The sequence below is a fragment of the Schistocerca serialis genome, chromosome 10 (genome assembly GCF_023864345.2).
Source record: "Schistocerca serialis cubense isolate TAMUIC-IGC-003099 chromosome 10, iqSchSeri2.2, whole genome shotgun sequence".
Taxonomy (NCBI): Eukaryota; Metazoa; Arthropoda; class Insecta; order Orthoptera; family Acrididae; genus Schistocerca; species Schistocerca serialis.
The window spans coordinates 176,800,719-176,944,897 of NC_064647.1; the positions used below are offsets into that span (position 1 = coordinate 176,800,719).

The window sequence follows — 144,179 nt, forward strand, 5'->3', positions numbered from 1 at the left end:
GGGATTAATACCAGGATGTCGTACATATGTTACTCATCATCCCTACTGTAAACCGAATCGTTCTGATATGTGTTTTCGAAATAGCCAAGATAGGCTGACATAGTCTGCAATACAAATGATTGAAGTGATTTCATAAATTCACTGTAGCTCCATTCATTGACATATGGTCACGACATACGTAGAAAAACTCATAAAGTTTTGTTCGGCTGAAGCCGCACTTCAGGTTTCTGCCCCCTGAGCGCTCGAGAGCGCAGTGAGACAAAATGGCGAAAGGAGCCGAGAAAGCGTATGTCGCGCTTGAAATGCACTCACATCAGTCAGTCATAACAGTGCAACGACACTTCAGGACGAAGTTCAACAAAGATCCACCAACTGCTAACTCCATTGGGCGATGGTATGCGCAGTTTAAAGCTTCTGGATGCCTCTGTAATGGGAAATCAACGGGTCGGCCTGCAGTGAGCGAAGAAACAGTTGAACGCGTGCGGGCAAGTTTCACGCGTAGCCCGCGGAAGTCGACGAATAACGCAAGCAGGGAGCTAAACGTACCACAGCCGACGGTTTGGATAATCTTACGGAAAAGGCTAAAGCAGAAGCCTTACCGTTTACAATTGCTACACGCCCTGACACCCGATGACAAAGTCAAATGCATTGAATTTTCGGCGCAGTTGCAACAGCTCATGGAAGAGAATGCGTTCAGTGCGAAACTTGTTTTCAGTGATGAAGCAACATTTTTTCTTAATGGTGAAGTGAACAGACACAATGTGCGAATCTGGGCGGTAGAGAATCATCACGTATTCGTGCATCAAATTCGCAATTCACCAAAAGTTAACGTGTTTTGTGCAATCTCACGGTTTAAAGTTTACGGCCCCTTTTTCTTCTGCGAAAAAAACGTTACAGGACACGTGTATCTGGACATGCTGGAAAATTGGCTCATGCCACAACTGGAGACCGACAGCGCCGACTTCACCTTTCAACAGGATGGTGCTCCACCACACTTCCATCATGATGTTCGGCATTTCTTAAACAGGAGATTGGAAAACCGATGGATCGGTCGTGGTGGAGATCATGATCAGCAATTCATGTCATGGCCTCCACGCTCTCCCGACTTAACCCCATGCGATTTCTTTCTGTGGGGTTATGTGAAAGATTCAGTGTTTAAACCTCCTCTACCAAGAAACGTGCCATAGCTGCGAGCTCGCATCAACGATGCTTTCGAACTCATTGATGGGGACATGCTGCGCCGAGTGTGGGAGGAACTTGATTATCGGCTTGATGTCTGCCGAAGCACTAAAGGGGCACGTATCGAACATTTTTGAATGCCTAAAAAAACTTTTTGAGTTTTTGTATGTGTGTGCAAAGCATTGTGAAAATATCTCAAATAATAAAGTTATTGTAGAGCTGTGAAATCGCTTCAATCATTTGTAATAACCCTGTAACAAGATACCTGACTACTGGCCGTCCCAAGTCTGCAGTCCTAGGTTTATCTCTGAACACAGCGCCATAGAAGCATTCTTATTGACTCCCACCAAATTAGTGGGCAGATGCTTCAAGAAGACAAATGGGGATCCCTGGAGGTAATGCGATGTTCATATTTGTGAAAACAAAAAACTAAAGCTAAGTGCAGAACGATTAAACTGTTCCTTCCATACATTGTCTATATGGATCACTAAGTTAAGATATGAGAAATTAGCGCTAAAATGCAGACGTAAAGAGAGTCTACATCTACATCTACATATATACTCCGCTAGCCACCAACCGATGTGTGGCGGAGCGCACAATTCGCGCCAAAGTCATGTTTCTCCCCTTCTGTTCCACTCACGGATCGCGCGATGGAAAAACGGGTGTCTGAACGCCTCAGTACGAGCTCTTATTTCCCTTATGTTTGAATGGTGATCATTGCACGATATGAAAGTTGGCGGCAAAAACATAAGCTCTGAATCCTCGGTAAAGATAGGATTTCGGAATTTATTGAGCAGCCCCTTTCGTTTAGTGCGCCGTCCATCTGCAAGTCTCGCGATGGCTAAATGTACCAGTCACGAATCTTACCGTTCTTCTTTTGACCTTCTCAAGCTCTTGAATCAGACCCAACTGGTAAGGGTTGCATACAGACGAACAATACTCCAAGACTGGACGAACTAATGTATTTGAAGCAATTTCATATCCTCCCTCGCTCTCTTTGCGAGTGGAGTAGGAAAGGAAATGACTAGTAGTGGTACAAGGTACCTCCCACCACACACCATACGATGGCTTGCCGTTTGATACATTGTTCTTTGCTGTAACACCTTGGAGCAGTGTACAACTACAGCAGCGTACGCAGCCATACATTTCCTTTTTCTGCCGTTACTTCGAGGTCTGTGTCAGGTGTTAAAACCACATTAACATGATTCGATCCACTGGCTCTCGAAGAAAAGTGACAATCACATGGTGTAAGCTATCTGCTTCCACAACACATACGATGGTTGAAATAAAAGAATGAGGCAGTGTTTCTTATTGACCAAAATGTGGGAAACATCGCAACATTTGCAAACTGGAAGATTTTGTAGCATAGTGGAATGTTTCTAAACAGCTGTCCGAAGGTGATGACCTCTAAACGTTATCTCATCTTCCACACTGACGGTACATTAGACGTCTCGGTGTTACATTTTGAAGAGACCAAGAACACTGATATAGCAGCAATGTATGCGATAACTGCTTTTGTGCTAGTCTTCAACAAGACTGTCTCCATCTCAAACAACTGGTGCCTGTCAATCATTACGTGATAATCAACAGTGGTCAGTTGCGGTGAACAACAGAACCATCCATAAGGGATGATGTACTGTAATATGTCAGACAAATGATCTTCATATCACTTTTTGCAATTTTAACAGTTTTTCCGCAATTTCACCACCAGCCATCGACACTGCAGGATGCCTCACAATTTCTGTATCATCGCTAAATAACATTTCCAGCACGTTGCGAGTACCGTATACCAGATGGAAATTCATGGTTAATTCTCGGACATATAGATCAAACTATATCAGACAGCGTCTCCCCGGTGACCCTACGCTGAGCTATCTCTATCCCAATCGTAAAACTTTTCCTTTCTATGACACGAGCCCAAAATAGCCCTGCGGACACGTCTAGTTCCCAATGATCACACCAGATCACGAGTCAGAAACAATACTATTACTCCATCTGCTCTTTATAAAAAATGATAGTTATTTGCAGATATATCACAGCATCTTCTTCCTGTCGGTTAAATTTCGCGCCTGTAGCACGTCATCTTCGTGGTGTAGCAATTTTAATGGCCAGTAGTGCAGTTACGCCGCAACGATGGTGCCCAAGATTTCGTCGCTCACCTGCAAACCTGTTAAATGCTGTCCGGCCGTCCGGAAAGGAAAACTATTGTTTCATTTCAGTTATAGATTCTTCGTAGCTTGCAACAGTGCTGTGAAATATGGAAATGAACAATATATACCAAACTGGTTGCGTAGGAAATTCACAGAAATAATCATGGATTCATATTTTTCCCAATGTAGTGGCCGTGTGTGCAGATTCGCCAGGAAGTAAACAAAAATGATTTTCCGAAAATCTTACAGTCGTATGCGCCATTCACAAAATGAGGTAAATCACTTTTCAATGAACAAGAAATGTTCTTTAACTTTTCTCACAAGCTGCTGTATGGACGTAATTATTACATTCGTTTGCATCTGCGGAGGCAACTGCCTTACCGCAGTGGATACACCGGTTCCCGTGAGATCACCCAAGTTAAGCGCTGTCGGGCGTGGTCGGCAGTTGGACGGGTGTCGCCATTTTTCGGGGTGCACTCAGCCCCGTGATGCCAATTGAGGAGCTACTCGACCGAATAGTAGCGGCTCCGGTCAAAGAAAACCATCATAACGACCGGGAGAGCGGTGTGCCGACTCCACGCCCCACCTATCCGCATCCCCCACCGAGGATGACACGACGGCCGGTAGGTTACTCGTGGCCTGAAGACGGAATGTTTGCATCTGCGAACCAGAATTTCAGATCTCAAATGCACACGCTTCCCGCTTCTCTATCTCTTAAAGTTTCTGCCAAAAACACGCATTAACACCGGTAACGATTGGTTGGCTTAATGATGATCCTAGTGGCGGAATTTAGCTGTCAGTAAAATATCAGCCAGAGAGTAGCTATGTGCCGAATGAAGATACTCTTAGCTGCTACCTTCCCATACCCTAAAACTACGTTACGTCTCTGCTGACACCTACCTTCTTTTCTTCTGTCACTTCCTTGAGCAGTTAGTGTCTCTTACATAAATAGTAAACGTGAATGTCCTAGAGGCACTCGCACTTCCAATCACTATAATAATTAATAACGCGCTAACCCATTATACTCTAAGAAATGGATTACTGCTCCTTGTTGTAGTTCTGGGAATTATTGATGATGTTGATTTCCGTTGTATCCGACGACAGCCAATACAAAAGAGTTCTATACATGTCATGGAGTGCAACGGAACAGTGGAGCATCTATTTGACTGCTTGCTTCTGTTGTTAGGTTACAGCACGTAACTTGGAGGATAGACGCCTTCAACGGACGCATCCGTCGGTAGTGCCTAATCTAGGTGATACGAGAAGAAGAGTCCTCATGCTGGATCTGGTGCGACTTCTACACGTGGTGCAGGTGGCGGCAGTGGCGGTGGTGGACAAATGAGAGGAAGTGGCCGCTCTTATGGGACCGTGGCCAGAGCTGGAGTTCGAGAACCAGTTGACGAACCACCTGGCCGAGTATGTGCAGCGGAAGCTGGATCACTGGGTGGAGGGAAAGCTGGAGTGCTGGATCCAGAAACAGCTGGAGACGAAGCCGCAGCCGCAGCAGGATCAGCAGGGTGTCATCCACCAGAATCGGTGGCGCGTCGAGGTGCGCGTCTCCCTGGCTCTCTGTTGGCCGCTCCGCCTGCTTTGATCGGGCGTTGAGAACCCGCAGCTGGCACGTCCCAGTCGGCCGCCCATGTGTAACACCGTCAGGTAGTGGTGTGTGTGGTGTGTATGCAGCAGTAACTGCTGCTGCTTTCACAGATAATTTGAGCACAGGAGGTTCAAGATTAACACATCCCTTGGTGGACACCTGTTCTGTAATTACAGTCGCGATATGGACAAGTTGTCTGCAACATAAATCTTGGGTGTTCGGCTTGCAGCACTTAAGAAGAGGAATTTCGTGGCTAGTACTCCTCCCCAGTACTCCTTCACAGAAGGAGTTGAGTTGTCTGCACATAAATTGACTAGTGTTGTGAAGCTATGTTCTGTGAACTGGCAGAAAATGGCGCTGTTTCCGCTACTCGAGAGACACTACCAGTCGCTATTTTTGGCGATGGAACGTTGTGAACAAGTGTGGTTTATAAATAAAAGCATACATATGCATAAATGTTGTGTGATAAATAATGCAAACAGTTACACTGAATAAAATGACACTTTCAGTGTTATATGGTATTTCAAGATGCGCTACTAATCAACTTGATACTTCATACTGAATGTTGGAAAGATTACTTTTCCTGTTGTTAAGTGTGTAACTGGCATGTGACATTATACTTACCTCCATTGAATCTAATTAAACTTTGAGTACAGGCAGAAAAATTAAACACAAAACACATTACTTCCCGTGCTCTCTGGTACTACATAATGCAAATTTTAGTAGGAAAATCGCAAACACAGACTACAAAGGTGATTCTCTTTTTTTGATAGCTCCTTTGAAACCCAACAGCAGGGGAGGTACAGTTCGTTAGCAGGATCTGACCACCAGTTGTTGAGTGGTAGTATACGTCTTGGCAGGACACAATACTATACGTAAACTGCCTATGGAAGGAAACAATACTGAACTATGATGATAATGATTATCATATTCATTACATATCGAAAGCAGAGTCCATAAGAAGCGTACTACAATATGCTTAGAATTTTGTGAGTACAGTTTAGATAGCCCTTTAAATCTTGCTGCAAACTGTATACAAATTCAGTTCTAGACTGTGGAACACAAGTACACACACTCACTCACCCACTTACCCAAATACGTACACACACACACATAAAATCACAGTGAACGTGGTTGTAAGCAGAAATTTATCCAAAAGCGGTAATAATCTAAAATTACCATGTTTTGTATAACTGAAGAGGCGGATTTGTGATGTATCATACACCAAGAGCAAGATCTGATAAGAAGTACCGGTACATTGTACAAAGCGACTGATAACCATCCAGGAGTAGTATAGCAAAGCCAAGTTGATCGTGGACATTGATATACTACTGGAATAGACAGTCTGACGTGGATGACCTACAAATGTTGAGTAACAAATTTATGTCAGATCACAAGAATAGGCGCGACCAAAAGTTGTCTGTAGACACCCACCTTACAGATATTTATTTAGATAAAGACTACTGCGTTACCGGCTTTGGGGGTGCATTAGACAGCGACATACGTCGTGTGTTTCACTCTGTGACAATACTGTGTCATCGTTTTAAACTCCAACAAACAATATTTACAATGTACTTCTCTGTACTGCCTACCAATCACGACCATGTTTTCGTGGTAACAATTACCTTACAGAACAGATGCTGCAAGTTTAAAAAAAAAATACATTCTGCAGTATCTCTACTGAAGTGGTAGGAATACCCGCTGAATTTGATGGTTTTATAGAAATTTGATATGGATTCGAGTTAGAGCGCTATCTACCTTCAGTCGTTAACAGCAAACACCTCGACACCCTAGCCAACAGGGGACTTCCAACGCATGTGCGACGACTCGTGTCAACCAAACCGACGGAAAACCTATTTCGCACCCTCCTTTAAGCGAAGGTGCATGCGAAGTACTCCATTTCCTTTACATGAGTCGTCGGTTTGATAGCTAATTTGATTCTGAGTCACTGACAGTGACTTGTGAGGTAGTGAAAAACCTGGGTACACATTGACAGTTGTCCTGTTTACGGAGTTAGTGAAGGCTGGTGTGTGCTATGCATTTGTATGATCCCACCTAACGTGCAGTTTACGTTGCTGGCATTCATTTTATACAGTAGAACTGATGTGAGTAATTTTATCATCCTAAATTTTGGCAAGGTAGGGGAGTGCAGCAGAAATCTTGGTGGGCGGATGGATGTCAGATGTTGGGCATACCTGTCCTGGTCTGCGCTGCACTCTGCACGACTAATATTTCGGCGACCACATGGCTTTAACATTATGGCTTTAACATTGTAGCGTGTTTAAGTGCAGAACTGCGTAGTCTAATGTTTTACGATCGTTTCTCTCTTCCCAACAGCTACGTGGTACTGACCCCAGACACTACAACAATACTACAGAACTGATAGCACAGTTGGTTTTCATAATATACTTCAAACTATGTCCGTATGGCGCTCCACCATGCATAAACCACACCTTTCTTGTTAACTGTCTTTTTTTCATCACAGCACTTGGATTGGTATCGCAAGATTGGTGCGGAACAGTCTCTGCTGAAGAGGAGTTATGGACTCGGGTCGCTCTGTTACCTCAGGAAACGTGGAATTTAGTGGGTGGAATACCCGCATACTCCTAGTGAGTTGTGAGTTTAATCGGCGACAGTGTTGCCGGGAGGGTTGGTCTAGACAATGTCGAGAGAGCTTTCAATCTACTGCTTTAACCTATGAATGCGACAATACTCTGTGGCTCCTATCCACGTAGGGGAAAAATAGCCAGTCAGAATCGTAAATTCAGGACTATGATCGTAATGCTAGATGTATACAGAAATCCTAACTGCATCGGTATAAGACGCTGTCTGATATAGTTTGGTCTATATGTCCGAGAATTAACCATGAACGAATGTACAGGACAGTCATCCATCTACAGTTTCAAACTGGTATACTGTACTCGCAAAGCGGTGGAAAGGTTATTTAGAGATGATACAGAAATTGTGATGCATCAACAGTGTTCAAATGTTCCAATGTGTGTGAAATCTTATGGGACTTAACTGCTAAGGTCAGCAGTCCCTAAGCTTACACACTACTTAACTTAAATTATCCTAGGGACAAACACAGACACCCATGCCCGAGGGAGGACTCGAACCTCCACCGGGACCATCCGCCATCCTACCGTGTCATTGGCTGGTGGTGAAATTACGGCAAAACCATAAAATTGCTAAAACTGATCGCAAGATCAACTTTCGGATTTATTACAGTACATCGTCCCTTATGGATGGTTGTGTTTTTCACTGCAACTGACCACTAGTTTGTTCAAATGGCTCTAAGCACTGTGGGACTTAACATCTGAGGTCATCAGTCCCCTAGACGTAAAACTACTTACACCTAACTAACCTAAGTACATCACACAAATCCAAGTCCGAGGCAGGATTCGAACTTGTGATCGTAGCAGCAATCCCGCTCCAGACTGAAGCGCCTGGAACCGCTCGGCCACAGCGACCGGCTGACCACAGTTACGCTGTTGATTATCACATAATGACTGACAGGCACCAGTTGTTTGAAATGGAGAGAGTCTTGGTGAAGACTACCGCCAAAGGAGTTATAGCATACATTGCGGCAATATCAATGTTCTTGGTCTCTTCAAAATGGAACTCCGAAACGTCTAATGTCCCGTCAGTGTGGAAAATGCGAATAATTGTAGAGGTCATCACCTTCGGACAGCTGTTTAGAAACACTCCACTATGTCACAAAGTTTCGAAATGTTGCGATGTTTCCCACATTATGGTCAATAAGAAACACCGCCTTATTCTTTTATTTCAACCATCATATGTGTTGTGGGAACAGATAGCTTACACCATGTGGTGTCCACCTTTCTGCGAGAGCCAGTGGATCGAATCATGTTAATGTGGTTTTAACACCTGACACATACCTCGAAGTCAGGGCAAAAAAAGGAAATGTATGGCTGCGTACACTGCTGTAGTTGTACACTGCTCCAAGGTGTTGCAGCAAAGAACAATGTATCAAACTGCAAGCCATCGCATGGTGTGTGGTGGAAGGTACCTTGTACGACTTGCAACAAGAGCGGGACAGGATATGACTCTCTTTACGTCTGCATTTTCGCGCTAGTTTCTGCTATCTCAACTTTGTGGTCTACACAGAAAATGTATGTAGGCAGCAATTTAATCCTTCTGCAATTAGCTTCAATTGTTGGTTTTCACTAGCATTCCTTGAAAAGAACGTCGTATCATCTACAGGGATTCCCATCTGTGTTCATTAAGCATCTGCCCACTAATTTGGTGGGAGTAAATAAGAATGCTTCTATGGCGCTGTGTTCTGAGGTAAACCTAGGACTGCAGACTTGGGACGGCCAGTAGTCAGGTATCTTGTTATTGCAGACTGTGTCAGCCTTTCTTCGTATTTCGAAAACATATCTCAGAACTTTTCGATTTGCAGGAGGGATTAGGGGCAGCATATTGTACAACATCCTTGTATTTATCTCAGCGACATTTAAGCACCCTGACCTCTTGAGAAGGATAGGACAACTTTTGCGAGTCTGTAATCATTGACAGCTGTCGTACACGACGCGGGGTGCGGTGTCAACCGGGAACGGTACAGCCCTCACGCGGCAGCTGTTCACGCGGATCCAGTGGCTGAGGCGTCGTTGGGATGGAAAAGAGAGAGACACATCCAACTGCCACCACAGACTGACAGGTCTCAGGTTGATTAGTTCGGGAGCAGTACACCAGATCGCTAAGTGACTTAATTCCACCAGCGTGACTAGGCAACCGAGAGGCATAACATAACTAGCGTTGGGTGTCATCAGCTAGTTGAAAACAGTTGCCAGCCACTTTGGTATCGGAGTAAGCGACTACCTAGCCTGTGGGAAGCCTCCAGAGACGTCATGAAGCGTCTGTAACCGCTACACGACGAGTGTAATATAACTGCAAGAGAAAATTACTCAACATGCACAGGGACTCTCATGATCAGTTTAATCAATTAGCCTACAAATTTGCTATCAATGACGTGCCACTGGCTGGCGGAAGGATTATGTGAGTACCACAGTTATGATTCGAGATTTGGAGCGCTACTCAGGCGGGATTCGTTGCGCCGAAATCTAACGAAATTTAAATCTCCGACCTGTACAGAAAGGGATGACTTTCGTAATAAAATAGCTATATTATCGAATTTATTAAGTGATACGTATTATAAAACTGATATTTACAAGCCCCCTGTGTTGTTTCCTTGAGAGTCTTTGTGTGTGAAATGGTATTTGTTTGCTTTAAGAGAGTTCGAAAGTGAGGAGGCATCCTATGGTAGAGATGGAGCATGCTCTTATCACTCTATCATGAGGTAAAAATGAGTTTGGTATTGCAGGAATGTGATGTGGGATGTGACAGATATTAAGCTGATAACACAAGATATCTTTTTACTTGATGAGTAAATGCACTACTGGCCATTAAAATTGCTACATCAAGAAGAAATGCATATGATAAACGGGTATTCCTTGGACAAATATATTAAACTAGAAGTGACATGTGATTACGTTTTCACGCAATTTGGGTGCATAGATCCTGAGAAATCAGTACCCAGAACAACCATCTCTGGCCTTAATAAAGGCCTTGATACGCCTGGGCATTGAGTCAAACAGAGCTTGGATGGCGTGTGCAGGTACAGCTGCCCATGAAGTTTCAACACGATATGACAGTTCATCCAGAATAGTGCTGGCGTATTGTGGCGAGCCAGTTGCTCGGCCACCATTGACCAGACGTTTTTAATTGGTGAGAGATCTAGAGAATGTGTTGGCCAGGGCAGCAATCGAACATTTTCTGTATCCAGAAAGGCCCGACCAGGACCTGCAACTTACGGTCGTGCATTATCCTGCTGAAATGTAGGGTTTCGCAGGGATCGAATGATGGGTAGAGCCACGAGTCGTAACATATCTGAAATGTAACGTCAACTGTTAAAAGTGCTGTCAATGCGAACAAGAGGTGACCGAGACGTGTAACCAATGTCATTCAATACCATGAAGTCGGGTGATACGCCAGTATGGCTATGACGAATACACGCTTCCACTGTGCGTTCACCGCTATGTCACCAAACACGGATGCGACCATCGTGATGCTGTAAACAGAACCTGGATTCATCTCAAAAAATGAGGTTTTGCCATTCGTGCACCCAGATTCGTCGTTGAGTACACCATCGCATGCGCCCCTGTCTGTGATGCAGCGTCAATGGTAACCACAGCCATGGTCTCCGAACTGATAGTCCTTGCTGCTGCAAAAGTCCTCGAACTGTTCGTGCAGATGGTTGTTGTCTTGCAAACGTCGCCATTTGTTGATTTAGGGATCGTGACGTGGCTGCACGATCCGTTACAGCCATGCGGATAAGATGCCTGTCATCTCGACTGCCAGTGATACGAGGCCGTTGGGATCCAGCACTGAGTTCCCTATTTAATGGCCAGTAGTGTACTTAGAGGAAGTATACCCTATGCCATAGTATTGTACAGGTATTCTACAACAAGTAACATTACATTTACGACGTGAAAAACCGTGAATGGTACACGCTCCGCCGGCCGAAGTGGCCGTGCGGTTAAAGGCGCTGCAGTCTGGAACCGCAAGACCGCTACGGTCGCAGGTTCGAATCCTGCCTCGGGCATGGATGTTTATGATGTCCTTAGGTTAGTTAGGTTTAACTAGTTCTAAGTTCTAGGGGACTAATGACCTCAGCAGTTGAGTCCCATAGTGCTCAGAGCCATTTGAACCATTTTACACGCTCTTCCGTCTGTGAAAAGCACTCGTATTAAAGGAAGGCATCTGCATATTGCGTAAGAAATTTGAGGTGTATTTGACACACAACACCCCGTTCGAGATGGGTAATGTGGATTATTTTAAACTGAGGAGCGTATGGTGGGGGTGGAAGTGCAGTTCGTCCAAGCACGAGGCATTGTGCCTCGGCCCGCGGTAGGAGTGGTCCCGAATGTGTCGGGCGACTGAATGTCGAATCTTACGGCTGTCTTTAGCGGGTAGTTCCCAGCTGACCGTCTCTTCAGGTACACAATACACTCGATATGTGACGCTGGACTGGACAGGAAGTTACTCGTCAGCTCTTTTTTTTTCGTCTTGAGACCACATGTTCAAGCTAAGATAATGAGAACGACATTCATAAAAAATATCATACAATATATATTTCCTGTGTTTCTGTAGGCTAGGGTGTGACTTGCCATTCGTAAATAGGTATATATGTGTTTCATTACCAAAGGATGTTGCTACACGAGTCCTGTATACAGGGGCACGGATTTATAGCCATACTAGTATTTTGAGTCAATTGGCCAAAACCTTTGAGAGAGTCATCCAGGCCTGCGTTTTCGAACCACTGGTGGCGGATGGTACGCTCAGGGCAGAAGAGTATGGCTTCAAATGTAAACTATCCGCAGAGCTTCAGCTCCTGCGTCTAGCTGGACATGTTATCCGATTTTTTTTTTAAATAATATGGGACTCAACTGCTAAGCTCATCAGCACCTAAGCTACTTAACCTAAATTATCCTAAAGAGGACTTGCATCTCCGCCGGGACCAACCGCACAGTCCATGGCTGCAGCGCCTTAGACCGCTCTGCTAATCCCACGCGGCTCCGAAATTTTAATGTGTCTGGTGATACAGTTTGTGGTTTTAGACAGACAGAAATTAGATATTTACAATAGAAGTCCTATCGTCTGATAACTGACTGGCTCAGGTTGGGCTGCCTCAAGGATCCGTTTTTCCCCACAATTATTTAATGTCTTTGAAACTGACATGCCAACTGTCACAGTTGGGACAATTTGCGGATGTTACGGCTATTTTCACCTGTGGAAGACACACTACTGGCCATTAAAATTGCTACACCACGAAGATGACGTGCTACAAAGTGGTGACCCCAAAGTCAAAAGAACACGTACGGCAAGAGGCAGAGGAGAAGGACAACGAAGGGACACTACAACATACGCCAGACGCCAGAAGCTCTACAGCACGATCAGTACACCGGCAGGGTACGCTGCACGGTCAGGTTCGGGAGTTATGGAACGACGTTCGACACCACGGAATGGATTCAGTGGAGCGGGACAGTGATATCACCAGGACAAAATCCGCGGCCGGAGCACACATACGAGAGGTGGATTCGCTGGGACAACGCATGGAAGTACGCCCGCCGCCGTTCCTGGCCAATAAATCGGAACTTTGGTTCTCCATGTTAGAACTGGCGTTCATACATAATCGGGTAACTGACGACCGGGAAAAGTTCATGATAGTCTGGATGCCAGGGCAGCGATATTGGTTGAAGAGATAATTAGACGGCCACCGGATACGCAGCAGTGTACAACACTGAAGGGCTTTTTAATAAGCCGGCTTACTAAACCGCTAGATCAAATAATCTGCCAAGTGTTGCGAGGTGAACGTAGAGGTGACAGAACTCCCTCCGAATATTGGAGGCACTTGCGTGGAATCGTGACGGAAAATGAATTTTCGAACACCACACTTCATTCCGTTTGGGCAACACAGCTTCCGTCTGCAGTAAGAGCAGCTGTGGCAGCGAATGACGGATACGATATACAAGCACTACTCCAACTCGCCGACAGGGTTCATGCGACGGTTGAACCAACAAGTTCTCTCTGTGTAGCAAAGGTGGAGGCGACGACGGAAGAATACGAAGCGGCGGCGATTAATAGGCAGCGGCGCGCTGTTACTGGTACACAACTTCAAAAACTCAAGGAGCAGCTAGAGGGGCTGCAGAGGCAGATGGAGGCGCTGGGAGCTACCGGTTCGGAGGTCCTGCCGACACATAAGGACAGCGGAGATGGCGGGAACCAGCAGTTGTGTTGGTATCATCAACGATTCGGGGAGCGAGCCTCAAAGTGCATTCTACCGTGCAGTCACGCTCGCCGCGTAAATAACATGGAGACTGTAAGTACGGATGTTTCTTTATAAACGGTATCTCGGCGACTTTATGTTCGGGATGTGACAGCTTCGTGTTATTATTTGATAGACACGGGATCTGATGTGAGCACGTGGCCAAAGGGGAAATGTATTTCCCTCAGTGACAGCACATCGTTTTGCCTCAAGGCTGCAATTAAACAGCCCATAGTGACGTATGGTAGTTGTGTCAAGGAAGTGAATTTAGGACCTAGTATTATTTGTCATTGGACTTTTGTCATTGCAGATGTGGCAGAGTGCATACTAGAAGCAGATTTTCTATATGCATTCGGTATTGCGGTGGACATTCGGTTATCGCAACTTAGAAGGGCAAAGAAGTGCTGCATGGTCATGTAGGAATAATCACAGAGAAGGTACGCGGTTCTGTTGGAGTGACGGAAATATGCCGGCTTAGAGAACCGTCAGAGCAGCCGAAAGCCATGGTGGCCAATCGTACAGTTCAACATATAAACACAATGCCCGGGCCTCCGGTCTCCCTCAGACCGAGAAGGTTGGCCCCAGACGGATTTGCAGACACAAAAGCGGAGTTCGAAGAGATGTTGGAAATGGGAAGTATTCGAAGAGTTACATGGTTTGGCTCATCCGGGACCCAGAGCGAGTGTAAAATTAATGACAGAGCGTTTTGTGTGGCCAGGAATTAAGAGAGACTGTCGGAAGTGGGCGCAGACGTGTCTGGATTGTCGGCGATGTAAAGTGGGACGCCATGTGAAGAAGCCAGTGGGTAAAGTTGACATGCCAATTGGTCGTTTCGAACATGTGCATCTGGATATTGTTGGAGTGTTGCCTATGGCCGAAGGCTATCGGTATCTATTGACAGCAATTGACAGATTTACGATGTGTGCAGAAGCAATCCCCATTTCAGACATATCAGCAGAGACAGTCAGTCGGGCGTCGTTGACAAAGTGGATAGCACTGTTCTGATGTCCGGTACATGTCACGACGGACCAAGGACGTCAGTTCGAATCCTGCTTGTTCCTGGAGCTGGCAAACATGTGCGGGGAAAGCAACGGCATGGTAGAGCGGTGACACCGAACACTTAAGGCCTCGTTAAAGTGCCATGGCGAGAATTGGTCAGCAGCATTGCCACTAGTGTTACTAGGCTTACGCACTGTTTTGAAACCCGACCTCGGAGCATCTACAGCGGAATTAGTATACGGGGAAACCTTATGCCTACCTGGAGAGTTTTTTCAGAAGAGTACAAGCGAGACGAACCTACCGTACTTGTTAACGAGAGTAAGGGCTCAACTGGCCGAGCTTAGGCCACAGCCAGTGACACGGCATGGCGTTAGGCCGCCGTTCGTACATCGAGAATTGAGCAAATGCTCGCATGTAATGTTGCGAACCGACGAAGTCAGAACTCCATCGCAGCAGCCATATACGGGACCTAGCAAAGTACTACACCGTACGGACCAGGCCATGACTATCGTAGTTCGCGATAAGAGTGTTACTGTGTCAATAGACCGGGTGAAGCCGGCTCACTTACTGCTAGAAGATGTGTAAGACAAGAAGAGGAGGCAAGACGAGGGGCCCTGCAGGGTGCAACGGATGGTAGGACAGCGAGCCAGATGAAGCCGCGAGAGGATACGACGATGGAGGAAGTACAGACGGAAATTCGCACAAGAGCCGGGCGAAGGGTCCGGTACAAGTTTCCACACATTCCTGGAGCTCCGATCTTCAGGGCGGGGGCTGTGTGGGAGGACGCAGACGTATAGTTACGTGTGCAAAGTACAGGTGCAGCGGCAAAGACTCTAGAGTGCACATAATCATTTACCCTTTGCTTTTTGTTTGTTTTGTCTTAGATGTTCCATGTTAATGTCTGCCATTGCTTGAGAATAAAATTAAACATTAAGAATAGGAACGAGTCAGTCATTAATATTATGGAGCTACGTAGTTGCTACGATGTAAATGTCCTAGAGGCAACCGCAGATCCAGTCACTATAATAATTAATAAGAGTTCTATACGTGCCACGGAGTGCAACGGAACAATGCAGCATCTACTTAAATGCTTGCTTCTGTTGCTAGGTTACAGCACGTAACTTGGAGGATAGACGCGTTCAACGGACGCATCGGTCGGTAGTGCCTAATCTAGGACATACGACAAGAAGAGTCCTCAAGCTGGATCTGGTGCGACTTCTGCACGTGGTGCAGGTGGCGGCAGTGGCGGTGGTGGACATATGGGAGGAAGTGGCCGATCTTATGGGACCGTGGCCAGAGCTGGATTTCGAGAACCAGCTGGCGAACCACCTGGCCAACTACCTGCAGAGGAAGCTGGACCACTGGGTGGAGGGACAGCTGGAGTGCTGGATCCAGAAACAGCTGGAGACGAAGCCGCAGCCACAGCAGGATCAGCAGGGTGTCACCCGCCAGAGTCGGTGGCGCGTCGAGGTGCGCGTCTCCCTGGCTCTCTGCTGGCCGCTACGCCTGTTGTGATCGGGTGTTGAGAACCCGCAGCTGGCGCGTCCCAGTCGGTCGCCCATGTGTAACACCGTCATGTAGCTGTCTGTGTGGTGTGTGTGCAGTAACTACTGCTGTTTTCACACACAATTCGAACACAGGAGGTCAGAGATTAATTCATTGATTGGTGTGACACCTGTGCTGTAGTTACAGTCGTGATGTGGATAGTTATCAGCAAAATAAATTTTGGGTGTTAGACTTACGGCACTTATGAAGAGGAATTTCCTGGCTAGTACTCCTCCGGCAGTACTCCTCCACAGAAGGAGTGGAGTTGTCTGCATAAAAATTGACTAGTGTTGTGAAGTTATGTTCTGTGAACTGACAGAAAATGGCGCTGTTTTCTCTATTCGGGAGACACTACCTGTCGCTATTTTTGGCGATGGAACGTTGAGAACAAGTGTGGTATATACATAAGAGCATCCATATGCATCCCTTGGTGGACACCTGTGCTGTAATTGCGCTCGCGATGTGGAAAAGTTGCCTGCAAAATAAATTTTGGGTGATCACCTTCAGCACTTAAGAAGAGGAATTTCGTGGCTAGTACTCCTCCGGCAGTGCTCCTCCACAGAAGGAGTTGAGTTGTCTGCATAAAAATTGACTAGTGTTGTGAAGCTATGTTCTGTGAACTGGCAGAAAATGGCACCGTTTTCGCTACTCGACAGAGACTACGTGTCGCTATTTTTGGCGAAGGAACGTTGAGTACATAAATGCATACACATGAATAAATGTTGTGCGATAAATAATGCAAAAAATTACACTGAATAAAATGACCTTTTCAGTGTTATGTGGTATTTTATTTTGCACTACAAATCATCTTGATTCTTAATACTGATTCTTGGAAAGATTACTTTCCCTGTGGTCAAGTGTGTAACTGACATGTGACATTATACGTATCACCATTGAATCTAATAAAGCTTTGAGTAGTGGCAGAAAAATTAAACCCTTCTGAGAGAGCATCTAGCATACGACACATTACTTCACGTGCTGTCTGATACTGAGACTACGTCGTTGGTAATGCACACCTCAGTAGTACGACGCACACTACAATGGTGATGCTGTTTCTTGATAGCTCCTCTGAAGCCCAACAGCAGGGGAGGTACAGTTCATTAGCAGCATCTGACCACCAGTTGTGGAGTGGTAGCATACGTCTTGGCAGGACACAATACTATACGTAAACTGCCTATGGAAGGAAACAATCCTCCATTATGATGATGATTGTCATATTCATCACGTAGCCTAAGCACAGTCCATAAGAGGGGTACTACAATATGTCAGTTTAGATAGCCGTTTAAATCGTACTGAAAACTGTGTATACATTCAGTTCTAGACTGTAGAACACAAGTACACACACTCCCTCACGCACTTACCCAAATACACACACACATAAAATCACAGTGAACGTGGATGTAAGCAGCAATTCATCCAAAAGCGGTAAGAATCTAAAATTACCGTGTTCTGTATAACTGAAGAGGCGGAGTTGTGATCTGTCATGCACCAAGAGCAACATTGGACAAGAAGTTCACTATACAATACGATTGATAACCATCCATGCGTAGTATAGCAAAGCCAAGGAAACATCTGTGTAATCATGGACAACGATATACGGTTGGAATAGACAGTTTGACGTGGATGACCTATAAATGTAGAGTAACAAACTGATGTATGTCAAATCACAAGAATAGGTGCGACCAAAAAGTTGTCTGTAGCCACCCATCTTACTGATGTCTAGAAACTGCCCCGACATGTGATTATGAAAAACTTTTACATTCTCCTTAGATAAAGACTATTGTGTTACCAGCTTTGGGGGTGCTTTATACAGCGACATAGATCGTGTATTTCACTCTGTGGCAATACTGCCCCAGCATTTTAAACTCCAACAAACAAAGTGCATTTTCAACCTCTCGCGGAGTAACGAATAATCCATTAAATTTCGGGCATGCAGCCGCGCAAATAAAATTTCTTCTACTGATATTTCGGCCGCGTATCGTCCGGCCATCTTCAGAGCGAGTCACAAGACAAGAGAAAATGGCCGGACGATACGCGGCCGAAATATCAGTAGAAGAAATTTTATTGGCGCGGCTGCATTACCGAAATTTAATGGATTATCCAACAAACAATATTTACAATCTTCTTCTCTGTCCTGTCTACCAATTACGACCATGTATTCCTTGTAACAACTACCTTACGGAACAGATGATGCAGAATTTAAAAAAAGGAAAATAATACATTCTGCAGTATCTCTACTGAGGTGGTAGGAACACCCGCTGAATTTGATGGTTTTGTAGAAATTTGATCTGGATGTGAGATATAGCGCTGTCTACCTGCAATCGTTCACAGCAAACACCTCCACACCACAGCCAACAGGGGACTTCCAACGCATGTGTGACGACTCGTGTCAACCAAACCGACGGAAAACGTATTTCGCACCGTCCTTTAAGCGAGGATGCATGCGAAGTACTCCATTTCCTCTACATGAGTCGTCGGTTTGATAGCTACTTTGATTCTGAATCAATGACAGTGGCTTGTGAGGTACTGAAAAACCTGTGTGTACATTGACAGTTGTTCTGTTTCCGGAGCTAGTGAAGCTTGGTGTGTGCTGCTAGGCATTTGTATGTTCCTCCGTAACGTGCAGTTTCCATTGCTGGCAGTCATTTTATACAGTAGAACCGATGTGCGTAATTTCACCATCCCAAAGTTTGGCTAGGTAGTGAATGCAGCAGAAGTCTTGGTGGACGGATGGATGTCAGATGTTGGGCATACCTGTCCTGGTCTGCGCTGCACTCTGCACGACTAATATTTCGGCGACCACGTGGCTTTAACTTTATGGCTTTAACATGATAGTGTGTTTAAGTGCAGAAGTGCGTAGCCTTATGTTCTACGATCGTTTCTCTCTTCCCATTACCTACGTGGTACTGGCCCCAGACACTACAACAATAGCACAGAATTGATAGCAGTTGGTTTTCATAATGTACTTCAAACTATGGTCGTCTGGCGGTTCACAATGAATAAACCACACGTTTCTTCTTAACTGTCTATTATTTCACCACAGCACTTGGATTGGTACCGTAAGTAAGACTGGTGCAGAACGGTCTCTGCTGAACAGCAGTTATGGACTAGGCTCGCTCTGTTACTTCAGAAAACGTGGAATTTAATGGGTAGAGTACCCGCATACTCCTAGTGAGTTGGAAGTTTAATCGGCGACAGTGTTGCAGGGAGGGTCGGTCTAGACTATGTGGTAAGATCTTTCAATCTACTGCTTTAACCTGTGAATGCGAGAATACTCTGTGGCACCCATTTACATAGGGGGAAAAATGAGCAGTCAGAATCGTAAATTCAGGACTATGACCGTAATTCTAGATATATGTAGATATCCTAACTGCATCGGTATAAGACCCTGTTTGGTATAATTTGCTCTATATGTCCGAGAATTGACCATGAATGAATGTACAGCACGGTCATCCATCTACATTTTCAGTCTGGTACACAGTACTCGCAAAGTGGTGGAAGGGTTATTTAGCGATGATACAGAAACTGTGTAGTATCTGGCCGTGTCATTGGCTGGTGGTGAAATTATGGGAAAACTGATAAAATTGATCGCAAGATCAACTGTCTGACGTATTAAAGTACATCGTCCCTTATGGATGGTTGTGTTTTTCATCGCAACTGACCATTGGTACGCTGTTTAATATGACATAATGATTAACAGACATCAGTTGTTTGAGACGGAGAGAGTCTTGGTGAAGACTAACACTAAAACAGTCATCGCATTCAATGCTGCAACATCGATGTTCTTGGTCTCTTCAAAATGGAACACCGAGACGTCTAATGTGGAAATGAGATTAATTATAGGGGTCATCACCTTTGGACAGCTGTTTGGAAACTCACCTTTCTCTGAGAGTCAGTGGATCAAAACGTGTTAATGTCTGTTTAACACATGACACAGACCTCCAAGTCACGGCAGAGAAAGGAAATGTATGTCTGAGTGCACAGCTGTAGTCATACACTGCTCCAAAGGTACCTTGTAACATACTAGTCATTTCCTTTCCTATTCCACTGGCAAATAGAGGGACAGACGCTATGACTCTCTTTATATCCCCATATTAGCGTTAATTTCTCATATCTCAACTTCATGGTACATACAGAGAATGTATGTATGCAGTAGTTTAATCCTCCTGCAATTAGCTTCAAATTGTGGTTCTCACTCGTATTCCTTGAAAATAACATCGCATCACCTCCTGAGATTCCCATTTGAGTTCTTCAAGCATCTACCCACTAATTTGGTGGGAGTCAATAAGAATGCTTCTATGGCGCTGTGTTTTGAGGGAAACCTAGGTCTGCAGACTTGTGGCGGCAAGAAGTCAGGTATTTTGTTACTGGAGACTGTGTCAGCCTTTCTTGGCTATTTCGAAATCACATATCGGCACGATTCGGTTTACAGGAGGGATGAGGAGTAGCATATTGTACAACATCCTGGTATTAATCCCAGTGACATTTAAGCACCCTGACCTCCTGAGAAGGATACGACAACTTTTGTGAGTCTGGAATCATTGACAGCTGTCCAACACGACAAGCGGTACAGTGTCAGCCGTGAACGGAACAGCCATGACGCGGACCCAGTGGCTGAGGCGTCGTTGGGATGGTAAAGAGAGATAGACGTCCAATTGACGCCATAGACTGACAGGTCTCAGGTTGATTAGTTCGGGAGCAGTACACCAGATCTCTAAGTGACTTAATTCCACCAGCATGACAAGGCAAGCGATAGACAAAGCGCAACTAGCGTTGGCTGTCTTCAGCTATTTGACAACGGTTGCCAGCCATTTTGGTATCGAAGGAAGCGACTACCTAGCCTATGGGAAGCCTCCAGAGACGTCGCGGAAGCGCCTGTCACGGTTACCAGCCGAGTGCAATCTGACAGCAAGAAAAAATTACTCATCATGCACAGGGGCTCTCATGATCAGTTTAATCAATTAGCCTGCAAATTTCTTATCAAAGACGTGCCGCTGGCTGGTGGAGGCGACTATGTGAGTACCACAGTTATGATTCGAGATTTGGAGCGCTAATCAGGCGGGTTTTCGTTGCGGCGAAATCTTCTAACGAAATGTAAATCTCCGACCTGTACAGAAAGGGATGACCTTCATAATAAAATAGCTATATTATCGAATTTATAAAGTGATGCGTATTATAAAACTGATATTTACAAGCCCTCTGTGTTGTTTCCTTGAGAGACTTTGTGTGTGATGAGGCATTTGTTTGGTTTAAGAGAGTTCGAAAGTGAGGAGGCATCCTATGGTAAAGGTAGAGCACGCTCTTATCACTCTATCATGAGGTAAAAATGAGTTTGGTATTACAGGAATTTGATGCGGGATGTGACAGATATTAAACTGATAAAACAAGATATCTTTTTACTTGATGAGAAAATACTCTACTGGCCATTCAAATTGATACAACAAGAAGAAATGCAGATTATAAATATATTATACTAGAACTGACATGTGATTACATTTTCATGCAATTTGGGTGCATAGATCCTGAGAAATCAGTACCAAGAACAATCATCTCAGGCCGTAATAACGATCTCGATACGCCTGGGCATTGAATCAAACATAGCTTGGATAGCGTGTACAGGTAGAGCTGCACATGCAGCTTCAACACGATACCACAGTTCATCAAGAGTAGTGACTGACGTATTGTGACGTGCCAGTTGCTCGGCCACTATTGACCACACGTTTTCAATTGGTGAGAGATCTGAAGAATGTGCTGCTGGCCAGGGCAGCAATCGAACATTTTCTGTATCCAGAAAGGCCCGTACAGGACCTGCAACATGCGGTCGTCCATTATCCTGCTGAAATATAGGGTTTCGCAGAGATCGAATGAAGAGTAGAGCCACAGGTAGTAACACATCTGAAATGTAACGCCCACTGTTCAAAATGCCGCGAATGCGAACAAGACGAGACCGAGACGTGTATTCAATGGCACGCCATACCAACACGCCGGGTGATACGCCAGTATGGCGATGACAAATACACGCTTCCAAAGTGCATTCACCACGATGTCGCCAAACACGAATGCGACCATCATGATGCTGTAAACAGAACCTGGATTCATCCGAAAAAACGACGTTTTGCCATTCGGGCACCCAGGTTCGTCGTTGAGTACACTATCGCGGGCGTTCCTGTCTGTGATGCAGCGTCAAGGGTAACCGCAGCCGTGGTCTCCGAGCTGATAGTCCATGCTGCTGCAAACGTCGTCGAACTTTTCGTGCAGATGGTTGTTGTCTTCTAAACTTCCACATGTGTTGTCGCAGGGATCGAGACGTGGCTGCACGATCCGTTACAGCGGTGTGGATATGATGCCTCTCATCTCGACTGATAGTGATACGAGGTCGTTGGGATTTAGCACGGCGTTCCGTATTACCCTCCCGAACCCACCGATTCCATATTCTGCTAACAGTGATTGGGTCTCGACCAGCGCGATAGGCTACAATCCGACCTTTATCAAAGTCGGAAACGTGATGGTACGCATTCCTCTTCCTTACACGAGGCATCACAACAACGTTTCAGCAGGTCAACTGCTGTTTGTGTATGAGAAATCGGTTGGAAACTTACCTCGTGTCAGCACGTTGTAGGTGTCGCCACTGGCGCCAACCCTGTGTGAATGCTCTGAAATGCTAATCATTTACATATCACCGCATCTTCTTCCTTTCGGTTAAATTTCGCGTCTGTAGCACGTCATCTTCTTGCTTTAGCACTTTTAATGGCCAGTAGTGTAGTTTCGTCTCTTCGCAGCAAAACGCATAAATCTGCTATGTGTAACTCACCCCTTGTGTGAGAATACTCTGAATGTGTAATCTAAATGAAAAGAAAACACGACAGTTTATAATTATAATTCGAACAGCTCCAGGAAGTAAATGGCGCTCACGCAGCTGCATAAGGTATTCTACGACGTCGCCAATTTTCCATTAAATTAGTGACAGGGCAGAATATGTAAGCGGAGCTGATGTGTTTCTTGAGCTGGCCACGACTGACGAAGCTCGTGCATCAAAGATGCGTCGCCGCAGCCAAAAGCCACTGTGACTGAGTGCCCAAAGCATAGACTGAGGTGTGAAAAGTCACGGCATAGCGACATGTACGTGTACAGATGGCGGTAGTATGTGCAAACGAGCTATAAAAGAGCGGTGCACTGGCGGAACTGTCATTTGTGAGTCAGGTGATTCATGTTGTAAGATTTCCGACGCGATAATGGCGGCACGACGGGAATCAGCAAACTCTGAACGCCGGTTGGTACTTGGGGCTAGACGCATGGGACATTCGATTTTGAAAATCGTTAGGTAATTCAATTCTGGAGTGAAAGCGTGCTTTTCTTGAGTGTGGTATGGTGTGCTGACGTGTGGCTCCGTTAACGTGCACTGAGGGAGAGGATGCCGCCACGTGCGAAGCAGCTATGGCTTTGCATTGAGGAAGTGATTGCAAACAACAACCATGTGCACAACGACAAGAATATACAGCCCCATTATGCTCCGACTCTGTAACAGGCGGTGATGAGGGTGGCGCACGAAATGTGTCACCATTTTGTTTTTGAATATAAACTTTATTTTCAATACAATCTGAAAGGAACATATGCTACAATGAAGAGCCGTCCATGGAGATTTGTTCTAACTCAGCACATGCTCAATATGTCCACCATTTCGTTTCCTAACTTCCTTCAAACGAACACTGAAGTTAGTGATTACCCTACGGCACATGTCTTCCGTAATTTCACTGCAAGCTTGAAGAATAAGTCTTCTGAGCTCCATTAAGTCACGTGGACGTTTCGGGTAAATTTTTCCTTTAAGTACCCCCAAAGAAAAAAGTCACATGGATTGAGGTCTGGATTATTGGGAGGCCAATTTTGTCCGCCATTGAAGCGACCTGGAAACCTGAGTGAAATGATCCGCATGTCGAAATGCTCGTGTAAAAACTCCAACACAGTGTTTGCAGTATGTGGCCTTGCTCCAACTTGCATGAACCACTACGTGTTGAAGGGCAAGGCAGTAGCAAGAAGCTGTGGAATGAAGCTATTGCGAAGCATGCTCAAATAATGCTCGCTGTTCACAGTTTCTTCAAAGAAAAAGGGTCCAATAAGTCCGTGACTGGAAACTGGTGCCCACGCTGTAATCCTAAGAGCATAATGTTGTCGTTCATGAAGCACTTGTGAGTTTTAAGTGTCCCAAAAGCGTACATTTTGTTTGTTAACCGCACCGTCTAAGTGAAAATGCGCCTCGTCTGAAAACTAAACGTTGTTGAGAGTTTCTTCCCTATCCTCCTTCCACTGAGCAAACATTAGTCTTTGCTCCTTGTTTTCTTCAGTGAGCTTCTGTGCACAGGTCATCTTGTACGGGTACATATGGATGTCACTTTTAAGAATGCGTTGAACGGAGAGTATGGATATTCCCAGTTGCACTGCTGCCTTTCTATACGATTTCCCGGGACTTCTCTGTACAGCAACTCGTACTGTTTCAATATTCTCCGGCGAACAAACAGGCTTTAGGCCGAGGTCGCTTCGCTTCCAATACTGTTCCTTCCTGTACAAATTTATGGTACAACCTGTGGATGGTCTTCCTGCAAGGGACCCATCTTGTGTTAAACTGTTGTCGAAAACGCCTCTGAGTCACAACAAGGCTTTTCGTTTCATCAAAAAGTAACACAATTGCCTATCGTTGCTGTGTCGTCTTTCTTCCATTGTCAGCAATTGCTGCTTACTAGTCTCCTAGCGGCAGTATCTTGAATTACACGTCATTTCGTAACTCATTTTTTTTTCCAAGCTCCGCTGGTACTGCTGTAGGGATCCCAGCGGGATATCTGATGTGCGTCGTAAATTGTGAAAGAAACAATTGGTAGCACATTTCGTGCGCCACCCCGTATTTTATGACCTGCCTACACTGGAACAGTGTGGCTCCTTCGGATTTCAGCTTTGGTTTGGATATAAGTTTGTGTATATCAGTTTTTCGTTTCATTTAGATTTCTTTTTTACATTGCATCAGTCTCGTTTAGCTTCGATGATGAAATGCATTTAGTAATGCTGGTCGTATAAGTTGTAAATGAAACCTCAAAGTAGTTACGCCGCAACGATGGTCTCGAAGATTTCGTCGCTCAGTTGCAAAACTGTTAAATGTTGTCCGGTTGTCCAGAAACTAAAATAATTGTTTACTTTCAGTTATAGATTCTTCGTAGCTTGCAAGAGTTCAGTGAAATATGGAAACAAACAATACAAATCAAACTAATTGCGTAGGAAATGCACAGAAATAATCACGGGTTCATTTTCTTCCCAATGTAGTGACCATGTCTGCAGATTCGCCAGGGAGCAAACAAAACAAAAATCGTTTTCCGAATGTCCTACAGCCGTATGAGCCGTTCACAAAATCGGGTAAATCATTTTTCAATGAACAAGAAATGTTCTTTAACTTTTCTCACAAACTACTGTACGGACGTAATTATTACATTTTTTGGCATCTGTGGATCAGAATTTCAGATCTCAAATACTCACACTTCCTGTTTCTCTATCATACTGAAAGTTTGTACCAAAACCACGAATTAACACCGGTAACGTTTGGTTGACTTAGTGATAATCCTAGTGGCGGAATTTAGCTGTCAATAAAATATCAACCAGAGAGTTGCTATGTGTCAAATGAAGATATCCTCAGCTGCTACTTTCCCATGCCCTAAAACTACGTGAGATTCTACTGACATCTATCTTCCCTTCTTCTGTCCCTTTCTTGAGCAGTTAGCGTCTCTTAACGGAAATGGTTAATGTTGTGCGAGCACGCAGACGAATAGTTGCGTGTGCACAGTACAGGGGCAGCGGCAAAGACTCTAGTGTGCACATAATCATTTACTCTGTGCTTTTTGTTTGTTTTGTCACTGATGTTCCATGTTAATGCCTGGCATTGCTTGAGAATAAAGTTGCCGATAAACCGGAACTTTGGTTCTCCTTGTTAGAACTGGCGATCATACATAATCGGGTAACTGACGACGGGGAAAAGTTCATGATAGCGGCAAACAGTCTGGATGCCAGGGCAGCGGTATTGGGTGAAGAGATAATTAGACGGCCACTGGAAACGCAGCAGTATAGAACACTGAAGGGCTTTTTAATAAGCCGGCTTACTAAACCGCTAGATCAAATAATCTGCCAAGTGTTGCGAGGTGAACGTAGAGGTGACAGAACTCCCTCCGAATATTGGAGGCATTTGCGTGGAATCGTGACGGAAAATTAATTTTCGAACACTACACTTCATTCCGTTTGGGCAGCACAGCTTCTGTCTGCAGTAAGAGCAGCTGTGGCAGCGAATGACGGACACGATATACAAGCACTACTCCAACTCGCCGACAGGGTTCATGCGACGGTTGAACCAACAAGTTCTCTCTGTGCAGCAAAGGTGGAGGCGACGACGGAAGAATACGAAGCGGCGGCGATTAATAGGCAGCGGCGCGCTGTTACTGGTACACAACTTCAAAAACTCAAGGAGCAGCTAGAGGGGCTGCAGAGGCAGATGGAGGCGTTGAGAGCTACCGGTTCGGAGGTCCTGCCGACACATAAGGACAGTGGAGATGGCGGGAAGCAGCAGTTGTGTTGGTATCATCGACGATTCGGGGAGCGAGCCTCAAAGTGCAGTCACGCTCGCCGCGTAAGTAACATGGAGACTGCAAGTACAGATGTTTCTTTATTAACGGTATCTCGGCGACTTTATGTTCGGGATGTGACAGCTTCGTGTTATTATTTGATAGACACGGGATCTGATGTCAGCACGTGGCCAAACGGGAAATGTATTTCCCTCAGTGACAGCACATCGTTTTGCCTCAAGGCTGCAATTAAACAGCCCATAGTGACGTATGGTAGTTGTGTCAAGGAAGTGAATTTAGGACCTAGTATTATTTGTCATTGGACTTTTGTCATTGCAGATGGGGCAGAGTGCATATTAGGAGCAGATTTTCTATATGCATTCGGTATTGCGGTGGACATTCGGCTATCGCAGCTTAGAAGGGGGAAAGAAATGGTGCATGGACATGTAGGAATAATCACAGAGAAGGTACGCGGTTCTGTTGGAGTGACAGAAATATGGCGGCTTAGAGAACCGTCAGAGCAGCCGATAGCCATGGTGGTCCATCGTACAGTTCACCATATAAACACCATGCCCGGGCCTCCGGTCTCCCTCAGACCGAGAAGGTTGGCCCCAGACGGATTTGCAGACACAAAAGCGGAGTTCGAAGAGATGTTGGAAATGGGAAGTATTCGAAGAGTTACATGGTTTGGCTCATCCGGGACCCAGAGCGAGTGTAAAATTAATGACAGAGCGTTTTGTGTGGCCAGGAATTAAGAGAGACTGTCGGAAGTGGGCGCAGACGTGTCTGGATTGTCGGCGATGTAAAGTGGGACGCCATGTGAAGAAGCCAGTGGGTAAAGTTGACATGCCAATTGGTCGTTTCGAACATGTGCATCTGGATATTGTTGGAGTGTTGCCTATGGCCGAAGGCTATCGGTATCTATTGACAGCAATTGACAGATTTACGATGTGTGCAGAAGCAATCCCCATTTCAGACATATCAGCAGAGACAGTCAGTCGGGCGTCGTTGACAAAGTGGATAGCACTGTTCTGATGTCCGGTACATGTCACGACGGACCAAGGACGTCAGTTCGAATCCTGCTTGTTCCTGGAGCTGGCAAACATGTGCGGGGAAAGCAACGGCATGGTAGAGCGGTGACACCGAACACTTAAGGCCTCGTTAAAGTGCCATGGCGAGAATTGGTCAGCAGCATTGCCACTAGTGTTACTAGGCTTACGCACTGTTTTGAAACCCGACCTCGGAGCATCTACAGCGGAATTAGTATACGGGGAAACCTTATGCCTACCTGGAGAGTTTTTTCAGAAGAGTACAAGCGAGACGAACCTACCGTACTTGTTAACGAGAGTAAGGGCTCAACTGGCCGAGCTTAGGCCACAGCCAGTGACACGGCATGGCGTTAGGCCGCCGTTCGTACATCGAGAATTGAGCAAATGCTCGCATGTAATGTTGCGAACCGACGCAGTCAGAACTCCATGCAGCCGCCATATACGGGACCTTACAAAGTACTACACCGTACGGACCAGGCCATGACTATCCTACTGTGTCCATAGAGCGGGCCTGCAGCAAGACGAGGGGCCCCTGTAGGGTGCAACGGATGGTAGGAGAACGAGCCAGATGAAACCGCGAAAGGATACGACGATGGAGGAAGTACAGCCGCAAAATTCGCACAAGAGCCGGGCGAAGGGTCCGGTACAAGTTTCCGCACATTCCTGGAGCTCCGATCTTCAGGGAGGGGGCTGTGTGGGAGCACGCAGACCAATAGTTGCGTGTGCACAGTACAGGGGTAGCGGCAAACACTCTAGAGTGCACATAATCATTTACCCTTTGCTTTTTGTTTGTTTTGTCTTAGATGTTCCATGTTAATGTCTGGCATTGCTTGAGAATAAAATTAAACACTAAGAATAGGAACGAGCCAGTCATTAATATTATGGAGCTACGTAGTGGCTACAATGTAAATGTCCTAGAGGCAATCGCAGATCAAGTCACTATAATAATTAATAACGCGCTGACCCATTGTAGTCTATGAAATGGATTACTGCTCCTTGTTGTAGTTCTGGCAATAAGCGATGATGTTGATTTTCATTGTATTCACGATAGCCAATACGAAAGAGTTCTATACATGCCACGGAGTGGAACGGAACAATGCAGCACCTATTTAACTCCTTGCTTCTGTTGCTAGGTTACAGCACGTAACTTGGAGGATAGACGCGTTCAACAGGCGCTCTCGTCGGTAGTGCGTATACTAGGTGATACGAGAAGAAGAGTCCTCATGCTGGATCTGGTGCGACTTCTGCACGTGATGCAGGTGGCGGCAGTGGCGGTGGTGGACATATGGGGGGAAGTGGCAACTCTTATGGGACCGTGGCCAGAGCTGGAGTTCGAGAACCAGCTGGCGAACCATCTGGCCAACTATCTGCAGAGGAAGCTGGACCACTGGGTGGAGGGAAAGCTGGAGTGCTGGATCCAGAAACAGCTGGAGACGAAGCCGCAGCCACAGCAGGGTCAGCAGGGTGTCACCCTCCAGTGTCGGTGGCGCGTCGATGTGCGCGTCTCCCTGGCTCTCTGCTGGCCGCTCCGCCTGTTCTGATCGGGTGATGAGAACCCGCAGCTGGCGCGTCCCAGTCGGCCGCCCATGTGTAACACCGCCATGTAGCTGTGTGTGTGGTGTGTGTGTAGTAACTACTGCTGTTTTCACAGACAAATCGAGCACAGGAGGTCTGAGATTAATTCATTGATTGGTGTGACACCTGTGCTGTAGTTACAGTCGTGATGTGGATAGTTATCTGCAAAATAAATTTTGGGTGTTAGACTTACGGCACTTAAGAAGAGGAATTTCCTGGCTAGTACTCCTCCGGCAGTACTCCTCCACAGAAGGAGTTGAGTTGTCTGCATAAAAATTGACTAGTGTTGTGAAGCTATGTTCTGTGAACTGGAAGAAATTGGCACTGTTTTCGCTACTCGGGAGACACTACCTGTCGCTATTTTTAGCGATGTAACGTTGAGAACAAGTGTGGTTTATGAATAAGAGCATACATATGCATAAATGTTGTGCGATAAATAATGCAAACAGTTACGCTGAATAAAATGACCTTTTCAGTGTTATGTGGTATTTCATTTTACGCTACAAATCAACTTGATAATAATGATTCTTGGAAAGATTACTTTTCCTGTCGTTAAGTGTGTAACTGACATGTGACATTATACTTACCTCAATTGAATCTAATAAAGCTTTGAGTACAGGCAGAAAAATTAAATCCACAACTCATTATTTCCCGTGCTCTCTGGTACTACATAATGCGAACTTTAATAGGAAAATCGCAGACACAGACTACAATGGTGATGCTGTTTTTTTGATAGCTCCTCAGAAGCCCAACAGCAGGGGAGGTACAGTTCATTAGCAGGATCTGACCACCAGTTGTGGAGTGGTTGTATACGTCTTGGCAGGACACAATACTATACGTAAACTGCCTTTGAAGGAAACAATACTCAACTATGATGATGATGATTATCATATTCATTACGCATCTAAAGCAGAGTCCATAAGAAGCGTACTACAATATGCTTAGAGTTTTGTGAGTACAGTCTAGATAGCCGTTTAAATCGTGCTGCAAAGTGTGAATAAATTCAGTTCTAGACTGTAGAACACAAGTACACACACTCACTCACGCACTTACCCAAATAAGCACACACACACAATCACAGTGAACGTGGTTGTAAGCAGAAATTCATCCGAAAGCGGTAAGAAACTAAAATTACCATGATTTGTATAGCTGAAGAGGCGGATTTGTGATCTGTCATGCACCAAGTGCAACATTGGACAAGAAGTATACTATACAATACGATTGATAACCATCCAGGCGTAGTATAGCAAAGCCAAGGAAACAGTTATGTAATCATGGACAACGATATACGTTTGGAATAGACAGTTTGACGTGGATGACCTATAAATGTAGAGTAACAAACTGATGTATGTCAGATCACAAGAATAGGTGGGCCAAAAAGTTGTCTGTAGCCACCCATCTTACTGATGTTTACAAACTGCCCCGACATGTGATTATGAACAACTTTTACATTCTCCTTAGATAAAGACTATTGTGTTTCCAGCTTTGGGGGCGCATTATACAGCGACATAGATCGTGTATTTTACTCTGTGACAAAAACCTGTGTATACATTGACAGTTGTCCTGTTAACGGAGTTGGTGAAGCTTGGTATGTAATTTCACGTGTGAAACGTGACTGCTATGCATTTGTTTGTTCCCCCATAAGGCGCATTTTCCGTTGCTGGCGGTCATTTTATACAGTATAACTGATGTGAGCATACTATAATTCCTGAACCATTATCGAATGTGAACAGTGGGCGCTATACACATCCAGAAAGCTATATTGCACATGCATAACAAAGAATTGATATTTTTGCTTGGTGTAGAAGGAAGTAATTTTATCATCCTAAAGTTTGGCACGGTAGTGAGTTCAGCAGAAATCTTGGTGGGCGATTGGATGTCAGATGTTGGTCATACCTGTCCTGGTCTGTGTTGCACTCTGCACGACTAATATTCCGGCGACCATGTGGCTTTAACATTATGGCTTTAACATTATAGCATGTTTAAGTGCAGAACTGTGCAGCGTTATGTTCTACGATCGTTTATCTCTACCCTATACCTACGTGGTACTGACCCCAGACACTACAACAACACTACAGAATTGATAGCACAGTTGGTTTTCGATAATATACTTCAAACTATGCCCGTCTGGCTCTCCACCATGTATAAACCACACGTTTCTTCTTAACTGTCTATTATTTCACCACAGCACTTGGACTGGTACCGTAAGTAGCACTGGTGTGGAACAGTCTCTGCTGAACAGCAGTTATGGACTAGGCTCGCTCTGTTACTTCAGAAAACGCGTTATTTAGTGGGTGGAGTACCCGCCTACTCCTGGTCAGTTGGAAGTTTAATCGGCGACAGTGTTGCAGGTAGGGTTGGTCTAGACAACGTCGAGAGATCTTTCAATCTACTGCTTTAAGCTATGAGAGAGAGAATACTCTGTGGCTCCCATCCACATAGGGGAAAAATGGGCAGTTATAATCTTAAATTCAGGACTATGATCGTAATGATAGATGTATATAGATATCCTAACTGCATCGGTATATGACGCTGTCTGATATAGTTTGGTCTATGTGTCCGAGAATTAACCATGAACGAATGTACAGTACGGCCATCCATCTACATTTTCAGTCTGGTACACGGTACTCGCAATGTGGTAGAAGGGTTATTTAGCGATGATACAGAAATTGTGAAGCATCCTACCGTGTCATTGCTGGTGGTGAAATTACAGCAAAACTGATAAAACTGTCGGACTTGTTACAGTACATCATCCCTTATGGATGGTTGTGTTTTTCATCGCAAATGACCACTGGTACGCTGTTGATTATCATATAATCTACATCTACATCTACATCTACATCTATACTCCGCGAGCCACCTTACGGTGTGTGGCGGAGGGTACTTATTGTACCACTATCTGATCCCCCCTTCCCTGTTCCATTCGCGAATTGTGCGTGGAAAGAACGACTGCTTGTAAGTCTCCGTATTTGCTCTAATTTCTCGGATCTTTTCGTTGTGATCATTACGCGAGATATATGTGGGCGGTAGTAATATGTTGCCCATCTCTTCCCGGAATGTGCTCTCTCGTAATTTCGATAATAAACCTCTCCGTATTGCGTAACGCCTTTCTTGAAGTGTCCGCCACTGGAGCTTGTTCAGCATCTCCGTAACGCTCTCGCGCTGACTAAATGTCCCCATGACGAATCGCGCTGCTTTTCGCTGGATCATGTCTATCTCTTCTATTAATCCAACCTGGTAAGGGTCCCATACTGATGAGCAATACTCAAGAATCGGACGAACAAGCGTTTTGTAAGCTACTTCTTTCGTCGATGAGTCACATTTTCTTAGAATTCTTCCTATGAATCTCAACCTGGCGCCTGCTTTTCCCACTATTTGTTTATGTGATCATTCCACTTCAGATCGCTCCGGATAGTAACTCCTAAGTATTTTACGGTCGTTACCGCTTCCAATGATTTACCACCTATGGCATAATCGTACTGGAATGGATTTCTGCCCCTATGTATGCGCATTATATTACATTTATCTACGTTTAGGGAAAGCTGCCAGCTGTCGCACCATGCATTAATCCTCTGCAGGTCCTCCTGGAGTACGTACGAGTCTTCTGATGTTGCTACTTTCTTGTAGACAACCGTGTCATCTGCAAATAGCCTCACGGAGCTACCGATGTTGTCAACTAAGTCATTTATGTATATTGTAAACAATAAAGGTCCTATCACGCTTCCCTGCGGTACTCCCGAAATTACCTCTACATCTGCAGATTTTGAACCGTTAAGAATGACATGTTGTGTTCTTTCTTCTAGGAAATCCTGAATCCAATCACAAACCTTGTCCGATATTCCGTAAGCTCGTATTTTTTTCACTAAACGTAAGTGCGGAACCGTATGAAATGCCTTCCTGAAGTCCAGGAATACGGCATCAATCTGCTCGCCAGTGTCTACGGCACTGTGAATTTCTTGGGCAAATAGGGCGAGCTGAGTTTCACATGATCTCTGTTTGCGGAATCCATGTTGGTTATGATGAAGGAGATTTGTATTATCTAAGAACGTCATAATACGAGAACACAAAATATGTTCCATTATTCTACAACAGATTGACGTAAGCGAAATAGGCCTATAATTATTCGCATCTGATTTATGACCCTTCTTGAAAATGGGAACGACCTGCGCTTTCTTCCAGTCGCTAGGTACTTTACGTTCTTCCAGCGATCTACGATAAATTGCTGATAGAAAGGGGGCAAGTTCTTTAGCATAATCACTGTAGAATCTTAAGGGTATCTCGTCTGGTCCGGATGCTTTTCCGCTACTAAGTGATAGCAGTTGTTTTTCAATTCCGATATCGTTTATTTCAATATTTTCCATTTTGGCGTCCGTGCGACGGCTGAAGTCAGGGACCGTGTTACGATTTTCCGCAGTGAAACAGTTTCGGAACACTGAATTCAGTATTTCTGCCTTTCTTCGGTCGTCCTCTGTTTCGGTTCCATCGTGGTCAACGAGTGACTGAATAGGGGATTTAGATCCGCTTACCGATTTTACATATGACCAAAACTTTTTAGGGTTCTTGTTTAGATTGTTTGCCAATGTTTTATGTTCGAATTCGTTGAATGCTTCTCTCATTGCTCTCTTTACGCTCTTTTTCGCTTCGTTCAGCTTTTCCTTATCAGCTATGATTCGACTACTCTTAAACCTATGATGAAGCTTTCTTTGTTTCCGTAGTACCTTTCGTACATGATTGTTATACCACGGTGGATCTTTCCCCTCGCTTTGGACCGACACCGGTTGTCTGAGATGGAGAGTGTCTTGGTGAAGACTAGCACCTAAACAGTTATCGCATACATTGCTGCAGTATCTATGTTCTTGATCTCTTCAAAATGGAATTTCCCGTCACTGTGGAAGGTGAGATTAATTATAGAGGTCATCACCTTCGGACACTCCACTACGCCACAAACTCTTCCAGTTTCCGAATGTTGCGATGTTTCCCACATTTTGGTCAATAACAAACACTGCCTCATTCATTTATGTCAACGATTATATGTGTTGTGGGAGCAGCATCGTTTACACCATGTAATGTCCACCTTTCTGCGAGAGCCAGTGGATCGAATCATGTTAATGTGGTTTTAACACCTCACACAGAACTCGAAGTCAGGGCAGAATAAGGAAATGTATGGCTGCGTACATTGCTGTAGTTATGCACTGCTCCAAGGTGTTACAGCAAAGAACAATGTATCAAACTGCAAGCCATCGTATGGTGTGTGTTGGGAGGTACCTTGTACCACCACTAGTCATTTCCTTTCCTATTCCACACGCAAATAGAGCGAGGGAGAATATGACTCTTTTTACGTCTGTATTTTAGCGGCATACATCGTGTATTTCACTCTGTGACAATACTGCCCCGGCGTTTTAAACTCTAACAAACAATATTTACAATGTACTTTTCTGTCCTGTCTGCCAATTACGACCATGTATTCCTGGTAATAAATACCTTACGGAACAGATGCTGCAGAATTTAAAAAAAGGAAAATAATACATTCTGCAGTATCTGCAGTATTTTGTAGAAATTCGATCTGGATGTGAGATATAGCGCTGTCTACCTGCAATCGTTAACAGCGAACACCTCCACACCACAGCCAACAGGAGACTTCCAACACATGTGTGACGACTCGTGTCAACCAAACCGACGGAAAACGTATTTCGCACCCTCCTTTAAGCGAAGATGCATGCGAAGGACTCCATTTCCTTTACATGAGTCGTCGGTTTGATAGCTAGTTTGATTCTGAGTCACTGACAGTAGCTTGTGAGGTACTGAAAAACCTGTGTATACATTGACAGTTGTCCTGTTTACGGTGTTGGTGAAGCTTGGTGTGTGCTAGGCATTTGTATGTTCCTCCGTAACGTGCAGTTTCCGTTGCTGGCGGTCATTTTATACAGTAGAACTGATGTGAGTAATTTTATCATCCTATAGTTTGGCACGGTAGTGAGTGCAGCAGAAATCTTGGTGGACGGATGGATGTCAGATGTTGGGCATACCTGTCCTGGTCTGTGCTGCTCTCTGCACGACTAATATTTCGGCGACCACGTGGCTTTAACATTATGGCTTTAACATTGTAGCGTGTTTAAGTGGAGATCTGTGCAGCCTTATGTTCTACGATCATTTCTCTCTTCCCAACAGCTACGTGGTACTGACCCCAGACACTACAACAATACTACAGAATTGATAGCACAGTTGGTTTTCATAATGTACATCAAACTATGGTCGTCTGGCGGTTCACCACGCATAAACCACACATTTCTTCTTAACTTTCTATTATTTCACGACAGCACTTGGATTGTTACCGTAAGTAAGATTGGTGCAAAACGGTCTCTGCTGAACATCAGTTATGGACTCGGGTCGCTCTGTTACTTCAGGAAACGTGGAATTTAGTGGGTAGAGTACGCGCCTACTCCTGGTCGGTTCGAAGTTTAATCGGCGACAGTGTTGCAGGCAGGGTCGGTTTAGACAATGTGGTAAGATATTTCAATCTACTGCTTTAACCTATGAATGCTAGAATACTCTGTGGCACCCATTCACATAGGGGGAAAAATGGGCGGTCAGAATCGTAAATTCAGGACAAAGATCGTTATGCTAAATATATATAGATATCATAACTGCATCGGTATAAGACGTTGTCTGATAGACTTTGATCTACATGTCCGAGAATTAACCATGAATGAATGTACAGCACAGTCATCCATCTACATTCTGAATCTAGTATACGGTACTCGCAAAGTGGTGGAAGGGTGATTCAGCGATGATGTAGAAATTGTGTAGCATCCTGCCGTGTCATTGGTTGGTGGTGAAATTACGGAAAAACTGATAAAATTGCTAAAACTGATCGCAAGATCAACTGTCGGACTTGTTACAGTACATCGTCCCTTATGGATGGTTGTATTTTCATCGCAAATGACCACTGGTACGCAGTTGATTATCACATAATGATTGACAGAGACCAGTTGTTTGAGATGGAGAGAGTCTTGGTGAAGACTAGCACCAAAACAGCTATCACATACATTGCTGCAATGTCAATGTTCTTGGTCTCTTCAAAATGAAATGTCCCGTCACTGTGGAACATGAGATTAATTATAGAGGTCATCACCTTCGAATACTCCACTATGCCACAAACTCTTCCAGTTTCCAAATGTTGCGATGTTTCCCACATTTTGGTCAATAAGAAACACTGCCTCATTCTTTTATTTCAACGATTATATGTGTTGTGGGAGCACATAGCTTACACCATGTGCTGTCCACTTTTCTGCGAGAGCCAGTGCATCGAATCATGTTAATGTGGTTTTAACACCTGACACAGACCTCGAAGTCAGGGCAGAATAAGGAAATGTATGGCTGCGTACATTGCTGTAGTTATACACTGTTCCAAGTTGTTACAGCAAAGAACACTGTATCAAACTGCAAGCCATCGTATGGTGTGTGGTGGTAGGTACCTTGTACCACTACTAGTCATTTCCTTTCCAATTGCAACAAGAGCGAGGCCGAATATGACTCCCTTTACGACTGCATTTTTGCGCTAGTTTCTGATATCTCAACTTTGTGGTCCACACAGAAAATGTATGCAGGCAGCAGTTTAATCCTTCTCAAATTAGCTTCAGTTGTAGGTTTTCACTAGTATTCCTTGAAACTTGAAAAGAACGTCGTATCATCTACAGGGATTCCCATTTGATTTCATTAAGAATCTGCCCACTAATTTGGTGGGAGTCATTAAGAATGCTTCTATGGCGCTGTGTTCTGAGGGAAACCTAGGACTGCAGTCTTGGGACGGCCAGTAGTCAGGTATCTTGTTGTTGCAGACTGTGTCAGCCTTTCTTGGATATTTCGAACAGAACGTTTCGATTTGCAGGAGGGATGAGGGGGAGCATATTGTACAGCATCCTGGTATTAATCCCAGCTACATTTAAGCACCCTGACCTTCTGAGAAGGATAGGACAACTTTTGCGCGAGTCTGCAATCACTGACAGCTGTCCAACACAACGAGCGGGTGCAGTGTCGGCCGCGAACGGTACAGCCCTCACGCGGACCCAGTGGCTGAGGCTTCGTTGGGACGGAAAAGAGAGGGAAACACCCAACTGCCCCCATAGAATGACAGGTCTCAGGTTGATTAGTCCGGGAGCAGTACACCAGATCTTTAAATGACTTAATTCCACCAGCATGACAAATCAACCGAGAGACAAAACGCAACTAGCGTTGGGTATCTTCAGCTAGTTGACAGCGGTTGACAGCCATTTTGGTATCGAAGGAAGTGACTACCTAGCCTGTGGGAAGCCTCCAGAGACGTCGCGGAATCGTCTGTAACTGTTACCCGCCGAGTGTAATCTGACTGCAGGGAAAAATTACTCAACATGCACAGGGACTCTCATGATCATTTTAATAAATTAGCCTACAAATTTGTTATTAAAGACGTGCTGCTGGCTGGTGGAAGCGAGTATGTGAGTAACACAGATATGATTCGAGATTTGGAGCGCTAATCAGGCGGGTTTTCGCTGCGTCGATATCTTCCAATGAAATTTAAATCTCCCACCTACACAGAAAGGGATGACCATCGTAATAAAATAGCTATATTACCGAATTTATAAAATGATACGTATTATAAAACTGATATTTACAAGCCTTCTGTGCTGTTTCCTTGAGAGACTTTGTGTGTGATGAGGCATTTGTTTGCTTTAAGAGAGTTCGAAAGTGAGGAGGCATCCTATGGAGGTAGAGCACGCTCTTATCACTCTATCATGAGGTAAAAATGAGTTTTGTATTGCAGGAATGTGATGCGGGACATAACAGATATAAAGCTGATAACACAAGATATCTTTTTACCTGACGAGAAAATACTTAGAGGAAATATATCCCATGCCGTAGTATTGTACGGGGTTTCCACATGAGGTAACATTACATTTACAGCATGAGAAAGCGTGTATGGTCCACTTTCTTCAGTCTTTTAAAAGCACTCGTATTAAAGGAAGGAATGTGCATATTGCGTGAGAAATGTGAGGTGTATTTGACACACAACACCCCATTCCAGATGGGTAATGTGGATTATTTTAAACTGAGGAGTGTATGGCGGGTGTGGAAGTGCAGTTCGTCGAAGCACGGGGCATTGTGCCTCCGTTGGCGGCGAGCTGGCCCGAATGTGTCGGGCGACCGAATGTCGAATCTTACGGCTGTCGTTAGCAGCTGCTTCCCAGCTGGCCGTCTCTTCGGGTACTCGATATGGGGCGCTGGACTGGACTGGAGGTGACTGGTCAGCCCTTCTTTTTTCGTCTTGAGACCACATGTTCAAGCTAAGATAATGAGCACGACATTCATAAAAAATATCATACAATATATTTCCTGTGTTTCTGTTGGCTAGGGTGTGACTTGCCATTCGTAAATAGGCATAAATGTGTTTCATTACCAGATGATGTTGCTACACGAGTCCTGTATACAGGGGCACGGATTTATAGCCATACTAGTATTTTGAGTTGTTTGGCCAAAACCTTTGAGAGAGTCATCCAGGCCTGCGTTTTCGAACCACTGGCTTCAAACGTAAACTATCAGCAGAGCTTCAGCTACAGTAGCGGTCTTCTCAGTAATTGAAACGCTTTATAAGAAGGTGATGTCGATACCCAATTGTTATGTGAAATAGGTAGTTTTTGACAGACAGAAAGATGATTTTTACAATGGAGTGCCGATCGTCTGGTACCTGACTGCCTCAGGCTGGACTGCCTCAAGGATCCGTTTTATCCCCACTACTCTTTAACCTCTTTGAAAATGACATGCCAACTGTCACAGTTGGCACAATTTGCGGATGTTACGGCTATTTTCAGCTGCGGAAGATATATTCACACCAACACTGGACGCTTTTGATATCGACTCGATGCCACAGCCGATTGGTGACAGACCAATGAAGTGCAACGAAATTCCGTAAAGATGACAGCTATCTATTTCAGCAAGAAACTCCCGTTGATGCCTACAAACCTGAGACTGCAGGGGCGGGATATCTTGTGGGGGTCAACAAGGAGTTACCCGGAGGTCGCTATGGACAAACAGTTCTTTCTCCTTAAAGGTATTGACTCTCTTAAGGAAGGAAGCTTTTCGGTATGGCCAAGAAACATCTCCCTTTCTTCAAGCGTACTGACCCCAGTACCACAGCAAAGCTTGGATTATAAAAGGCGACGGTTCTCTCTACTATAATGTATGGTAGCTCGGTCTGGAGCCTTGCCCGCGCAGCACAAATTGGCCCTCTGCAAATTTTACAAAATATGGTACACAGATGGATACCACTATAATCACATCGTTGACTAGCATACTGCCCTCCATATGGATACAGTACTTAAAGTGGTTCTCAAACAGATGACCACCCTTCACAACAAAGTCGACACTCTGCGTAAAATGGTGTACCACGTAAGAACTCTGGGCAGAACGATACCTCTCACATGGCGTCTGTATAACGCACCAAGTTTGTTGGTACTCGGATAACATACCTTGTTCCACCAATTGGCGGTATCTTATGGACCTATAGAAAGTTGTAAGAAGTTGACGCCAGATGTTTATTCATAATAAAGTGAACTCAAGCACGTACATACCTACCACCATGAAGTCGGGATAGTTCGATTTATAGCGTGTCATTAAAAAGAAGCCACACCAGGACAGAGTAACGCTGTTCTAATGCTCTTAGCCAGCCTTATTCCCCCCCCCCCCCCCCCCCCAGCAGCTATTCACTAGTAAATTCGTATGAGGCTAGTTGCGTGTACTTCAGTGATAGATTGGTATCCCATATTTATTACCCATCCAACCCATATGGGGCTAATGGCTAGACTTGCTGAAGCAACTCTCTAGTGCTAGGCTAATAGCGAAAAATATTCTCTCAACTTCCAAGAGTTAGTGACGAAACTGGAAGGAGCTGCTGTCTAGTGCTCGATCAATGGCAACTACCATGCCCAACTCAAACTGGTTAAATAAACAATATTCTGCACCCCTTGGCTTCTGCAAATTGCTTACATAAATAAACATTATCTCAGAAATTGTTTGATTTAATATTCGATACACTGCAAATGTTTTGATTAGCTACTTCTCCCAATAGGAAGAGGGGATTTAGACTGCACCAGTATTCTGGGTAGGTCATGTTGGATTGTGCTACCATAATTCCAAAGATGATATGCAAATTGAATTTCTATAGATAAAGAAAATATTACTACAATACAATGTAATTAGCATTTGAATTTACGTGCAAAATTTGAATTTATCACGAAATTTTTGCCTCTGAGCAATTTTTTGAATTTCCTGGTGAATACTGAATTTACCACCATTTTGTCTGCAGAGGGGTTGTGGTGGAGGGATCCATGTCGTCTGGGAAAAACTCATGACGTCATCAAGGAGATGGGGGTAATTAATAGATCAAATTAATTAATTTGCATAATTAATTTGATATCAATATGATTTCAAAAGGTGTTCTCATTCCCAGTGTGTCCTACTTCTTTAGTATACTATGTTCCCATCATAAAAAAGATCTATAGATTATCATCACACAGGGAAATCGGTTGTAAACTGACATATGTTTGCGTCCAAGTAGTGTGGCTAAAAAGAACCAAAATACAGAAAAGTGGAGAAGTGTCGGTGGTGGACAAAGTACCTTCCACAACACGCCATGAGCTGGTTTGTGGAGTATAGGTGTAGATATAGTAGAATGCATCTCGATGTAAAGAACTTGCACCAAAGGAATGGGTATGTTGATAATCCGGCAGGTGGTAGCACAGTGGTGTCAGTTACTGAAGGGTTTTCTTCCTTACCACAGATATGATCGTCTCACTGTTGCGGAATATAAAAATTCAAAATTTCATGAATGCGCCGGTTATTGACGTAACGTTTCAATAATACCAACATGCTCCCAACACGAACTGCGAAGATCATGCAGGCTGTGAAAAAAAAAAAGAAAACAGCATCCTGCACACTTTTGTCGTGTACAGAACGTAGCTGCATTGAACACCTGCAAAACACGTCGTCCAGTTCTTTGAGAACATATTTACCATAATAATAAATTCTTGTATAAAGCCTTATCATTATATCAATAACATGAAAAATGAATGAGCCTAAATGTATTAGGAATGATATTAAAACTGAGACAATAAATGGAACACGCCAGTGAAAGACGATCTGAATGAAGCATGAATTTTGGAAATTTGTGGTAAGGTCTTATTGGAGCAAACTGCTGAGGACATCGGTCCCTAAGCTTACACACTACTTGTTGTTGTTGTTGTGCTGTTCAGTCCTGAGACTGGTTTGATGCAGCTCTCCATGCTACTCTATCCTGTGCAAGCTTCTTCATCTCCCAGTACCTACTGCAGCCTACATCCTTCTGAATCTGTTTAGCGTATTCATCTCTTGGTCTCCCTCTACGATTTTTACCCTCCACGCTGCCCTCCAATACTAAATTGGTGATCCCTTGACGCCTCAGAATATGTCCTACTAACCGACCCCTACTTCTAGCCACGTTGTGCCACAAATTTCTCTTCTCCCTAATTCTATTCAGTTCCTCCTCATTAGTTATGTGATCTACCCATCTAATCTTCAGCATTCTTCTGTAGGACCACATTTCGAATGCTTCTATTCTCTTCATGTCTGAACTATTTATCGTCCACGTTTCACTTCCGTACATGGCTACACTCCATACAAATACTTTAAGAAACGACTTCCTGACACTTAAATCTATACTCGATGTTAACAAAGTTCTCTTCTTCAGAAACGCTATCCTTGACATTGCCAGTCTACATTTTATATCCTCTCTACTTCGACCATCATCAGTTATTTTGCTCCCCAAATAGCAAAACTCATTTACTACTTTAAGTGTCTCATTTCCTAATCCAATTCCCTCAGCATCACCCGACTTAATTCGACTACAGTCCATTATCCTCGTTTTGCTTTTGTTGATGTTCATCTTTATCCTCCTTTCAAGACAGTGTCCATTCTGTGCAACTGCTCTTCCAGGGCCTATGCTGTCTCTGACAGAATTACACTATCATCGGCGAACCTCAAAGTTTTTATTTCTTCTCCATGGATTTTAATACCTACTCCGAATTTTTCTTTTGTTTCCTTTACTGCTTGCTCAATATACAGATTGAATAGCATCGGGGAGAGGCTACAACCCTGTCTCACTCCTGTCCCAACCACTGCTTCCCTTTCATGTCCCCCGACTCTTATAATTGCTATCTGCTTTCTGTACAAATTGTAAATAGCCTTTCTCTCCCTGTATTTTACCCCTGCCACCTTAAGAATTTGGAAAGAGTATTCCAATCAACAGTGTCCAAAGGTTTCTCTAAGTCTACAAGTGCCAGAAACGTAGGTTTGCCTTTCCTTAATCTATTTTCTAAGATAAGTCGTAGGGTCAATATTGCCTCACGTGTTCCAACATTTCTACGGAATCCAAACTGATCTTCCCTGAGGTCGGCTTCTACCAGTTTCTCCATTCGTCTCTAAAGAATTTGTATTAGTATTTTGCATCCATGACTTATTAACCTGATAGTTCGGCAGTTTTCACATCTGTCAACACCTACATTCTTTGGGATTGGCATTGTAATATTCTCCCTAAAGTCTGAGAGTATTTCGCCGGTCTTATATATCCTGCTCACCAGATGGTTTCGTCAGGGCTGGCTCTCCCAAGCCTATCAGTAGTTCTAATGGAATGTAGTCTACTCCCGGGGGCTTCTTTCGACTTAGATCTTTCGGTGCTCTGACAAACTCTTCACGCAGTATCATACCTACCATTTCATCTTCATCTACATGCTCTTCCATTTCCATAATATTGTCCTCAAGTATATCGCCTTTGTATACACCCTCTATATACTCTTTCCACCTTTCTGCTTTCCCTTCTTTGCTTAGAACTGGGTTTCCATGTGAGCTTTTGATATTCTTACAGGTGGTTCTCTTTTCTCCAAATATCGCTTTGATTTTTCTGTAGGCAGTATCTATCTTACCCCTAGTGATATACCGTTCTACATCCTTACATTTGTACTCTAGCCATCCCTGCTTAGCCAATTTGCACTTCCCGTAGATCTCATTTTTGAGACGTTTGTATTTCTTTTTGCCTGCTTCATTTACTGCATTATTATATTTTCTCTTTTCATCAGTTAAATTCAATATCTCTTCTGGTGCCCAAGGATTTCTACCAGCCCTCGTCCTTTTACCTACTTGATCGCCTGCTGTCTTCACTATTACATCTCTCAGGGCTACCCATTCTTCTTCTACTGTATTTCTTTCCCTCATTCTTGTCAATTGTTCCCTTATGCTCTCTCTGAAACTCTCTACAACCTCTGGTTCTGTCAGTTTATACAGGTCCCATCTGCTTAAATCCCCACCTTTTTGCAGTTTCTTCAGATTTAATCTCATCATACATTTCATCAATCTCTGTGTCATCTGCAGAGCTGGTTGGCATATATACTTGTACTACTGTGGTAGGTGTGGGCTTCGTGTCTATCTTGGCTACAACAATGCGTTGCACTATGCTGTTTGTAGTTGCCTCCCTGCACTCCTATTTTTTCTCATTATTAAACCTACTCCTGCATTACCCCTATATGATTTTGTATTCATAACCCTGTATTCACCTGACCAAAAGTCTTGTTCGTTCTGCCACCGAACTTCACTAATTCCCACTATATCTAACTGAAATCTATCCATTTCCCTTTTAAAATTTTCTAACCTACCTGCCCGATTAAGGGATCTGACATTCCACGCTCTGATCTTCAGAACGCCAGTTAGTTTGTCCTGATAACGACGTCCTTCTGTGTAGTCCCCACACGGAGATGCGAGTGGGGGACTACTTTACCTCCGAATTATTTTGCCCAAGAGGACGCCATCATCATTTAACCATATAGTAAAGCTGCATGCCCTCGGGAAAAATTACGGCTGTAGTTTCCCTTTGCTTTCAGCTGTTCGCAGTACCACACAGCAAGACCGTTTTGGTTAGTGTTACAAGGACAGATCAGCCAATAATCCAGACAGTTATCCGTATGACATTGGAAACGTGCACTGACATGATTGGGAAGTTTATTACAAGGCCGATTGTATCCTCTCCTAAGGCCAACTGGACAACAGATGTTGTAAATGATCCTTCATATCCTGGATGCTGACATTGGGAGTGAGTTGACATCTGACCTCGTCCCACATACATTGCATCGGGGAACAGATCTGGGGAGTTCACTGGAAACGTGAGTACCTCAACATCGCGGAGGCACTTCAAACAGACATTTGCCATGGGTGGACGAGCATTGTTCTGTTGAAAAATTGCACTGCTCTACTACATCATTAGAGGTGACACGTGAGGACGCATGACGTCCGTGACGTACCGTTGTGTCAGCAGAGTTCCCTCAGTCACCACCAGGCGTGAGTTGAAGTCACACCAAGACGGTTCCCCACACCTTGACACCAGGTGTGCCATCGCCATGCCTTTCCATGCACTGGGGGAACGACACCTCTCCACAGATCACAAATATAGTCACTGACAATGATCATCCGGGCATGGGACAAATGGGGTGAATGCTTACTACCATAACCTCTTGTTCTAAATCACTGAACCAAATTATCAGAAATTAAAAACAGGCAGTTGGTAGAAATTCTGCTATGAAAAAAAAAAGAACCTCGCTGCCTTGCTAGAATTTATGTGCCCACTAAAGTAGCATGTACGCTCTATGAATGTGCTTGTGGATATTACAGACAATTTTTAATATTTACTGTCAAAACGTTTCATGGAATCTTGCCATCTGGTGCCCTGGACGGTGTTTATTAGAGTTATGCTTACAACCGTCCCAATGGCCAAATATCGAACCAAGACAGCACTCCCTTGACTGGATGTAGGAGATACACTCTGTCAACAACTACATATACATCTCGCTATAGACAGTATTTTTACCTCTTCTGTGAAAGAGTCACTTGCAGGCACATCGAAAATCAGGAAACAAATTCTAAGACAACTTCTGCTCCATACGTTTTGTTGCTATGTTAATTCTGTACTCAGTAGATCCAAAGGTGAAGAACTTGCAGATTTACACACTTGTTAAGGCCTGATTTTTCTGCTTCTTTCGATTGTACTGACTTCATTGTGTCACGAAATTTTTGTATTAACTGGATCTTGTTACGTACCTATACCTACTGCTACACTTCGATAATTTCGTGGTAGTCCATTCTGTAATGCTATTCTGTAGACTGAAAGTAGACACAGAACGTTTCGAAGCCGAATGTGTGTATCACCCTGCTAATGGATGACAGTTTGTGATACGCTGTTCTATTAAAAAATATTTTTTTTCCTAAACGGTAATATGATAAGTTGTAGTTCATTCCTATTGCATAGTGCATTTCCAAATAGTGTGTTTCTTTAGTTCACTGAACACAGCAGAAAAATAAAGAGATCAATTAATCAGCAGCAGAAGAGTATCCCACATTGCCTATAACAGTCTGACCGTGTCCAGATATTTTTTCGACTTCATGGCAATAGACAATATGTTCGTAGCACTTCATCTCCTTGCATGTTATGCTGTGTTAACAGACAGTAAAGGTTTGGGGTACAGCACGACGTCGAGAGGGGTCTCGCGAATCCTGTCACCGGCTGTGTTGTTTCATGCGTGATTTGAGGAGCGCCAGGGCGAGTTTACCATCCTCCCCATCGCCACCAAACACCCCTTATCAAATCCCAGTCGGCAACGTGTTGGACCACTTGAATGGGGATGTTGGCGCCACGGATCCTGCCCTGCGAAATGTAACTCAGTTGGCAACAGTGAAACCTCCCCTTAGAAAAATTTATGAATGTCTGTGCTGATAAAACTCTTACGTTATTTGATTTTCAAACAGCTGAGCAGAACTGAACGTACTCTGACATTTCGCTCTTTACTTATTCAGATCAACACTAAACTGACACACAATTTTTTAGCGCAACGCAATCTGACTTTCAATAATCCCTAGATTCAAACTACTGAAGGCACTAACTACAGTTAGGCACAGTTAGCAAATGAAAGATTTTGTTAAGGAACAAACAATGTATTTACCTTAATAGTGTTTAAAAGTCATAATATATATATCAGTCCATGACATCCAGACTTACAAATTTACTGTCTCTGATGAACACACGTCCAGATCATCCGCTCTCAAAACTCCGCCATCTCTCTCCTCACATCCACCACTGCTGGCGGCTCACCTCCAACTGCGCAATGCTACGTACAGTTCACATCTAACTGCCCAACACTACAATAGCGAATATTCCAATAACGCCAACCAGCCACAGACTGCACACAGCACAGCCAGTGATTTTCATACAGAGCGCTACATGACGTTACCAACATAAAAACCTAAACAGCCTACTTACAACAGCACTGTACACATGGCTCCACATCTCTATCGCTACCCTCCAGAACCTCACTGACACTCTTCCTGCACATCTCTCAGTGGTACTCCGGAAAGTCGTTATTCAGGCCACTGACAGCTGCTCACATTAATCTGACTGGACGGTATATAATTGTGATACGTCCTGTGCGGAGATCTTAGTGTTGTGCCATCTCTGGCGCACGTCTCACTTGTCAGCTTCGTGCCCTAAGGAGTGCCTTGTATCATTTGGGCCTGGCTCCATGTTTGAGAAGACTGCTAGTGCATTTGTGGGACATACCAGCATTAAAAGATAGAAGAAATGTCTATATACAAGGCGGCATCAAGAGTTGTTGATTGTGACCATGAAAAATTTATTTATGTAATTAATTTTTTAATTGTTTGCAGGTTCTTGTCTATGGACCTGGTACACATTGGATTCTTTCATGCCCAGTCCCGCTGCACGCCGCTAGGAGTACAGAAGCAAAATGGCCCTGCCTATTGATAAAATAAACTTTTTTGTGCTAAACTAGTTTTTTGCAGGGCAACAATGCCGTAAGAATCCATTCTGAGTTGGTGGAAGGGTACTGCATCAATGCATTGTCATATGACAGTTGTGCTGATATTTACTTAGATGATCAACACACCATGAATCATGTGCACTACAATGCATGGTAAGTGGTATCAACATTAAGACACCGTTTGTTACGAAATACAGGAGAAGAAGATGTCGGCATTGTGTCCGACTCCAGCAATTATAATCCTAAAAAGAATTGATAATCTTTACATTTAACCAGAAAATATTATGTATAGTATGTACCTTGACATGAATACAATAATTATGTATATCATATGTAATAGCATGCAACTGATATGCAATAAAGTTGTGTGTTTGAGATGTTGAAAGAGTATGAAACTGAGTTGGGAGATTTTTCCAAGCTTTTATTTTAATGAAAGTGCTAAATTGTTCTAGGAAGAGAAGTCTGAAAGATACTTCTACAGAAGTAAACTATAATGAAATATGTCATATATCTGAATATAAAGTGTATCTGCAGCATAATGCTATTTGTGTAGTGAAGATATTTCAGACACAGTATTTGTACAGCATGGTGAAGAATATTTTTGTAGTTGGAAGTAGGCTCGGTGTTCAGATGGAATTTGTTTGAAAATATTCTAAAGATACGCCTTAAGTAGAGAGGTTACAGTGGCAGTCGTTATCTTTAGCGATTTTGACATGTGGTGTAGGCTTTATAGACAGCTTCCAATGGATTACATTGAAGCTAGATCACGTATAGTTCATATGGAGTACAAAAAGAATATTCCTCATTAATAGCATTAGATTAGTTTGTACTCCAATGTTAAAAAATTTCTGCCGAGAGACAGAAGCTGTTGTGAGCAAGAATTGAAGTCTTGCACGCTGTGACACCAATCGAGGTTTAAAAATTAGATATCGAAGAGATAACTGATGCAAGCATATCGTGAAAGGTTATTTGGACCACCTGGATAAAACTTTATGTAATCTTCCGGTGTGTGTAACTGCTTCCAATCACTAATGACTAGTTACACGTACATACTATGACAAGAAAGAAAGAAAAGGAAAAATCGACACACTATGGAGGAATTATAGGAATGGGATGGATCGCTAAATGTGATGTGCATGTACAGACTAATAAGTGATTATAATTTCAGTAAAATTGGATGGTTCATTCAAGAGAAAGAGCTTCACAAATAAATAATGCATTGGTCCTCCTCGGGCCCTCGTGCAAGCATTTATTCTGATTGACATTGACTGAAAGAGTTGTTGGACGTTCTCCTGGGCGATGACATACTCAACTATCAAACTGGCACGATAGAATGTCAAAATCCCATGCTCCCAACGTTCTCAATTGGAAAGAGATCTGATTTCCTTCTGGCCAAGTTGATGTTTGGCAAGCATGAAGAAATGCAGTAGAAACTCTCATCATGAGCAGGTGGGCGTTTTCTTGTTGAAATGTAAGGGTGGCCTGCAATTAAGAAAAAGTGAACGGGATGTAGAATATATTCGATGCTGTTCCCTGAGTGTGCTGTGGGTGACAACCAAAGGGGTCGTGATATGAAAAGAAATGGCATCATAGACTATCACTTCTGGTCGCCAAGCCGTGTGGTGGGTGAGTATGTCTAAGAGAGGCTGGCGCAAAGAGGATTTACGAGTCAAATTTGCAGGATGTCAACCAAGAATCCAATTTAGCAGCTTCCCAACCAAAAAGTCTCGTTTCCCTACATCCAAAAATTAAATTCCACGTAAATAAATGGGAACAAAAATGGCGATCAAAGCTGTTCTATTTGAAACAATTTAGAAAATTATAGAAAAGGAAATCTGATTTAATTAAAAGAAGAATAGAAAATTTTTAGAAAATCTCATTTGCCCATACTGGAAAAACAAAATTCTCACTACCTCATTTAAAAATTTTCGAATTTAATAAATTTTATACTCTATAAATAAGAACCAAAAAATCTCATTTACCTATATTCAAATAACCAAATTCTCATTTCCTCACTTAAAAATTTTCAAATCTAATAAATTTGATTATTTATAAATAAGAACCCAAAAGTCTCATTTTGCTGTACTAAAAAAAACAAATTTCTCTTTTGCACAATAAAATTTTTTTAAATCAATTGAGTTTGATTCTTTATAAATAAGAACCAAAGAATCTCGTTTTGCCATGTTCAAAAAATCTAATTCTCATTTCATAAGTTAATAATTTTTAAATCTAATTAATTTTATTCCTTATAAGTAAGAACCAAAAAATCTCATTAGCCTTTTATCTAAAAAACCAAATTCTCATTTTCTTATAAAAAATTCAAATCCAATAAATTTTATTCTTTATAAATAACAAACATCAAACCAAAAATCTCAAAAGGTACATTTAACTGAAAACATTTAAATAAACAAAAGCAAATTTTGGTCACTATACATACAGTGTAAAAAACGGTGACCAAATCTGAGCTATTAAATAGCTTAGAAAATTATTGTACCAGAAAGTATGGACTCAATTTAAATGGTTTAGGAAATTTATGTCAAGAAAATGGTTATTCAAATGTGACTATCCATTTGACTTTATTGATTATTTTAATAGGAAAGAAATGAATAAAGAAATAAAGAACAGCAAACTAAAATCTATAATTTATTAATGAAGTTTGATCAACGAAAAGAAGAAAAGTTGAGGAATTATTCTAAACTTAGATGAAGTCAATCAATTGAATTTATTGTAAATTCTGTTGGCATTAGTAACAACAATGAAATAATGAATTAAGTGAGACAACTGTAAAAGAAGTTTATCAAAAAACCGAAAAATAAAAATTATTCTAAATTTAAAAAAGGGAAATAATTTATCTTATCGAAGGAACTGAAGTTAAAATTAGTAACAATAAAGATTTGAGTAAAAATCTTTGAATGATCTTCATAAAATCTATAAACATAAATATTTAAAAAATATCCTAATCTTTGAAAAAATAATTGAATGCATTTATCAACAGATCTGTTGGTAAATGTGTTAATATCGATAACGACTATTATTTTAGAAACATTCTACCAGGTAAAATCAAGAAATTAAACCAAAAAGTTGTCAGAAAAATTTACCAGATTTTAGTTTTCTAGGAGATGAAAGTTTTTTCAAATCAACTTAACAAAGTTATAGAAAAGGTTCTGCTTTCACATAAAGAATAATAACTTGTGAAATTAGTAAATCTGATAATATTGTGGAACCACAAGAATTTTTAAATCAAATTAAAGAAGAAATAATCAACAAATTAAAGAATACCTTGACTCAAAGAAGAGCATTAAAAGTTCACTGAAAATTTTATTGTAATTTTAAAAGACAAAATGAAGTATAAGTATTGATTTTAAGGCATATAATTAAAATTTATTAAGAACAACAGATTTAGAAGATTATTACCAAACATTAACAAATAAGCTACTTACTTCAATGGAAGAAGTGTAAAGGAAAAAACTGATTGGTCTTGATTTTATATATATAATTTAGTCTTAAATGATGATAAACACAATCTAATTTTTGGTTCTTTTCATATCGATGTACCAAAAGTAATTAAACATATAAAATCTGTACTTAATGTAAAAAAATAACGAAAAAAGGACTTTCTTTATTCAATAATACCAGCATTATATCCTGTAGAATGTGCTACAGAAAGAGTTAGTAAATATAAAAATATTGGATTAGAATTATATGATACTTTTGAAAATTAGAAAATTAATTTTTCATTTCAGATAAAAGATATTCCAAAATTTGAAAAGAAATAAAATATTTCAGTTAATGTCTATGCAGATGGAGTTACTGAATAAGAAGAAAATATTTATCCTCTGTATTATAAACAAAATTATCAACAAAGACATGTTAATCATCTTTTAATTCGAAATGAAAATAATTTACATTATTGTTGTTTAAAAGATTTATCTAGATTAATCAGTAAACAAACAAGCAAACACAATGGTAGAAATAATCTTTGTGATAGATGTTCAAGATATTTTGATTCACAAGAAAAATTAGACATCCATGAAAACGATTGTAAAGAACATATAGAAGTAAAAATAGATATGCCTTTTAAGGGACAAACATTGAATGTAAAAATTATAATCATTCATTGAGTTCCTTTCGTAATTGATTCAGATTTCGAATGTTTATTGAAAGACGTTCAAACGTGTCAACCAAACCCTGAAAATCTTCTATTAAAATAGTAAAAACATTTTCCAGTTTCATTCAGTTACTACATTAAATATTCTAGTGGTGATTATAAAAACCCTGTTACTTACACAGGTAATGATACAGCACAAAAATTCGTTGAAATGTTGGAAATAGAGTGAAGTGAAATTTCTAGAATGTATATTCGGTATGTTCCAATGAAATTGACTAAAGAATATGTAATTAATCATAAAAATAGAGAAACTTGTCACATTTGTGAAAAAGATTTTTAATTTGGAAAAAAGATACTAAGAGATCATTGTCACTTAACAGGAAAATATAGAGCATTTGTGCATGAAGATTGCAATCTTAATTGCCAAAATTATAAATTTATTCCAGTTTATATTCATAATTTAACAAATTACTATGTAAATCTGTGTCTTCAAGAAATAGCAACTGATAATCGAGATACTGATGCAGTTCAAAATAATGAACAAAAATTTATTTCTTTTAGCAAATAAGTTGAAGATGGATTAACTTTAAAATTCTAGATACATTAATATTTATGGCGTTAAGTATTGGTAAATTATTTTCTAATCTTGCAGAACAATACTTCAGAGAAATAGCAAAATAATTTGAAGGCTAACAATTAGATTCAGTAATTAAAAAAGGAGTTTATCCTTATGAATATGTGGACACTGAAGAAAAATTACAAGAAACCAAATTACCCAAAATAAGAATTTTTTATTTGAGAATCAATAAAGATAATATTTTTGATGATGATTATGAAAGAGCAAAAACCGGTTGGAAAAAATTCAATATTAAAATTTAGATGAATATTCAAAATTATGTAATAAATACAATATTTTAATTTTAGCTGAATTTTCGAAAATTTTAGAAACACATGTATTAAATATTAGCATGGGATTCTAAGTAAAAAATTACAAAAATTGGACTATTACATGTTTATGATATGTTTTTTTCATGAAAAGGGAATTCTAGGTTTAATTTCACAAAGTATTAAAAGATATGCTAAATCAAATAACAAATATATGGAAAGTTACAAGCTATCAAATGAATCAAATTATATAGCATATTTAGATGCAAATAACTAATGTTGGTGGGAAGTGTTTCAATATTTACCTTTAAAAAAATCGAGTGGAGAGGTCAAAAACAATTTAATGCTCAAAAATACTTAAAATACCAAATTAATGCAAATATGGTTATATTTTCGAATTTAATTTAGAATACCCAAGAAAATTATATGATTTATGTTAAGACTTACCATTAGCATCAGAATGAGGAAATAAATTATAAACAACTTAAAATAATAAACAGAAGTATGTGTACTATAGAAATCTTAAACAATATTTAAGGCTGGGTTCAAAATTAAAGAAAATTCATAGAGTCTTATCATTTGAACACTCAGATTGGTTGAAAAAATATATTAATTTTAATAGAGAAATGAGTAAGATGGCAGCTACGATTTTGAAAAAGACTTCTACAAATTAATGAATAATTCAGTGTTTGGAAAAACAATGGAAAATCATAACAGATCCAAGGAAATATATACATGCTATTCCTAAACCAAATTATGAACATACAATGATATTTTTAAAAAATTTAGTAGCATTTGATATGAAGAAAATTAAAATAATCTTCAATTAACCAATTAATATTGGAAGGAGTATTCTAGATATTTATAGAATAAAAGTGTACAATTTTCATTACAACATTATGAAACCAAAATATGGTGAAAATATTATGTTAGATTATATAAATATTAGAATATAAAAAAAATGTGAGTGTACTGTCTCAGAAAGTATTCTTTTAGTAGGGAAGTTTATGGGGATATATAAAGTACAAAAGGCCTTTAGGGGGGCGGGTGTTATAGTCAGAATCGATGAGTCTCATTTTGGCAAAACAATGTACAACAGGAGGTAACCTGTGGTGAGATTATGCATCTGGGAGACTGTAATTTCAGGTCCACAATGTGATGATGTAGTTTTTAAGGCAGTTCCTAGTTGAATGAAGGAAGGTTTGGTGAAATTAATTGAAGATCATGTTGCAGAGGGTTCTGTAGTTATTTCCCAGAGTTTTTCTTCATACAGGCATTTAGGGAATAGGGGTTTTCGGCATCTAGTCATCAATCATAACATTGAATTTAGATCTTCATTAACTGGGATTTGTACCATTAGTTCAAATGTTCAAATGGCCCTACGTACTATGGGACTTAACATCTGAGGTCATCAGTACCCTAGACGTAGAACTACTTAAGCCTACCTAACCTATGGACATCAAATACATCCATGCCTAAGGCAGGATTCGAACCTGCGACCATAGCAGCAGCGCCATTCCGAACTGAAGCGTCTAAAACCGCTCGGCCACAGCGGCCTGCTGTACCATTAGCATAGAAGGTTATTGGTCAGCCATAAAATCTGTTGTAGGGAGGGAGAAACGACGCATTTTGACTCTACAGAGCAATTTAGACGAATACTCATGGAGACATAGTGCACCCAAGACATATTGTCCATTTAAGTGTTTCCTTAAAACTGTTAGGCAAATGTATAGTCCAAAGTTTGTATGTTAATTACAGGTTGGGATGGCAGGTGGGGTGGGTAACTGATGATTAAGGGGAAAAGGTGGATTTGATCTGTTTGATTAAATATCGATTTGGATTTTTCTGCGGTTGATCCATCAATCTTCATTTTCTTTTGTTAGGTAATTTACTTCTGTTTATTTTATTCCTATTATTTCACTTCATTTCGTTGATGTGAACTTCTGGGTTTATATTTTTGTAAGTATGTGTGTTTTTTCGTGATTTTGTGTCCTTGTGTATGTGATTTTTCTTGACATCCTTCAAGGCAAGCTTTGATTTTTTATGGTGGAGTTTGTGTATGGTAAGTTTAGTTTTCTACTTTTTATGTTGTACTGAATTTGTCTATTTTGATGTGTTTCTTTGTCATATTGTACTGTTCTGTGTTAAGTATGGGTTCGTCTGCAGTACGGAAAACAAATTTTTGAAGTTGTTGCTCTTTTTCCCTTTTCTAGTCCAAGTATCACTACGCTTTTTTCGACTCTGTACTAGCACTATTGACGGCGAAAAGGCCGAAATACCTAAAATTTGTATCCTGCACTTCAGTTGACATATACAGATCAACTAAAGAATAAGATACTAATACTAATGAAAACGAAGAAATCGACGTGTCGTTAATTTGTATCCCATACTGCAGTTAACCTATACAAATCGACTGAAGTTCGAGATACAACTCATATACATGCAACTGAGGTATTCCATGCTATTGTTATTTCTATTCCTTTTTTCTTTATGTTTTTACGGAAGTACAGGACTGAAACAAGGGATATCCTTGACATTCTGTTCGAAATATTAATGGATGTCATATATGTCTACCATGTTTTCTCTCCTGCATTCCTTTGTTTATGCACACTCGTCTTTGCTGTCAAATCAGTGTAATAAATCATCTCTGGCAAATTCTGACATCGTTGGTTAAAGTCAATGCATTGTATCCCATTCTTGAGTAGTCCCCTATTGCAGGGCTCATATTACGAAATGATTAATCTCCTAGGTGGACCTAAAACACAACAACCACCTATCAAACAATGTAAATTAGTTTGGGGTAAACATATTGCTTAAGAAATTTCTTTTACTTACGGTATTTTACAATGCACATGGTAAAGCATCTTCTTCAATTGTGAAATATGGTCGACCACTTAAACCAAAGAGATAATTTAACACTGAGTCAGCGATACAAGTTTAGCCACGACTGTTTTATCTCTGTTTTGTTTCAATATAAAGTAAATGTCATTTATATCTTCTTTCCTTTCTTTTCCAAAATATTTACTACGAGTTATTTTTGTAAATATTAAGCATCTATAAGGATAGAATATTTCCTTCCTGTTTATCTTTGTGCAAATAATTTCTATTCAAATAATATCGTCAAACTGGACATATTACTAAATAAGTGCATCTCTGAACTTTGTTTATTTTTTTTTTCAGCCAACTGACAGCCAACTAAGAATATCTTTGCATTTACATCTTTCCTCTTACGAACTTTCTGAAGTTTCGTTTCTTTAATTTAATTTTATTGAATCTTATCTTCTTGTGATACAAGTTGCTTTTTGGACCATTTCATATTTCAAATAATCTTTTCCAGGTTAATGAGTCGAAGCTTTACTTGATTTATCTAGTACATCAGAAATCGACGGCTGTTGATGTGGAGCTTATAAAGTTAGAAACAGTCACTAAACTGCATGTGATACGTGGGTGTACAGCACGCTGCAAATGCGGACGTTGTTGTTTCTTCCTAATACACACACACATATATATAATGCTCCATTCTCAACTACGTAAGAGAAAGTCACTCATGTACATTGAGAACAGGAATACTTACTGAAAACTAAAACTACAGAGTTTAATAGTGTCTCCTCTTAGCCACGAAGTAAGTGGACAAGTCAGCGCCCCAGGCAGCGAGCTCTCGAACTTCTTTGACGTAACTTAGCGATGATGCACTGTGGAACGCGCCATTTCTCCCGTCCCCACAGATGAATGCCAGCAATTCTCTTTCCCCCGTGCAGTGACTTAAAATTTATTAAAAAAATGCATACAAAAAACCTATCCGCCACCACCACTAGCCCTGAAGTTATACAACTGAAACAAAAATTATTCCTTTTCAGATGTTGGCAAATTGCGACCCACTATATTTATCTAATTTAATGGTTACTCCGTAGTTCAAAGCTGTAAACAATGATTTGACTATGACGAGTCTGCCTAAGTGGTTCCAGTAGGTTACCATCAACCTTTACGGGAAAGATCTTGACAGTTTATGAGCAATCAACAGTGTACTACCAACATGTACAGTTTCATTCCGAAATTCTCTAGTGCCTGTTCAATCGGAATTGTTGCAAATTAAGTCTACCACTCAACGAAAAATCACAGATCACTCCTTTACACCAATAATGAACCACTTACCGTCTTGGCGTGTGATCATCCTCCTAATCAAGACGGCGAACTCTCAACTCCCTCAGAGTGCGCTAAGCACATATAGGGCTACAAGAACACAGCAACACTCAGTTAACTTACCAATTTTCTAACCAAAAAAAATGGTTCAAACGGCTCTGAGCACTATGGGACTTAACATCTATGGTCATCAGTCCCCTAGAACTTAGAACTACTTAAACCTAACTAACCTAAGGACATCACACAACACCCAGTCATCACGAGGCAGGGAAAATCCCTGACCCCGCCGGGAATCGAACCCGGGACCCCGTGCTCGGGAAGCGAGAACGCTACCGCGAGACCACGAGCTGCGGACTTTTCTAACCAGAAACACTAGCTATAAAACATGGAACAATCCACATCATTTGACCGTAAATCCACCTACGTATCAATAATAAGTGCTTGGTCTCTGTAAAGTCCTCAGAATGAAATATTTGTGTCATCTAACGAATTATTTAAAACGCTCTTTACACCATTACTTAGTTTTACCCCCCTCGATAGCAAATCAAAGGTTAACAGTGGGGACCAGTAGGCAGTAACTAACAGGTGGAAACTCGCGGAGCTAAACAAATCAACTACATGGCGTCAGTAATTACTCTGATCTAGAAGTACCCAAACTCGACTGCTACTGCAAGTTCCACCAATCCATTGCGACTATTCGTCCTACAGCTAACTACAGTGACAGGAAAAAAAGTCACAACACCGAGAAGGAGTTGTGCGACATAAACGAAAATTGGTAGGTTGTTTCTACATGTGATAGATGATGTCTATTCAAATTACTCTACAGTTGCGAAAGAGAGGCGCTAGTAGTGCCGCTATGAGGATGCAAATTAGGTTTGTTTTATTGCACTGTGTAACGGTCGTGAGCGTTGGTTACCTTTGAGACAACGTGGTGCGACGATGCAAGAATGCCTTTAAGGCGACAAAGACGCCTTTATCAACACCTAAGTAAGTTTGAACGAGATCGTGTAATAGGGCTACGACAAGCTGGATGTACCTTCTGCGATACTGCAGAAAGACTTGGCAGAAATGTATCCACTGTACATGATTGCTGGCAGCTGTGGTCACGAGAATGTACGGTCGGAAGATGACCGCACTCCGGGCGGCCAAATGACGTCATCGAGAGGGAGGACCATCCCGTTCGGTGTATGGCTGTGGAGCACTGTGCTGCACCTGCAGCGACAATTTGAGCTGTCGTTGGCACCACAGAGACACAACGAACTGTTACATACAAATAGGTTACTTCAAGGACACCTCCAAGGCAGATGCCTTGCAGCGTGCATTCCACTGACCTCACACTACGGGCATTAACGACTGCAGTGTTACGGGAGCTCATTGGAGGGCAGGGTGGAGGTCTATTGTGTTTTCTGATGGAAGCTGGTTCTGGTTCGGTGCCAGTGACGGCCGTTTGTTGGTTAGAAAGAGGACAGTTGAGGGCCTGCAATCAACCTGTCTGCATGCTAGACACACTGGACTTACACCTGGAGTTATGGCCTGGGGTGCGATTTCGTATGACAGCAGGACCAATCTCGTAGTTGTCCCACGCAACCTGACTGCAAATTTGTACGTCAGTCTGGTGATCCTATATGTTGTGCTACATTTCTAGGGGGTGTTTACCAACAAGATAACATACGCCCACGTCTACATCTACATCTACATGGTTACTCTGCAGTTCGCACAAGTGCCTGGAAGTGGGTTCATCGAACCATTTTCATACTACTTCTCTACCATTCCACTATCGAATGGCGTAGGGGAAAAAGGACACCTAAATCTTTCCGTTCGAGCTCTGATTTCTCTTATTTTTTTATGATGATTGTTTCTCCCTACGTAGGTTGGTGTCAACAAAATATTTTCGCATTCGTTAGAGAAAGTTGGTGATTGAAATTTCGCAAATAGATCTCGCCGCAAAGAAAACCGCCTTTGTTTCAGTGACTGCCACCCAAACTCGCTATCATATCAGTGACACTCTCACCCCTATTACGCGATAACACGAAACGAGCTGCGCTTCTTTGCACTTTTTCGATGCCCTCCGTCAATCCTACCTGGTAAGGATCCCATACCGCGCAGCAATATTCCAGCAGAGGACGGACAAGTGTAATGTAGGCTGTCTTTTTAGTGGGTTTGTCGCATCTTCTAAGTGTTCTGCCAACAAAGCGCAGTCTTTGTTTCGCCTTCCCCACAATATTATCTATGTGGTCTTTCCAATTTAAGTTGCTCCTAATTGTAATTCCTAGGTATTTAGTAGAATTGACAGCCCTTAGGTTTGTGCCTTATCGTATACCCAAAATTTATCGGATTTCTTTTAGTAACCATGTGGATGACCTCGCACTTTTCTTTGTTTAGTGCCAATTGCCACTTTTCGCACCATACAGAAATTCTCTCTAGACCATTTTGTAAATGGAATTGATCGTCTGATGATTTTACTAGACGGTAAATTACAGCGTCATCTGCAAACAGTCTAAGGCGGCTGCTCAGATTATCACTTAGATCATTTATGTAAATCAGGAACAGCAGAGGGCTATGACACTAGCTTGTGGAACGCCAGGTATCACTTCTGTTCTACTCGATGACTTACCGTCTACCACTACGAACTGTGACCTGTCTGAGAGGATTTCACGAATCCAGTCACACAACTGAGACGCTACTCCATATGCACGCAATTTGATTAATAGTCGCTTGTGAGGAACGGTATCAAAAGCCTTCTGGAAATCTAGGAATATGGAATGATCTGAGATCCCTTGTCGACAGCACTCATCACTTCTTGGAAATAAAGAGCTAGCTGTGATGCACAAGAACAATATTTTCTGAATCCGTGGTTGTCATGTATCAATAAGTCATTTTCATCAAGGTGATTCATAACGTTCGAGTACAGTATATGCTCCAAAATCCTACTGCAAATTGAGGTCAGTGATATGGGTCTGTAATTCAGTGGGTTACTCCTATTTCCTTTCTTGAATATTGGTGTGTGACCTGTGCTACACCCGGCCGTGTGGCCGAGCGGTTCTAGGCGCTTCAGTCTGGAACCGCGCAACCACTACGGTCGCAGGTTCGAATCCTGCCTCAGGCATGGATGCGTGTGATGTCCTTAGGTTAGTTAGGTTTAAGTAGTTCTAAGTTCTAGGGGACTGATGACCTCAGATGTTAAGTCCCATAGTGCTCAAATGGTTCAAATGGCTCTGAGCACTATGTGACTTATCGCTCCCCCTTCATCGTTCCGATCCAGCGCTCAGGACACGTCTCATGTAGAAATGCAATAACTGTGCCACACTAGTGGTATGGGGCACCAACCTGCTGGAAAATGACGTCGGGAGGCACCTGTGGAACCGAATAGTTCGCCATATCGAGATAGGTGTGCCCTGTCACTGTAGATTCCATAAAATATGGACAAATCAATTATAAAGAATGCAGCGAGTCGCAGAAACACAATTTATTTATCTTGTTGGAAATCGATTTCGACTGATATCAGTCATCATCAATCTTAATATGGAATACTTCGAGGAGTTAATACGTATGTGCTTTTTGCTATATGTAGATGTCACCTTTGTCATCTGCCCCACGGCACTGTGTCACTAGATTCATTTTTGTAACACCTAAATTGCCTTCATTCCATCTCCAAGTTTACGATCGAGATGAAAAAGAAGAACAAGAACGGCGAACTACCGTTCCTGGACGTATTGGTGCTTACAAAACAGGATGGCTTCTTGGGTCACACTAGTTACTGTACACCTATTTACACCGCCTTACAGACCACCAGCTGTCACCATCCAGCACAATGAAATGGCGTGCTTAGGACGTTGGTCCATGGAGCACGAGCCATATCGGATACTGGCAGCCATCTCCACGCCGATCTTTAGAGAACAGATATTCTGAACGGGATATTCGCCGGCGCGTTCTAGATGAAGTGATGAACTGGAAGAACGTGAAGAGCAAAGAGGAATGATCGTCTTGCCATATGTTGGCGGCGTTTCTTCGGAAATAGGAAGATTGTTGGAGAAACACACAGTTAAATGTGTCTTTCATCCGCCAAAGAAACACAGAACTCTTATAGGCTCAGTGAAAGGTGGTCACAGTTTAAGTATCGGATAAGATGTCCTGTAGCTTGCGGGATGTCATACATCGGACAAACCTGTCGCACTGTGGAGGATAGATGTATCGTCCATCGACGACACACGCGTCAGGACCAGCCAGAGAAATCTGCAGTGGCCGAGCATTGCCTCAGTACAGGACACTGTATGGAATATAAAATTCCGTCATCGACGTCTTAGTTTGGGGACAGCGTTGTTACATAAACTGTGGGAATTCGCAGCTCAACTAACTTGGGTAACAGGGACGTAGGATACCAACTCAGCACGGCATGTGATCCAGCGCTGGCCACTTCAACGTGTGTTCGCCGCACCTGAAGATGTCGGCCACTTGCGTCTTCGAAATACTGAGGAATTTTCAGAACTACATCAGATGTCTCCCCAGATAATCATGTTTACACCTTCTAGTAGTTTTAACCTGCACAAACTTGTCTTCGGTGATCTGGTAGTCATGGGGGAACATAACGAGATGTGTTTGGTAGGACCTCTGTTTACAGGACACATATTGATCTCCGTTCTCCAGAAATGTCATAGAATATGAGCATAGAACACGTTCCGTAATTCTACAACAAACTGAAGTCAGCGATGTGGGCCTATAATTATATCCATCATTTCGGCGACTCTACTTGAATATAGCAATGACCAGTGCGTCTTTGTTATTGTAGCAACCTACGACAAACTACTGGCAGAAGCTAGGGCATTAACAGTCGGCGGTAATGGGATTTCGCCCATGAAACTAAGTACTGTCCAGCCATTCTATTTCCTTGTAATTTTGTAGTTCTGTCGTGATTTTTACTTTTGATAAATATTATTAACCATATAACATGAATATCATGTCATATCTGACTTTGTCGCAGCTTCAGTGAAGTGAAGCGATGTGTTTATATAAACCTTGAGAACCATTTTGGTTTTGAAATGCTAAGCTACAATGGATAGGAAATATTTCACGCACTTTATTGTGTATACATTTAAATGTTCGTGGTAAGCCTTTTAATTAATGAGTAAATGAAAAATGTACGTAATTTTTTACTTCTTTTGTATTTTGGAGGACCATCACAGTTAATATCTATGGAAGGATTGCCTGTATTATCACTTCAGCTATAAATATGTGTTAAGTTATTTTGGCTTTTCTCACGTGTTCCATACCTCATGGATGTGCACACTATGCCTGTACCTAATTTTATTTACTTCGTATGAAATTTATCGTAAGGTCAGGAAAGAATTGTGCACTAATACATTGGGATCGACAGTTCACTGACACTGACAACAGTCTCATTAACCTCGTGTAATGATTTTATGCACATATATGATTATTTGGTGTCGCAACTCCAAACCTGTTGCATCTGTTATACAGCAGGGCTTCATCATCATTCATTCTATTCACCATTCCTTCTGTTTAGCACTTGTTGCTTTTCCTCAAACAGTTTAACGAACAGCTGTCATATAGGGAAATAAGAAGACAGAGAGAAAATTTTATTTCAATTCATTTATTCTGTGACAAAGTAGACGTTACAGTATTGTTCTGTACAGGCATTTGACTGAAGTTGGACTTTACCCAATGTTGACTGCAATTTATACCCACTTGTGTCGTGTCTTAAATTACGACAATTTTTTCTGTATGAACTGTGGTACCACACATTGATGACTGGCTGATATGAAGAACCAGTGCGATGGAGTGAAGTATGTAATTTGGAATATTATGTACCCCAGCTCTGTCAGAAAATTCTCACATGTGTCTAAGAGCTGATGGGGTATGAATGTATAGCCCTCAAGGTATCGAGGCTGCTGTGTTGACAGCACCGTAGATGCTGTTATATTTAATCATTTACAGAATACAACTTTGCTAGCATAACAGTTCTGACGCCAAGTTTTGATTGAAAGTGCATGTTAAAAAGGAAAAAAATACCAGCCTGCTTATTTAAGTTTACGGACAGACTATGAAACGGCTGGTTCACTCTGATGTATCTTCTATTTTCAAGGTAGGATTGGGAAGCCGCTACAGCCACAATGCTTCAGAACGCGTCATGTGTCTTAAAGAGAGAAACAGGTAATGTATGTGTAAGCCATTGCAGACGTACGTCGCCCTGCCAACTTCGTAATACGTGTGTCGTTGCCGGTTTATCCTTTGATGTGATGAGCACCACCACCAAAGCCACCTCCGTAGCCACCACCGACGCCAAAGGCACCTCCAAAACCACCACCACCACCGATGCCATAGCTGCCCGCGCCAAAGCCGCCTGTGAGACCGTAGCCGCCTCCGTAACCTCCGATGCCGCCCCCGTAACCTCCGATGCCGCCTCCTAGACCGAACCCAGCGCCTCCTCCTAGACCGAACCCAGCGCCTCCTCCTAGACCAGCTGCACCAACAGCCCCTCCTCTGGCCACTAGGACGGGCACAGGCCGCGGCACAAATACGGGCACGTGGACGTCACGTGTGACTGCGTAGGGAACGGGATACGGCACCGTTTGCCGGACCACCAGTGCAGTCCCGACGCTGACTCCAGATGCACCTCCGGCGCCACCAGCCCCACCTCCTGCTCCACCAGCTGCAGCACCGCCAATGCCGAGACCAGCTCCTCCGTATCCTCCACCTCCATATGCACCGATGCCGGCACCTCCTCCGTATCCACTGGCATAGCTACTGAGGCCTCCGTAACCAGCGAAGCCGCCTCCTCCTAAGGCACCTCCTCCTCCATACCTGCAAATAAAGACGTGCGCAGACCTTTTAAGGAGTGTGTCAGAACTCTCCATTACATTGGTTAAATATTACACTATCGAAAACAATACAGCCGACTTAAGGCTATTCTTTGCATTGTGTAGGATTCTGCGATTCTCTATGGAAATAAAGCAAGCACTCAGATATACACTACTGGCCATTAAAATTGCTACACCACGAAAATGGCGTGCTACAGACGCGAAATTTAACCGACAGGAAGAAAATGCTGTCATATGCAAATGATAAGCTTTTGAGAGCATTCACACAAAGTTGGCGCCGGTGGCGACACCTACAACGGGCTGACATGAGGAAAGTTTCCAACCGATATCTCATACACAAACAGCAGTGGTTGCCCGGTGAAACGTTGTTGTGATGCCTCATGTAACGAGGAGAAATGCGTACCATCACGTTTCCGACTTTGATAAAAGTCGGATTGTAGCGTATCGCGATTGCGGTTTATCGTATCGCGACATTGCTGCTCGCGTTGGTTGAGATCCAATGACAGTTAGCGGAATATGGAATCGGTGGGTTCAGGAGGGTAATACGGAACGCCGTGCTGGATCCCAACGGCCTCGTATGAGTCGAGATGACAGGCATCTTATCCGGATGGCTGTAATGGATCGTGCAGCCACGTCTCGATTCCTGAGACAACAGATGGGGACGTTCGCAAGACAACAACCATCTGCACGATCAGTTCAACGACGTTTGCAGCAGCATGGACTATCAGCTCGGAGACCATGCCTGCGGTTACCCTTGACGCTGCATCACAGACAGGAGCGCGCCTGCGATGGTGTACTCAACGACGAACCTGGGTGCACGAATGGCAAAACGTCATTTTCGTGGATGAGTCCCGGTTCTGTTTACAGCATCATGATGGTCGCAACCGTGTTTGGCGACATCGCGGTGAACGCACATTGGAAGCGTGTATTCGTCATCGCCATACTGGCGTATCACAAGGCGTGATGGTATGGGGTGCCATTGGTTACACGTCTCGGTCACCTCTTGTTCGCATTGACGGCACTTTGAACAGTGGACGTTACATTTCAGATGTGTTACGACCCGTGCCTCTACTCTACATTCTATCCATCCGAAACCCTAAGTTTCAGCAGGATAATGCAGGACCGCATGTTGCAGGTCCTGTACGGGCCTTTCTGGATACATAAAATGTTCGACTGCTGCCCTGGCCAGCAAATTTTCCAGATCTCTTACCAACTGAAAACGACTGGTCAATGGTGGCCGAGCAACTGGCTCGTCACAATACGCCAGTCACTACTCTTGATGAACTGTGGTATTGTGTTGAAGCTGCATGGGCAGCTGTACCTGTACACACCATCCAAGCTCCGTTTGAATCAATGCCCAAGCGTATCAAGGCCGTTATTACGGCCAGAAGTGGTTGTTCTGGGTACTGATTTCTCAGGATCTATGCACCCAAACTGCGTGAAAATGTAATCACATGTCAGTTCTAGCATAATACACTCCTGGAAATGGAAAAAAGAACACATTGACACCAATGTGTCAGACCCACCATACTTGCTCCGGACACTGCGAGAGGGCTGTACAAGCAATGATCACACGCACGGCACAGCGGACACACTAGGAACCGCGGTGTTGGCCGTCGAATGGCGCTAGCTGCGCAGCATTTGTGCACCGCCGCCGTCAGTGTCAGCCAGTTTGCCGTGGCATACGGAGCTCCATCGCAGTCTTCAACACTGGTAGCATGCCGCGACAGCGTGGACGTGAACCGTATGTGCAGTTGACGGACTTTGAGCGAGGGCGTATAGTGGGCATGCGGGAGGCCGGGTGGACGTACCGCCGGATTGCTCAACACGTGGGGCGTGAGGTCTCCACAGTACATCGATGTTGTCGCCAGTGGTCGGCGGAAGGTGCACGTGCCCGTCGACCTGGGACCGGACCGCAGCGACGCACGGATGCACGCCAAGACCGTAGGATCCTACGCAGTGCCGTAGGGGACCGCACCGCTACTTCCCAGCAAATTAGGGACACTGTTGCTCCTGGAGTATCGGCGAGGACCATTCGCAACCGTCTCCATGAAGCTGGGCTACGGTCCCGCACACCGTTAGGCCGTCTTCCGCTCACGCCCCAACATCGTGCAGCCCGCCTCCAGTGGTGTCGCGACAGGCGTGAATGGAGGGACGAATGGAGACGTGTCGTCTTCAGCGATGAGAGTCGCTTCTGCCTTGGTGCCAATGATGGTCGTATGCGTGTTTGGCGCCGTGCAGGTGAGCGCCACAATCAGGACTGCATACGACCGAGGCACACAGGGCCAACACCCGGCATCATGGTGTGGGGAGCGATCTCCTACACTGGCCGTACACCACTGGTGATCGTCGAGGGGACACTGAATAGTGCACGGTACATCCAAACCGTCATCGAACCCATCGTTCTACCATTCCTAGACCGGCAAGGGAACTTGCTGTTCCAACAGGACAATGCACGTCCGCATGTATCCCGTGCCACCCAACGTGCTCTAGAAGGTGTAAGTCAACTACCCTGGCCAGCAAGATCTCCGGATCTGTCCCCCATTGAGCATGTTTGGGACTGGATGAAGCGTCGTCTCACGCGGTCTGCACGTCCAGCACGAACGCTGGTCCAACTGAGGCGCCAGGTGGAAATGGCATGGCAAGCCCTTCCACAGGACTACATCCAGCATCTCTACGATCGTCTCCATGGGAGAATAGCAGCCTGCATTGCTGCGAAAGGTGGATGTACACTGTACTAGTGCCGACATTGTGCATGCTCTGTTGCCTGTGTCTATGTGCCTGTGGTTCTGTCAGTGTGATCATGTGATGTATCTGACCCCAGGAATGTGTCAATAAAGTTTCCCCTTCCTGGGACAATGAATTCACGGTGTCCTTATTTCAATTTCCAGGAGTGTATATTTGTCCAATGAATACCCGTTTATCATCTGCATTTCTTCTAGGTGTAGCAATTTTAATGGCCGGTAGTGTAGATAGAAACAATCTGAGCATTGCTGTGAGCGGAAGTAAAATTTCTGCATCTTCATCTACATTTATACTCCGCAAGCCACCTAACGGTGTGTGGCGGAGAGCACTTTACGTGCCACTGTCTTTACCTCCTGTAAGTAGGTTGTTTAGGTTTTTATGCTGGTAACATCACGTGACCATCAATTCTGATGTTAAGTTTCTCGCTGCTCTCGTTTCTACTACTTCTCATTACCTTCGTCTTTCTCCGATTTACTCTCAAACCATACTGTGTACCCATTAGACTGTTCATTCCGTTCAGCAGATCATTTAATTCTTCTTCACTTTCACTCAGGATAGCAATGTCATCAGCGAATCGTATCATTGATATCCTTTCACCTTGTATTTTAATTACACTCCTGAACCTTTGCTTTATTTCCATCATTGCTTCCTCGATGTACAGATTGAAGAGTAGGGGCGAAAGGCTACAGCCTTGTGTTACACCCTCCTTAATACGAGCACTTCGTTCTTGATCGTCCACTCTTATTATTCCCTCTTGGTTGTTGTACATATTGTATATGATCCGTCTCTCCCTATAGCTTACCCCTACTTTTCGGAACTGTGTGGATGATGCTTTTCCGAAAGTCAGATGGCATATCGCCAGACTCATATATTCTACACATCAACGTGAGTAGTCGTTTTGTTGCCACTTCCCCCAATGATTTTAGAAATTCTGATGGAATGTTATCTATCCCTTCTCCCTTATTTGACCGTAAGTCCTCCAAAGCTCCTTTAAATTCCGATTCTAATACTGGATCCCCTATCTCTTCTAAATCGACTCGTGTTTCTTCTTCTATCACATCAGACAAATCTTCACCCTCATAGAGGCTTTCAATGTATTCTTTCCACCTATCTGCTCTCTTCTCTGCATTTAACAGTGGAATACCCGTTGCACTCTTAATGTTCTCACCGCTGCTTTTAATGTCACCAAAGATTGTTTTGACTTTCCTGTATGCTGAGTCTGTCCTTCCGACAATCATATCTTTTTCGATGTCTTCACATTTTTCCTGCAGCCGTCTCGTCTTAGCTTCCCTGCACTTCCTATTTATTTCATTCCTCAGCGACTTGTATTTCTGTGTTCCTGATTTTCCCGGAACATGTTTGTACCTCCTCCGTTCATCAATCAACTGAAGTATTTCTTCTGTTACCCATGGTTTCTTCGCAGCTACCTTCTTTGTACCTATGTCTTCCTTCCAAACTTCTGTGATGGCCCTTTTTAGAGATGTCCGTTACTGTTCAACTGTACTGCCTACTGCTCTATTCCTTATTGCTGTATCTATAGCGTTAGAGAACTTCAAACGTATCTCGTCATTCCTTAGTACTTCCGTATCCCACTTCTTTGCGTATTGATTCTTCCTGACTAATGTCTTGAACTTCAGCCTACTCTTCATCACTACTATATTGTGATCTGAGTCTATATCTGCTCCTGGATACGCCTTACAATCCAGTATCTGATTTCGGAATCTCTGTCTGACCATGATGTAGTCTAATTGAAATCTTCCCGTATCTCCCGGCCTTTTCCAAGTATACCTCCTCCTCTTGTGATTCTTGAACAGGGTGTTCGCTATTACTGGCTGAAACTTGTTACAGAACTCAAATAGTCTTTCTCCTCTTTCATTCCTTGTCCCAAGCCCATATTCTCCTGTAACCTTTTCTTCTACTCCTTCCCCTACAACTGCATTCCAGTCGCCCATGACTATTAGATTTTCGTCCCCCTTTACATACTGCATTACCCTTTCAATATCCTCATACACTTTCTCTATCTGTTCATCTTCAGTTTGCGACGTCGGAATGTATACCTGAACTATCGTTGTCGGTGTTGGTCTGCTGTCGATTCTGATTAGAACAACCCGGTCACTGAACTGTTCACAGTAACACACCCTCTTCCCTACCATCCTATTCATAACGAATCCTACACCTGTTATACCATTTTCTGTTGCTGTTGATATTACCCGATACTCATCTGACCAGAAATCTTTGTCATCCTTCCACTTCACTTCACTGACCCCTACTATATCTAGATTGAGCCTTTGCATTTCCCTTTTCAGATTTTCTAGTTTCCCTACCACGTTCAAGCTTCTGACATTCCACGCCCCGACTCGTAGAACGTTATCCTTTCGTTGATTGTTCAATCTTTTTTCCATGTTAACCTCCCCCTTGGCAGTCCCCTCCCGGAGATCCGAATGGGGGACTATTCCGGAATGTTTTGCCAATGGAGAGATCATCATGACACTTTTTCAATTACTGGCCACATGTCCTGTAGATACACGTTACGTGTCTTTAATGCAGTGGTTTCCATTGCCTTCTGCATCCTCATGTCGTAGATCATTGTTGATTCTTCCGCCTTTAGGGGCAATTTCCCACCCCTAGGACAAGAGAGTGCCCCGAATATCTGTCCGCTCGCCCGCCCTCTTTGACAAGGCCGTTGGCAGAATGAGGCTGACTTCTTATGCCGGAAGTCTTCGGCCGCCAATGCTGATTATTTATCAAAATTTAGGCAGTGGCGAGGATCGAACCCGGGACCGAAGACATTTTGATTGTGAATCAAAGACGCTACCCCTAGACCACGGGTACGTAGTCACGAAGTCAATGAAGTTAAGGAATTCTCCTACCTAGGCAGTAAAATAACCAATGACGGACGGAGCAAGGAGGACATCAAAAGCAGACTCGCTATGGCAAAAAAGACATTTCTGGCCAAGAGAAGTCTACTAATATCAAATACCGGCCTTAATTCGAGGAAGAAATTTCTGAGGATGTACGTCTGGAGTATAACATTGTATGGTAGTGAAACATGGACTGTGGGAAAACCGGAACAGAAGAGAATCGAAGCATTTGAGATGTGGTGCTATGGACGAATGTTGAAAATCACGTAGCGCTCTGTATGAAAATCACTGACTGTGCTGTGTGCGGTCTGTGGCTGGTTTGCATTGTTGGAATTTGCTATTGTAGTATTGGACAGTTGGCTGTTAACATCGCGTAGCGTTGCGCAGTTGGAGGTGAGCCGCCAGCAATGGTGGATGTGGGGAGAGAGATGGCAGAATTTTAAGAGCGGACGATCTGGACGTGTGTCCGGCAAAAAGAGTAAATTTGTAATACTGGATATCATGAACTAATATATATATTACGACTTTTGAACAGTATTAAGGTAAATACATTGTTTGTTCTCTATCAAAATCTTTCATTTGCTAACTATGCCTATCAGTAGTTAGTGCCTTCAGTAGTTAGAATCTTATTTACCTGGCAGTAGTGGCGCTCTCTGTATTGCAGTAGTTCGAGTAACGAAGATTTGTGTGAGGTAAGTGATTCAAAAAAAATCAAATGGCTCTGAGCACTATGGGACTCAACTGTTGAGGTCATTAGTCCCCTAGAACTTAGAACTAGTTAAACCTAACTAAGCTAAGGACATCACAAACATCCATGCCCGAGGCAGGATTCGAACCTGCGACCCTAGCGGTCTTGCGGTTCCAGACTGCAGCGCCTTTAACCGCACGGCCACTTCGGCCGCCGAGGTAAGTGATTCGTGAGAGGTATAGGTTAATGTTAGTCAGGGCCATTCTTTTGTAGGGATTATTGAAAGTGAGACTGCGTTGCGCTAAGAATATTGTGTGTCAGTTTAGTGTTAATCAGAATAAGCAAAGAGACAAATGTCTGAGTACGTTCAGTTCTGCTCAGCTGTTTGAAAATCAAATAACGTAGAGGTTTATCAGCACAGTAATTCATTAATTTTTCTAAGGGAACGTTTCATACTCCCTTTCTTGTTCAGGTCGCGTATGGTTCGCGGGAAGAATGACTGCCGGAAAGCCTCCGTGCGCGCTCGAATCTCTCTAATTTTACATTCGTGATCTCCTCGGGAGGTATAACTAGCGGGAAGCAATACAGTATATTCGATACCTCATCCAGTAACGCACCCTCCCGAAAACCTGGACAACAAGCTACACCGCGATGCGGAGCGCCTATCTTGCAGAGTCTGCCACTTGAGTTTGCTAAACATCTCCGTAACGCTATCACGGTTACCAAATAACCCTGTGACGAAACGCGCCGCTCTTCTTTGGATCTTCTCTATCTCCTCCGTCAACCCGATCTGGTACGGATCCCACACTGATGAGCAATACTCAAGTATAGGTCGAACGAGTGTTTTGTAAGCCACCTCCTTTGTTGATGGACTACATTTTCTAAGGACTCTCCCAATGAATCTCAGCCTGGTACCCGCTTTACCAACAATTAATTTTATATGATCGTTCTACTTCAAATCGTTCCGCACGCATACTCCCAGATTTTTACAGACGCAACTGCTACCAGTGTTTGTTCCGCTATCATATAATCATACAATAAAGGATCCTTCCTTCTATGTATTCGCAATACATTACATTTGTCTATGTTAAGGGTCAGTTGCCACTCCCTGCACCAAGTGCGTATCCGCTGCAGATCTTCCTGCATTTCGCTGCAATTTTCTAATGCTGTAACTTCTCTGTATACTACAGCATCATCCGCGAATAACCACATGGAACTTCCGGCACTATCTACTAGGTTCAAATGGCTCTGAGCACTATGCCACTTAACTTCTGAGGTCATCAGTCGCCTAGAACTTAGAACTAATTAAACCTAACTAACCTAAGAACATCACACACATCCATGCTCGAGACAGGATTCGAACCTGCGACCGTAGCGGTCGCTCGGTTCCAGACTTTAGCGCGTAGAACTGCACAGCCACTCTGACTGGCTCGGTCATTTACATATATTGTGAAAAGCAATGGTCCCATAACACTCCCATATGGCACGCCAGAGGTTACTTTAACGTCTGTAGACGTCTCTTCATTGAGAACAACATGCTGTGTTCTGTTTGCTAAAAACTCTTCAATTCAGACACACAGCTGGTCTGATATTCCATAGGCTCTTACTTTGTTTATCAGGCGACAGTGCGGAACTGCATCGAACGACTTCCGGAAGTCAAGGAAAATGGCATCTACCTGGGAGCCTGTATCTAATATTTTCTGGGTCTCATGAACAAATAAGGCGAGTTGGGTGTCACATGATCTCTGTTTCCGGAATCTATGTTGATTCCTAGAGTAGATTCTGGGTTTCCAGAAATGACATGATACGCGAGCAAAAAACATGTTCTAAAATTCTACAACAAATCGACGTCAGAGATATAGGCCTATAGTTTTGCGCATCTGCTCGACGACTCTTCTTGAAGACTATTTGGAACCTTCCGTTCCTCTAGAGACTTGCGGTACACGGCTGTTAGAAGGGGGGCAAATTCTTTCGCGTACTCTGTGCAGAATCGAATTGGTATCCCGTCAGGTCCAGTGGACTTTCCTCTATTGAGTGATTTCAGTTGCTTTTCTATTCCATGGACACTTATTTCTATGTCAGTCATTTTTTCGTTCGTGCGAGGATGTAGAGAAGAAACAGCAGTGCGGTCTACCTCTGTGAAACAGTTTTGGAAAAAGGTGTTTAGTATTTCAGCTTTACGCGTGTCATCCTCTGTTTCAATGCCATTATCATCCCAGAGTGTCTGGATATGCTGTTTCGATCCACTTACTGATTTAACGTAAGACCAGAACTTCCTACGATTTTCTGTCAAGTCGGTACATAGAATTTTACTTTAGAATTCACTGAACGCTTCACGCATAGCCCTCCTTACGCTAACTTTGACATCGTTTAGCTTCTGTTTGTCTGAGAGGTTTTGGCTGCGTTTACACTTGGAGTGAAGCTCTCTTTGCTTTCGCAGTAGTTTCCTATGTTGTTGAACCATTGTGGGATTTTTGCCGTCCATCACAGTTTTACTCGGAACGTACCTGTCTAAAACGCATTTTACGATTGCCTTGAACTTTTTCCATAAACACTCAACATTGTCAGTGTCGGAACAGAAATTTTAGTTTTGATCTGTTAGGTAGTCTGGAATCTGCCTTCTATTACTCTTGCTAAACAGATAAACCTTCCTCCCTTTTTTTATATTCCTATTAACTTCCATATTCATGGATGCGACAACGGCCTTATGATCACTGATTTCCTGTTCTGCACTTACAGAGTCGAAAAGTTCGGGTCTGTTTGTTATCAGTAGGTCCAAGATGTCATCTCCACGAGTCGGTTCTCTGTTTTATTGCTCGAGGTAATTTTCGGATAGTGCACTCAGTATAATGTCACTCGATGCTCTGTCCCTACCACCCGTCCTAAACATCTGAGTGTCCCAGTCTATATCTGGTAAATTGAAATCTCCACCTAACACTATAACATGCTGAGAAAATTTATGTGAAATGTATTCCAAATTTTCTCTCAGTTTTTCTGCCACTAATGCTGTTGAGTCGGGAGGTCGGTAAAAGGAGCCAACTATTAACCTAGCTCGGTTGTTGAGTGTAACCTCCACCCATAATAATTCACAGGAGCTATCCACTTCTACTTCTCTGCAGGATAAACTACTACTAACAGCGACAAACACGCCACCACCGGTTGCATGCAATCTATCCTTTCTAAACACCGTCTGTGCCTTTGTAAAAATTTCGGCTGAGTTTATCTCTGGCTTCAGCCAGTTTTCTGTACCAATAACGATTTCAGCTTCGGTGCTTTCTATCAGCGCTTGAAGTTCCGGTACTTTACCAATGCAGCTTCGACAGTTTACAATTACAATACCGATTGCTTTTTGGCCCCCGCATGTCCTGACTTTGCCCCGCACCCTTTGAGGCTGCTGCCCTTTCTGTACTTGCCCGAGGCCATCTAACCTAAAAACCGCCCAGTCCACGCCACACAACCCCTGCTACCCGTGCAGCCGCTTGCTGCGTGTAGTGGACTCCTGACCTATCCAACGGAACCCGAAACCCCACCACCCTATGGCGCAAGTCGAGGAATCTGCAGCCCACACGGTCGCAGAACCGTCTCAGCCTCTGATTCAGACCCTCCACCCGGCTCTGTACCAAAGGTCCGCAGTCAGTCCTGTCGACGATGCTGCAGATGGTGAGCTCTGCTTTCATCCCGCTAGCGAGACTGGCAGTCTTCACCAAATCAGATAGCCGCCGGAAGCCAGAGACGATTTCCTCCGGTCCATAGCGACACACATCATTGGTGCCGACATGAGCGACCACCTGCAGATGGGTGCACCCTGTACCCTTCATGGCATCCGGAAAGACCCTTTCCACATCTGGAATGACTCCCCACGGTATGCACACGGAGTGCACATTGGTTTTCTTCCCCTCTCTTGCTGCCATTTCCCTAAGGGGCCACATTACGCGCCTGACGTTGGAGCTCCCAACTACCAGTAAGCCCACCCTCTGCGACCGCCCGGATCTTGTAGACTGAGGGGAACCTCTGGAACAGGACAAGTTTTTAAATAGACTTAATTTACGAAATCCCTTCTTACAAGTTATTTAGTAGTTAACAGGACCCAAACAAACTCCTTTTTATTAAATTCATTCTAAGCACCATGGGACTTAACATCTGACGTCATCAGTCCCCTAGACTTAGAACTACTTAAACCTAACTAACCTAAGGCCATCACATCCATGCCCGGGGCAGGATTCGAACCCCTGCGACCGTAGCAGCAGCGCGGTTCTGGACTATTGCGCCTAGAACCGCTCGGCCACAGAGGCGGGCTAAGCTTTAGCAGCTGCTGCAGCATGCTGCAGCGAATTGCTGTAAACCACTTGGAAAAAGACAGTCATCTGAAGAGGTGAGTGCAAGACGTACGGCCAAAACAGAGAAGCTGAGACACCACAACATGTCATGTACTCTAAACCAGTAAATTCTGTTGCACAAGCCAAATTCTATACCACTTGTTAATTCTTATTGAAAGACCCAGTCAGATAGCTGAGGTATTCATTGTTATAGGTTCATTTGTTCCCGCAGTTTTTCATATTGAAAACCGCAGTCAGATACCTCATCCAAATGTTAGTTTTAAGTTTTTCATGTAATGATCTGTTGAGGGCTTAAATGCCACTGAAACTAACACTCATACAACTCGCACACACTGTTACGCAAGTTAGATTGCGATTACTGATAGCTCGGGTTGCTTTTCGAGTCCATTTTTCACAGACGAACATAGGCTTTATTTATTGTAGGTACGTTACAATCTTGCACACCTAGGCATATTACTCTGACATTTATGAGGATCTCAGTTTACTAGCGTTGCAATATTCATTTTGCACTGACAAAAAACTGTTAGCGGTTTGTTTTGTCCGTGTTGCAAGTTGCCGAATAAAGAATTAACGACTGTCATAGCTTTGGACTGCTGCACTAAATCTCAATGGCCAGACGACTTGTTTATATTATTTAGTGATGTACACAGACCTTCCTTGTGAATCTATCTATCTATTACTGAAAACTATATCAGAATCCTTACAGTAGTTCCTGAGATTAGCTATAACATAGAGACAGGAAAAAAGCCATACGGTACTTTCGTTTATAATATTAAGTCTATAATTTTGCTACCGCCGTTTTGCAATAGATAGTAGTAGCAGCAATCGGTGGTGTGTCTGGTAAGTGCCATACCGTAAGCTTAGACATTTGTAAAGATAACGCCATCAAAATATTAGTCGATTTTTCATTACTTTATAAAGTGATTCTCGATTGAATATGTCAACTTGCAGGTCCAGTTCTCGTCATTTGCACGAAGTTATAATTTTCTGCTTTAGTATGAAGAAATCTGCGGCTAAAGCTCTTAAAATGCTGGGTAAGACCTATGGAGAGGCACTTATTAGTGAAAGAACATGCTGAGAATGATTTCAACTCTTCAAGAACGGTGACTTCGACATCGAAGACCTGCATGGCGGTGTAAGAGAGAAGTTTTTCGTAGCTACTCAGACGGAAACTATCATGGGAGATTGTCACTGCAAGCAGCTGTTGCTTCCGAGCCGATCACCGAGACAAACAGCCTAGTACAGTGATAGACACGATAAGATCATTTTTCAGCATGAAAATGCTCGATCCTATGTCGAAAATCGAATCAGAACAGGCTTGGAAACGTTGAAGGGGAAAGTCCTACCTCACTCACCGTTTTCTCTCTTTGAGTGGCACCTTTTTCGATTAATGGCGCACTGTCGAGCTGACCAGCATCTCTGGCCATACGAACAAGTGCAAAATTGGATCGATTCGTGGATGTCATCGAAAGATGCCCAGTTCTTCCGCCGTGGTTTTTATATGCTGCCCGAAAGATAGGAGAAAGTAGTCGCCAGCGATAGCCAACACTCTGAATGAAAATTTTTGTAACTTTTTCACAATAAAGCTTCGAACTTCAAGGAAAAGCAAAGTTGTAGACCTAATATGTATAGAGATGTTCGTTTGACGTTTACAGTCAGCTGTATTTGTTTTTGCAATTTGTATTTACATTGTGTTATGGGTGTGAAATCTACATAAATCCAAATCCATTTTTAAATATCCATTTGTCTAATCAAACGACTATGACATGCAGCTACAAAATAAAATGACAAATAAATATACTGTTCAAGTCTTCTTTACGTGCATATAGGTAAAGAAGACATTACCAGTCGGTATAATAAAGTCGAGATACAGATGTCTGACTATCACAGACTGGCCGTGCTATCACATAGGTGTGGTTAATTGATGTGGTCGGGTTATGAGACAACTGCTCGAATCTTAATGCCAGTACGTCTATCAGGCATCTAATGTCTTGACTCGCATACCACCTAACACTACCAGTTTGTCAGACAGTCATATGTATGTCGACATCGTCAGGAGTGAGAGATACTTGTAGGTCGGAATGTGTTTTAGACTGTCGCCCTGTGATTGAAGTTTAAAATATTTTCTCGTTTCATTTTGAAACGAGCATTCATTTAATCTGTTCTCCAGTCTTTTTCTGAAAGCACAAACATTGCTCTGGAAAAGTAAGATTTTCCAAGTGTGAAAGCTGGCCGTTGTGGCCGAGCGGTTCTAGGCGCTTCAGTACCGAACAGCGCTGCTGCTACGTTCGCAGGTTCGAATCCTGCCTCTGGAATGGATGTGTGTGATGTCCTTAGGTTAGCTAGGTTTAAGTAGTTCTAAGTCTAGGAGTCTGATGACCTCAGATGATAAGTCCGATAGTGCTTAGGGCCATTTGAACCAAGTGCGACAACCTGTTAGAAGGTGTACGTAGGAATAAATATTATGTCCTGATTTAAAAGTGTTTGGAACCAAGAAAACAGTCTATGTGTTACATTATTACACTATTACACACCCAAGAACAAGTCAGAGAAATCAAATTAAGAAAGGGTACTATCAACAACCAGTTATGAGTCACGAAGATTCTGAAACAGGAATTGTTGGCAACTAAATTGTGCACATTCCGGGAAGAGATGGGCAACATATTACTACCGCCCACATATATCTCGCGTAATGATGACAACGAAAAGATCCGAGAAATTAGAGCAAATACGGAGACTTACAAGCAGTCGTTCTTTCCACGCACAATTCGTGAATGGAACAGGGAAGGGGGGATCAGATAGTGGTACAATAAGTACCCTCCGCCACACACCGTAAGGTGGCTCGCGGAGTATAGATGTAGATGTAGATGTAGATAAAGCCAATTTCCACGTCTGAGACAGAGAAAATTGTTGAGACTTTAGAGAAACTCATTTCATTTCCAAATATCCGTTTCAAGGCAGGAGATGGTGCATGACTGGCGAAGCATGAGTTAACCATTGACACGTTATGTAATTATTTTTAAAAATATAGATAATTATAGTCACTATAAAATTCTGTAATTGAATAATTAACAATATACTCAAAACAGTTTTAATATATTCTACAGCACTTAAAATTTAGAACTCGTGATGTTTACAATCTCTGCACAGAACACAAGCACATGTCTCACAACAACGAAAGAGCAGAAGATGGCGGACACTGCTTATGGTGGTCTCTACTGGGTACTTCTTAATATGATTCTAAAATGGGTCACTAGACAGGGAGACCAACCAGGAAACGTCATGTGTTCCTAGGTACACTATCCTCCAGGTACCCTCCCCTATATACATAATCGCAAGTAAAGTGGATTTACGCTGATCAACCAAAACATTATGACCACTATCAACCTCGAAGTTGGATGCCGCCTGGTGGCTTTGCGAACACGTGTGTGAATTCCTAGCCGGCCGCGGTGGCCGAGCGGTTCTAGGCTCTTCAGTCCGGAATCGCGCGACTGCTACGGTCGCAGGTTCGAATCCTGCCTCGGGCATGGGTGTGTGCGATGTCCTTCGGTTCGTCAGGTTTAAGTAGTTCTAATTTCTAGGGGACTGATGACCTCAGATGTTAAGTCCCATAGTGCTCAGAGCCATTTGAACCATTTTTTTGTGAATTCCTAAGGGACCAAACAGCTTAGGTCATCGGTCCCTAGACTTAACACACTACTTACACTCTTAAACTAACTTATGCTAAGAACAACACCCACACCCATGCCCGAGGGAGGACCCGAACCTCCGGCGGGAGGGACCGCGTAGTCCGTGACATGACGCCCCTGACCGCGCGGCCACTCCGCGCGGCTGCAAACACGTGACGCGGTAATCAAAGTATGTAAGTGGAGCAGACACGGACGAGGGATCAAACTAGCGAAGATATGAGCAGCAAATGGGAAATCCACTAGATAAGCGACTTTGACACAGGGCAGATTATTATTACTCAGAGCCTGTGAAAGAGGATCTCGAAAACGGCGAAGCTGGTCTAATGTTCACGTGCTACTATCGTGAGAATCTATGGAAAGAGGTAGAAGAACAGTGAACGACTCTTCGTAGAACATGGGGGTCAGCAACTTGTCTGTTCTGTAAAATAGGACAGGTAGTGATATATGGCATCTCTGCCGAAAGAGCACAATGCTGGTGCACACACAGGTGTTTCGGAGCACACCGTTCATCGTAAATTGTTGAACATGGAGCTCTGCAGCAGACCACCCCTACGTTTTCATACGTTGAGCCAACGACATCGTCAGTTACGATTGCATTGGGCACGGGACAATCGTGTTTCGACCGTTTATCAATGGAAATGTGTCGGCTCTTCGGTTGACTCACAGTTTTGCTACTCTAGGTCGATGGTGGTCTCCGCAAACGCCGTCATCGAGGTGAACGGCGGCTCGGATGCAAGCTGGTGGGAGCTGTATTCTATGCTATGGGAGACATTCTCCTGCGCTTGCATGGAACCTGTGGTAGTAATCGAAGACACGCTGACAGCTGCGAACTACCTGCATCCCTTGATGCTTGATGTCTCCCCCGACGGCTGTGTCATCTTTCAGCTGTATAATGGTCCGTGTCTCGGAGCCAGAACCGTGCCACAGTGGTTTGATGTCTCAGCGAACAAATTCGTCCAAAGTAAATCCTATGGAACCCATCTGGGTCGCTGTCGGACGCCATCATCTCATTCGCAGTTCAGCGGCCCGACATTTACGCGAACTACATGACCTGTGCGTAGACATCTAATACCGCATACCTCCACAAACACACCAATAAACTGTCGGATCGCTGATATACAGAATCAGTGATGTATTATGTTTCAAAGACAGACAAACAAGCTATTAAGCAGGTGTTCATGAAGTTTTGGCTCATCACTGTATACAATATATCCATGTGCTTTTCGATTTGCTCGCTGTATTCTGTAGTCGACTGATTGAACAGACAGAATTACTGCATTATTAAACAAACAATTCAGAACAAGTCAGATCAATAACTTACGAAAAGCTTGTGCTCGCTTTAATACAATATGCGTGGTTCCTTCACCTGCGTTATTACAAACCTGTACTATTTCTCATTTCATCAACTATCTATGACCTTTAAAGTAACTACATTAGCTCACTGAAAAAATCTGTAGTTATTTGTATCTTTCAGTAGATTAAAAAGTCTCAGATGTTGATAGTGTGGAAAAAACTCTCCGCTTTCCACACTGTCAGTTTCCAAAAACACATGAACGTCTGCAAATGCAATCTAAAGGCCGGCCAGAGTGGCCGAGCGGTTCTAGGCGCTACAGTCTGGATCCGCGCGACCACTACGGTCGCAGGTTCGAATCCTGCCTCGGGCATGGATGTGTGTGATGTCCTTAGGTTTAAGTAGTTCTCAGTTCTAGGGGACTGATGACCTCAGAAGTTAAGTCCCATAGTGCTCAGAGCCATTTTTTGCAATCGAAAGTGAGTCCATTACATACAATCAATTTTCTCGAAACTGAAGATACATATAAATATCATCTCAAGTTCAAAGAAAAATTCAGTATGTTATGTACATTTGATACACAACAATGTATGATCTAACATCCACGAAAACTTATAGCGACCCGCTTTTTTCATTGCAAACTACACGAATTCGTACAGCACCTTAATTAATATAGATGTAATAACTAAGACCACTAACGAAATGATCACCAGTTCGTCGTGAAGCTCAAGAATGAGGTTACGAGACTAAAGAGAATCCACTTTTTTGTTTAGCAAGTAGTTTCTTTAAAATCGTTTTATAAGATTTACAGTGCAGTCAGCATGTGCACACCTCTGTTTCCTCAATCGATTTGGGCATCTTCGGGAAGATTGAACTGTCCATGATGGATTTGTCACTCAGGTGACATTCAACGATTAAATCACATTCGAAGTTACTGAGGTCTCCCGACTGACCCATTCTGCTGTGACAGTTTTTCTGCCGACAACACAATACTCCCCATCTCCTTTTATACTGGCGTGTCCGCCTCTCGTGATTTCTAGTACTCAAATCCGCATTACATTCGGGTCTCCGGATAAGTTTGATCACATAATGTATATACCTAGTGGTTGTCCCTGGGTTGTTTACTTGTTAACATCAATACTGGAATCCGACTGGCGCTTCAATCTGGAACCGCGCGACCGCTACGGTCGCAGGTTCCAATCCTGTCTCGGGCATGGATGTGTGTGATGTCCTTAGTTAGGTTTAAGTAGTTCTGAGTTGTAGGGGACTGATGACCTCAGATGTTAAGTCCCTTAGTGCTCAGAGCCATTTGAACCATCAATACTGGAACTAATGCTATACTGTGTTCTTGTTGGGAATGTTCCTATACCACATTTCTGGTCTTTTAGCCTAAACGACTGTGCAGCTGTAGTCTTGTCATAGTGTGTGTGCGTGTGTGTGTTCGATTTTTGAGATCTACCTTATGTTTCAATCACCTCCCTTCCGATACATTGAGTGTGCTTGTGTTTGAGTGAATAGTACAGAATAACTCACACAGACAAGTGACTGTCTGGTAAACGATTGTTTTGTATTGTACATGGGTTGTCAAAAAGGACTCTACAACTTTGGAATGACATAGAAATTTATTGAGATAACTACAGAACCAGTAGAGGTGTCATTTTATAGCAAACAGCATCACGTTTGACTCACGTAGTGAAACAGTACCACATTCAGCCACCAGGAGCGCCAGCGTACTGCACAACTAAAATGTCTACTTTCACTGGTTAGAAGAGTGCTCGCTGTGTGTTTTGATTTCATGGAACGAACTCTGCAACAACTGTTCGGCGTACATGTCGAACCGAATACGCTACAGAACCTCCAAGCTGGCATATAATGTACTCTTGGCGCAAGGACTTTCTGGTGACTTATTGTTCACTGCAAATTGAAAGTGAACGGCCTTTTCTTCTTCATGGAAAGAACTGTCACTGGTATTGTGCAGATGCATATGCGTGAAACCTTTTAATTCCACAGATCGATGGAGATGACCGAGCTCGGATGGTTTGTATTGTATTGTATTGTACTGTATGTTAACCGGCGGCCTAGAAACGACGGAGAGGCTCCGTCCCACTGCAGCCGCAGTGGTCCACAACCCCATGACGACTACCGCAGTCCACCCCTCCGCCGTCCTACACCCAACCACTCTTTCAGGGTTACTGTGCGGTTCGGCCCCCGGTGGTCCCCCCAGGGAACGTCTCACACCAGACGAGTGTAGCCCCTATGTTTGCGTGGTAATGGTGGTGTACGCGTACGTGGAGAACTTGTTTGCGCAGCAATCGCCGACATAGTGTAGCTGAGGCGGAATAAGGGGAACCAGCCCGCATTCGCCGAGGTAGATGGAAAAGCGCCTAAAAACCATCCACAGGCTGGCCGGCTCACCGGACCTCGACACAAGTCCGCCAGGCGGATTCGTGCCGGGGACCGGGCGCTCCTTCCCAATCTGGAAAGCCGTGCGTTAGACGGCACGGCTAACCGGGCGGGCTGGGATGGTTTACTGTCAGCAACACGGTTGCACGACCCCATTTTCTCAAGAACTTCGAGGTTTCCTCGATAATCGCTTCACAGGTCGGTGGATTGTCTGTGAAGGGCCAATCGCATGGCCATCTCGCTCCCCAGACTCGACACCAGTGGATTTTTTCCTCTGGGGTTTCATCTAAGACAGCAGGTATGTTCCTCACCAACAAAAGAATTTAGCCGACCTGAAAAAATCTAATTTACTCTGCGGCTGCACAAGTTATACCCGATCTGCTGCAACGAGTTTGGGAATAAACTGATCACCGGTGGGTTGTTTGGCGATTCACAAATTGTAGTCAAAAAGGGCACTTGACGCTTGTATGTGAAACTTGAGACTGTTTGCCACAAAATGACACATCTACCGATTCTATAAGTTATCTCGAAAAATTTCTGTATCATTCCAAAGCTGTAAAGTCCTTTTTGGCTCACCCAGTATTTTCTCCCCCAGCGGATAAGATGCTGCAGGCCAGGCTCGATCTGCGAGTACCAAACTAGTAGCTGTAGGTGGCAGGTGTGACGATTGCGAGACGTCAGAAGAGACATTGTAAGGGAACAGAAAGTACTTCGAGACACGTTTCGTTAAGGACGTCGCTTCTTTAAACTATAATATAGTGTATATTCATAGTCGGGTTTATTTTATGAATGTTGTTAACTTCACATCTGGTATCAAAGCCATACCAGCTTTGAACTGTTAGCTAATTAATACCACACCTCCGATACTCTATAGAATCCATCTTATATGTGTAAAAAAGCTTCAGACCTCTGATTATTTAAGGAATGAGTTACTGCGTTAAATATTCGACGTTAAGAAAGTAAGCGGGAGAAAGTTTGAAGTAGGTTTGGAATTATGTTTGAAGTTTGCTGGAAGGCAGTAAGTGCTCTTATTGTCAAACACTGGGTGAGTGTAGCCCGGGTAATTAGAGCTCCGTTTTAATCAAAAGTTGATCTTTTTCGCTTCTCACTGTCTCTGACGCTTTATATCCTGACCTATCTGCTGTACAGGGATGTAATTTAGCACGTACAGGCAGTGGACAAAAATATGGAAACATCAATAAACATAGAACATTACATCTACATCTGCATGATTAATCTCCAATTCACAATTAAGTACCTGGCAGAGGGTTCATCGAACCACATTCAAGCTATTTTTTCACCAATACACTCTCCAACAGATGCCGGGAAAAAAGAATACTTAAATCCGTAGAAATGTTGGAACACGTGAGGCAATACTGACCCTACGACTTATTTTAGAAGCTAGATTAAGAAAAGGCAAACCTACGTTTCTAGCATTTGTAGACTTAGAGAAAGCTTTTGACAATGTTGACTGGAATACTCTCTTTCAAATTCTGAAGGTGGCAGGGGTAAAATACAGGAAGCGAGAGGCTATTTACAAATTGTACAGAAACCAGATGGCAGTTATAAGAGTCGAGGGGCATGAAAGGGAAGCAGTGGTTGGGAAGGGAGTGAGATAGGGTTGTAGCCTCTCCCCAATGTTATTCAATCTGTATATTGAGCAAGCAGTAAAGGATACAAAAGAAAAATTCGGAGTAGGTATTAAAATCCATGGAGAAGAAATAAAAACTTTGAGGTTTGCCGATGACATTGTAATTGTATCAGAGACAGCAAAGGACTTGGAAGAGCTGTTGAACGGAATGGACAGTGTCTTGAAAGGAGGATATAAGATGAACATCAACAAAAGCAAAACGAGGATAATGGAATGTAGTCGAATTAAGTCGGGTGATGCTGAGGGAATTAAATTGGGAAATGAGACACTTAAAGTAGTAAAGGAGTTTTGCTATTTGGGGAGCAAAATAACTGATGATGGTCGAAGTAGAGAGGATATAAAATGTAGACCGGCAATGGCAAGGAAAGCGTTTCAGAAGAAGAGAAATTTGTTAACATCGAGTATAGATGTAAGTGTCAGGAAGTCATTTCTGAAAGTATTTGTATGGAGTGTGGCCATGTATGGAAGTGAAATATGGACGATAAATAGTTTGGACAAGATGAGAATAGAAGCTTTCGAAATGTGGTGCTACAAAAGAACGCTGAAGATTAGATGGGTAGATCATATAACTAATGAGGAGGTATTGAATAGGATTGGGGACAAGAGATGTTTGTGACACAACTTGAGTAGAAGAAGGGATCGGTTGGTATGACATGTTCAAATGCATCAAGGGATCACCAATTTAGTATTGGAGGGAAGCGTAGAGGGTAAAAATCGTAGAGGGAGACCAAGAGATTAATACACTAAACAGATTCAGAAGGATGTAGGTTGCAGTAGGTACTGGGAGATGAAGAAGCTTGCACAGGATAGAGTAGCATGGACAGCTGCATCAAACCAGTCTCAGGACTGAAGACCACAACAACAACAACAACAACAACAACGAGAAGATCCTACCGCAACGCCAAACGCCTTTGTTTTAATGGCTGTTATCGAACCCGCTTGTCATATTCGTGGCACTCTCTCCTCTGTTTCGCTATAAAGCAAAACGAGCTGCCCTTATTTTAACTTTTTCGACGTCCTCAGTCAGTTCTATCTGATGCGCATCCCATACCCTTCAACCGTACTCCGAAAGAGGACGGGCTAGAATTATGTTTGCTGTCTCTTTGGAAGCCCTCTTGCATCTTCTAAGTGTTCTACCAATAAATCGCTGTCTTTGACTTGCTTTCCCCACAACATTATCTATGTATTCTTTCCAATTTAAATGGTTTGTGACTGCAATCCCTACTTGGATTCACACCCTTTAGATTTGTGTGTTTTATGGTGTAAACGTCCACCCCCCGGTAGCTGAGTGGTCAGTGCGACAGAATGTCAATCCCAATGGCCCGAGGTCGATTCCCGTCTGGGTCGGAGATTTTCCCCGCTCAGGGACTGAGTGTTGTGTTGTCCTAATCATCATCATTTCATCCCCATCGACACCCAAGTCACCGAAGTGGCATCAAAGCCAAAGACTTGCATCCGGCGAACGGTCTACCCGACGGGAGGCCCTAGTCACACGACATTTTTATTACTATCGTGTAAGCGAAATTTAACGGATTCCTTTTAGTATTCACGTGGATGACTTCACACTTTTCATTGTTTAAAGTTAACTGCTACTTTATGCAATGTACAGATATCTTGTCTAAGTCATTTTGAAATTTGTTTTGATCATCTGATGAGTTTGCAAGACGATAAATGACAGCATCATCTGCAGGCAATCTACGAGGGTTGCTCAGATCGTATTCTAAATCGTGCACACAGCTCAGGAACGACAGGAGGCCGGTAACACCTATCTGGCGAACGCTAGACATCACTTCCAGTTTATTCGATGACTTTCCTTCAGTTATTACGAACTGTGACTTTTCCGACAGGAAATCACATATCGAGTCGTACAACTAAGGCGGTATTCCGTAGGAACGGAATCTGACTAGAAGTCGCTTGTGAGGAACGATGTCAGAAGCTTTCTAGAAGTCTAAAATTATGGAACCCATTCGACATCCCCAGTCGGTAGCACTCAGCACTTCGCGAGAATAAAGAGCTAGTTGTGTTTCACAAGAACGTTATTTTCTGAATTCGACCGAGCGAGGTGGCGCAGTGGTTTGCACACTGGACTCGCATTCGGGAGGACGACGGTTCAATCCCGTCTCCAACCATCCTGATTTTGGTTTTCCGTGATTTCCCTAAATCGTTTCAGGCAAATGCCGGGATGGTTCCTTTGAAAAGGGCACGGCCGATTTCCTTCCCCACCCTTCCCTCACCCGAGCTTGCGCTCCGTCTCTAATGACCTCGTTGTCGGCGGGACGTTAAAAAACACTAACCACCACCACCACCTGAAATCGTGTTGGCTATTTGTCAGTAAATGAGTTTGGCTCTAACAAGGGGAGGCCGCCAATTGTGAAATTCAGATTCGATTCATACTGCGCATAAAAAAAGCTCATGGCCAGAGGTGTACTGTGGCAAAGCACCAAGATGCACTTCTCAGGCGTTGTCGAGAAAATCGACAGTTGAAAGAAACCGTTGCCGTGAAATACTCTCTACGATTAATAATTTTCTACAGCGTCGTGGCGCAGCGGTAAACGCTCGGGTTCGTAATCCGAAGATCGCCGGATCGAATCTCGCGCCATGCAATTTCTTTTTATTATTAGTTTTTTGTAATTCAAATATATATAAACTATTAATGAATTGCTTACTCATGTTGGTGAAGGCTGACCGCTCTCCAATTGTACCGCCTCCATTTTTCCGTTTTTTTAACAGGCTGTACCAAAGCTCTCCCGTCCGCACTGATTTTCGACGATGCTATAAGTTGCGCTAGGCACCCCATCTACCTTCTTTCGAAGTTAGCAGGCAACTACGCTGTTATGCGGCGGCTCGTTTCGGCCCATTCAACGTCTGTCCTTCAAGTGTAACGAGCGAGTAACGGAGTTTATATTTCATACATGCCGCAGCAAATTTGTGTTCGTGGGGTCTCTATTCTAATTCGAACGTTTGACTTACGCTACACGTATTCGTTTCGGAATACCGTTTCTACGTCTTCCGTTAACTATACGTGGTTAACATTATGAAGACAATTAATAACATTTGTGAAATAGAACTTTGTTTGCGGAAAACATAATGATGTTCGAAGTCGCCAGTTTTTGCACGACAAACGACTTTCAACAACTTATTATATTCATAATTGTTGCAACTGATGGCCGGGAATTATATATATATATATATATATATATATATATATATATATATTTGAATTACAAAAAACAAATACAAAAAAAGGATTGCATGGCGCGAGATTCGATGCGGCGACCTTCGGATTACGAACCCGAGAGCTTACCGCTGCGCCACAATGCTGTAGAAAATTATAAATCGTAGGGAATATTTCACGGCAACGGTTTCTTTTAACTGTCGATTTTCTCGACAACGGCTGAGAAGTGCATCTTGGTGCTTTGCCACATTACACCTCTGGCCATGAGTTTTTATTATGCACAGTATGAATCGAATCTGAATTTCACAATTGGCGGCCTCCCCTTGTAAGCACTATGGGACTTCACATCTGAGGTCATGAGTCCCCTAGACTTAGAACTAGTTAAAGCTATCTAACCTAAGGACATCACACACATCCATGCCCGAGGCAGGATTCGAACCTGCCACCGTAGCAGCAGCGCGGTTCTGGACTGAAGCGCCTAGTTTTCTCCAAGGTAATTCGTGTTGTTTGAACGCAGGATATATTTCAAAATACAGTCGCAAATTGATGTTCGTGGTATGGCTCTCAATTCAACGGATTGATCCTATTGCCTTGCTTGAGTACTGGTGTGGCATGTGCAACATGCCTTTACGTCTCGATCTTTCGACGAGTGAGCTGTTGTATCTGATTTAAGTGCTCAGCTAAATGCATCAGCATACTCTGAAAGGAACCTATCTGGTATAGTATGTGGACTAGAGGTCTCGCCTTTATTGATTTAAGCTGCTTCGCTACACCGAGCGTATCACCTTCTAAATTAGTGGTGTTGGCAGTTATTCTTGATTCGAAGTCTGACATATTTACTTCTCCTTCCTCAGATGTTCAAATGTATGTGAAATCTTATGGGACTTAACTGCTAAGGTTATCGTCCCTGAGCTTACACACTACTGAACCTAAATTATCCTAAGGACAAACAAACACACCCATGCCCGAGGGAGGACTCGAACCTCCGCCGGGACCAGCCGCACTGTCCATGACTGCAGCGCCTTAGACCGCTCGGCTATTCCCACGCGACTCGCCTTCCTCAGTAAAGGGATTTCGGAACATCGCGTTTACCAACCATGTCTAATTACGCAGCAGGAAAACCGTTTGCGTTCAAAATGGCTTTTAGTCGTTTCGGAATTGGTAAATACAGGACCTGTCTGGTTTCAAGGGAATGTTATTGTGGTGTGTGTACTGTAAGACCTTCGGTACACACACCATCAGATAATTTGACGTGTCACTCTAACGAAGTAGGCGAGTGTCAGCAATATGTCTCGTGGTCTTATCGTGGCGCGTTTATCTTCTGCTGTTAGGTCAGACGATAGAAAGGCCACGCGCACACTTAGAGTAGCAGATTGACGGTGACCAACTTTAAACAGAACTTGAGTAATTTTCACACACATTTATTAAAATAATAACAAGCATAAAAATTACTTAACTTGGTTCTGGAGGCTATTTACAATTGATAATCTGGTGTTTCTTTGGTATTGGTACGTTAATCTTATTCTCACATATATATCTGATACTTGACAAAAGTGGTTGGCTCTGAGCACTATGGGACTCAACTGCTGAGGTCATTAGTCCCCTAGAACTTAGAACTAGTTAAACCTAACTAACCTAAGGACAACACAAACATCCATGCCCGAGGCAGGATTCGAACCTGCGACCGTAGCGGTCTTGCGGTTCCAGACTGCAGCGCCTTTAACCGCACGGCCACTTCGGCCGGCTCTTGACAAAAGTGTCTATACATTTATCTTCATGGCTATGTATAGGAATATGGTAATCTTATTAGGCGCAGACTGAAACTTGACTATAGACTGGTACAGACAAATGTAGAACTTGTACGGACTGGTACAGACTAATGTAGACTGGTGATCGGAGGTCTGTACACTCGTTATAATACCTTGCGTGTTCATGTATCACTGCGCGAGTGTCATCCGCGAGGAGAAAAGGTTCTGGGTTAGCAGCAATCTCACTGGCTGCGTTACATATTAATACGCGGATCGGCGGAAGCAGAATTTGGTCCGTCTCTAAGACAGCGCCATCTCGTAGTGCGGAGACAGACGAGCGCTGCGCCTGCGCTGTTGTGCTTAGCGGGGCGCGCTCTAGTGGGAAAGTTGTGTACGCGCTGACTACGTGGAACTATGTACACAACAGTTATACTACTCTTCCTGCAAAATAGAGACATGGTCGCGGAACGATGAAATAGGTAACCATGCGGCCCACCAAATACCCTCTCATTCTTCATCGGAATCCTCTTCAATGACCGTATGTCACGACCACTCAACAAGCACTTCCTTCCGCGTTGTGCCTTATCGGATGATGTTGCTCCAATGGGGTATATCTCTTTGACATGGTGCCTCAGCAGCGTTGGTTACGGAAGCATCCACCATACGACTGGCAACAATTTACCCACGTAGCCCCGACTTAACGCACACACAATTACAGAGAACGCCGTTCTCACCACGACAGAATCTTGCGACGAATTGAGGACATTAGACAGGTGCCACTCATAGCCAAATACAGCAGCACAACACTAACTCCAGGCCTGGCTGGCAACTGCATTTATATGATCAAGAATGCGTTTCTCGAGGTGTCTCCAAATTTTTGTCCAATTCCTGAACATCCAGTGTACATGTCGCTACCATCAGCAAAATGTGTTTAGATGGGAGTTAGTACACTACCCGCCATTAAAATTCCTACACCAAGAAGAAGTGCAGATGATAAACGGGTATTCATTGGACAAATATATTATACTAGAACTGACATGTGATTACATTTTTCACGCAATTTGGGTACATAAATCCTGAGAAATCAGTACCTAGAACAACCACCTCTGGCTGTAATAACAGCCTTGATACGCCTGGGCATTGAGTCAAACAGAGCTTGGATGGCGTGTACAGGTACAGCTGCCCATGCAGCTTCAACACGGTACCACAGTTCATCAAGAGTAGTGACTGGCTTATTGTGACGAGCCAGTTGCTCGGCTAATCATTGACCAGGCGTTTTGAATTGGTGAGATATCTGGAGAATGTGCTGGCCAGGGCAGCAGTCGAACTTTTTCTGTATCCAGAATGACCCGTACAGTACCTGCAACATGCGGTCGTGCATTTTCCTGCTGAAATATATGGTTTCGCAGAGATCGAATGAAGGGTAGAGCCACGTGTCGTAACACATCTGAAATGTAACGTCCACTGTTCAAAGTGCCGTCAATGCGAACAAGAGGTGACCGAGACGTGTAGCCAACGGCACCCCATACCATCACGCCGGGTGATACGCCAGTATGGCGATGACGGATACACGCTTCCAATGCGCGTTCACCGCGATGTCGCCAAACTCGAATGAGAGCATCATGATGCTGTAAACAGAACCTGGATTCATCCGAAAAAATGACGTTTTGCCATTCGTGCACCCAGGTTCGCCGTTGAGTACACCATCGCAGGCACAGGCGCAGGCGCTCCTGTCTGTGATGCAGCGTCAAGGGTAACTGCAGCCATGGTCTCCGAGCTGATAGTCCATGCTGCTGCAAACGTCGTCGAACTGTGCAGATCGTTGCTGTCTTGCAAACGTCCCCATATGCTGACTCAGAGATCGAACGTGGCTGCACAATCCGTTACAGACATGCGGATAAGATGCCTGTCATCTCGACTGCTAGTGATACGAGGCCGTTGGGGTCCAGCACGGCGTCCCGTATTACCCTCCTGAACCGATTCCATATTCTGCTAACAGTCATTGGGTCTCGACCAACGCGAGCAGCAATGTCGCGATACGATAAACCGCAATCGCGATAGGCTACAATCCGAACTTTAGCTTAGTCGGAAACGTGATGGTACGCATTTCTCCTCCTTACACGAGGCATCACAACAATGTTTCATCAATCAACGGCCGGCCGGTGTGGCCGAGCGGTTCTAGGCGCTTCAGTCTGTAACCGCGCGACCGCTACGGTCGCAGGTTCGAATCCTGCCTCGGGCATGGATGTGTGTGCTGTCCTTAGGTTGGTTAGGTTTAAGTAGCTCTAAGTTATAGGGGACTGATGACCTCAGATGTTAATTCCCATAGTGCTCAGAGCCATTTAAACCATGAGGCAACGCCGGTCAACTGCTGTTTGTGTATGAGAAATCGGTTGGAAAATTTCCTCATGTCAGCACGTTGTAGGTGTCGTCACCGGCGCCAGCCTTGTGTGAGTGCTCTGAAAAGCTAATCATTTGCATATGACTGCATCTTCTTCCTGTCGGTTAAATTTCGCGTCTGTAGTGCGTCATCTTCGTGGTGTAGCAATTTTAATTGGCCAGTCGTGTCGTAAAGAAGTAATAAATTAAAATGGCATATCCCATGCAGAAGTTCTATTGAATGAACGGCCAAAATGTTATAGGTGGTGAACTTTTTGTGAATTTTATCCATAGTGGCTGCTGTTGAACTCCATGACTGCTCGTTTATAGGGTGCAGAAAAATTTGCGCTACCAGTCACAATAAAAGTTTGTTAATTCGTCACACTACCGGTTTCGGGCCTGTGCCCATCGTCGGATGTTTAATGCATTGATGTACATGTTTATATTGCTGGAGGTCAATAAAGATGAAGCATATTTATTGTAATTATGTCGTGGTGACAGTTTGTCCACTCAGTTGCACATTTGTTATCACTTTGACGTCCATGTTTCAGTTTTACGATATTTAGCTCCATATTTCTATAATGCGTCGTGCACTCGTGATGTGCACTGCGTTTACATACGAACATCTAGGCTCTGTAGGCAAATGGACGTGAAAATGATAACAGATGTGCAACTGAGTGGAAAAATTGTCACCACAGCATAATTATAATGCAGATGCTTCGTCATTATTGATCTCCAACAATATAAACATGAGCATCAATGTATAAACACCTGAGGACAGGCACAAGCCCGAAACCGGTCGTGTGACGAATAGATAATCTTTTACTGTGACTGGTAGCGAAAATTTTTCTACACCCGGTAAACTTTTTTCCTTTCATCATTTTGTATCCGCGTATCTGTCTTTGTGTGTGTGTGTGGGGGGGGGGGGGGGGAGGGGGTTGCTGGAAGTAAGGGGGGAGGGGAAGGAATGAGGCGGTTGTTAGTGAGAAAAAGTTTCGTAAAGTTCTGAAATGATGTGTAAAGATTGTTTAAAGTCGCTAACTGTTCTACTTACAAATACTGGGTGAATATTGACTGGGTAATTTGCGCGCCATGAGCTACGGTGGCTCAAGACATTTGCAGAGTGTCTAATTGCTGTAATCGTCTTACTGTGTCAAACCTTTAATACGAGATTGTATCTCTTAAGGAGTAGATTATGATAGCGTTTTAAATTTTTACATTCAACGACATATTGAAAATCTAATTTTCGTTACCCTGAAGCCGTTAGATAAAGAACCTCCAACTGGTACAGTACACCGTGCACCGGGCTAGCCGTTTAGTAGCCTTCAGTTCCACTAATCAGACATCAGATATGTTTACAGTGATGGCTCCTGTCCTGGCCTTCTACTTGTTCTTTGACGTGTAATTGCGTTCAGAAGTTAGTTTTATTTTCTAATTTAGTTGTTTGGTACTTCATTATCCGTCTTTTTCTTATTTTTAAAACAAATCATCCGAAGCTAACTAGCCTGAAAGTCGAAACCATTTACGCTACACTACCAGTCGTGTGTTGCCATGCTGAAGACCATTAGCAATGAATAACTTAAATGACTAACTCGACATTACTGGACCAAATTATAGTCGAGTGCAAATCGAAAATTTTGATTGCCTACATTATTTTGAACACAGTAATGCATGCGCTGGTCACAAACGACACTACAGTGCAGTGAGTGGTTGAAGGCTGAAGAGAACGCCATTAACATTTCTTATTTAATGAAGTTTATAGTCGGAGGAGAGCGAAGTTAACCGTTCGAGCGTCGCATCTAGAGAGCTGAATTAAACAATCTTCTTTCACTCACCCCAAGCCGTAGAGTCCCCGCTTCTCGTTCTTTTTGTTATCCACGGGTTGCGGTACAGTTTCTCCAGTTCCCAATGCACCGACCACGGAGGCAGCCACAACTAACCACACACTCTGTGAACACAGTCGGAAGAGCATTGTCAGTCAAACACTGTACGCATACAAAAATACATATATGACAGCTCCAAAACAGATCTGTAAGTGTAGAGTGATTTCACTGAAATCATGCCTACGACTTCGTACCAGGAGAATATTACCATCGGAATGAGACACCCATACCAAGGCTGTTGTGACGGTGGGAAAACAGTGACATAAAAATGGAAGTCTGTAACAACCAAGCCAAGTTCAACTGAACTTGGTACATACGTGGCTCAGTATCTTAAGAAGTGTGCTGTTGTTGTAAGCCATCCGTAGAATACTAAGGAGTGGAGAGGTGATGTTAAAGGGTGATGACAAAGTAGTTGAAGATGCTTCTTTTTAAACACAGCCAAACGGCTACATAATTTTGAGAAGGAAAGAAAGAAGAATCATTCGAACAATCTTCCGTTCAAAGTAAGAAAATTGTATTTGAAAATTGAGAAGCAACAAGGATGAAAATATTGAGAATGTAATAGATACGATGAGAAAGCGCAGAGTTACATATTGCGACCGTTTCAAATAATGGAAACAAAAAGCTGGAAAAAGTACTGCAATTGAGAGAAAGATTCAAATTCTTTGACAAAAATCCAAATTTCATGGTTTATAGAAGCTAAGAAAGATCTACAGGAGTTGAGAATAACAGACAAAAACATGGGAAACAGATCTGAATTCGCTTGAATGGTAAAAAAAGAAAAACAAGCGTTTCCAGAAGAAAACAGAAAAGGAAAGTGGAGAGACAGCGACAGAAGAAAGAAGGGAACAACGAACAGCAAGAAAGAATAAGTTTTTGGGAGCTAAATAATAGTAATAATAATAATAATTGAAAACGAACTATATCAGTATCTAATGCGTAGTTCTAGAAGTTGTAGGGCTGATTGTGGCAGTTCCGAAGAAAAAAGGAACGTAGGTTAGGGTTTAACGTCCCATCGAAGACAAGATAGAATATTGCTGTTGTGGTCTTCAGTTCAAGGATGGCTTGATGCAACTCTCCACGATATTCTATCCTGTGTACGCATCTTCGTCTTTGAATAACCACTGTAACCTTCAGTCGTTTGAACCGGTTTACTTTATTCTTCACTCTGTCGCCCTTTCTCCCAACCACACACATACACACTTCTGCCTCCAGTACCAAACTGACTTTTCTTTGAAGCTTCAGAATATGTTCTGTTAACTGATACCTTCTATAAGTCAAGTTGTGCCATAAATATCTTTTTTCCACAATTTAGTTCGGTACATCCACATTCATTATTCCATTTACCCACTTAATCTTCAACATTCTTTTGTAGCGCCACATTTCGAAAGGTTCTATTATCCTCTTGCCTGAACTGTTTATCGCTTAGTACCAGTTTACCACAAGTGTGCATCCCATACAAATGTCTAGATAAAAGACGTCCTAACACTTGAATTTGTGTAAGTTACTCTCAGAAAAAAAAGGCACGCCACGAAGGAGTTATGGAAAAGTTCACAAACTGACATTCATACAGATGTGGATGCAACGTGGAAAATTGTAAACTTTGGCGACCAGGGCATGAGTGTGTGACGCTGCAGTGCAATTTCACCACGCAGCTGTCAAGTGTAGTAAATATGGAACATGGTTATATAAGAACATAAAGTCTGTCCTAATTTCATTCCAGTGGTCAGTTGGACAGTAACTATGCCTCGCAGAGAGGCGCGTCAACAATATACGCAGATCTCAGCATTTGAGAGCCGACGTGTAGTTGGCTCAAAGCCAGTTGGAATACTCGGCGAATCGCTCGATATTTGAATAGGAGCGATGCCACTATGTTCGCAGGAATGAGTAGTGTCAAGAAGAAGGCGGTCGAAGTACTGAGACGACTGAACGAGAGGACCAAGAAATCGTCAGAGAGGCAGTCGGAGCCCGGATTCATCATGTCATCGATCCGTCGTGCAAATGTGGCTTCAGTGATCACAAAGACCACAGAAAGGGGACTGAGCCTACGGCGCCCCAGCGCCGACTGTCATTGACCTCTGCACATCAGCAACCCCTTTTGAAGTGTTGTCGGGCACATTCGGCCTGGAATCTCATTGAATTGAGTAGAATTGTCTCCAATAATGAGTCGCGCTTCGAATTCAGCCCAGGATACGCCCTGGATAACGGTGGGATATTGTCACCTACCATACAGGTCGACAACCAAGAGTGATGGTATTGGGTGCCATTTCATTTCATTGAACAGTCAAATCTTTCCGTGGGATCTCTGATTTCTCATATTTCGTCACGATAATCATCTTTCCCTAAGTAAGTGGACGTCAACCAAATATTATATTATTTTTGTTAATATTCATTCACACCCTCTTTTTCAGATAACATGCATTCTGTTCAGCTGCTCTTACAAGTTATTTGCTGTCTGAAAGACTTAAAATGTAATTGGCAAACTTCAAAGATTTTTTGCTTCTCGTCGATCTTTAATTCCTTAGTCCTTATTTTCCTTTACAGGTTGCTCGATGTCCAGACTGAATAACGTCGGCAATTGTCTACAACCCTGCCTCACTCCCTTCTCAATCACTGCTTCCCTTTCATATTCTTCGACTCTTATATTTGCAGTCTGATTTCGAAACAATAATACTACCAGTACTACTATTACGAAACAAACGAAGACTGTGCACATTACGCGAAGAACTACTTCGACAACCTGAAGTATCGTCTTCTAGAACAGAAAGCGAAAACATTTTTCAACACTCTAAATATCTATCCCGTAGAGATGGTGCAGATAACAGCTCGCACAGTGGCGTACTAGATACAATGATTTTGGTAAAATGAGGAGCCGAAACGATGCAAAGTATCCTCCAATAAATGCAACCGACCTAACGAGTAGCTTTGTAATGAACATTCAGCCAAATTGCTGACTTACTGCACTCTTCATGCTGTCTCTTGGTCGCCCTGCAGGTGTTCTGTGTGGAGACTGCGCTGCCTTCGGAGACCCGGGTTCGTCTTTTATATTGTGTGCCGAGCTAGGGGATTGAGTACCGGAACGGGAGGGCTCTGGAGAAAGGAGAATCCAGTGTAGTCACTAAAACCGTGCGACTTGGGTCGTAAACCTCTCGCCTCGTAATCCGTCATTCTGTTATGACGCAAAGCGGCTAGTCGTAGAGCCAGCAGTTACGAAGACAATGAACACCTATGGACTGTCTCTAATAGACAAAGGAACAGGTAAAATGGCTTTCCCTCCAACCATCGGGCATTTAATACTTCCCAGCTGGCAGCCACGAGATGGTACCATACATGTTCTGTACACCTGTTACAGGTACAAACGAAAGGGGCGGGTAGACTACAAAGAAACAAGCTAATAATGCGAAGACACATAGATCGGGATACCAATGGTTTGCCCAATACCAAATATTACGACTGAGCACATGAGCACCTTTAAGTTGTAACAGACTTCCCGACAATCCAAAATGCTGATATAGTAAGGTTTCTAGCTTCTTTTTCGTATTCAAGAAAGATGTTTTAGTCCGCAGCTCGTGGTCGTGCGATAGCGTTCTCGCTTCCCACGCCCGGGTTCCCGGGTTCGATTCCCGGCGGGTCAGGGATTTTCTCTGCCTCGTGATGACTGGGTGTTGTGTGATGTCCTTAGGTTAGATAGGTTTAAGTAGTTCAAAAAAATGGTTCAAATGGCTCTGAGCACTATGGGACTCAACTGCTGTGGTCATAAGTCCCCTAGAACTTAGAACTACTTAAACCTACCTAACCTAAGGACAGCACACAACACCCAGCCATCACGAGGCAGAGAAAATCCCTGACCCCGCCGGGAATCGAACCCGGGAACCCGGGCGTGGGAAGCGAGAACGCTACCGCACGACCACGAGATGCGGGCATTAAGTAGTTCTAGGGGACTGATTACCATAGATGTTAAGTCCCATAGTGCTCAGAACCATTTTTTGAAAGATGATTTAAGCTCTATTTCTTTCGACGTGTCAGACTTCATATCTGCACACTGGATATTTTTCAAACCGAGGTATTCAGATGTCGATATGTCTCGTCACAGAGGGTCAGAGTGCAAGCAATGTAATCTTTGATTGGTAGTAGCATTGTTGTTGCTGTAGCATTCTAAGCGAAGCTAGTGAGTCGTGTGTTGGTCATCCTACTGAGCGGCGTGGAAATGGAACTAGCTTGCAGAGCACAGAGATAAAGATACGGTGGATTCAAATTGTGGATCATGGTTTGGAACATTATAATTTCAGAAGTGATGTTTTCCAGGTACTGTTGTTGTTGCTGCACTGCCGCACTGCCTGCTTATGCGTAATTTCTAATCTGTTTGAAAATTTGAAAGTTTTAGTAGGATTTTTTTATTGGTTTGGGTTAGTTAGTTTCAGCGCTCAGACGTAATAAAGTAATCAGTTCACATGGCGTGCATTCAGAGGTTACAGACTTGCCTCACCTTTACCATTTCAGTATTTAATTTAATGGCGGAGTGATGTTTTTCATGACAAGTAACACTTTTAAAGATGATTGTAGTAGTCAGACAATGAGTTTCAGTATCACTGAGATCTAGCAAGTTTGAATATCCTCCCCCGTCTTCCCTTACGTATCGCCACAATGCGCTCTGCGGAACACAGTTGCTAAAATCAAAGCGTAATCTACTGCCGCAATGTTTTCTTTTATGTAGGTGGTTTGCTGCTGCGCTCAGAAGACAGTAAGGTCGCTCATAGTGAAGCATTGCACTTCAGAATTATCAGATTCTGTTAATATAAAATTCAGTTCAGGTTACATATCATTGTCAGACAGTCTTTTTTACAATGCAGTGCTACATTTGTATGTGTATTATGTAGTGTTCAGAATTTTCTTGTCAGTCTGCACACGTAACTTAAGAGGGCATTTTAAAACAAACATTTTCGTTGTTTATTCTTTCAATATACGATTTGTAATTTTATGTACCAGTTTTCATTATGATATTTTTGTGTACTGGAATTGCGAGTCAGGTAAAGTGATGTCACGCATTGAAGCACCGTTCACTGGACTGCGCAATACAGAGTTCCACAGGACTGTTTGTTTAGTTTTGAGCGTTAGGTTTTCTAATTAATATGGTGAATTTAACTGCAATGGAAGATTACCATTGTACAGTCTCCGAAATTTGGCGACTAATTTATCGGATAGCGTTTCATAATTACACCACAGATACACAAAGTTTAAGGTAGAAAATCAGACCATCTTTAGTCCACAACTAAACACTTTTGTTCAGAAAAGTTACAATATGCGCTTGAAGCTAAACAAAACACTACAATTGTTCGACAATGGCACCATTCAAATGATGGTGGGTTTCAGCATGTCTCCTCATCGATGCCTGTATATGTTCAAAAATTCCAGGCATGTTTGAAATGAATTGACACTCATCCACGATGCGTTCCTTTCCAGTAGGTTGAAGGGAAAATGGGTGGTCATGATACTGGAGAGGCATGGCTACATGATGATGATAATGATGATAAAATGAATGAATGATGATAAAATGAAACTATGGCAGGTTATCACTTTGTAATTTACGCCTCACTTGCAGTACGTGGAAATAAATGTGTTGTAACATTGGCATGACTGCACTTGTGCATACGTCGTATGCGGGAAGCCATTGGTTTTCGAACTCAAGTCTATTAGGATTATTTGCCTTTTTTTGTTTGTACCTATAATAGTCGACCTCCATCTATACTCCACGAGCTAGGTGATGGTGTGTTGCGGCGGGCACTTTCAGTACCACTATCTGATCATCATTCCTTGTTCGGTCCGCGAGTAGCGCCTGGAAAGAATGATTGTCACTAAAGCTACGTATTAACTCTTGTCTTGATTTGACATCTGGCTCTATAAGAATAAATAATAAAGTTGCCAGAGGAACTGTTCAAACCAACTTACATGTCATCTATCTTCCAGTATTGATGGTACTGGTACATTTGCTCATGGTAATAGATGGGTTACAATGGTTGTGATAAGATGTGCTCCTGCCGCCTTAGATGGACTTGAGAGATTTAACGAGAGGTATGGTACATTGTATAAAACATTTCATATTTCTGGAATTGCTAATAAAGACTTAGGTAAATCATCATAAACTAGCAATATGCAATTAACTGTCGGAAGTGGGCGCAGACGTGTCTGGATTGTCAGCGATGTAATGTGGGACGCCATGTGAAGAAACCAGTGGGTAAAGTTGACAGGCCAATTGGTCGTTTCGAACATGTGCATCTGGATATTGTTGGAGTGTTGCCAATGTCCGCAGGCTATCGGTATCTATTGACAGCAATTGACAGATTTACGATGTGTGCAGAAGCAATCCCCATTTCAGACATATCAGCAGAGACAGTCAGTCGGTCGTCGTTGACAACGTGGATGGCACGGTTCTGATGTCCGGTACATGTCACGACGGACCAAGGACGTCAGTTCGAATCCTCCTTGTTCCTGGAGCTGGTAAACATGTGCGGGGAAAGCAACGGCATGGTAGGGCGGTGGCACCGAACACTGAAGGCCGCGTTAAAGTGCCATGGCGAGAATTGCTCAGCAGCATTGCCACTCGTGTTACTAGGCTTACGCACCGTTTTCAAACCCGACCTCGGAGCATCTACAGCGGAATTAGTATACGGGGAAACCTTACGCCTACCTGGAGAGTTTTCTCAGAAGAGTACAAGCGAGACGAACCTACCGTACTTGTTAACGAGAGTAAGGGCTCAACTGGCCGAGCTTAGGCCACAGCCAGTGACACGGCATATCGTTAGGCCGCCGTTCGTATATCGAGAATTGAGCAAATGCTCGCATGTAATGTTGCGAACCGACGAAGTCAGAACTCCATCGCAGCCGCCATATACGGGACGTAGCAAAGTACTACACCGTACGGACCAGGCCATGACTATCGTAGTTCGCGATAAGAGTGTTACTGTGTCAATAGACCGGGTGAAGCCGGCTCACTTACTGCTAGAAGATGTAAGACAAGAAAAGAGGAGGCGGCCCTGCAGCAAGACGATGGACCCCTGCAGGGTGCAACGGATGGTAGGACAACGAGCCAGATGAAGCCGCGAGAGGATACGACGATGGAGGAAGTACAGCCGGAAATTCGCACAAGAGCCGGGCGAAGGGTCCGGTACAAGTTTCCACACATTCCTGGAGCTCCGATCTTCAGGGAGGGGGCTGTGTGGGAGCACGCAGACGAATAGTTGCGTGTGCACAGTACAGGGCAGCGGCAAAGACTCTAGAGTGCACATAATCATTTACTAGATGCTTTTTGTTTGTTTTGTCTTAGTTGTTCCATGTTAATGTCCGGCATTGCTTGAGAATAAAATTAAACATTAAGAATAGGAACGACTCAGTCATTAATATTATGGAGCTACGTAGTGGCTACAATGTAAATGTCCTAGAGGCAATCGCAGATCCACTCACTATAATAATTAAGAACCCACTGACCCATTTTACGCTATGAAATGGATTAATGTTCCTTGTTGTAGTGTTGGGAATTATCGATGATGTTGATTTCCCTTGTATTCACAATAGCCAATACGAAAGAGTTCTATACATGCCACGGAGTGCAACGGAACAATGCAGCATCTACTTAAATGCTTGCTTCTGTTGCTAGGTTACAGCACGTAACTTGGAGGATAGACGCGTTCAACGGGCGATTTCTTCGGTAGTGCGTAATCTAGGTGATACGAGAAGAAGAGTCCTCATGCTGGATCTGGTGCGACATCTGCACGTGGTGCAGGTGGCGGCAGTGGCGGTGGTGGACATATGGGAGGAAGTGGCCACTCTTATGGGACCGTGGCCAGAGCTGGAGTTCGAGAACCAGCTGGCGAACCACCTGGCCGAGAACCTGCAGAGGAAGCTGGATCACTGGGTGGAAGGAAAAGCTGGAGTGCTGGATCCAGAAACAGCTGGAGACGAAGCCGCAGCCACAGCAGGATCAGCAGGGTGTCACCCGACAGAGTCGGTGGCGCGTCGATGTGCGCGTCTCCCTGGCTCTCTGTTGGCCGCTCCGCCTGTTGTGATCGGATGTTGACAACCCGCAGCTGGCACGTCCCAGTCGGCCGCCCATGTGTAACACCGTCATGTAGCTGTGTGTGTGGTGTGTGTGCAGTAACTACTGCTGTTTTCACAGACAATTCGAGCACAGGAGGTCTGAGATTAATTCATTGATTGGTGTGACACCTGTGCTGTAGTTACAGTCGTGATGTGGATAGTTATCTGCAAAATAAATTTTGGTGTTAGACTTACGGCACTTATGAAGAGGAATTTCCTGGCTAATACTCCTCCGGCAGTACTCCTCCACAGAAGGAGTTGAGTTGTCTGCATAAAAATTGACTAGTGTTGTGAAGCTATGTTCTGTGAACTGGCAGAAATTGGCACGTTTTTTCGCTACTCGGGAGACACTACCTGTCGCTATTTTTGGCGATGGGACGTTGAGAACAAGTGTGGTTTATAAATAAAAGCATACATATGCATAAATGTTGTGCGATAAATAATGTAAACAATTACACTGAATAAAATGACCTTTTCAGTGTTATGTGGTGTTTCATTTTACGCTACAAATAAACTTGATACTTAATAATGAGTCTTGGAAAGATTACTTTTCCTGTCGTTAAGTGTGTAAGTGACATGTGACATTATACTTACCTCAATTGAATCTAATAAAGCTTAGAGTACAGGCAGAAAAATTAAACCCACAACACATTATTTCCCGTGCTCTCTGGTACTACATAATGCGAACTTTAATAGGAAAATCGCAGACGCAGACTAGAATGGTGATGCTCTCTTTTTTTGATAGCTCCTCTGAAGCCCAACTGCAGGTGAGGTACAGTTCATTAGCAGGATCTGACCACCAGTTGTGGAGTGGTTGTATACCTCTTGGCAGGACACAATACTATACGTAAACTGCCTTTGAAGGAAACAATACTCAACTATGATGATGATGATTGTCATATTCAATACGCATCTAAAGCAGAGTCCATAAGAAGCGTACTACAATATGCTTTGAGTTTTGTGAGTACAGTCTAGATAGCCGTTTAAATCGTGCTGCAAACCGTGTATAAATTCAGTTCTAGAATGTAGTACACAAGTACACACACTCACTGACGCACTTACCCAAATACGTACACACACAGAATCACAGTGAACGTGATTGTAAGCAGAAATTCATCCAAAAGCGGTGAGAAACTAAACTGACCATGTTCTGTATAGCTGAAGAGGCGGATTTGTTATCTGTCATGCACCAAGAGCAACATTGGACAAGAAGTATACTATACAATACGATTGATAACCATCCAGCCGTAGTATAGCAAAGCCAAGGAAACAGTTATATAATCATGGACAAAGATATACGGTTGGAATAGACAGTTTGACGTGGATCATCTATAAATGTAGAGTAACAAATTGATGTATGGCAGACCACAACAATAGGTGCGACTAAAAAGTTGTCTGTAGCCACCGACCTTACTGATGCCTATAAATTGCCTCGACATGTGATTATGAAACACTTTTACATTCTCCTTAGATAAATACTATTGCGTTACCGGTTTTTGGGGTGCATTAGACAGCCACATACGTCGTGTGTTTCACTCTGTGACAATACTGCCCCAGCGTTTTAAACTCCAACAAACAATATTTACAATGAACGTCTCTGTACTGCCGACCAATCACGACCATGTTTTCGTGGTAACAATTACCTTACAGAACAGATGCTGCGAGATTAAAAAAAAATACATTCTGCAGTATTTCTACTGAAGTGGTAGGAATACCCGGTGGATTTGATGGTTTTATAGAAATTTGATCTGGATCCGAGTTAGAGCGCTATCTACCTTCAATCGTTAACAGCAAACACCTCGACACCCAAGCCAACAGGGGACTTCCAACGCATGTGTGACGACTCGTGTCAACCAAACCGACGGAAAACGTATTTTGCACCGTCCTTTAAGCGAAGATGCATGCGAAGTACTCCATTTCCTCTACATGAGTCGTCGGTTTGATAGCTACTTTGATTCTGAATCACTGACAGTGGCTTGTGAGGTACTGAAAAACGTGTGTGTACATTGACAGTTGTCCTGTTTCCGGAGTTAGTGAAGCTTGGTGTGTGCTGCTATGCATTTGTATGTTCCTCCGTAACGTGCAGTTTCCATTGCTGGCAGTCATTTTATACAGTAGAACTGATGTGCGTAATTTCACCATCCTAAAGTTTGGGAAGGTAGTGAATGCTGCAGAAGTCTTGGTGGACGGATGGATGTCAGATGTTGGGCATACCTGTCCTGGTCTGCGCTGCATTCTGCACGATTGGTTGGTTGGTTGGTTTGGGGGATTAAAGGGACCAGACTGCTATGGTCATCGGTCCCTTGTTCCAAAGTCAATGAACACCCACAGAGAATAAAAACGATGAACAGAAGAGAGCACAGACGATACAGAACAAGAGAAACTGAGACAAAGACAAGACAAAACGAACTAAAACCACACAGAGTGTGACGGTGGTTGGCCGACCATAGAAATAAAGAAGGAAAAGCCAACCACTTAGAAACACATTAAAAAATCAGTGGAAAATCATAGGCCAAAGGCCAGAATCGACACAAAACGATAAAATAAAACAGAAACACTCAGAGTAAATGATAAAATCCCCCTGCCCGAATAAAACGTAAAACTAAGTCAGCCATAGTGGAGTCGTCTGTTAAAAGGGCAGGGAGCGTAGCAGGCAGCGCAAATGTCTGCCTGACCACAGCTAAAAGGGGGCAGGCCAGCAAAATGTGGGCCACTGTCAAAGCTGCCCCACAGCGACATAGAGGAGGGTCCTCCCGGCGCAGTAAATAACTGTGTGTCAGCCGGGAGTGGCCAATGCGGAGCCGGCAAAGAACTACTGAGTCCCTGCGAGTGGCTCGCAGGGATGACCGCCACACAGCCGTCGTCTCCTTGACAGCACGGAGTTTATTGGACATTGTCAGTTCGCGCCATTCATCGTCCCATAGCGCCAAGATTTTGCGGCGGAAGACGGCCCGCAAATCAGTCTCTGGGAGGCCAAGGTCCAGAGATGGCTTGCTGGTGGCCTCTTTCGCCAGGCGGTCAACATGTTCGTTACCCGGGATACCGACATGACCGGGGGTCCACACAAAGACCACAGAGCGGCCGCAACAGGCAAGAGTATGCAGAGACTCGTGGATAGCCATCACCAGACGAGAACGAGGGAAACACTGGTCGAGAGCTCGTAAACCGCTCACTAATATGTCGGCGACCACATGGCTTTAACATTATGGCTTTAACATTACAGTGTGTTTAAGTGCAGAAGTGCGTAGCCTTATGTTTTACGATCTTTTCTCTCTTCCCAATACCTATGTGGTACTCACTCCAGACACTACAACAATACTACAGAACTGATAGCACAGTTAGTTTTCATAATATACTTCAAACTATTTCGTATGGCGCTCCACCATGCATAAACGACACGTTTCTTCTTAACTGTCTATTATTTCACCACAGCACTTGGATTGGTATCGTAAGTAAAATTGGTGTGGAACATTCTCTGCTGAACAGCAGTTATGGACAGATCGTTCAATCTACTGCTTTAACCTCTGAGTGAGAGAATACTCTGTGACTCCCATCCACATAGGGGAAAAATGGGCAGTCAGAATCTTAAATTCAGGACTATGATCGTAATGCTAGATATATGTAGATATCCTAACTGCATCGGTATAAGATGCTGTCTGATATAGTTTGGTCTATTATGTCCGAAAATTAACCACGAATGAATGTACAGCACAGTCATCCATCTACATTTTCAATCTGATATACGGTACTCGCAAAGTGGTGGAAATGTTATTTAGCGATGATACAGACATTCTGAGGCATCCTGCAGTGTCATTGGCTGGTGGTGAAATTGCGGAAAAACTGTTAAAATTGCAAAAACTGATCCGAAGATCAGTTGTGTGGTCTTATTACGGTACATCGTCCCTTATGGATGGTTGTGTTGTTCATCGCAACTGACCACTGGTACGCTGTTGATTATCACGTAATGATTGACAGACACCAGTTGTTTGAGATGGAGAGAGTCTTGGTGAAGACTAGCACAGAAACAGTTATCACATACACTGCTGCAATGTCAGTGTTCTTGGTATCTTCAAAATGGAATGTCCCGTCACTGTGGAACATGAGATTAATTATAGAGGTCATCAACTTCGGACACTCCATTATGCCACAAACTCTTCCAGTGTCCAAATGTTGCGATATTTCCCACATTTTGATCAATAAGAAACACTGTCTTATTCTTTTATTTCAACGATTATATGTGTCGTGGGAGCAGCATAGTTTACACCATGTAAAGTACACCTTTCTGCGAGAGCCAGTTAATCGTATCATGTTAATGTGGTTTTAACACCTGACACACTCGAAGTCACAGTAGAAAAAGGAAATGTATGGCTGCAAACACTGCTGTAGCTGTACACTGCTGTAAGCAAAGAACAATCTATCAAATAGCAACTCATCGTATGGTGTGTGGTGGGAGGTCCTTGTACCACTACTAGTCATTTCCTTTCCTATTTCACACGCAAATAGAGCGAGGGAGGATATGACTCTCTTTACGTCTGCATTTTAGCGCTAATTTCTCTTATCTCAACTTCGTGGTCCATACAGAAAATGTATGTAGGCAGCACTTTAATCCTTCTTCAATCAGCTTCAGTTGTTAATTTTCACTAGTATTCCCAGAAAAGAACATTGCATTACCTCCAGAGATTCCCATTTGAGCTCTTGAAGCAACTGCCCACTAATTTGGTGGGAGTCAATAAGAATGCATCTATGGCGCTGAGTTCTGAGTTAAACCTAGGACTGCAGACTTGGGACGGCCAGTAGTCAGGTATCTTGTTATTGCAGACTGTGTCAGCCTTTCTTGGCTATTTCGAAAACACATATCAGAACGATTCGGTTTACAGTAGGGATGAGGAGTAGCATATTGTACAACATCCTGGTATTAACCCAAGCGACATTTAAGCACCCTGACCTGCTGAGGAGGATAGGACAAGTTTTGCGAGTCTGGAATCATTGACAGCTGTCCAACACGACGAGGGGTCGGTGTCGGCCGGGAACGGTAAAGCCATGACGCGGCAGCTGTTCAGGCGGACCCAGTGGCGGAGGCGTCGTTGGGATGGAAAAGAGAGGGAAACATCCAACTGACAGGTGTCAGGTTGATTAGTTCGGGAACAGTACTCCAGATCTCTAAGTCACTTAATTCCACCAGCATGACTAGGCTACCGATAGACAATACGCAACTAGCGTTGACTGTCTTCAGCTAGTTGACAACGTTTGGCAGCAGCTTTGGTATCCAAGGAAGCGACTATCTAGCATGTGGGAAGCCTCCAGAGAGGTCATGAAGCGTTTGTAACGGTTGCCCCCGGAGTGTAATCTGACTGCAGGAAAAAATTACTCAACATTCACAGGATCTTTCATGATCAGTTGAATCAATGAGCCGACAAATTTGTTATCAAAGACGTACCGCTGGCTGCTGGAATCGACTATGTGAGTACCACAATTATGATTAGAGATTTGGAGCGCTAATGAGGCGAGTTTGCGTTCCGGCGTAATTTTCTACAGAAATTTAATCTCCCACCTGCACAGGAAGGGATGAAATAGCTATATTACCGAATTTATAAAGTGATACGTGTTATAAAACTGATATTTACAAGTCCTCTGTGCTGTTACCTTGAGAGACTTTGTGTGTGATGAGGCATTTGTTTGCTTTAAGGGAGTTCGAAAGTGAGGAGGCATCCTATGGAGGTGGAGCATGCTCTTACCACTCTATCATGAGGTAAAAATGAGTTTGGTATTGCAGGAAGGTGATCCGGGATGTGACAGATATAAAGCTGATGACACAAAATATGTTTTTACTTGATGAGAAAATACTCTACTGGCCACACAAATTGATACACCAAGGAGAAATGCAGATGATAAACGGCTTTTCATTGGACAAATATGTTATACTAGAAGTGACATGTGATTACGACTTCACGCAATTTGGGTTCACAGATCCTGAGAAATCAGTACCCAGAACAACCATCTCTGTCCGTAATAACGGCCTTGATACGCCTGGGGATTGAGTCAAACAGAGCTTGGATGGCGTATACAGGTACAGCTGCCCATGCAGCTTCAACATGATACCAGAGTTCATCAAGAGTAGTCACTGGCGTATTGTGACGAACCAGTTGCTCGTCCACAATTAACCAGACGTTTTCAGTTGGTGCGAAGTCTGGAGAATGTGCTGGCCAGGGCAGCAGTCGAACACTTTCTGTATCCAGAAAGGTCCGTAAGGGCCTGCAACTTGCGGTCGTGCATTATCCTGCTGAAATGTAGGGTTTCGCAGAGATCGAATGAAGGGCAGAGCCACGTGTCATAACACATCTGAAATGTGACGGCCACTGTTCAAAGTGCCGTCAATGCGAACAACAGGTGACCGAGACGTGCAACCAATGGCATCCCATACCATCACCCCGTGTGATACGCAAGTATGGCGATGACGGATACACGCTTTCAATGTGCGTTCACCGCGATGTCGCCAAACACGGATGCGACCATCATGATGCTGTAAACAGAACCTGGATTCATCCGAAAAAATGATGTTTTGCCATTCGTGTACCCAGGTTCGTCGTTGAGTACACCATCGCAGGCACTCCTGTCTGTGATGCAGCGTCAAGGGTATCTGCAGCCATGATCTACGTGCTGTAGTCTATGCTGCTGCAAACGTCGTCGAACTGTTCGTGCAGATGGTTGTTGTCTTGAAAACGTCCCCATCTGTTGACTCAGGGATCGAGACTTGGCTACACGATCCGTTGCAGCCAGTGGTCCAACTTCCCATGCAGATACTCGGCCAGATGGTTTGCCAGCTGGATCTCGAACTCCAGATCTGGCCACGGTCCCATAAGATCGGACACTTCCTCCCACTTGTCCATCACCGCCGCTGCTGCCACCTGCACCACGTGCAGAAGTCGCACCAGATCCAGCATGAGGACTCTTCTTGTCGTATCACCTAGATTAGGCACTACTGACGAAAGCGTCCGTTGAAGGCGTCTATCCTCCAAGTTACGTGCTGTAACCTAGCAACAGAAGCAAGTAGTTGAATATGTGCTGCATTGTTCCGTTGCACTCCATGGCATGTATAGAACTCTTTCGTATTGGCTGTCGTCGAATACAAGGGAAATCAACATCATCGAAAGCTTCCAGAACTACAACAAGGAGCAGTAATCCATTTCTTAGAGTAAAATGGGTTAGCGCGTTATTAATTAATATAGTGATTGGAAGTGCGATTGCCCCTAGGACATTCACGTAAAGTATTTACATAAGAGACGCTAACTGCTTAAGAATGGGACAGAAGAAATTAAGGTAGGTGTCAGTAGAGACGTAACGTTGTTTTAGGGTATGGGAAGGTAGCAGCTGAGGTTATCGGCTGCTTTGCAAGACAACAACCATCTGCACGAACAGTTCGACGACGTTTGCGGCAACATGGACTATCAGCTCGGAGACCGTGGCTGCGGATACCCTTGACGCTCCATGACAGACAGGAGCACCTGCGATGGTGTACTCAACGACGAACCTGGGTGCACGAATGGCGAAAAGTCACTTTTTCGGATGAATCCAAGTTCTGTTTACAGGATCATGAAGGTCGCATCCGTGTTTGGCGGCATCGCGGTGAACGCACATTGGAAGCGTGTACTCGTCATCGCCATACTGGCGTATCACCCAGCGTGATGGTGTGGGGTGCCATTGGTTACACGTCTCGGTCACGTCTTGTTCGCATTGACGGCACTTTGAACAGTGGACGTTACATTTCAGATGTGTTACGACCCGAGGTTCTACTCTTCATTCGATCCCCGCGAAACCCTATATTTCAGGAGGATAATGCACGACCGCATGTTGCAGGTCCTGTATGGGCCTTTCTGGATACAGAAAATGATCGACTGCAGCCCTGGCCAGCACATTCTCCAGATCTCGCAATAATTGAAAACGTATGGTCAATGGTAGCAAAGCAACTGGATCGTCACAATACGCCAGTCACTACTCTTGATGAACTGTGGTATCGAAGCTGCATGGGCAGCTGTACATGTACACGCCATCCAAGCTCTGTTTTACTCAATGCCTAAGCGTATCAAGGCCTTTATTACGGCCAGAGATGGTTGTTCTAGGTACTGATTTCTCAGGATCTATGCACCCAAATTTCGTGAAAATGTAATGTCAGTTCTAGTATAATATATTTGTCCAATGAATACCCATTTATCATCTGCATTTCATCATGGTGAAGCAAATTTAATTGCCAGTAGTGTATTTTCTCATCAAGTAAAAAGATATCTTGTGTTATCAGCTTAATATCTGTTATGTTCCGCATTATATTCCTGCAATACTAAACTCATTTTATCTCATGATAGAGTGATAAGAGCATGCTCTACCTCTACCATAGGATGCCTCCTCACTTTCGAACTCCCTTAAAGCAAACAAAAGCCTCATCACACACAAAGTCTCTCAAGGAAACAGCACAGAGGATTTGTAAATATCAGTTTTATAATACGAATCACTTTATAAATTCGGTAATATAGCTATTTCATCCCTTCCTGTACAGGTAGGAGATTTAAATTTCGTTAAAAGATTTCGGGGCAACGAAAACCCGCCTGATTAGCGCTCCAAATCTCGAATCATAATTGTGGTACTCACATAGTCGCTTTCACCAGCCAGCGGCACGCCTTTGATAACAAATGTTTACGCTAACTGATTCAACTGATCATGAAAGTTTCTGTGCATGTTGAGTAATTTCTTCCTGCAGTCAGATTACACTCCACGGGCAACCTTTACAGACAATTCATGACGTCTCTGGAGGCTTCCCACATCCTAGATAGTCGCTTCCTGCGATACCAAAGTGGCTGGCAACCGTTTTCAACTACCTGAAGACACTCAACGCTAGTTGCGTTTTGTCTATCGGTTGCCTTGTCATGCTGGTGGAATTAAGTGACCTAGAGATCTGGAGTACTGTTCCCGAACTAATCAACCTGAGACCTGTCAGTTGGATGTTCCTCTCTCTTTTCTATTCCAACCACTCCTCCGCCACTGGGTCCGAGTGAACAGGTGCCGCGTGAGGCTGTACCGCTCGTCGTGTTGGACAGCTGTCAATGATTCCAGACTCGCAAAAGTTGTCCTATCCTCCTCAGAAGGTCAGGGTGCTTAAATGTCGCTGAGATAAATACCAGGATGTTGTACAGTACGCTGCCCCTCATCCCTCCTGCAAATCGAAAAGTTCCGATATGTGTTTTCGAAATAGCCAAGAAAGGCTGACACAGTCTGCAATAACAAGATACCTGACTACTGGCCGTCCCAAGTCTGCAGTCCTAGGCCTACCTCTGAACACAGCGCCATAGAATCATTCTTATTGACTCCCACCAAATTAATGGGAAGATGCTTCAAGACCTCAAATGGGGGTCCCTGGAGGTAATGTGATGTTCATATTAGTGAAAACAAACAACTAAAGCTAAGTGCAGAACGAATAAACTGCTCCTTACATACATTATCTGTATGGACCACGACGTTGAGATATGAGAAATTAGCGCTAAAATGCAGACGTAAAGAGAGTCTACATCTACATCTACATATATACTCCGCTAGCCACCAAGCGGTGTGTGACGGAGGGCACAATTCGCGCCAAAGTCATGTTTCCCCCCTTCTGTTCCACTCGCTGATCGCGCGATAGAAAAACGTCTGTCTGAACGCCTCAGTACAAGCTTTTATTTCCCTTATCTCTGAATGGTGATCATTGCCCGATATGAAAGTTGGTGGTAATAATATAAGCTCTAAATCCTCGGTGAAGATCGGAATTTATTGAGTAGCCCCTTTCGTTTAGTGCGCCGTCTATCTGCAAGTCTCGCTATGTCTAAATGTACCAGTCACGAATCTTACCGCTCTTCTTTGGACCTTCTCAAGCTCTTGAATCAGACCCAACTGGTAAGGGTTCCATACAGACGAACAATACTCCAAGACTGGACGAACTAACGTATTGGAAGCAATTTCATATCCTCCCTCGCTCTCTTTGCGAGTGGAGTGGGAAAGGAAATGACTAGTAGTGGTACAAGGTACCTCCCACCACACACCATACGATGGCTTGCAGTTTGATACATTGTTCTTTGCTGTAACACCTTGGAGCAGTGTACAACTACAGCAGTGTACGCAGCCATACATTTCCTTTTTCTGCCCTGACTTCGAGGTCTGTGTCAAGTGTTAAAACCACGTTAACATGATTCGATCCACTGGCTCTCGCAGAAAAGTGGACACCACATGGTGTAAGCTATCTGCTCCCACAACACATACGATGGTTGAAATAAAAGAATGAGGCTGTGTTTCTTATTGACCAAAATATGGGAAACATCGCAACATTTGCAAACTGGAAGAGTTTGTATCATAGTGGAATGTTTCTAAACAGCTGTTCGAAGGTGATGACCTATAAATGCTATCTCATCTTCCACACTGACGGGACATTAGAAGTATCGGTGTTACATTTTGAAGAGACCAAGAACACTGTTATAGCAGCAATGTATGCGATAACTGTTTTGGTGCTAGCCTTCACCAAGACTCTCTCCATCTCAAACAACTGGTGTCTGTCAATCATTACGTGATAATCAACAGTGTACCAGTGGTCAGTTGCGATGAACAACACAACCATCCATAAGGGATGATGTACTGTAATAAGTCCGACAACTGATCTTCCGATCAGTTTTTGCAATTTTAACAGTTTTTCCACAATTTCACCACCAGCCAATGACACTGCAGGATGCCTCACAATTTCTGTATCATCGCTAAATGACATTTCCACCACTTTGCGAGTACCGTATACCAGATGGAAATTCATGGTTAATTCTCGGACATATAGATCAAACTATATCAGACAGAGACTCCCCGGTCACCCTACGCTGAGCTATCTCTATCCCAATCGTAAAACTTTTCCTTTCTATGATACGAGCCCAAAATAGCCCTGCGGACACGTCTAGTGCCCAATGATCACACCAGTTCGCGAGTGAGAAATAATACTATTACTCCATCAGCTCTGATAGTTATTTGCAGATATATCACAGCATCTTATTCCGGTCGGTTAAATTTCGCGTCTGTACCACGTCATCTTCGTGGTGTAGCGATTGTAATGGGCAGTAGTGCAGTTACGCTGCAACGATGGTGTCCAAGATTTCGTCGCTCACCTGCAAAACTGTTAAATGTTGTCTGGCCGTCCGAAAACTAAAACGATTGTTTAATTTCAGTGCTGTGAAATATGGAAATGAACAATATATACCAAACTCGTTGCGTAGGAAATTCACAGAAATAATCACGGATTCATATTTTTCCCAATGTAGTGGCCGTGTGTGCAGATTCGCCAGGGGGTAAACAAAAATGATTTTCCGAAAATCTTACAGCCGTATGCGCCATTCACAAAATAAGGTAAATCACTTTTCAATGAACAGGAAATGTTCTTTAACTTTTCTCACAAACTGCTGTATGGACGTAATTATTACATTCTTTTGCATCTACAGAGGCAACGGCCTTACCGCAGTGGATACACCGGTTCCCGTGGGATCACCCAGGTTAAGCGCTGTCGGGCATGGTCGGCACTTTAATGGGTGACAATCCAAGCCGCAATGCGCTGTTGCCATTTTTCGGGGTGCACTCAGCCTCGTGATGCCAACTGAGGAGCTACTCGACCGAATAGTAGCGGCTCCGGTCAAAGAAAACCATCATAACGAGCGGGAGAGCGGTGTGCTGACTCCACGCCCCTCCTATCCGCATTCCCCACCGAGGATGACACGGCGGTCTGATGGTTCGGGTAGGTCGATCGTGGCTTAAAGACGGAATGTTTGCATCTGTGGACCAGAATTTCAGATCTCAAATGCACACGCTTCCTGCTTCTCTATCTCTGAAAGTTTGTACCAAAAACACGCATTAACACCGGTAACGTTTGGTTGGCTTAATGATGATCCTAGTGGCGGAATTTAGCTGTCAGTAAAATATCAGGCAGAGAGTAGCTATCTTCCGAATGAAGATATTCTTAGCTGCTACCTTCCCATACCCTAAAACTACGTTACGTCTCTGCTAACACCTACCTTCTTTTCTTCTGTCCCTTCCTTGAGCAGTTAGCGTCTCTTACGTAAATAGTTAACGTTAATGTCCTAGAGGCAATCGCACTTCCAATCACTATAATGATTAATAATGCGCTAGCCCATTTTACTCTATGAAATGGATTACTGCTCCTTGTTGTCGTTTTGGCAATTATCGATGATGTTGATTTCCCTGGTATCCGACGATAGCCAATACGAAAGAGTTCTATATATGCCATGGAGTGCAACGGAACAATGCAGCATCTATTTAACTGCTTGCTTCTGTTGCTAGGTTACAGCACGTAACTTGGAGGATAGACGCCTTCAACGGACGCTTTCGTCAGTAGTGCCTAATCTAGGTGATACGACAAGAAGGGTCCTCATGCTGGATCTGGTGCGACTTCTGCACGTGGTGCAGGTGGCGGCAGTGGCGGTGATGGACATATGGGAGGAAGTGGCCGCTCTTATGGGACCGTGGCCAGAGCTGGAGTTCGAGAACCAGCTGGCGAACCAACTGGCCAACTATCTGCAGCGGAAGCTGGACCACTGGGTGGAGGGAAAGCTGGAGTGCTGGATCCAGAAACAGCTGGAGACGAAGCCGCAGCCGCAGCAGGATCAGCAGGGTGTCACCCGCCAGAGTCGGTGGCGCGTCGATGTGCGCGTCTCCCTGGCTCTCTGTTGGCCGCTCCGTCTGCTGTGATCGGGCTTTGAGAACCCACAGCTGGTGCGTCTCAGTTGGCCTTGCATGAATAACACCGTCAGGTAGCTGCGTGTGTGGTGTGTATGCAGCAGCAAATGCTGCTGCTTTCACAGACAATTCGAACACAGGAGGTTCAAGATTGACTCATTCATAGGACACTTGTGCTGTAATTACAGTCGCGATGTGGATAAGTTGTCTGCAAAATAAATTTTGGATGTTAGACCCACAAACCTTAAGAAGAGGAATTTCCTGACTAGTACTCCTCCGGCAATACTTCTCCACAGAAGGAGTTGAGTTGTCTGCATAAAAATTGACTAGTGTTGTGAAGGTATGTTCTGTGACCTGGCAGAAAATGGCACTGTTTTCGCTACTCGAGAGACACTACCTGTCCCTATTTTTGGCGATGGAACGTTGAGAACAAGTGTAGTTTATAAATAAAACATAAATATGCATAAATGTTGTGCAATAAATAATGCAAACAATTACACTGAATAAAATGACATTTTCAGTGTTATGTGGTATTTCATTTTACGCTACAAATCAACTTGGTACTTAATACTGACTCTTGGAAAGATTACTTTTACTATCGTTAAGTGTGTAACTGACATGTAACATTATACTTACCTCAATTGAATCTAATAAAGCTTTGAGTACAGGCAAAAAAATTAAACCCACAACACATTACTTCCCGTGCTCTCTGGTACTACATAATGCGAACTGTAATAGGAAAATCGCAAACACAGACTCCAGTGGTGATGCTCTTTTTTTGATAGCTCCTTTGAACCCAACAGCAGGGGAGGTACAGTTCATTAGCAGGATCTGACCACCAGTTGTTGAGTGGTAGTACACGTCTTGGCAGGACACAATACTATACGTAAACTGCCGATGGAAGGAAACAATACTCAACTATGATGATGATGATCATCATATTCATTACATATCCAAAGCAAGAGTCAATAAGAAGCGTACTACAATATGCTTAGAGTATGTGAGTACAGTTTAGATAGCCCTATAAATCGTGCTGCAAACTGTGAATAAATTCAGTTCTAGACGGTAGAACGCAAGTGCAAACACTCACTCACGCACTTACCCAAATACACAGACACATAAAATCACAGTGAACGTGGTTGCAAGCAGAAATTGATCCAAAAACGGTAAGAATTTAAAATTACCGTGTTTTGTATAACTGAAGAGGCGGATTTGTGATGTATCATACACCAAGATGAAGATCTGACAAGAAGTACCGGTACATTATACAAAACGACTGATAACCATCCAGGCATAGTATAGCAAAGCCAAGTTGATCATGGACAGTGATATACTCCTGGAATAGACAGTTTGACATGGATGACCTACAGATGTAGAGTAACAAACTGATGTATGTAAGATCACAAGAATAGGTGCGACCAAAAAGTAGTCTGTAGCCACCGAAATTACTGATGTCTATAAGCTGCCTCGACATGTGATTATGAAACACCTTTACATTCTCCTTAGATAAAAACTATTGTGTTAGCAGCTTTGGGGTTGCATTATACAGCGACATAGATGGTGTATTTCACTCTGTGACAATATTGCCCCAGCGTTTTAAACTCAAACAAACAATATTTACAATGTACTTCTCTGTACTGTCTACCAATTAGTACTATGTATTCCTGGTAACAATTACCTTACAGAACTGATGCTGCAGAATTTAAAAAAAGGAAAATAATACGTTGTGCAGTATCTCTACTGAGGTGGTAGGAACACCCGCTGAATTTGATGGTTTTGTAGAAATTTGATCTGGATGTGGGATAGAGCGCTGTCTACCTGCAATCGTTAACAGCAAACACCTCCACACCACAGCCAACAGGGGACTTCCAACGCATGTGCGACGACTCGTGTCAACCAAACCGACGGAAAACCTATTTCGCACCCTCCTTTAAGCGAAGATGCATGCGAAGTACTGCATTTCCTTTACATGAGTCGTCGGTTTGATAGCTACTTTGATTCTGGATCACTGACAGTGGCTTGTGAGGTACTGAAAAACCTGTGTATACATTGACAGTTGTCCTGTTAACGGAGTTAGTGAAGCTTCTTATGTAATTTCACGTGTGAAACGTGACTGCTATGCATTTGTCTGTTCCCCCATAAGGTGCATTTTTCGTTGCTAGCGGTCATTTTATACAGTATAACTGATGTGAGCATACCATAATTCCTGAACCATTAACGGACGTGAACAGTGGGCGCTATACACGTCGAGTAAGCTATATTGCTCACGCATCACAAAGAACTGATATTTTTGCTTGGTGTAGAAGGAAGTAATTTTATCGTCCTAAAGTTTGGCAAGGTAGTGAGTGCAGCAGAAATCTTGGTGGGCGGATGGATGTCAGATGTTGGGCATACCTGTCCTGGTCTGCGTTGCACTCTGCACGACTAATATTTCGGCGACCACATGGCTTTAACATTATGGCTTTAGCATTGTAGCGTGTTTAAGTGCAGAACTGTGCAGCCTTATGTTCTACGATCATTTCTCTCTTCCCAACAGCTACGTGGTACTCACCCCAGACACTACAACAGTACTACAGAATTGATAGCACAGTTGGTTTTCATAATATACTTCAAACTATGCCCGTCTGGCTCTCCACCATGTATAAACCACACGTTTCTTCTTAACTTTCTATTATTTCACCACAGCACTTGGTTTGGTACCGTAAGTAAGACTGGTGCGGAACAGTCTATGCTGAACAGCAGTTATGGACTAGGCTCGCTCTGTTACTTCAGAAAACGTTTACTTTAGTGGGTAGCGTACCCGCATACTCCTAGTGAGTTGGAAGTTTAATCGGCGACAGTGTTGCAGGCAGGGTCGGTCTAGACCATGTGGTAAGATCTTTCAATCTACTGCTTTAACCTATGAGTGGGAGAATACTCTGTGACTCTCATCCACATAGGGGAAAAAAGGCCAGTCAAAATCGTAAATTCACGACTATGATTGTAATGCTAGATATATATGGATATCCTAACTGCATCGGTATAAGACGCTGTCTGATATAGTTTTGTCTATATGTCCGAGAATTAACCATGGACGAATGTACAGGACAGTCATCCATCTACAGTTTCAAACTAGTATACTCTACTCACAAAGCGGTGGAACGGTTATTTAGCGATGATACAGAAATTGTGAAGTATCCTACCGTGTTAAAATTTCAGATGTGTGTGAAATCCTATGGGACTTAACTGCTAAGGTCAGCAGTCCCTAAGCTTACACACTACTTAACTTAAATTATCCTAGGGACAAACACAGACACCATGCCCGAGGGAGGACTCGAACCTCCACCGGGACCAGCCGCCATCCTGCCGTGTCGTTGGCTGGTGGTGAAATTACGGCAAAACCATAAAAATGCTAAAACTGATCGCAATATCAACTGTCGGATTTATATAGTACATTGTCCCTTATGGATGGTTGTGTGTTTCACCGCAACTGACCACTGGTTGGTTCAAATGGCTCTAAGCACTGTGGGACTTACCATCTGAGGTCATCAGTCCCCTAGACGTAGAACTACTTACACCTAACTAACCTAAGGACATCACACACAACCAAGCCCGAGGCAGGATTCGAACCTGTGACCGTAGCAGCAATCCCGCTCCAGACTGAAGCGCCTGGAACCGCTCTGCCACAGCGTCCGACTGACCACTGTTACGCTGTTGATTATCACATAATGACTGACAGACACCAGTTGTTGGTGAAGACTACCGCCAAAACAGTTATCGTATCCATTGCGGCAATATCAATGTTCTTGGTATCTTCAAAATGGAACTCCGAGACGTCTAATGTCCCGTCAGTGTAGAAAATGCCATTAATTGTGGAGCAGCTGTTTAGAAACACTCCACTATGCCAAAAAGTCTCCAGTTTCCAAATGTTGCGATGTTTCCCACATTATGGGCAATAAGAAACACCGCGTCAGTCTTTTATTTCAACCATCATATGTGTTGTGGGAACAGATAGCTTACACCATGTGTTCTCCACCTTTCTGCGGGAGCCAGTGGATCGAATCATGTTAATGTGGTTTTCACACCCGACACAGACCTCGAAGTCACGGCAGAAAAAGAAATGTATGGCAGCGTACACTGCTGTAGTTATACACTGCTCCAAGGTGTTACAGCAAAGAACAATGTATCAAACTGCAAGCCATCGTATGGTGTGTGGTGGGAGGTACCTTGTACCACTACTAGTCATTTCCTTTCCTATTCCACTCGCAAAGAGAGCGAGGGAGGATATGAAATTGCTTCCAATACGTTAGTTCGTCCAGTCTTGGAGTATTGTTCGTCTGTATGGAACCCTTACCAGTTGGATCTGATTCAAGAGCTTGAGAAGGTCCAAAGAAGAGCGGTAAGATTCGTGACTGGTACATTTAACCATCTCGAGAGCGTTACAAATCTCATAGAAAGTTTGAAGTGGACCACCCTTGAAGAGAGACGGCGCACTAAACGGAAGGGGCTGCTCACTAAATTCCGAAATCCTATCTTCACCGAGGATGTTGAGCATATATTATTACCACCAACTTCCATATCGCACAATGATCATCATTCAAAGATAAGGGAAATAAGAGCTCGTACTGAGGCGTTCAGACAGTCGTTTTTCCATCGCGCGATCCGCGAGTGGAACAGAAGGGGGGAGACATGACTTTGGCGCGAATTGTGCCCTCCGCCACACACCGCTTGGTGGCTAGCGGAGTATATATGTAGATGTAGATGTAGACTCTCTTTACGTCTGCATTTTAGCGCTAATATCTCATATCTCAACTTCGTGATCCATACAGAAAATGTATGGAAGCAGCAGTTTAATTGTTCTGCAGTTAGCTTCAATTGTTTGTTTTCACTAGTATTCCTTGAAATGAACATGGCATTACCTCCAGGGATTCCCATTTGAGGTCTTGAAGCATTTGCCCACTAATTACGTGGGAGTCAATACGAATGCTTCTATGGCGCTCAGTTCTGTGGTAAACCTAGGACTGCAGACTTGGGACGGCCTGTAGCCAGGTATCTTGTTATTGCAGACTGTGTCAGCCCATTTTGGCTATTTCGAAAACACATATCACAACGATTCGGTTTACAGTAGGGATGAGGTGTAGCATATTGTACGACATCCTGGTATTAATCCCAGCGACATTTAAGTACCCTGACCTTCTGAGGGGGATAGGACAACTTTTGCGAGTCTGTAATCATTGACAGCTGTCCAACACGACGAGCGGCGCAGCTTCGGCTGGGAACAGTAAGGCCCTCACGCGGCAGCTGTTCAGGCGGACCCAGTGGCGGAGGCGTCGTTGGGATGGAAAAGAGAGAGAAACATCCAACTGACAGGTCTCAGGATGATTAGTTCGAGAACAGTACTCCAGATCTCTAAGTCTCTTAATCCCACCAGCATCACTAGGCAACCGATAGACAAAATGCAACTAGGGTTGTGTGTCCTCAGCTAGTTGAAAACGGTTGCCATCCTCTTTGGTATCGAAGGAAGCGACTATCTAGCATGTGGGAAGCCTTCAGAGACGTCATGAAGCGTCTGTAACGGTTGCCCGCGGAGTGTAATCTGACTGCTGGAAAAAATTACTCAACATGCACAGGAACTTTCATGATCAGTTGAATCATTTAGTCTACAAATTTGTTATCAAAGACGTGCCGCTGGCTGGCGGAAGCGACTATGTGAGTACCACAATTATGATTCGAGATTTGGAGCGCTAATCAGGCGGGTTTTCGTTGCGACGAAATCTTCTAATGAAATTTAAATCTCCTACCTGTACAGGAAGGGATGAAATTGCTATATTACCGAATTTATAAAGTGATACGTATTATAAAAGTCATATTTACAAACCCTCTGTGCTGTTTCCTTGGGAGACTTTGTGTGTGATGAGGCATTTGTTTGCTTTAAGGGAGTTCGAAAGTGAGGAGGCATCCTATGGAGGTAGAGCATGCTCTTATCACTCTATCATGAGGTAAAAATGAGTTTGGTATTGCAGGAATGTAATGCGGGACATAACAGATATACAGCTGATAACACAAATTATCTTTTTCCTTGATGAGAAAATACACTACTGGCCATTCAAAATGATTCGCCAAGAAGAAATGCAGATGATAAACGGGTATTGATTGGACAAATATATTATACTAGAACTGACATGTGATTACATTTTCACGGAATTTGGTTGCATGGATCCTGAGAAAGCATTACTCAGAACAACCATCTCAGGCCGTCATAACAACCTCGATACGCTGGGGCATTGTGTCAAGCAGAGCTTAGATGGCGTGTACAGGTACAGCTGCCCATGCAGCTTCAACACGAGAATGTGCTGCTGGCCAGGGCAACAGTCGAACATTTTCTGTATCCAGAAAGGCCCGTACAGGACCTGCAATATGCGCTCATGCATTATCCTCCTGAAATATAGGGTTTCGCAGGAATCGAATGAAGAGTAGAGCCACGGGTCGTAACACATCTGAAATGTAACGTCCACTGTTCAAAGTGCAGTCAATGCGAACAAGACGGGACCGAGACGTGCAACCAATGGCACCCCATACCATCACGCCGGGTGATACGCCAGTATGGCGATGACGAATACACGCTTCCAATGTGCGTTCACCGTGATGTCGCCAAACGCTAGTGCGACCATCATGATGCTGTAAACAGAACCTGGATTCATCCGAAAGAGTGACGTTTTGCCATTCGTGCACCCAGGTTCGTCGTTGAGTACACCATCGCAGGCGCTCCTGTCTGTGATGCAGCGTCAAGGGTAACCGCAACCACGGTCTCCGAGCTGGCAGTCCATGCTGCTGCAAACGTCGTCGAACTGTTCGTGCAGATGGTTGTGGTCTTGCAAACGTACCCATCTGTTGACTCAGGGATCGAGATGTGGCTGCACGATCCGTTACAGCCATCAGGATAAGGTGCCTGTCATCTCGACTGCTAGTGGTATGAGGCCGTCAGGTTCCAGAACTGCGTTCCGTATTACCCTCCTGAACCCAGCGATTCCATATTCTGCTAACAGTCATCGGATCTCGACCAACGCGAGCAGCATTGTCGCGATACGATAAACCGCAATCGCAATAGGCTACAATCCGACCTTTATCAAAGGCGGATACGTGATGGTAGGCATTTCTCCACCTTATACGAGGCATCACAACAACGTTTCACCAGGCAACGCCGTCAAATGCTGTTTTTGTATGAGAAACCCTTTGGAAACTTTCCTCATGTCAGCCCGTTGTAGGTGTGGCCACCGGCGCCAACCTTGTGTGAATGCTCTGAAAAGCTAATCATTAGCATATTACAGCATCTTCTTCTTGTCGGTTAAATTTCGTGTCTGTAGCACGTCATCTTCGTCGTGTAGGAATTTTAATGGCCAATAGTGTACTTAGAGGAAATATACCCTATGGCATAGTATTGTACAAGGTTTCTACAACAAGTAACATTACATTTACGACGTGAAAAAGCGTGAATGCTCCACGTCCTTCTGTCTTTGAAAAGCACTCCTATTAACGGAGGGAATCTACATATTGCATGAGAAATTTGAGGTGTATTTGACACACAACACCCCGTTCCAGATGGGTAATGTGGATTTTTTTAAACTGAGGAGTGTACGGCGGGGGTGGAAGTGCAGTTCGTCCAAGCACGAGGCATTGTGCCTCGGTCGGCAGCAGGAGTGGTCCCGAAGGTGTCGGGCGACTGGATGTCGAATCCTACGGCTGTCTTTAGCGGGTGGTTCCCAGCTGACCGTCTCTTCAGGTACACAATACACTCGATATGTGGCGCTGGACTGGACGGGAACTTTCTCGTCAGCTCTTTTTCTTTCGTCTTGAGACCACATGTTCAAGCTAAGATAATGAGTACGACATTCATAAAAAATATCATACAATATATTTCCTGCGTTTCTGTAGGCTAGGGTGTGACTTGCCATTCATAAAGAGGTATAAATGGTGTTGCTATACGAGTCCTGTATACAGGGGCACGGATTTATTGCCATACTAGAATTTTGAGTTGTTTGGGCAAAATCTTTGAGAGAGTCATCCAGAGTAGGGGGACTAAGTCTGTGCCAGGCCACGCTGCATTGTTGCCAAATTTATTCAAGATGGCGGTGATGACGTCATCCAAGATGGTGGCATGTAGACTTGGCAACATCAGATGACGTCATCCAAGACGGTGAATTTTGGCGGGAGAGTAGGCCAATTGTGCTACATCCACTAACCTAACGTCAAGAAAAAATGGCGGGAATTTTGAAATTTGGCGCGAAAATAGCCCAATTGTGCTACTTCCACTAACCTAAGCCACCAGAAGAAAAAATGGTGGGAGGTTTGAATTCCAACAGGATAATGCATGCAAATCTGTACTTGTCTTTTTATTATTATTGATTTTCATTCATTAACATTCATTATTATTTACTATTATTTTTTATCATTCCTTATTATTTATTATTATAGGCCTACCTCCACTAGAAAATTGCTCCAAATTCAAATTCCAACATGATAATGGCTGCAAAACCTTACTTTTGTTAATTATTATTCATTATTATTTGTTAACATTCATTATCATTCATTGTCATTTATTATCATTAATTATCATTTATTATCAGTCATTATCATTTATTATTATTATTATTTGTTTTTATAGACCTACATCCACTAGAAAATTACGCTAAATTCAAATTCCAACACGATAATGTCTCGAAAACTGTACTTCTATCTATTATTATCATTTATTATTTATTCAAGAGCCGGCTGGTGTGGCCGAGCGGGTCGAGGCGCTTCAGTTTGGAACCGCGTGACCGCTAAGGTCGCAGGTTCGAATCCTGTCTCGGGCATGGATGTGTGTGACGTCCTTAGGTTAGTTAGGATAAGTTGTTCTAAGTTCTAGGGGACTGATGACCTCAGATGCTAAGTCCCATAGTGCTCAGAGCCATTTGAACCATTTTTTTTTAAATTCAAGACGTCCGATTTTCTCGAGGAGAAAGCCATTTTCCTTAAATCCATAACAAAAATCTATCACAATTTCAAATCCCAACACCATAATTGATCACACGTACGAAATTTCTCCCTCACTTATCTTTTTTCACTGGTAGCCTATCATAATCGCGTCAAATAATGAACTGCTCTTATAGTAATGTAAGTCACGTCCTTTGATTTTGCAGGGGGGAGGGACTGAAGACTTTATTTCAAGCAGTACGGTCATCACTTGTTCTCCAACACAGCCAGCACACACATCATTGATATCGCAGTGCAGTCACCACGACGTCCGCGCTCCAACTGAATTAGTTCAAATCCTCGCCACCCCCTGGCCAGCGCGCCGACACAGTGCTTACGCCTGTCACGTGAGGCGGCCGGCCACTAGCGTGGGGGGCGAGCCCAGCGATCGCCCCCACGTCGTAAACATGTTTTCGCTGGACATGCTGGAACTTGCAGAGTTTGACGTCACACGCTGCAGATACCCCTTTAAAATTTGATCACCCATACTCTAAGCGAATGAGAAGCTGCCTCTGGCCCTCGTTCAAACAGTGTTTTCTAACACGCTTTTGCACACTGCCGAGCATTTCGTCTTTCTTCCGCGACTGCGAAGTAATTGTCTGATTCTAAACAGACATTAACACTGCAGGGCCTCTCACAGGAAACAATACCTTGCACCTTATAAATCATATTCTTACAGTCGATAGCATAACATTGAATGATTTTAAATAAAGGACAGCCACAACACAAGGAAAATAGAAGAGCCTGCTGACGTTGTAGCGACTTCCCTCGAAAGTGATTGACCATCTCTACATTTAAACTCATATGTCGCAGTGACCGAATAGTTTGTAACTCTGCATTCCATTTCTAGTGACTGGTCATTTTTGCACATAAGTACAGGATCACCGTTTTCGGTGCTAGCAACCCTGGAAGTTGCGGTCCATCAACCAAAATTTCTCCCCCCACTCAAACAAGCATTGTCAGTCAATCATTATGTCGTACCCAATGCACAGATGCGATGGATGAGACACCACCGATCTACTGTAATATTGTTTGTGTATGAGAAATTGGTTGGAAACTTTCCTCATGTGAGCACGTTGTAGGTCTCGCCACCGGCGCCAACCTTGTGTGAATGCTCTGAGAAGCTAATCATTTGCATATCACAGCATCTTCTTCCTGTCGGTTAAATTTCGCGTCTGTAGCACGTCAGTCTTGAGATGTACCAAATTTAATGGCCAGTAGTGTACTTAGAGGAAATAACCCTATGCCATACATACCATTGTACAGCGTTTCTACAACAAGTAACATTACATTTAAGACGTGAAAAAGCGTGAGTGGTCCATGTTCTTCTGTCTTTTGAAAAGTACTCGTATTAAAGGAAGGAATCTGCATATTGCGTACGAAATTTGAGGTGTATTTGACACACAACACCCCGCTCCAGATGGGTAATGTGAATTTTTTTAAACTGAGGAGTGTACGGCGGGGGTGGAAGTGCAGTTCGTCCAAGCACGAGGCATTGTGTTTCTGTAGGCTAGGGTGTGACTTGCCATTCGTAAATAGGTATATATGTGTTTCATTACCAAAGGATGTTGCTACACGAGTCCTGTATACAGGGGCATGGATTTATAGCCATACTAGTATTTTGAGTTGTTTGGGCGAAACCTTTGACAGAGTTATCCGGGCCTGCGTTTTCGAACCACTGGTGGCGGATGGTACGCTCAGGGCAGAAGAGTATGGCTTCAAATGTAAACTATCCGAAGAGCTTCAGCTCCTGCGTCTAGCAGGACATGTTATACGAAAAGTTTTTTTTTTTTGTATTTTTTTTAAATAATATGGGACTCAACTGCTAAGGTCATCAATCTTTAAGTTTACACACTGCTTAACCTAAATTATCCTAAAGACAAACACACACACCCATGCCCGAGGGAGGACTCGAACCTCCGCCGGGACCAACCGCACAGTCCATGACTGCAGCGCCTTAGACCGCTCTGCTAATCCCACGCGGCTCCGAAATTTTAATGTGGTTGGTGATACAGTAGGTGGTTTTGGACAGACAGAAAGAAGATATTTACAGTAGAGGTCCAATCGTCTGATAACTGACTGGCTCAGATTGGGCTGCCTCAAGGATCCGTTTTTCCCCACAATTATTTAATCTCTTTGAAAATGACATGCCAACTGTCACAGTTGACACAATTTGCGGATGATACGGCTATTTTCACCTGTGGAAGACACACTACTGGCCATTAAAATTGCTACACCACGAAGATGACGTGCTACAAAGTGGTGACCCCAAAGTCAAAAGAACACGTACGGCAGACGCAGAGGAGAAGGACAACGAAGGTACACTAGAACATACGCCAGACGGCAGAAGCTCTACAGCACGATCAGCACACCGGCAGGGTACGCTGCGCGGTCAGGTTCGGGAGTTATGGAACGACGTTCGACACCACGGAATGGATTCAGTGGAGCGGGACAGTGATATTACCAGGACAAAATCCGCTGCCGGAGCACACATACGAGAGGAGGATTCGCTGGGACAACGCATGGAAGTACGCCCGCCGCCGTTCCTGGCCAATAAACCGGAACTTTGGTTCTCCATGTCAGAACTGGCGTTCATACATAATCGGGTAACTGACGACCGGGAAAAGTTCATGATAGCGGCAAACAGTCTGGATGCCAGGGCAGCGATATTGGTTGAAGAGATAATTAGACGGCCACCGGATACGCAGCTGTATACAACACTGAAGGGCTTTTTAATAAGCCGGCTTACTAAACCCTAAGATCAAAGAATCGGCCAGGTTTTGTGAGGTGAACGTAGAGGTGACAGAACTCCCTCCAAATATTGGAGGCATTTGCGTGGAATCGTGACGGAATATGAATTTTCAAACACTACACTTCATTCCGTTTGGACAGCACAGCTTCCGTCTGCAGTAAGAGCAGCTGTGGCAGCGAATGACGGGCACGATATACAAGCACTACTCCAACTGGCCGACAGGGTGCATGCGATGGTTGAACCAACAAGTTCTCTCTGTGTAGCAAAGGTGGAGGCGACGACGGAAGAATACGAAGCGGCGGCGATTAATAAGCAGCGGCGCGCTGCTACTGGTACACAACTTCAGAAACTCAAGGAGCAGCTAGACGGGCTGCAGAGGCAGATGGAGGCGCTGGGAGCTACCGGTTCGGAGGTCCTGCCGACACATAAGGACAGCGGAGATGGCGGGAAGCAGCAGTTGTGTTGGTATCATCGACGATTCGGGGAGCGGGCCTCAAGGTGCATTCTACCGTGCAGTCACGCTCGCCGCGTAAATAACATGGAGACTGCAAGTACAGATGTTTCTTTATTAACGGTATCTCGGCGACTTTATGTTCGGGATGTGACAGCTTCGTGTTATTATTTGATAGACACGGGATCTGATGTCAGCACGTGGCCAAACGGGAAATGTATTTCCCTCAGTGACAGCACATCGTTTTGCCTCAAGGCTGCAATTAAACAGCCCATAGTGATGTATGGTAGTTGTGTCAAAGAAGTGAATTTAGGACCTAGTATTATTTGTCATTGGACTTTTATCATTGCAGATGTGGCAGAGTGCATATTAGGAGCAGATTTTCTACATGCATTCGGTATTGCGGTGGACATTCGGCTATCGCAGCTTAGAAGGGGGAAAGAAATGGTGCATGGTCATGTAGGAATAATCACAGAGAAGGTACGCGGTTCTGTTGGAGTGACAGAAGTATGCCGGCTTAGAGGACCGTCAGAGCAGCCGATAGCCATGGTGGTCCATCCTACAGTTCACCATATACACACCGTGCCCGGGCCTCCGGTCTCCCTCAGACCGAGAAGGTTGGCCCCAGACGGATTTGCAGACACAAAAGCGGAGTTCGAAGAGATGTTGGAAATGGGAAGTATTCGAAGAGTTACATGGTTTGGCTCAACCGGGACCCAGAGCGAGTGTAAAATTAATGACAGAGCGTTTTGTGTGGCCAGGAATGAAGAGAGACTGTCGGAAGTGGTCGCAGACGTGTCTGGATTGTCAGCGATGTAAAGTGGGACGCCATGTGAAGAAGCCAGTGGGTAAAGTTGACATGCCAATTGGTCGTTTCGAACATGTGCATCTGGATATTGTTGGAGTGTTGCCAATGGCCGAAGGCTATCGGTATCTATTGACAGCAATTGACAGATTTACGATGTGTGCAGAAGCAATCCCCATTTCAGACATATCAGCAGAGACAGTCAGTCGGGCGTTCTTGACAACGTGGATAGCACGGTTCTGATGTGCGGTACATGGCACGACGAACCAAGGACGTCAGTTCGAATACTCCTTGTTCCTGGAGTTGGAAAACATGTGCGGGGAAAGCAACGGCATGGTAGAGCGGTGGCACCGAACACTTAAGGCCGCGTTAAAGTGCCATGGCGAGAATTGGTCAGCAGCATTGCCACTAGTGTTACTACGCTTACACACTGTTTTCAAACCCGACCTCGGAGCATCTACAGCGGAATTAGTATACGGGGAAACCTTACGCTTACCTGGAGAGTTTTTTCAGAAGAGTACAAGCGAGACGAACCTACCGTACTTGTTAACGAGAGTAAGGGCTCAACTGGCCGAGCTTAGGCCACAGCCAGTGACACGGCATGGCGTTAGGCCGCCGTTCGTACATCGAGAATTGAGCAAATGCTCGCATGTAATGTTGCGAACCGACGAAGTCAGAACTCCATCGCAGCCGCCATATACGGGACCTTACAAAGTACTACACCGTACGGACTGGGCCATGACTATCCTACTGCGTCCATAGACCGGGTGAAGCCGGCTCACTTACTGCTAGAAGATGTGTAAGACAAGAAGAGGAGGCGGCCCTGCAGGAAGACGAGGGGCCCCTGCAGGGTGCAACGGATGGTAGGACAACGAGCCAGATGAAGCCGCGAGAGGATACGACGATGGAGGAAGTACAGACGGAAATTCGCACAAGAGACGGGCGAAGGGTCCGGTACAAATTTCGGCACATTCTTGGAGCTCCGATCTTCCGGGAGGGGGCTGTGTGGGAGCACGCAGACCAATAGTTGCGTGTGCACAGTACAGGGGCAGCGGCAAAGACTCTAGAGTGCACATAATCATTTACCCTTTGCTTTTTGTTTGTTTTGTCTTAGATGTTCCATGTTAATGTCTGGCATTGCTTGAGAATAAAATTAAACATTAAGAATAGGAACGAGCCAGTCATTAATATTATGGAGCTACGTAATGGCTACAGTGTTAATGTCCCAGAGGCAATCGCAGATCCAGTCACTATAATAATTAATAACGCGCTGAGCTATTGTAGTCTATGAAATGGATTACTGCTCCTTGTTGTAGTTCTGGCAATTATAGATGATGTTGATTTCCCTTGTATTCACGATAGCCAATACGAAAGAGTTCTATACATGGCACGAAGTGCAATGGAACAATGCAGCACCTATTTAACTCCGTGCTTCTGTTGCTAGGTTACAGCACGTAACTTGGAGGATAGACGCGTTCAACGGACGCATCCGTCGGTAGTGCCTAATCTAGGTGATACGAGAAGAAGAGTCCTCATGCTGGATCTGGTGCGACTTCTGCACGTGGTGCAGGTGGCGGCAGTGGCGGTGATGGACATATGGGAGGAAGCGGCCGCTCTTATGGGACCGTGGCCAGAGCTGGAGTTCGAGAACCAGCTGGCGAACCACCTTGCCAACTATCTGCAGAGGAAGCTGGATCACTGGGTGGAGGGAAAGCTGGAGTGCTGGATCCAGAAACAGCTGGAGACGAAGCCGCAGCCACAGCAGGATCAGCAGGGTGTCACCCGCCAGAGTCGGTGGCGCGTCGACGTGCGCGTCTCCCTGGCTCTCTGCTGGCCGCTCCGCCTGTTGTGATCGGGTGTTGAGAACCCGCAGCTGGCGCGTCCCAGTCGGCCGCCCATGTGTAACACCGCCATGTAGCTGTGTGTGTGGTGTGCGTGCAGTAACTACTGCTGTTTTCACAGACAATTCGAGCACAGGAGGTCTGAGATTAATTCATTGATTGGTGTGACACCTGTGCTGTAGTTACAGTCGTGATGTGGATAGTTATCTGCAAAATAAATTTTTGGTGTTAGACTTACGGCACTTAAGGAGAGGAATTTCCTGGCTAATACTCCTCCGGCAGTACTCCTCCACAGAAGGAGTTGAGTTGTCTGCATAAAAATTGACTAGTGTTGTGAAGCTATGTTCTGTGAACTGGAAGAAATTGGCACTGTTTTCGCTACTCGGGAGACACTACCTGTCGCTATTTTTAGCGATGGAACGTTGAGAACAAGTGTGGTTTATGAATAAGAGCATACATATGCATAAATGTTGTGCGATAAATAATGCAAACAGTTACGCTGAATAAAATGACCTTTTCAGTGTTATGTGGTATTTCATTTTACGCTACAAATCATCTTGATACTTAATACTGATTCTTGGAAAGATTACTTTTCCTGTCGTTAAGTGTGTAACTGACATGTGACATTATACTTACCTCAATTGAATCTAATAAAGGTTTGAGTACAGGCAGAAAAATTAAACCCACAACTCATTATTTCCCGTGCTCTCTGGTACTACATAATGCGAACTTTAATAGGAAAATCGCAGACACACACTACTATGATGATGCTGTTTTTTTGATAGCTCCTCAGAAGCCCAACAGCAGGGGAGGTACAGTTCATTAGCAGGATCTGACCACCAGTTGTGGAGTGGTTGTATACCTCTTGGCAGGACACAATACTATACGTAAACTGCCTTTGAAGGAAACAATACTCAACTATGATGATGATGATTATCATATTCATTACGCATCTAAAGCAGAGTCCATAAGAAGCGTACTACAATATGCTTAGAGTTTTGTGAGTACAGTCTAGATAGCCGTTTAAATCGTGCTGCAAAGTGTGAATAAATTCAGTTCTAGACTGTAGATCACAAGTACACACACTCACTCACGCACTTACCCAAATACGTACACACACACAATCACAGTGAACGTGGTTGTAAGCAGAAATTCATCCGAAAGCGGTAAGAAACTAAAATTACCATGATTTGTATAGCTGAAGAGGCGGATTTGTGATCTGTCATGCACCAAGTGCAACATTGGACAAGAAGTATACTATACAATACGATTGATAACCATCCAGGCGTAGTATAGCAAAGCCAAGGAAACAGTTATGTAATCATGGACAACGATATACGTTTGGAATAGACAGTTTGACGTGGATGACCTATAAATGTAGAGTAACAAACTGATGTATGTCAGATCACAAGAATAGGTGGGCCAAAAAGTTGTCTGTAGCCACCCATCTTACTGATGTCTACAAACTGCCCCGACATGTGATTATGAAAAACTTTTACATTCTCCTTAGATAAAGACTATTGTGTTACTAGCTTTGGGGGTGCATTATATAGCGACATAGATTGTGTATTTCACTCTGTGAAAATACTGCCCCAGCGTTTTAAACTCCGGCAAACAATATTTACAATGTAGTTCTCTGTACTGTGTACCAATTACGACCATGTATTCCTGGTAACAACTACCTTACAGAGCAGATGCTGCAGAATTTAAAAAATAAAAAAAATACATTCTGCAGTATCTCTTGAGGTGGCAGGAATACCCGCTGAATTTGATAGTTTTATAGAAATTTGATCTGGATGCGAGGTAGAGATCTGTCTACCTGCAATTGATACAGCAAACACCTCCACACCACAACCAACAGGAGACTCCCAACGCATGTGTGACGACTCGTGTCAACCAAAGCGACAGAAAACCTATTTCGCACCCTCCTTTAAGCGAAGATGCATGCGAAGTACTCCATTTCCTTTACATGAGTCGTCAGTTTGATAGCTACTTTGATTCTGAGTCACTGACAGTGACTTGTGAGGTACTGAAAAACCTGTGTGTGCATTGACAGTTGTCCTGTTTACGGAGTTAGTGAAGCTTGGTGTGTGCTATGCATTTGTATGTTCCCCCATAAGGTGCAGTTTCCGTTGCTGGCGGTCATTTTATACAGTATAACTGATGTGAGCATACTATAATTCCTGAACCGTCATCGAATGTCAACAGTGAGCGCTATACACATCCAGAAAGATATATTGCTCATGCATCACAAAGAATTGATATTTTTGCTTGGTGTAGAAGGAAGTAATTTTATCATCCTAAAGTTTGGCACGGTAGTGAGATCAGCAGAAATCTTGGTGGGCGATTGGATGTCAGATGTTGGGCATACCTGTCCTGGTCTGTGTTGCACTCTGCACGACTAATATTTCGGCGACCATGTGGCTTTAACATTATGGCTTTAACATTATAGCATGTTTAAGTGCAGAACTGTGCAGCGTTATGTTCTACGATCGTTTCTCTCTACCCTATACCTACGTGGTACTGACCCCAGACACTACAACAACACTACAGAATTGATAGCACAGTTGGTTTTCATAATATACTTCAAACTATGCCCGTCTGGCTCTCCACCATGTATAAACCACACGTTTCTTCTTAACTGTCTATTATTTCACCACAGCACTTGGACTGGTACCGTAAGTAAGACTGGTGCGGAACAGTCTCTGCTGAACAGCAGTTATGGACTAGGCTCGCTCTGTTACTTCAGAAATCGTGGTATTTAGTGGGTAGAGTACCCGCCTACTCCTGGTCAGTTGGAAGTTTAATCGGCGGCAGTGTTGCAGGCAGGGTTGGTCTAGACAACGTCGAGAGATCTTTCAATCTACTGCTTTAACCTATGAGAGAGAGAATACTCTGTGGCTCCCATCCACATAGGGGAAAAATGGGCAGTTATAATCTTAAATTCAGGACTATGATCGTAATGATAGATGTATATAGATATCCTAACTGCATCGGTATATGACGCTGTCTGATATAGTTTGGTCTATGTGTCCGAGAATTAACCATGAACGAATGTACAGTACGGTCATCCATCTACATTTTCAGTCTGGTACACGGTACTCGCAATGTGGTAGAAGGGTTATTTAGCGATGATACAGAAATTGTGAAGCATCCTACCGTGTCATTGCTGGTGGTGAAATTACAGCAAAACTGATAAAACTGTCGGACTTGTTACAGTACATCATCCCTTATGGATGGTTGTGTTTTTCATCGCAAATGACCACTGTTACGCTGTTGATTATCATATAATGATTGACCGAAACCGGTTGTCTGAGATGGAGAGTGTCTTGGTGAAGACTAGCACCTAAACAGTTATCGCATACATTGCTGCAGTATCTATGTTCTTGATCTCTTCAAAATGGAATTTCCCGTCACTGTGGAAGGTGAGATTAATTATAGAGGTCATCACCTTCGGACACTCCACTACGCCACAAACTCTTCCAGTTTCCGAATGTTGCGATGTTTCCCTCATTTTGGTCAATAACAAACACTGCCTCATTCATTTATGTCAACGATTATATGTGTTGTGGGAGCAGCATCGTTTACACCATGTAATGTCCACCTTTCTGCGAGAGCCAGTGGATCGAATGATGTTAATGTGGTTTTAACACCTCACACAGAACTCGAAGTCAGGGCAGAATAAGGAAATGTATGGCTGCGTACATTGCTGTAGTTATGCACTGCTCCAAGCTGTTACAGCAAAGAACAATGTATCAAACTGCAAGCCATCGTATGGTGTGTGTTGGGAGGTACCTTGTACCACCACTAGTCATTTCCTTTCCTATTCCACACGCAAATAGAGCGAGGGAGGATATGACTCTTTTTACGTCTGTATTTTAGCGGTAATTTCTCATATCTCAACTTCGTGGTCCATACAGAAAATGTGTGTAGGCAGGAGTTTAATCCTTCTGCAATTAGCTTCAATTGTTGATTTTCACTAGTATTCCCAGAAAAGACCATCGCATTACTTCCAGGAATTCCCATTTGAGCTCTTGCAGCATCTGCCCACTAATTTGGTGGGAGTCAATAAGAATCCTTCTATGGCGCTGTGTTCTGAGGTAAACCTAGGACTGCAGTCTTGGGACGGCCAGTAGTCAGGTATCTTGTTATTGCAGACTGTGTCAGCCTTTCTTGGCTTCTTCGAAAACACATACCAGAACGATTCGGTTTACAGTAGAGATGAGGTGTAGCATATTGTACGACATCCTGGTATTAATCCCAGCGACATTTAAGTACCCTGACCTTCTGAGGAGTATAGGACAACTTTTGCGAGTCTGTAATCATTGACAGCTGTCCAACACGACGAGCGGCGCAGCTTCGGCCGGGAACGGTAAAGCCCTCACGCGGCAGCTGTTCAGGCGGACCCAGTGGCGGAGGCGTCGTTGGGATGGAAAAGAGAGAGAAACATCCAACTGACAGTTCTCAGGATGATTAGTTCGAAAACAGTACTCCAGATCTCTAAGTCTCTTAATCCCACCAGCATGACTAGGCAACCGATAGACAAAATGCAACTAGGGTTGTGTGTCCTCAGCTAGTTGAAAACGGTTGCCATCCTCTTTGGTATCGAAGGAAGCGACTATCTAGCCTGTGGGAAGCCTCCAGAGACGTCATGAAGCGTCTGTAACGGTTGCCCGCGGAGTGTAATCTGTCTGCTGGAAAAAATTACTCAACATGCACAGGAACTTTCATGATCAGTTGAATCATTTAGTCTACAAATTTGTTATCAAAGACGTGCCGCTGGCTGGCGGAAGCGACTATGTGAGTACCACAATTATGATTCGAGATTTGGAGCGCTAATCAGGCGGGTTTTCGTTGCGACGAAATCTTCTAATGAAATTTAAATCTCCTACCTGTACAGGAAGGGATGAAATTGCTATATTACCGAATTTATAAAGTGATACGTATTATAAAAGTCATATTTACAAACCCTCTGTGCTGTTTCCTTGGGAGACTTTGTGTGTGATGAGGCATTTGTTTGCTTTAAGGGAGTTCGAAAGTGAGGAGGCATCCTATGGAGGTAGAGCATGCTCTTATCACTCTATCATGAGGTAAAAATGAGTTTGGTATTGCAGGAATGTGATGCGGGACATAACAGATATACAGCTGATAACACAAGATATCTTTTTCCTTGATGAGAAAATACACTACTGGCCATTCAAAATGATTCGCCAAGAAGAAATGCAGATTATAAACGGGTATTGATTGGACAAATATATTATACTAGAACTGACATGTGATTACATTTTCACGCAATTTGGTTGCATGGATCCTGAGAAAGCAGTACCCAGAACAAACATCTCAGGCCGTCATAACAACCTCGATACGCTGGGGCATTGTGTCAAGCAGAGCTTAGATGGCGTGTACAGGTACAGCTGCCCATGCAACTTCAACACGAGAATGTGCTGCTGGCCAGGGCAGCAGTCGAACATTTTCTGTATCCAGAAAGGCCCGTACAGGACCTGCAATATGCGCTCGTGCATTATCCTCCTGAAATATAGGGTTTCGCAGGAATGAATGAAGAGTAGAGCCACGGGTCGTAACACATCTGAAATGTAACGTCCACTGTTCAAAGTGCCGTCAATGCGAACAAGACGGGACCGAGACGTGCAACCAATGGCACCCCATACCATCACGCCGGGTGATACGCCAGTATGGCGATGACGAATACACGCTTCTAATGTGCGTTCACCGTGATGTCGCCAAACACTAGTGCGACCATCATGATGCTGTAAACAGAACGTGGATTCATCCGAAAGAGTGAGGTTTTGCCATTCGTGCACCCAGGTTCGTCGTTGAGTACCCCATCGCAGGCGGTCCTGTCTGTGACGCAGCGTCAAGGGTAACCGCAACCACGGTCTCCGAGCTGGCAGTCCGTGCTGCTGCAAACGTCGTCGAACTGTTCGTGCAGATGGTTGTGGTCTTGCAAACGTACCCATCTGTTGACTCAGAGATCGAGACGTGGCTGCACGATCCGTTACAGCCATGAGGATAAGGTGCCTGTCATCTCGACTGCTAGTGATATGAGGCCGTCAGGTTCCAGAACGGCGTTCCGTATTACCCTCCTGAACCCACCGATTCCATATTCTGCTAACAGTCATCGGATCTCGACCAACGCGAGCAGCATTGTCGCGATACGATAAACCGCAATCGCGATAGACTACAATCCGACCTTTATCAAAGGCGGAAACGTGATGGTACGCATTTCTCCTCCTTACACGTGGCATCACAACAACGTTTCACCAGGCAACGCCAGTTAACTGCTGTTTGTGTATGAGAAATTGGTTGGAAACTTTCCTCATGTCAGCACGTTGTAGGTGTCGCCACCGGCGCCAACCTTGTGTGAATGCTCTGAGAAGCTAATCATTTGCATATCACAGCATCTTCTTCCTGTCGGTTAAATTTCGCGTCTGTAGCAAGTCAGTCTTGAGATGTACCAATTTTAATGGCCAGTAGTGTACTTAGAGGAAATAACCCTATGCCATACATACCATTGTACAGCGTTTCTACAACAAGTAACATTACATTTACGACGTGAAAAAGCGTGAGTGGTCCATGTTCTTCTGTCTTTTGAAAAGTACTCGTATTAAAGGAAGGAATCTGCATATTGCGTGAGATATTTGAGGTGTATTTGACACACAACACCCCGCTCCAGATGGGTAATGTGGATGTTTTTAAACTGAGGAGTGTATGGCGGGGGTGGAAGTGCAGTTCGTCCAAGCACGAGGCATTGTGCCTCCCCTGGTGGCGAGTGGGTCCGAATGTGTCGGGCGACCGGATGTCGAATCTTACGGCTGTCGTTAGCAGCTGCTTCCCAGCTGGCCGTCTCTTCAGGTACTCGATCGATATGTGGCGCTGGACTGGACTGGAGGTGACTGGTCAGCCCTTCTTTTTTCATCTTGAGACCACATGTTCAAGCTAAGATAATGGGCACGACATTCATAAAAAATATCATACAATATATTTCCTGTGTTTCTGTAGGCTAGAGTGTGACTTGCCATTCGTAAATAGGTATATATGTGTTTCATTACCAAAGGATGCTGCTACACGTGTCCTGTATACAGGGGCACGAATTTATAGCCATACTAGTATTTTGAGTTGTTTGGGCGAAACCTTTGAGAGAGTCATCCAGGCCTGCGTTTTCGAACCACTGGTGGCGGATGGTACGCTCAGGGCAGAAGAGTATGGCTTCAAATGTAAACTATCCGCAGAGCTTCAGCTCCTGCGTCTAGCGGAACATGTTATCCGAAAATTTTTGTTTTTTTTTTGTATTTTTTTAAAATAATATGGGACTCAACTGCTAAGGTAATCAATCTTTAAGCTTACACACTGCTTAACCTAAATGATCCTAAAGACAAACACACAAACCCATGCCCGAGGGAGGACTCGAATCTCCGCCGGGACCAGCCGCACAGTCCATGACTGCAGCGCCTTAGACCGCTCTGCTAATCTCACGCGGCTCCAAAATTTTAATGTGTCTGGTGATACAGTAGGTGGTTTTAGACAGACAGAAAGAAGATATTTACAGTAGAGGTCCAATCGTCTGATAACTGACTGGCTCAGATTGGGCTGCCTCAAGGATCCGTTTTTCCCCACAATTATTTAATCTGTATGAAAATGACATGCCAACTGTCACAGTTGGCACAATTTGCGGATGATACGGCTATTTTCACCTGTGGAAGATACACTACTGGCCATTAAAATTGCTACACCACGAAGATGACGTGCTACAAAGTGGTTATCCCAAAGTCAAAAGAACACGTACGGCAAGAGGCAGAGGAGAAGGACAACGAAGGGACACTACAACATACGCCAGACGGCAGAAGCTCTACAGCACGATCAGTACACCGGCAGGGTACGCTGCGCGGTCAGGTTCGGGAGTTATGGAACGAAGTTCGACACCACGGAATGGATTCAGTGGAGCGGGACAGTGATATTACCAGGACAAAATCCGCGGCCGGAGCACACATACGAGAGGAAGATTCGCTGGGACAACGCATGGAAGTACGCCCGCCGGCGTTCCTGGCCAATAAATCGGAACTTTGGTTCTCCATGTTAGAACTGGCGTTCATACATAATCGAGTAACTGACGACCGGGAAAAGTTCATGATAGCGGCAAACAGTGTGGATGCCAGGGCAGCGACATTGGCTTTTTAATAAGCCGGCTTACTAAACCGCTAGATCAAAGAGTCTGCCAAGTGTTGCGAGGTGAATGTAGAGGTGACAGAACTCCCTCCGAATATTGGAGGCATTTGCGTGGAATCGTGACGGAAAATTAAGTTTCGAACAATACACTTCATTCCGTTTGGGCAGCACAGCTTCTGTCTGCAGTAAGAGCAGCTGTGGCAGCGAATGACGGGCACGATATACAAGCACTACTCCAACTCGCCGACAGGGTTCATGCGACGGTTGAACCAACAAGTTCTCTCTTTGTAGCAAAGGTGGAGGCGACGATGGAAGAATACGAAGCGGCGGCGATTAATAAGCAGCGGCGCGCTGTTACTGGTACAAAACTTCAAAAACTCAAGGAGCAGCTAGACGGGCTGCAGAGGCAGATGGAGGCGCTGGGAGCTACCGGTTCGGAGGACCTGCCGACACGTAAGGACAGCGGAGATGCCGGGAAGCAGCAGTTGTGTTGGTATCATCAACGATTCGGGGAGCGAGCCTCAAAGTGCATTCTACCGTGCAGTCACGCTCGCCGCGTAAATAACATGGAGACTGTAAGTACGGATGTTTCTTTATTAACGGTATCTCGGCGACTTTATGTTCGGGATGTGACAGCTTCGTGTTATTATTTAATAGACACGAGATCTGATGTCAGCACGTGGCCAAACGGGAAACGTAGTTCACTCAGTGACAGCACATCGTTTTGCCTCAAGGCTGCAAATAAACAGTCCATAATGATGTATGGCAGTCGTGTCAAAGAATTTAGGACCTAGTATTATTTGTCATTGGACTTTTGTCATTGCAGATGTGGCAGAGTGCATATTAGAAGCAGATTTTCTATATGCATTCGGTATTGCGGTGGACATTCGGTTATCGTAGCTTAGAAGGGCAAAGAAGTGGTGCATGGTTATGTAGGAATAATCACAGAGAAGGTACGCGGTTCTGTTGGAGTGACGGAAATATGCCGGCTTAGAGAACCGTCATAGCAGCCGATAGCCATGGTGGCCCATCGTACAGTTCACCACATAAACACCGTGCCCGGGCCACCGGTCTCCCTCAGACCGAGAAGGTTGGCCCCAGACAGATTTGCAGACACAAAAGCGGTATTCGAACAGATGTTGGAAATGGGAAGTATTTGAAGGGTTACATGGTTCGGCTCATCCGGGACCCAGAGCGAGTGTAAAATTAATGACAGAGCGTTTTGTGTGGCCAGGAATTAAGAGAGACTGTCGGAAGTGGGCGCAGACGTGTCTGGATTGTCAGCGATGTAAAGTGGGACGCCATGTTAAGAAGCCAGTGGGTAAAGTTGACAGGCCAATTGGTCGTTTCGAACATGTGCATGTGGATATTGTTGGAGTGTTGCCAATGTCCGAAGGCTATCGGTATCTATTGACAGCAATTGACAGATTTACGAGGTGGGCAGAAGCAATCCCCATTTCGGACATATCAGCAGAGACAGTCAGTCGGGCGTCGTTGACAAAGTGGATAGCACGGTTCGGATGTCCGGTACATGTCACGACGGACCAAGGACGTCAGTTCGAATCCTCCTTGTTCCTGGAGTTGGAAAACATGTGCGGGGAAAGCAACGGCATGGTAGAGCGGTGGCACCGAACACTTAAGGCCGCGTTAAAGTGCCATGGCGAGAATTGCTCAGCAGCATTGCCACTAGTGTTACTACGCTTACGCACTGTTTTCAAACCCGACCTCGGAGCATCTACAGCGGAATTAGTATACGGGGAAACCTTACGCCTACCCGGAGAGTTTTCTCAGAAGAGTACAAGCGAGACGAACCTACCGTACTTGTTAACGAGAGTAAGGGCTCAACTGGCCGAGCTTAGGCCACAGCCAGTGACACGGCATGGCGTTAGGCCGCCGTTCGTACATCGAGAATTGAGCAAATGCTCGCATGTAATGTTGCGAACCGACGAAGTCAGAACTCCATCGCAGCCGCCATATACGGGACCTTACAAAGTACTACACCGTACGGACCGGGCCATGACTATCCTACTGTGTCCATAGACCGGGCGAAGCCGGCTCACTTACTGCTAGAAGATGTGTAAGACAAGAAGAGGAGGCGGCCCTGCAGCAAGACGAGGGGCCCCTGCAGGGTGCAACGGATGGTAGGACAGCGAGCCAGATGAAGCCGCGAGAGGATACGACGATGGTGGAAGTACAGACGGAAATTCGCACAAGAGCCGGGCGAAGGGTCCGGTACAAGTTTCCGCACATTCCTGGAGCTCCGATCTTCCGGGAGGGCGCTGTGTGGGTGCACGCAGACGAATAGTTGCGTGTGCACAGTACAGGGGCAGCGGCAAAGACTCTAGAGTGCACATAATCATTTACCCCTTGCTTTTTGTTTGTTTTGTCTTAGATGTTCCATGTTAATGTCTGGCATTGCTTGAGAATAAAATTAAACATTAAGAATAGGAACGAGTCAGTCATTAATATTATGGAGCTATGTAGTGGCTACAATGTAAATGTCCTAGAGGCAATCGCAGATCCAGTCACTATAATAATTAATAACAGTTCTATACATGCCACGGAGTGCAACGGAACAATGCAGCATCTACTTAAATGCTTGCTTCTGTTGCTAGGTTACAGCACGTAACTTGGAGGATAGACGCGTTCAACGGACGCATCGGTCGGTAGTGCCTAATCTAGGACATACGACAAGAAGAGTCCTCATGCTGGATCTGGTGCGACTTCTGCACGTGGTGCAGGTGGCGGCAGTGGCGGTGATGGACATATGGGGGGAAGTGGCCGCTCTTATGGGACCGTGGCCAGAGCTGGAGTTCGAGAACCAACTGGCAAACCACCTGGCCAACTATCTGCAGAGGAAGCTGGACCACTGGGTGGAGGGAAAGCTGGAGTGCTGGATCCAGAAACAGCTGGAGACGAAGCCGCAGCCACAGCAGGATCAGCAGGGTGTCACCCGCCAGGGTCGGTGGCGAGTCGATGTGCGCGTCTCCCTGGCTCTCTGCTGGCCGCTCCGCCTGCTGTGATCGGGTGTTGAGAACCCGCAGCTGGCGCGTCCCAGTCGGTCGCCCATGTGTACACCGTCATGTAGCTGTCTGTGTGGTGTGTGTGCAGCAGTAACTACAGCTGTTTTCACAGACAATTCGTGCACAGGAGGTCTGAGAGTAATTCATTGATGGTGTGACACCTGTGCTGTAGTTACAGTCGTGATGTGGATAGTTATCTGCAAAATAAATTTTTGGTGTTAGACTTACGGCACTTAAGAAGAGGAATTTCCTGGCTAGCACTCCTCCGGCAGTACTCCTCCACAGAAGGAGTTGAGTTGTCTGCATAAAAATTGACTAGTGTTGTGAAGCTATGTTCTGTAAACTGGCAGAAAATGGCGCTGTTTTCGCTACTCGGGAGACACTACCTGTCGCTATTTTTGGCGATGGAACGTTGAGAACAAGTGTGGTATATACATAAGAGCATCCATATGCATCCCTTGGTGGACAACTGTGCTGTAATTGCGCTCGCGATATGGAAAAGTTGCCTGCAAAATAAATTTTGGGTGATCACCTTCAGCACTTAAGAAGAGGAATTTCGTGGCTAGTACTCCTCCGGCAGTGCTCCTCCACAGAAGGAGTTGAGTTGTCTGCATAAAAATTGACTAGTGTTGTGAAGCTATGTTCTTTGAATTGACAGAAAATGGCACCGTTTTCGCTACTCGACAGAGACTACGTGTCGCTATTTTTGGCGAAGGAACGTTGAGTACATAAATGCATACACATGAATAAAGGTTGTGCGATAAATAATGCAAAAAATTACACTGAATAAAATGATCTTTTCAGTGTTATGTGGTATTTTATTTTGCACTACAAATCATCTTGATACTTAATACTGATTCTTGGAAAGATTCCTTTCCCTGTGGTCAAGTGTGTAACTGACATGTGACATTATACGTATCACCATTGAATCTAATAAAGCTTTGAGTAGTGGCAGAAAAATTAAACCCTTCTGAGAGAGCATCTAGCATACGACACATTACTTCACGTGCTGTCTGGTACTGAGACTACGTCGTTGGTAATGCACACCTCAGTAGTACGACACACACTACAATGGTTATGCTGTTTTTCGATAGCTCCTCTGAAGCCCATCAGCAGGGGAGGTACAGTTCATTAGCAGCATCTGACCACTAGTTGTTGTGTGGAAGCATACGTCTTGGCAGGACACAATACTATACGTGAACTGCCTATAGAAGGAAACAATACTCAACTATGATGATAATGACTATCATATTCATCACGTAGCCTAAGCACAGTCCATAAGAGGCATACTACAATATGCCTAATGTGACTACAGTTTAGATAGCCGTTTAAATTGTACTGAAAACTGTGTATACATTCAGTTCTAGACTGTAGTACACAAGTATACACACTCACTCACCCACTTACCCAAATACGTACTTCCATACAACCACAGTGAACGTGGATGTAAGCAGCAATTCATCCAAAAGCGGTAAGAATCTAATATTACCATGTTCTGTATAACTGAAGAGGCGGAGTTGTGATCTGTCATGCACCAAGAGCAACATTGGACAAGATGTACACCATACAATACGATTGATAACCATCCATGCGTAGCATAGCAAAGCCAAGGGAACATCTACGTAATCATGGACAACGATATACGGTTGGAATAGACAGTTTGACGTGCATGACCTATAAAAGTAGAGTAACAAACTGATGTATGTCAAATCACAAGAATAGGTGCGACCAAAAAGTTGTCTGTAGCCACCCATCTTACTGATGTCTAGAAACTGCCCCGACATGTGATTATGAAAATCTTTTACATTCTCCTTAGATAAAGACTATTGTGTTACCTGCATTGGGGGTGCATTATACAGCGACATAGATCGTGTATTTCACTCTGTTACAATACTGCCCCAGCGTTTTAAACTTCAACAAACAATATTTACAATGTACTTCTCTGTCCTGTCTGCCAATTACGACCATGTATTCCTGGTAATAAATACCTTACGGAACAGATGCTGCAGAATTTAAAAAAAGGAAAATAATACATTCTGCAGTATCTCTACTGAGGTGGTAGGTATACCCGCTGAATTTGATGGTTTTGTAGAAAGTTGATCTGGATGTGAGATGTAGCACTGTCTACCTGCAATCGTTAACGGCAAACACCTCCACACCACAGCCAACAGGAGACTTCCAACGCATGTGTGACGACTCGTGTCAACCAAACCGACGGAAAACGTATTTCGCACCCTCCTTTAAGCGAAGATGCATGCGAAGTACTCCATTTCTTTTACATGAGTCGTCGGTTTGATAGCTAGTTTGATTCTGAATCACTGACAGTGACTTGTGAGGTACTGAAAAACCTGTGTGTGCATTGACAGTTGTCCTGTTTACGGAGTTAGTGAAGCTTGGTGTGTGCTATGCATTTGTATGTTCCCCCATAACGTGCAGTTTCCGTTCCTGGCGATCATTTTATACAGTAGAACTGATGTGAGTAATTTTATCATCCTAAAGTGTGGCAAGGGAGGGGAGTGCAGCAGAAGTCTTGGTGGCAGGATGGATGTCAGATGTTGGGCATACCTGTCCTGGTCTGTGCTGCACTCTGCACGAGTAATATTTCGGCGACCACACGGCTTTAACATTATGGCTTTAACATTACAGTGTGTTTAAGTGCAGAACTGCGTAGCCTTATGTTTTACGAACTTTTCTCTCTTCCCAACAGCTACGTGGTACTGACCCCAGACACTACAACAGTACTACAGAATTGATAGAACAGTTGGTTTTCATAATGTACTTCAAACTATGGTCGTCTGGTGGCTCACAATGCATAAACCACACGTTTCTTCTTAACTGTCTATTATTTCACCACAGCACTTGGATTGTTACCGTAAGTAAGATTGGTGCAGAACGGTATCTGCTGAACAGCAGTTATGGACTCGGGTCGCTCTGTTACTTCAGAAAACGTGGAATTTAGTGGGTAGAGTACCCGCCTACTTCTGGTCAGTTGGAAGCTTAATTGGCGGCAGTGTTGCAGGCAGCGTCGGTCTACACAATGTCGAGAGATCGTTCAATCTACTGCTTTAACCTATGAATGCGAGAATACTCTGTGGCACCCATTTACATAGGGGGAAAAATGGGCAGTCAGAATCGTAAATTCAGGACTATGATCGTAATTCTAGATGTATGTAGATATCCTTACTGTATCGGTATAAGGCGCTGTCTGATAGACTTTGATCTACATGTCCGAGAATTAACCATGAATGAATGTACAGCACAGTCATCCATCTACATTCTCAATCTAGTATACGGTACTCGCAAAGTGGTGGAAGGGTCATTCAGCGTTGAAGCAGAAATTGTGTAGCATCTACCGTGTCATTGGTTGGTGGTGAAATTACGGAAAAACTGATAAAATTGCTAAAACTGATCGCAAGATCAACTGTCGGACTTGTTACAGTACATCGTTCCTTATGGATGGTTCTGTTTTCATCGCAAATGGCCACTGGTACGCAGTTGATTATCACATAATGATTGACAGAGACCAGTTGTTTGAGATGGAGAGAGTCTTGGTGAAGACTAGCACCAAAACAGTTATCACATACATTGCTGCAATATCAATGTTCTTGGTCTCTTCAAAATGGAATGTCCCGTCACTGTGGAACATGAGATTAATTATAGAGGTCATCACCTTCGAATACTCCACTATTCCACAAACTCTTCCAGTTTCCAAATGTTGCGATGTTTCCCACATTTTGGTCAATAAGAAACACTGCCTCATTGTTTTATTTCAACGATTATATGTGTAGTGGGAGCAGATAGCTTACACCATGTGGTGTCCACTTTTCTGCGAGAGCCAGTGGATCGAATCATGTTAGTGTGGTTTTAACACCTGACACAGACCTCGAAGTCACACAGAAAAAGGAAATGTGTGGCTGCATACACTGCTGTAGTTATACACTGCTCCAAGGTGTTACAGCAAAGAACAATGTATCAAACTGCGAGGCATCGTATGGTGTGTGTTGGGAGGTACCTTGTACCACTACTAGTGATTTCCTTTCCAATTGCAACAAGAGCGAGGCAGGATATGACTCCCTTTACGTCTGCATTTTTGCGTTTAATTTCTGATATCTCAACTTTGTGGTCCACACAGAAAATGTATGCAGGCAGCAGTTTAATCCTTCTCAAATTAGCTTCAATTGTAGGTTTTCACTAGTATTCCTTGAAAAGAACGTCGTATCATCTACAGGGATTCCCATTTGAGTTCATTAAGCATCTGCCCACTAATTTGGTGGGAGTCATTAAGAATGCTTCTATGGGGCTGTTTTGTGGGGTAAACCTAGGACTGCAGACTTGTGGCGGCCAGTAGTCAGGTATCTTGTTATTGCAGACTGTGTCAGCCTTTCTTGGCTATTTCGAACAGAACGTTTCGATTTGCAGGAGGGATGAGCGGGAGCATATTGTACAGCATCCTGGTATTAATCCCAGCGACATTTAAGCACCCTGACCTTCTGAGAAGGATTGGACAACTTTTGCGCGAGTCTGCAATCATTGACAGCTGTCCAACACAACGAGCGGTGCAGTGTCGGCCGCGAACGGTATAGCCATGACGCGGACCCAGTGGCTGAGGCTTCTTTGGGACGAAAAGAGAGGGAAACACCCAACTGCCCCCATAGAATGACAGGTCTCAGGTTGATTAGTCCGGGAGCAGTACACCAGATCTTTAAATGACTTAATTCCACCAGCATGACAAATCAACCGAGAGACAAAACGCAACTAGCGTTGGGTATCTTCAGCTAGTTGACAACGGTTGACAGCCATTTTAGTATCGAAGGAAGTGACTACCTAGTCTGTGGGAAGGCTCCAGAGACGTCGCGGAATCGTCTGTAACTGTTACCCGCCGAGTGTAATCTGACTGCAGGGAAAAATTACTCAACATGCACAGGGACTCTCATGATCATTTTAATAAATTATCCTACAAATTTGTTATTAAAGACGTGCTGCTGGCTGGTGGAAGCGAGTATGTGAGTAACATAGTTATGATTCGAGATTTGGAGCGCTAATCAGGCGGGTTTTCGCTGCGTCGATA

At 43.8% G+C, this 144,179-nt stretch overlaps 1 protein-coding gene across 1 annotated transcript; it reads right to left on the minus strand.

The window, feature by feature from the left end:
* Nucleotides 1-29,601: 29,601 nt before the first annotated feature.
* On the minus strand, nt 29,602-92,591 carry LOC126424640 (uncharacterized). The gene is made up of 4 exons (XM_050087373.1): nt 92,550-92,591; nt 92,185-92,297; nt 62,854-63,365; nt 29,602-29,693 (listed from the first exon to the last, which is right to left on the minus strand). The coding sequence occupies exons 1-4, from the start codon at nt 92,589-92,591 to the stop codon at nt 29,602-29,604; spliced, it is 759 nt and encodes a 252-aa protein (XP_049943330.1).
* Between the last annotated feature and the right edge of the window lie 51,588 nt (nt 92,592-144,179).

Bases quoted from the DNA above. Each gene is read 5' to 3' on its own strand.
- LOC126424640 (XM_050087373.1), bottom strand. From the start codon at position 92,591: ATGGCTTACAACAACAGCACACTTCTTAAGATACTGAGCCAC. The intron at 63,366-92,184 runs GTGAGTGAAAGA...CTTTATTTGCAG, and splicing joins CGGGGACTCTACGGCTTGGG to GTATGGAGGAGGAGGTGCCT. The intron at 29,694-62,853 runs GTGCCTTTGGCG...TTTATTTTGCAG, and splicing joins TGGTGGTGGTGGTTTTGGAG to ATAACTATCCACATCACGAC.